Source organism: Helicoverpa zea, chromosome 22 (assembly GCF_022581195.2).
Source record: "Helicoverpa zea isolate HzStark_Cry1AcR chromosome 22, ilHelZeax1.1, whole genome shotgun sequence".
NCBI lineage: Eukaryota > Metazoa > Arthropoda > Insecta > Lepidoptera > Noctuidae > Helicoverpa > Helicoverpa zea.
Window position 1 is genome coordinate 6,973,531 of NC_061473.1, and position 105,568 is coordinate 7,079,098.

A 105,568-nucleotide genomic window follows, 5' to 3' on the forward strand; every position below is an offset into this window, starting at 1 on the left:
TTTATTTGCATTTAAATTTGCAATGTAACGAGGGATGACGGACGGGGATGATTATATTAGTAAATCTTAACCCATATATGCCCAGAACTTTTTTCAACACCGATTTTTTTGATTTTTACATATGTTAAGTATAAATGATTGCATATAAGGCCTGTAATAGTAGAATTTCCTTTTCAGTACGAGAAGAACACTTTTTTCAGCGGGTCGTAAACGACCCCTTGGGCACAAAAAGTCGTTCAATAGAATGGAATGAGAATCAGCAAAATAATAATACGTTACAGTTATATTAGTCAGTCTTTATTAGGAACCATTAAGTAATAACATCAGATAATTTTAGAAATAATAAAAAAAGTCAGAATAATGAAAATAGTACACTACGAATGAAATTCAGCAAAACATTTGTCATGTAAATTGACGTTACATTTACGACACATTTTGACTGTTTTATTTTTACATAATGCACATCGTTTTCTGACCTGACCGGTGAGGATTATATGTTGAGCTGAATATTTTCTAACAGAAACGGGTACATTTGTTCTCACTTGCTGACGTGGCCCAGGTTGAGATCTCATATTCCCATATTTCAGGAGTAAAGTTCTTGCAATAGATCGACGAAATTCCAAAGTGTCTACGTTTGCCCCGTGTGATCTAGCGAGTAAAGTAGCATTGTTCACAACGACGTCAATCAACCACATCAATATGGGCATATACCATTTTTTTCCTCTGATGGCAATCCGGTAAACGCCGACATTAGCATCAAGTCTATCTACTCCACCCATAAATCGGTTGTACTGGTGAACAACATTTGGCTGATCAATATCGATTTTCTGTTTAGCAGCAACTGAATATCGACGTGCCTTTTGAACAGGGTGGACTCCAAATTCATTTGACAACATCGTTACGACGTTGTTGTCATTCCATCGTACAGCACATATTTTATCATTTGTGTCCAATCTGTAATCATAAAATCCTCTGGGCTGCTTTTTGCAAGACTTAGCATCCATTAGTGGACACTTGTCTATTCTATTTTGACGAGCAGTTCCAGTTATTTTTACGTTTTTTTCTTGTAAAGAACTTAGTAAACTGGGACATGTAAAAAAGTTGTCACAATAAACAGAAAAAGGTGTATCAGGGTATTCAGTCTTGACTGTATTCGTCAATTTAGTAACAACATGTTCCCCTAGGCCTGTATCTCGCGCTTCAGATCTTCCTTCATATAACTCAGCTTGTAAGCAGTATCCTAAGCGAGTCGCTGCCACCCATGCTTTGAAGCCGAAACGGATTGGTTTTCCATGTATGTGCTGCTTACAGCCATGACGTCCATAATATGGTATCATTGACTCATCGATACTTATGTTTTTTTCGATGGGAGCATACATTAGAAATTTTTTGTTCATGAGGTTGAACAAAGGCCGAATTTTTGCCATTTTATCTCCTTTACGTAGGTTGCTGTTGTCAGCAACATGGAAATATCTAAAAATCTCTTCAAAACGATTTCGCCTCATCGACTTCGCAATCAAAATATTGTGCGTATCCTCGTTGGATTCCCAATACATACGCCGCCTTGGTAAAGGCGAGTAACCACTGAGAAGTATTATACCTATAAAACAGTTCAGTTCATCCCCCGATAGGCAGAAATTATAGTTGTGCTTTTCAACAGCGTACATTACGGTATGCCTGACCATATACCTTATAACATCTTCACTAAAAAATAATTCAAAGAACTCTATTGGTTCACTTTCCTTGGTGAGTGTTAGAACTGCTCGTGGCAGTGGAGGTGACCACTCACTTTGTTGAGTACAAAGATCTCGCTTTATCCATTTACGTGGCCTCATGTTGGCCTGTCTACTGCGTTCTGAAGAAGGGCCATCACCCCTAGGGGTCCTGTTGGTACGCACATTCGAAAAAGAACGTTCTGAATCCGTGATCATCGTCGGTATCTCAACTGGACGAGAACGTCGTGACCTGTGTAGACTGGGTCCCGATGGCGTGGAAATGGATTCTAGGTGCTCAGAACTAGGACTAGGACTGGCTATTACCTCATCGATACTTGTATTATCTTCAAAAGGTTCATCACGTTGTCGTAATACCATCTCAGCCGGCGCAAGTAATTGATGACGATTCAATCGATTCAGACTATCACAATCTTCTTCACCTGAATCACCATCCGATATGGTACCATCGCAAGGCGGATCCATGTAAATATCGATGCCCTGAACATCTTCATCGTCGTCAAAGGCCTCCAGGGCATCGGCTATTTCATGTGTTGAGAGTACGTGTCGAGGCCTAAAATACAAAAAATACAATACCTATAAAACATGATATGTGCCCACAGGGTCATTACCGACCCAAGAAAATATATCACCCGATTGTGAATATAAAAATATACTATTTTAGAAAAAACAATATCTCTTACTCTGAAACACTCATTCGATATCCTATAAAAACTATTATTACGGTAAAATAACATAATACACACAAAATACTTACATTTGCATCCGATCGGTCACACACTTTTTCAAGAAATAAACAAGCATAAACTTGCACTTTTATTTGTCACTCTAAATTGTCGTGAACTGTCAACAAAACTATCTCGTGCTTCAAAATAGTTTTTGTACCAATCAATAGATGGCGTTTTATTCAAAATTTAATCAACAGTTTCGCGGTCACCATGCATTTACGGTATCGGCATAATTTTGGTCGTTATCGACCCTATGGGCATATATGGGTTAAGATTGATTTAAATAAAATAAAAAGAACCAAACAGAAATAAGGCAAATACATCAAGAAATAAACAGCTTGGAATTGTTTTAATATGCATGAAAAGAAACGGATTCTACACCAATTTCTTACAGTGTTGCTACAAAGTAAAATTGATACTGTTTTTCTTTATTTTATTTTATATTCTTTTTCATTTAATCTAAAAGGTAAGCTTCAGTACTTAAACATAATCATTATTATTATTTTTTATAAAATTCAATAAAATCAAGTAAGCGACACATACGCCATCTGTTGAGAAGAGAGGAAAGTATTGCCAGAGTCTTTTTGTCCATAGAAGTTAAGAATGTACTAAGTGAAAAGACCCTGGGCCGGACGCCATGACATATATGCGTTCCATTACACACAAAAATTTACAAAACCACTTGGAAAAAACCAAAGCGATTTTCTACCTTAATAAATATCAAGTAACAACAAGTAAGTGTAGATCACATGTGTAGACATATTTTGTTTATGATTTAGATGCTTTGAAGTTTGCATTCCTCTTTTTTTTCTGAAGAAAAAGCTTATTTCAAAGTTAGAGACGTAAGTATTTTGCGTATAAAGAACTGACAAACAGTCGATAGCAACACCACATTATAATGTTGCTAACGAAAAAAAATATACAAAATTGAACAAAGCGCCACCTCTCGTTAATTTTCAAAACTAAATATCTTAACCAGCCTCCGTACATAGTTTTTCTATACGAACTGTTACGACCGTGGTAGTGGCAGAACCGCGCGCGCACCGCGCGCCCCGCGCTCTCTCCGTCCCGCGGACAGCGCCGGTTCCGTCACTACCGACACTGTTGCGCGGACGAAGTTATTGCAACCGACAATATTAACTTAACAATTGACTAAATAAAATGATTTTTAATAAAATAAAATATTACATATGATAGATTTTTTTTATTGTGATTCTATTTATGTAAAAAAGTGAAAATCATTAAAAATGTATTTCCGACATTGTTAATAGGGACCATCGATATTAATATTAAACATAAGAATCCCTTCCAGTTGTACGTAGTACTTATTAATTCCATGGCAGATACATGTACCCTTTATTGAACTTTGGGACTTGAGAATCTACAATAATAAATTTTAAAATTTTCTATGGAAAACGGCAATTTAATAGGTTAGCTAGACTTAAATAAAACACGATTATTATAGTAAATGGTATATTTATTATTTATGTAGACATTTTAAAATTACACATTACTGAACAAAATTGTTTTGTGCAATTTATGGCGTAAAGTAGCGTGAGATGCGCCTATGGCCTTCAATGTTTGATCTTTGCCAAAAGTTGTCAGTCTCAATGTGAGATATTTGTTAGCAATGAATTTTAAAAGAATAATTTCATGTCTGTTTTCACAATTGAAAGAATTCACTGGATCTATGGCTGCGTAGCGGAATGGCGGAACAATCAGGGACTCTAATTTATCGAAAAACTGCTGTTGAATTAAAATCATTATTTTATTCCTGTCAGTTTTCAATAGAGAATCTTTCACACTAGGAGTGACGCTGTTACGGAACAGTAGTTTTCTTAAGCTATACTTGACTTGCAAAGCACTCGGGGTATCATTATGCCCGCCAGCAGCCCTCAAACAAGAAAAGAACATTTCTAGATGGTCTTGAGAACATTTGTATGTAAGGAAATATTTCAATATCCCTTTTTGAAGCAAATCTAATGCAAGTTGAGAAAACTAAATGTGTCGATTAAACCGAGACACGGTGTCCTACGACGATGCTGCAACATTGGACAACCGTCAACTTTATGTTTGCAAAGATATTCCCTTGTCTCGTTCAAAATATTCATCCACACATCCATATTCTGTATACGCATCGGAGATTTAAATCCTTTACCAAAAGGTAGTTAGCAATTAAACAAATCAAATATCCGATCTATTATTTTGATATATTCAACTGTCACCTCACTACCTGCAAAGTTTAAATTACCGCTGCATCTCAAAAAATCAATTGAATCTGCCACTGAAGAACTCAATACTTGGGTGGCAAGCCTAACATTCATTTTTTTACCATGAAAATAAACATGGGTACTAGACAACTTATTGGCTAACTTTAAACCTTCTTGATCCTGGAGATTATGTAATTTCTTAACAAATTCAAAATTAATTTCTCCCTTTTCAGAACTCATTTTTGTTTCGGCAAACACATTTCGCGAAAGTTTAATCATATGCCCACCGCATAGAGTCCAATAGACAGTGCACATTACAATCTTTTTCAGGATGTTTAAAATGCGTTTTCATATTGTTTAATGAAAAATCACAACCCAGTAATTCATATGATATTAGTTACAGTTCCATCGCAGGTTAAAGATCTGACGGTAATATTTATATCTCCTAAATATCTGATGGCAGCTAGTAGTAATTGAGATTGAATATGTGCAGATATTTTACTTATCAAAAAATAAGCTATTGGGCATTTAAATTTTGTAGTAAATGACACAATTTGAAAAATCAACACTTCCGTTGCCAAAGTCTCCGAATCGCTGACTAATATGCCACCATAATCCACATAACCCCAATATTTATCACTTTTTTGATCATACTTTATTTCAGATCTGATTGGCAATGCATCAAAAATTAGTGCAACATTCTGCAGGTTGATGTTTTCTTTTGCAGCACCTTTTAGGTAATTCAAAACCTAAATGAACCCCACATTACAATTATGCGAGGCTAAAAGTCTTCTAAGAGTAGAAGGATGGGGAATGCTAACAAAATTTCTCAAATAGCGATATGCCCTTGCCGAATAAAAATATAACGTCAAAGCAAAAGATTTTAGGTCATCACTAAATCTTGTGCCTTTGTTTGATTTGTTTTTGTTCAGTTGCTGATGAATATTTGGGAAACAGTTTGTTACAACAGGTTGTACCTCTTCATAATTTTTACATTTTTCTTTTAAAATTGCTAAAAGTGACATTAAATTATTAATCTTCACCTCTCTTCTTTTGATTTTCTGCTTTAGATTTTTCACCTCACGCTTCAATTTTATTTTCCTTGGTGTAGCAGGTAATGTTGATGTCTGTGTAGTAATATCAAATTTTATCTTCTTACATGGAGGACTTTTAGAACATCCAGGTTCTTCGTTTTCAGGAGTAGCCAGGCGTATAACACTTAACATATTATTTTTTTTATTTTCGGAAATAATCTGCAATGAAATTCCATAAAAATAAGTAATAATAGCAATTGATGTTTGATTAATTGTAACTTATTTATGAGGATACAGTGTAATTTATTTAAGTAGGTAATTTAATATTACCTTTGGAAAGATAGAAGGAATCACTCCAGGTTTTAACCTTTTCCGAGCCTCTGTTCGATAATCTTCAGGTTTGAAATGAAGTGTGCAAACCACAGAACTTTTACGTAAGATCCCATGATCACCTCAAACAATTTTTTCCTCAACTCTAAATCCGATGGCAATCTGAAAATGTATTTTTATTATAATTAATTAATATAATTATTTAGTTTGTTTAGGTGTGAGAATAGATTTTCGAAAAAGATATTAGTTTTGGAGAAGAAATCAGGGGACCACGAAACGTTTATTTTGGGTATCTTTCATACAGATCATTTAAAGTACTAATAGTAATCTACTCATAATGCAGGGAGACTTGTAAATAGTGAATTTCCAATATATTAAGTGATACAAAAAACATAATAAATCCAGTGCATAATTTGGTGATGATACGGATAAATATATATTGTTTTTATTATTTATTTTTTTCTACCACAAAGATACTAACCATTTTACCAAGTGTTGCCTAACGTAAAAGTAATAAAACTCTCATAAAGTATTGAAATGTCGTGAATTAATAAAAAGATTTAACTAAACCTACAAAATATTGGATCCATTATTAATAGAATTACAAAGATGCTGCACGTATTACTTATATACGGAATGATTTTTTCTTTTGCGGAATATCTTTTCTTAAATTTACTACCATTTCAACAATATTATTGTACACGGCAATTGTGAGAAAGAGACACACCAAGAAAAAGTATGTCTGACATGAGCTCACTTCTCTAAGTAGATATTGGTTATTCAAAAAATACTTTGTTTGTATGAGCTTATGGTTTGTTTTGATATGCTGAAAGGTAGCAGGTGAGCCTTCCAGTTGTACGTAGTACTTATTAATTCCATGGCAGATACATGTACCCTTTATTGAACTTTGGGACTTGAGAATCTTTTGAATAATAAACACAAGTATGTAAAGAAACCTGACCTTAGACGCGCCGAAATCAGCAGATTGAATTTCTGTTCCATACTTAATAGAAACGGACATAAACAGAAATTAAATAAATAAATAATGTCGGGACACCTTTTCACACACGGTCGGTTAGCCCCATGGTAAGTTATTAATTAACTTGTGTTATGGGTGCTAACACAACTGATAAACTACATATAGCTACATATATATACATATTTATAAATACATATAGTAATACCCATACTATGGCCAACAAGCATGCTCATCACACAAATGTCGACCGAACCGGGAATCGACCCGGGACCTCAAGTTCGGCGATCGGGCATGGTGACCACTGCGCCATCGAGGTCATCAAACTCGGTGGGTCTAAAGGACAGTTGTCTTTACCAACATTTTTGTAAAAATGTCTTAACGGATCAAAAACCTGGGCTGCGTGCGATAAAATATTAACATTCTGCACAGTGGCAGTGGCCAGAACGCATACAGTTAATACTAAAATGTTTATCTTTGGTTACTTTAAATCTATCATCCGCACTTAAATCAAGAAATCCAACATCTCTTAATGGACTGCAGGAGCTCATCAATACGCGGTAGTGATGTAAAATGAAAAAAAAACGATTTGTTTTTTTTCACTTTATTGAAAAAAAACATGAAAAAAAACTTTGCATCGTTGTTTTTTTTCTAAATTTGGTTTTTTTTCTAGCCTACTTTTTAGTTTAATTATAAATTAAATTTTTATAATAAATCAAAATATTATTTATTCATAATTCACGACTTTCAACATTGAATTACAATTCAATAATCTTTTTTCAATTTATTCTTCATCTTCACTTTCTGTTTCAGTTTCAGTGCTTTCATTGGTCTTGTCAGAGTCAGAATTTTCGTCTGTCTCTTCATCTTCATCCATCTCCTCTACAGATTGAATTACGGTCATATTTTCTATGCCTGGTGCTTCTTCATGTTCTTCTTTTGTTTTTTCAGATTTCAATCTCAAATTGTGAGCAATATACACTATTTTGCTAGCCCTGTCATTTGTCAGTCTATTACGTTTTTTGGAATGAACGTCAGAGTAAGTACTAAATGTTCTCTCGCATGCTGCCGATGTAGTTGGAAGTGAAAGAAATTTGAGGGCTAGTTTAGACAAAGCAGTCGACTTGCAAAGTCCTGCCCACCAGGCTATGGGAGTTATCTTAGTTACTGAAGACCACAGAAAAGTTTTAGAAAAAAAACCTTGTTTTGCAATGTAATTTGCAAGCTCCGTCAATACTGTATCCTCATCGATATCTGCTATTTTCACAGCAGTATTATAAATTTGTTCTGTTGCAATAGTTTCTTCTTCTGGTGTAAGATCACAGCCTTTAAAACGAGGATCCAATAAGTTTGCAATTTTGTGCACATCGTATACAGCAAATTCCTTTCTATGTTTGAGTATTTCTCTAACTTTTTTTTCTTCAGATTTCGTCAGGGGGTTCTGGACCTCGTCTTTCAATATTTTTTCCATCGAATCTTCAATTTTTTTGTACAAACTTAAAACTTTAGATAACTGAGGTGTGTCACTTTCCACAATTTTAATGGTGTCTGATATAGGTTTCAGTAAACTGCTGAATCTGGATACTTTATCCCAAAAATCGTCGCTTAACATCAATTTTTTCAATGAGGGAACTTTGTTTAAAGCATCTGATAGACCCTCATCAATGGCGATAGCTTTAATGGTTTGTTTGTTTTCTTTTAAACTTTCAAAACAAGAAACCAGGGAACCCCAGCGGGTTTTTACCGGAAGTTTAAGACTTATTTGTAAACCGGTGGTTGATTGTTTTTCTATGAAAGCTGAGTTAAGCTTGTGAGAATTCTTAATGGCTTTAATACAAGCTTTTGCGTTGGCAGTAAACGTTTTCAAGGTTGGCAAAGTTTTAATATCAGTAAACATTAATTGGAGTGAGTGTGCTAGGCATCCATAGGTAAATAAGTTTGTCCTTGGGTACTTCGCTTCAAGTATTTTCCAAGCTGCCTTCATGTTCGCCGCATTGTCGGTCACGAGGCCAAATACCTTTTGCTGTCCAATTTCATTAATTACACGACTAGTTTCTTGAGCCATGAATTCGGCAGTATGAGATGATTTTCCTGTCGGTAAAACTTTGTATAGAAAAGGTGTCGGTGTAGTGACAACAAAATTTACAATAGGTTCGTTTCTTATATTGCTCCAACCATCTGCTGCCAATCCAATAGAATCAGCCTTCGCAATAGCTTCTGCTACCATCGTTGTCACATTCTTGTACTCGTTTTCTAAAAACGGACCTGATAACATGTGTCTAGAAGGTATTTTATATGCGGGCCGAAGAAACGAAAAAAAATCCTTCCAGTAAGGATTATCCATCATGCTAAGGGGTGCTCTGCTCGCAAAAATTGCTCTGCTGAGAAGTTCATTTGCCTTGTCTTGATCTCCCGGATGTATATTGTCTACGAATTTTGATATACCTGGTGTCTTAAGCTTGGTGAACGTAGAGCCACTTGCAGTGTTGGATAACTCTAGAAAGAAAACAGTAGGTAGACGTCATCATTTCTGTATACTAGAACCGCTATTTATTTACTTTCTTTTTGCTTTCAAATAGTTCGAAGGCATGACAAACAAACAAACTCACTTTCGAATTTATAATATTAGTTAAGTTAGGTAGTAGTTAGTTAGGATTTTTCGACAAAAAACGTATCAAGATTGTTTATCTTCATGTAACTACCTAAACAAAAGAACTATAAGTAAATAATAATACTTATTCACTCATAGACATCTAATAAGAGTAGGTATAAACTATTGAAGTACTTACGCTTTTGAGCAACTTTCTCTGTTTTTTTTCCATGTTTTTCTTTTATCGAATCTGGGCACTTTTTACACTTTTGTAGGTGGTTTAAAAGTCTTGTACCGTTTTTCGTCACATGTTTTGAGCAGAATGTGCATTCTGCTTTGGGGATTTTCGAAGTTGTAACCACGTCATTGAAAAGATTTGCCACAGCCGATGTTTTTCGGCCTGAACCAACTCGTTTCGGCATACTTAGGTATTTATTTTTGTAATCAGACTCGAATTAACAACACTTGAATATCACAAATTCTAAATAATTTTATATTGAACTTTCTCCGTCCGTCACACGTCAGCGTCACGCACCACAATTGCACTAAACTAACTACGTAAAAACAAACAAGGGGATTTCCCCGTGCATAAATAGGTATATGATTTGGGGATTTCCCTTTCGTTGAGTTAATATCAATGAATGTTGCCAATATTTTTATGAAATTTTGGTACTATTTTATCAGAAAAGTACCGTAGATTCAAGAATAAACCTAAGGCTCTATTATGTAATCTTAAGTATTAATCTTTGACAGTAAATGCCCTAACAATTTTAGAGTTATTATACTCTTGAAAAAAAACAAGGCTTAGAAAAAAAACAGTTTTTTATCAGGTTTTTTTTCAAGGTTTTTTTTCACATTAGAAAAAAAACGGTTTTTTTGCAACACTAATACGCGGCATAGGATACGCGTCTGTCTTAGTGACAGCGTTGAGTCTCCTTTAATCTACACAAAACCTATACCCACCATTTGACTTCGGTAACAAAACAGTAGGTGCAGACCAGGCAGACTCACACTCCTCGATGACACCTTCCGGCAGCATCTTGTCCAGTTCTACTCACATGATCTCCTTCTTCGCCGGCGTGACCCTGTATGGAGGCATGGCGATAGGAGGATGGTCACCGATGTCGATGTGATGCTCGGCAAATGGCGTTGGTTCCCCCACGTGATCAAAAATATCGGAATACTCACGCAATAAATTTTTAAGGTCAGAACGCTGATCCAAGGTCAATAATGGGCCCTCGTCCTCCCGCAGCAGGTTGACCGAAGCCCATTCCACCGCCTCGCGTGAACTCTGTGAGCAGTGGGTGAATGACCTGAAGCCGATCAGCTGTGAACCACTTCATATCACTAATAAACAATCTTAGACTGCCTAATAAAATCTATTCCCAAAAGGGTTTCGTTATTACAGTGTATCGCGTTCATTCGTTGACATCGGACGCGTTTGCACTGTTCGCAGAAATTATATCAATTTCGTGCCGAGCGCGGCGTCAGCCGCCGCTTATTCTGATACCATGCGTTCGGAAGAACTCGTGGCGAACGAGGTCCTGGCGTTGCAGCTGGACGTCATGGATGAGGTCAGTGTGACCCAAATTTGCACCTCGAACTTCACCGAGGAGGAGATACGCAGCGCAAAGAAGCTGTTGTACGAGTCGCTGCAAATGGCAGACCGAATGCCGACACGCAGGCGAGATGAAAAGGGAGAGAGGAGTCTTCAAGACACCATAAGGCTGTTGAAGGAGACCGACCCGGACGACGTGCCAACGTTCGTGGCCAAGGACTTGCGGAAGCTGCCCCCGGTCACTTTCGATCACGTCGATGTCACCAGGCTGTTAAAGGACATCACGAGTATGAGGTCCAGCCTGGTCGAGCTGCAATTGAAGCTGGAGGCATCACAGTCCACCATCTGTGATCTACGTAGCGAGCTAGTAGAATTGCGAAACTCTGTATGTAGGTCACACGCGCATGCCAACAGCGACAACACACGCCACGGACAGGTCAACGCATCGCCGCAACGCGCCGAGTCAGCAAAATTGCATTCGTCGCCTACCGTCGCCACTACTAGCGATGCGTCACCGTGCCCTGCCCTCCCCGCGTCCCCTGCCCTCGGGACGCCGATGAATGTAAGCACGTCTAGGCTTGGACGTGTTTACTCGGATGCCGTAAAGCGAGATCCCGTCCAACGGCCACCGAAAGCTACTGTGGCGGTACAAAATTAGCCCGAAGCAACCCGAGGCACGGTACAATCTGTACCATGTAAAGGGACAGCTGATGCAGATGGTTTCGTCAAGGTGGAGAGAAGGAAGAAGAAGCCATCTAGCCGAAATCAATGCGGAACTGCGTTGACTGGTCCGAACATGCTGCTGCGCCCCACAATACCTACGACGCAGCTGTATGTGTCGCGCCTTCACCACTCCACGAAGGTTGAGGAGATCGTGGAGTATATAAGAGTCAAGACGAACTGGACCTTAAGAGTCGAGAGGTTGGAGCCGAGACACAATACAAATTTCAAATCGTTTGTGGTACGTGTGCCGACTCAGCATCTCGACATGTTCCAAGAAGCGTTTTGGCCGAAAGGTGTCGTTTTTCGGCGATTCCGCGGGAGGTTACGCGACACCACGCAGTGCAACACGACACCGCCTATTCGTGTCAACAACAAATAGAATTGGTTCTTTATGTATTATTTTGTTTATAGTTATTATTTTGTTTGATTATTTATGTATTGTTTTCTTATTTTTCTTATTTTTCATATGTATTAGTTTATAAGTATTGTAATGTTAACGATTTATGTAAGTATCGTATTTTCTATGGGCCTTAGTTGCCTGATGTAAAGGTATAAATAAAATAAATAAATAAATAAATTACAGGCATTCCCTAATGGAACACAATAAATTCAATGGGTATACACAGTGACATACATTTTACATTCACACTTGTAAACAAAACGGTACTGTTTCTAATACTACCATCAGCCAGTTTCACCGACATGGTTTTTGAATTAAATGTATTACCCAATCGTAAAAGTAAGGCATACGAAGCGCTGAACCACTGTGCCCTAAAATCTCGATATTTAAAATCGGTCGGCCTTCATCTGAATGGCGAAGTTTATATTGCACTTCACCATTGATGTAAAGAAGACCTTTAATATCATTGACAGGCGCATCTCCAGCCCAGAAAAATTTCCAGGTTCTTCTTCATAATTTTTGAAGAAATTGTAGTCAAGGTAGTTGCTAATGTAGGGATGAGAAGGCCTACAGTCTCTCATCCTTGACACGAAATCGGTAGGAGAGAAAATTGGCGCTTTGCATTTTTTCTCTAATGTGGAATGGACACTGTCTACCTCCATCATCGTATGCCCTTTTTCTAGAATAATCTGCTCAATGGTGAACTCTCTTATAGCGCTTAAATTTGCTTAGGCACTGCATAAAACCTTATTTTTATTTTGATATGCACATCCATCAGAAATCAGGATAACTTTCTTTTTATTGTTGCTATATTGTTCGATAAAGTTTACAATGCAACTTGTTATATTATTTGCCGTTAGTCCTCCTTCACCTTCATGCCAGACATATAAATACACGTCTTTAGTATTTTTTACATAAAATGTATAATTGTGAAGTGCTAGCTTCATTTTATAATACTGCTCTGCTGGCTTATTCGCTAACTTTCGAATTCTCAGATGTCAACTGACCTCAGTTGTCATCGGAACTTTGATGTCAACCTATAAGTTCAAAACATTGGTATTCTGTATCGCATGAAGTGGATATCGGTGGATATCGTTACACGGTTGCTGACGCCAAAACTACGATGACAACTTGACAACTCTATTTTTTTATCGACTATTATACTGCTAAGTAGGAAATACCCTATTAGCATTACATTACTACGTTTGAGAGAACGCTTTATTTTCAGCGTGTTATATGTTTAAAAACAATCTGTGGCGGTAAAATTCAGTATTTGCTTTCTATTGTGTGTGAACTTGGTGTCTAAAATTCCGTGTGGTTGAACAATATTTTAACTGAGAATATTGTGAGTATTGTTATTTAGTTTTAGTTATTATAAATTTTACAACGTAAACAATATTTTGATACGTAGATTCCTATGTTTTGCATGCAAAACAAAAATTGGTACACTACAGGAAGGTAACTTTACGTACTTGAGTAGGTCGTCCCATACACTGAGAGCATCGGTTACCTCACTTACTAAATGAAGGTTAAGACATGCTGCAAATTATGTAATATTGGTATTTATTTAACTTTTTACGTTATAAATTCTTACTTTTAGCTCAATTGCAACAGCAGTGTTTTGTTGAGCACGTTGCAGAAACGGACGTAACTCTGCCGAAACTCGCTGAAACCTTGATTTGTTGATACGGAAATTTGCCATTAATTCCTTTTTCCGTAAATCCAGAGAATTATTGCAATCTCGCATACGACGTTTCTGGATTCTGGATAAACTTCGTTTTGTCTCTTATTCCACAAATGCCAGCAAAAATACACGCGAAATTTTTATTCCACACAAAGAAAGATAAAACAAATTAAAATAATACAAATAAAAATAACACTATCAAAAAATAAAGGAAACGACTCAGGGTTTGTATTTCTATTGGAATCGCAAAATTAGAGAAATCTAATATGTCTGATGCAACAATATAGTATAGACATCCCAGTGATGAGGCATAAAACACTGCTATTTGTAGTGTATTTCAAAAAATGACATTGGCTATCAATTTGATGTCCACTGGGCTTACGGAATCGCAATATAACGTTTATCGATACAGAAACCGCTGTCAAAATGAGTCATGGTGGATATCAGCCTGTGTCGATGCTGATGACGTCATCTCATTTGGTAACTGGCGTTAGCGAATAAGAAAATAGCTGTTTGACAATTTACTGATGTACACTTTACCAATTGATGATATCTGCGAGCTGTCAGTGGAGTTAGCGAATAAGGCTACTGATACCAGAAGCTTTGGACATTTGGACGCTTTGCATATCCATGGATACAACTATGACATCTTCGGACATTTCCTGGATTGCGTTTGCCTTTGCTACGTGTTGATGATGAGACGGCCCGCCCGTCGAAATAATATAATAATCTAAAATAAGATGATTATTAGTATTAAGTTCCTATTATAATAAAGAGACAGTGTTTTGATTTATTTTGTTTCCGCTGCATTGATTCATTTAACTATTAAATAATCTGTGGGGCCTCAACGCGGCATTTCCAAACGGGCCAACCGCGTCCGCGTATTTGAAAATTATTTCGGCGCTTGCCCGCACGGCGGCGCGCGGCGCGGTCGCGTTCTACGACCGGCGTCCGCCATATTTGTTTGTCAGTTAGCAACCATAGATAATACACTATATAGAGATAGATACGCAACTCATCGTTCAAAACAACTTACTAGCGTGAAAGTTAACGGGCCCCCGTCACAAGATGGCGTGGTTACTTCATGTATGGTTAGGGTAGATGGCGCTTTTCAAGAGTTCTCTTAAATATGTTTTTAAATTTGAAAATTGAAATCACTGTTTTAAATTCAATTTACTGTAAATTGAATTTAAAACAGTGATTTCAATTTCCAGTTCCAGTTTCCAGTTTTCAGTTTCCAACTTCTAGTCTAGTCAATAATATTATGGGAGATAATAAAAAAACAAAAGATAAAGAGTACATTTATCGGCTAAGTATATTTTATTTCCTTTTTTTATGTGTATTACAATATTTAAATGCTTGTAACTTAATTTCATCATTTACATCGAAATTTGTTATTTTTCCGTTAATTATTCTATTAACCCCGGTGCACCAACTGTGAATGATTAAATTAATTGACATATTAATTATAAAATCAATTAATTTATTTTTATGAACTATACAAGTAATTATACTAAAATCACAATGGCAATTGATGTAAAATTTCATTTTTTCTTTCAGATATTTTATTTCAGGTGAATCTCGTAAACATGCAACAATCATATAATATATTTCATTTAATAATTTTATAAAATCATCACATGCATTAAATAAGGATTTTTTCGTATAATCTATTTCATAATTAAATGATTCAAAATCAATTTCCTTTCTTAATATATCATTAGTACATGTTCCACATTTTTTGAACACTTTACATTTCGATTTTTTTACAATGTATCCTGCTACATATTTTTTTGATTCGGCATGCAAAATCGAGTCATTCCATTTAATTTGGTTCATTGTATTAATTAAAGAATCAATAGGAAAATCACCACTAACCAATTCAATTTCATTGTTTTGTTTTTCAGCAAGAAGATCTTTGAAAGATTGCAGTGATTTATTTTCATCTTTTTCACAGTTGGCACTTACAGAATGGGGCGAATTTAAATTATTAAGTAACAAAGTTTTGAACGCATTAATAAATTGTAGGCACGAGGGATTAACATTTCGTATCCCATTACTTCTAATGTTACAAAAAAAATTTTCAAGAGGGTCCTGATTGAAATTTCTGGTTAAAAGGCTAGTAACTTTATATTTGATTTTTAAAAACTCCCACATTTCTTTAAACGTTTTAATATTGTGGATCCAATTTTGAAGGGATGGCACTTTTTCATATCTTACTTCTTCTGTACCATCCCGTTTTTTTTTTATAGTTTTAAAAGTCATTGAATCCAATATAGGAACTACCTCTGTCCATAATCTAAAATGAGGAGAATTATTCATTACACACCCCTTGAAAATTTTTGGATCACCTGTATATGAATGTCCATTGAAAGAATCAAATAGTTTGTCCATAATGAGTAGAAAATCAGCAGTTTCTTCGCACTCCGCCGGAAGAAGGTTGTGTTCTGAAACAATATATTAAATAAGTACTAGAATACAGTTCATATCAATCTTTTTTGCTATTGTGGACCGAAATTAAAGAAAAAAGAAAGAAAATACATTTATTCGACCCAGATTAGGGGCACACAATAAAAAAACAAAAATACAAAAATTTAATTAAAAAATTAAACGGTGTGCCTCACGGCTGTGTCGAAAAGGCACAAACTTACAAACTTTAAAGTGGCAGTAACGATTTACTGTGCGTCTTTATCAGTTGGTTCAGTAAATAGTTGTGGGTGTAAATATAATTAGTAAGAAACCAACATTAAACTATATTTTGTAGTTTCATAATGTCTCAAATTTTTATTTCAATATGATAATTTTAATTTATTATTTCATTTCAATTTATAATGTTATTCCAACAATATATCTTATGCATCTTAAATATTGACATAGCCAATTTTAGATAAATTATTAGATATGAATTGTATTTTTATTTTGAATTTTATCGAGAGAAATAGCATCTCAATTGTTTGTTTTTAAATATTTTTGAACTTATAAATGTAGCCAGGACATCTAATATTATTTTAAAGAAAAATAATGAACTTTCTAATTTGTCTGTGGAGAATGAAGATGGTTAAAAACATGTAAATTAAAAATAAAAATCTAATTTAGTAAATTAATAGCAATTTTTTTTAAATATAGAGAAAATAATGAGAACAATAAAAAGCATACTTACTTGCTAAGAATCTCAATGCTGATGATACCCTTTGGCTGAAAACTTGTGCAGCATATTTCACTTTCATTTTTGGAATTTTCTCTTTATTAACATGGTTTTCTGTTAATTTATTAACAAGCCTAATTTCATCATCCCCAACATCTAACTTCAACAGCATCTCCAAATGTTCCCACTTTGCATACTTTGTTTTCCCATCTTGTACAAATTTCAAATGTTTGGCGAGTAAATTATTTCTCATTCCCTTTATAGTTCGGCCATTCAGAGAATGCGTTCCTGACACGTCGCGATTGAACTGACGACGTAACTTTGCAATGGCGTTGCAGTTACGATAAAAATATTTTTGCTGGTTGTTTACCGTTTTAACAATTGAGGAGCATTAAAACAACATTATTATATCAATAATCAATGAATGTTATAATTTTGTGCCAAACTGAGTGTCAAATAACTTGGTAAACAATATTTTTCTAAATCTATACTGCGCTATTACAAGGTTATGTCAGCGGTTTATATTTTGTAGTGCTGTGCTAAAAATAACAGGCAAGTATCGTAATCTGTTCTTATACAGTTATAATATAAAATAATACGTTTTGATTTTCTTTTTAAGAATTGGAAAATAATGGACTATAAGACTTAATTATAACGTTTATGAAATATAAAAATAAAACTATGACCAAACCGCATTTTTATACTTAGATTAAAAATGGTAACCCCAAATGGCGTTATGGGCCGCCATTTTGTGACGCTAAAACAGTCGTCCGTTGTCGTTTCGTGCGCATAGACCACGTTTTTCAAGTGTTTTCGATCTGTTTTTATTTGATTACCCGGCTTTTGTTAGACCGAGATATCAGGATTGATTCTGTTATTGATAATAATATAATTATACATGTAGGCGAAGATGATGATGAAGACACCACCTCCTCAAGCAAATCGGAGTCTGATTAATATTCTGTTCGCACATTCAATTCAATGTACTTGTAACAAAGAATAAATAAAACAATTTTATTATATGAATATTACCTTTTTTTGGTTTCCACTTAAATAACTAAAATATAAAACAAATGATTCCGCCAATTTAAAACGAAAATAATCTTAAAATAATGCGGCGGTTCATTTTGAAGGAACGGTAACGAACTCAGTGTTATGTTGTGCCCATCACTAGTCGTGACTAACTGATAGGTGTCAGGAACGCATTCTCTGAACGGCCGAAGTATAAAAGATGTGGAGGATCAAATAATGGGAAGACCTTTTGGTCTTCAAACTCGAAGGCTTGGGTCCTATATTCATTACCCTCTTGTAAATATTTGCGTTTTGTGTCTTCTTGAAGACTTTTTATCACAGAAATATTTGTGGCTGATTGGTCACATATAGTGGCAATAACTATCAATCCAGTATTGGAGATTTCTTTTATTATTGTTTTGATCAGCTTCTTTAAATCGTCCTTTTTCGTGGCACCTTGGCAAAATGAAAAGCATAAAGGTTGTTTCACTTTGCTTTTTATACCCTTGATCATAAAGACCAAGGCATGATCTGCGAGTTTTTTTGTTTGTCTGTGCCCAAAATCTTCAAAACCAGTTATCTGTTTTAGGGCAGGGTTGTAAAAAACACCCGGAGCCAATGATACCTCATCAAACAGTAAATTGACCAACTTTTTTTCTGCCGGCAATTTTGCTACTGTAGCTTTTAAATTTTTAAATATATCAGGATTGAAGCCTGGTTTCAGTTCAAATTTACTCAACATTTTTTGTAGGCTGCGCTTTGATGGCAAGACAAACATTTTTCGCATGAGGTTGTAAGCTTTCTGACTCTGTTTGTAAATGGTCAATGCCATGATTTTTTCGTTAAATGTAAATCGCCTGCCTCGTGGTTTCTTTTTCCATTTCATTTGGAGGGAAGTAAATATTTTTATTGTTGCAGGCATTTTATTTAACTCTTTCAAAAATGATTTTGATGTGGAAATTTTCCTTGCAGAGAGTTTCTTGTTATTTTGTTCCTTATATTTCTTTTTCAGCTTCAATACTTTCTGTTTTAACTTTATTATCTCCTTCTCTTTGGAGGTGACAACTCGTTTTAAATATTGACAAGTCCCTCTTTTCCTAGAACCTGTAATTTAAATTATGTTACACCTCAGATCAAAGAAATAGTGTTACACAAAGTTTTAATAGAATTGTGATAAAAATATGTTACATAATATTGTTCTGTTATTATATTATGACCAGAGATTGGAATAGGTAGGCTTCGAGGAACAGATACAAAAAGTGGAGACTTCCCTACAACAGCAGATACAAGCTTGATAAATATTTTTTATGGGGATTTTATGGGTAAACAAAAATGGATATAAAGAAGATCATTCAGACTCCATACATTTTTGGGCCTTTTCTACCAACGAAAAAAAATGGTATGGATGGTTAGAACTAGCTATTTGGATGAATAATTATTATGACACATAAGTTGTAGGATTATATCAAGTTATTATTATTAATCCATTTAATTCAGGTTTACAAGTTCGGAGATTTGTTATTGTCTTACATTTATTGATTCCTGCAAGTGCGGAAATAATCCTACCTAAAATTATAAACGCGAAAGTTTGTAAGTTTGGATGATGTTTGTTACTCTTTCACGAAAAAACTACTGAACGGCTTTGGATGAAATTTGGTATGTAGATAGCTTATACCCTGGAATTAGACATAGGCTATTTTTTATTCCGGTATACGCGGGTGAAACCGCGGGACGCAGTTAGTATGAAATAATCCTATACTAGTACTAATATTATAAATGTTGTGAGGATGTTTGTTCCTCTTTCCCGCGAAAACTACTAAACGGATTTAGATGAAACTTTACAGTAATATAGCTTATAAAAAATGTAATAACACATAGGCTTCACTACATAGTATAAAACAAAGTCGCTTTCTCTGTCCTTATTTCCCTATGTACGCTTAAATGCCCACTCTCTCTCTCTGCAAGAAGTTTTATGACCCTACAGTGGAAACAAATTGGAATCCTGATGATGGAAAGAAAAACCTAATGTTACAAGTCAAAGGTCAATTGTCAATAAAAATATTTACCTTTAGGGCGTTCAGCTGTCTGTAATGCATTCTGTACATCACTATGATAGTGGGTAGAGCTGGATGGCTCAATGACAGCAAGTTTATCTTGCGAAATGTTTAATAAATTCGACATGTCTGCCTCGACATGTCCCGATGGACCTTCAAGAGTTTGACCAACTGGTAATGTAGATAAATCTGCAAAAGGATGAAATTATTTATAGTTACTGTATAATTATGTAGAATATAGAACAATATTCATTTAATTCTTAGAAGATAGCATGTTGCATCAATTATTTTTGGTATATAATATTCATTTTATTTTCTTCTAATTAGGATTAGATTATTCAGTAGAAAATTTTATTTAATATTTGAGGAACAATTTTGTTATTACAGCGAAGGCAAAGAAATGTGGTTTTGTTTCTATTAAGATTTAAATAACATAAGACATCTAAATAGTAGGTACCTAGAGTTGGTATTGCATTTGGAGTAAGTCGGTGACTGGCTGAACGGTAACACTCTTCAAAATGTCTGTCGCAAAATCGAATTTGGTTATAAATGTAGATGTCGCCTTTCTCTTGTAAAGCTTTATCTAGTACTTTTTTCCACGAGTTAAACTTTTCCAAATGTGGGTATTCAGGTTTAGGAAATCGGTGCAATGGGCCTGAAATCAAGAAGTTTTTATACATGAACAACTCACTCTCATTAAAATACCGTAATAGATATCATCATCATATGTATAAAATTTTAGTAATGTACTGTGATACCATCCTTGAATATTAATCTAACACTAGAAATAATAGCTGAGGTCTAGCAGTACTAGAACAGGAACACCACAGTTGAAGTAAATAAAATCACAGTAGCATAGCATGGGGGTGCCGAGGGGGCCATGGCCCTGGGTGGCGCTACTCTAGGGGCCGGCACCGCCGCCTAGCTGCAGCATCAAGCCAAGTAGAAGCTGATAGCGTTGACAGTAGAGGCAAAGGCATTTTTTGCCGCCTTTACATTGTCAGTTCCTATTTATGCCACCCCATAATACAATTTTCTTGAGAAGAGTCACTATACATTAAAGGTTGTCTGTAAAAGATCGCTTTTAGCGATAAGACCACCCATTGTTACACCCCTTTTAGTTATTAAGTTTTAAATTGTAATTTGTTATGGTGTACATAGTGTGTATAGATACCACCACCACCACCATAACAAATACAACAAGATAGATAGATATCTATCTATACTTCTAGCCTACCTCCCAATAACTTCTTGTCTACTAAAAGAAGATCTAACCTATCAGGCAGGCAGGGTACTAAATTTTTCGACTCGCTCTTGAATTTTTACATCTGCTTGTTTTTCGTTTAATTTGACAATAAATGCTTAGTCCACACAAGGCTTTATGTTTTTTGAGCTTTAAAGGAAAATCTAACATATCCTAGTTTGCAAAAAATATTGTTGCATGCTGTATGAATCGACAAAGTTATACATAGATCATTAGTGTATGAATCAACAAAATCCTAGGTAGGATGCTAAAATTTTCACACTGCTGCACTACATATCAAAGAGAGCCAGTAACAATTTCTGAAAGTATTCCTTCCAGCACCCTAGTGAATCCCAAAATCATGGGCTGAGACCGCACCTGGTCATGAGTCGATATCAATAATAATTCTTTCTTGCCAAAACCATCTTTAGAATTTTATTAAATTGTAGTCATTTGAATTTAAATAAGTACCTAAATAAGGGGGCTCGCCCCTAAGACTACCCACTGACCGGCAGCTAAATATACCTGCGCCCCGGGCGGCGGAATCCCATGCTACGCCACTGTAAAATCATAGTTTTAAAACCTGATGAAGTTATTTGGTCAGAGGGTCGTCTAGAGCGGGCTTTGTCTTATACGTAGATTCCGAGTCTTTTGATTGGATATAAAAGTTAATGTGCAGTTTCAATTGTTTGTGTAGGGTCAGGACAGGAGTGTGTGTGGTAGTGCATCTTAGATTTTTGATGACTCAAGGACTATGATGACCACAGATTGCACGGATGACAATAATGGATATTGTGCAGCCTATCAGCAAAAGATAAATTACGTGCATTATAAAGTTAAAAGTTTTGAACTTACCGTCATTGTCACAATCAAAGTAGCACTTATATCTTGACGTTGATGGCATTCCGCCCCTAAGACGATCCACTGGACGCATTTTCTAGTCCTAAATACGGTGCCGGGTCAATGTAAAAGCAGTCGATCGAGGTTCCAAAATACAAAGCCGGGTCAATGAAAATGCAGTAGATCACAGGTCCAAAATACGAAGCCAGGTCAATCACAGAAGCAGTCAGTATCAGAGTCCAGGAACACGCAACAATCGTAATAAAAAAACCAGAAAATAACACTCAGAATAAACCAACACGTTAGAAAACGGAAAACGGTTTAATTTAAAAGTATGGTCGACTGTCAATGTCAATCGTCAGTGTTTCAAGTGGTTTCAAGTAGTGTGATTATTGTGATTAACTAAGACGTCCTCATAGATAAAAAAGAATTAAAAATAAATCATAAAATTATTTAATTACAATATTTGTTAATATTTCTAATCACAAAACTTTTTTTAGATTTGTTATTAAATCGATGAAATATCGGTCTAAGGTGCAGTGACATCTAGTGACTAAAACGAAGTACAAATACCCAAGTTACGGGGCATCCGTCACTAGATGGCGCATTTCTAAAAAAAAACCTCAGAAAATTATTGTACTTCAGTTGCATCCCCATGTTAGCAACCGACCACCAAGACGCCCGCGAGTGACCGCGCGCGTAAGTTGGGCATGCCCGCCGATCGCTCCCAGTGCTAAAATCAATAGCTGTTGTTCTTATTTCTTCACCTCGCGCACCCTCATCCGCCACAAAGTGATCCTTCGGCCGCATCCGAGGCCAAGGAACCAAGCGCGAACTAGAAGATGTCGTTATTTCGTTCACCGGCGCGTGGCGTCAAGACACGTGCTCACACTAAACAGGAACTTACAACGGCAGACGAAGAAAAGAAACTAGCGAAATCAGAAGTGCAGTGCACAACCAAAGACGTCCTGGAACGTTTGCCGCCACGTGCGAACTCGTGCACCGAAAATGGCGGCGGCGCCCGCGATGGCGCATGTTCGCACACGTCGTCGTCCGCAGCGCGACAGCTGCGCCTCCAATATGAGACAGTCAAAGTGGAGATCGAATTAGAGGAAGCGCAAGCCCAAGTCCTTTTGGCCAAAGAAAAGGCGCGCATCCAGAAGGAGCTGCTCGAAAAGAAGATGGCCGTGGATGTAGCCGAGCTGCATTCACGCCGGTCACAGTCGTCAGCAAGCTCCTACAAAAGCAAGGTAGAAAACTGGTTGGAGAAGTCCATTGCCGAACACGGCCCGCCGCTCGATGGAGATAATAAAGTGACGGTCGGGGACACAGGCGCGAGCACCGCCATACAGGAGCTGATCTGCGCCATCAAGAGTGCAGTCGAGGCGTCCACGGCCTCCCAAAATGGCCGTACCCTGCTCACGCGGCTCGCCACCTCTAAGGGCTATATTTCACCGGGACACCATGGCGGCGCAACCAGTTGCGCCACCGTGGTGTCCGTAAGCTACCAAACTGGACACCATACAGACACCAGAGTCGCCACACCACACTGAGACAGTATCAAAATGGACGTTGAAGAGACAGCACTACTGCTGTATGTACGTAGGAGAAGAGAGTTCAAGAGAAAAAAGAAACAGTGGTGGGTTCATCCTTATTTAGCCGATTGCTGTAAGAAAGGACAATTCGTCAACATATACGCCGATCTAAGAAGATATCCGGATAAGTTTTTTAATTATGTGAGGATGTCCGTGAGGTCCTTTGATGAGTTACTGACTTTGTGTGAAAATGATTTGTTAAAGCAAGACACAATATTAAGAAAATCAATCAGTCCTGAAGAAAAGTTGTTTGTAACATTAAGGTAAGTTAAATCAAACTATGAACATTTTTAAAGTAAGTTTTATTAAAAAATGTAGACAAACAAACAAGCATGAACGTTTAAGTGCTATATAGATCCATAAGTGGTTCTGAGTCCTGTGAATCATTTGTGTCGCTTGGAGAACTTGCATATGTCATTGTATTCATAGAATTATATGGGGAATTAGGACTACTTGTGATAGGTTCATTCTGATAATTCGTGTTTGTCCTATAACTTGGTCCAGGATATTCAGTAGCAATCACTTGCCGTTGCGTCGAATAACCAGGATGGTAGGTGTCATGACTCATCATCCTGCCACCTGGATTAATTTCTGGAGAATTCCGAAAAGACGGACCAGTATAATCAAACGTCCTGTTACCAGAAAAACCTGACGCATAGTTCAACAAAGTTAGCATCTTTATTTTGGTAGCCATTTTAATTTGAGGAGGTAGATTTTTTAATGTGCTCAACAATGAAAGCAAAAATAGCCGATCTTCGTCAACCTCAGCTGTCTCGCGTAGTCTCTGCTCTGTTGTCTCACGGCGTCTTTGCTCAATTGAATTATTTAATGCTTGAATAAAAGGATCATCGTCTACTGCTAGTTTACGTTTGTTTGTAACTTTTTTTGGTCGCTCGCCTACTTCAGTGCTTTCCGAATTTTTTTCTTCTTCACCTTCTTCTCTGATAGCTACTACTTTTTGTAGAAACTGTAACTGCTTAAAATATATATATTCGCTTTTGCGGTTAGTGGCTCCAGACCCGGACTTAACATTTCTTTGGCGTTTGACTTCCCGCGCATAGCATGATCTGATGCTTTTCCACCTTTTTTGCAACACTAACCCTGGAAATAAAATTATAACACTTATTACTTTTTGTTAATTACAGGTACCTCGCAAGTGGATGTACGATGAGAGAATTGCATTATAGCTTTCGTCTAGGACAAACAACATTAAGCACAATAATAAAAGAAGTGTGTGCTGTGATTTGGGATAAGTTGCAAACATGTTTATCACTTCCGGCTACTGCAAATGACTGGATGAAAATAGCAGATGGTTTCGAAAAACATGCCAACTTTCCACACTGCATCGGTAGTATCGATGGAAAGCACATAAGACTGATTCAACCTGCTGATTCTGGTTCGATGTATTATAACTATAAACACTTTTTTTCATTGGTGCTGATGGCTGCATGTGACGCTAATTATAATTTCATTTATATAGACGTCGGTGCCTATGGGAAAAGTAGCGATTCAGCAATTTTCCAAGAAACTGAATTGTATAAGAAACTCATAAGTAATACTTTAAATATTCCAGAGCCCCTACAAATTTCAGAAAATAACCCAACGCTTTTCCCTTACGTATTTATAGGCGATGAAGCATTCGGGTTGAGCACAAATATTATGCGTCCATACGGAGGAAACAACCTCAGTGCCGAAAAGAAAATTTTTAACTACAGACTATCGAGAGCTCGCCGTTACATCGAGTGCACATTTGGCATCTTAACAAATAAATGGAGAATTTTCCACAGACCATTAAATGTCCACACAGAATTAGCAAAATCCATTGTGAGAACATGTTGTGTGTTACACAATTTTGTACGTTCTAGAGATGGATATTCATATGATGATACTCTGACAATAATGGGCTTTCAAACAACAACACAGCAAAATTTCAATAGAGGAGGGCGTGCTGCTACTACCACTCGAGATAATTTTACACATTATTTTGTAAACGAAAACCCACTTCCATGGCAAAATAATTATATTCATTAATAAATACATACACAACTTACAACGAGCTTTTGGCTTTCCATGTTACACCAGAAGCATCATGACAACATTTATTGATTGACAAATTCATTCAGAAAAATAAATGTTGTTTACTTACCAAAGCTCTTTTTTTGTTCAACGGTTTGCTCCTGTTCTCCAAATAAATCTACAACTTCCTCCCAACATTTCTTTTTCAAATCTCTATCGGAATAATCTGACGAGGAATTATCCCAAATTGATGGTCTACTTTGAATTTCGATAATAAACCTTTCTGTATCGAAATTATCCATCGTATGCAGTTAACAAACTACTCAGATATTAAAATAAGCAGTTAAAAAATAAAACATAACTGCGACACGTGCTGCATGCAATGAGGTGGGAGCGCAGGGGTGACAATCTTAATAGTGGCAAACGAGAAAACGTATCATTATAGGTCTGCAAAATGAAGTGAGACAGTAAATACATTGAGGTCCTTACATGGAAGTGTCATTTTAATTTGGTAGTATTATAATGTAAGATATTAAAGAAACTGAAATATAGATGGCGTTATTTGTAATGACGATGATGCGCGATTGCGTAGTAGTTATGCTTAGGTGTGTAAGAGGGCGCTATCACATCTTTTATTGGTTCTACTCTTACCCTATCTTTTTTTTCAGCTAAAATAAAAAAATAAATAATAAAAATTTTGAGTTGCATATTGAAGCAATTACTAAAATTTAATGTTTATTATCAATTAGCCAGAAATAAAATAAAATTCAAGAATTTATTTTCTACTGGCAACATTAAATCCATTTTCTACATGCAACATTATGCAAAAATTGTCAATCAAACAAATTTGGCTGCCGGTTTGCGCTGAAGTGCTTTTCGGTGTCTTGTTTGTTTTTCCAGATTTTTATCCCTATTAGTGCTTTATCCACCTAAGTCCGTTAAGTTGAGCCTCTGCTCCTTCGGCCGTGTCGATTTTGTGCTTGAGGTGATCGAAATCTTGTGAATTTTGTGCTTGAGATAGGACTCGTTGACCCGTTTTGTGATAATTAATATTTATCATGTCTAATAGAAAGTGTTGTGTTCCCGGATGTACAAATGGCTTAGGTAAGCATTTATCAACATCCTTAAAACAAATAGTCGTCATTTTGTCACGACTCCACTGAATTCTAACTTGTTACCCTTTTTTTCAGACACTACGGGGTATTTACATAAATTCCCTAATCCAGATAAGGATAGGCAGCTATTTAATACATGGGTCTTTCATATTGGTGGTGACATTTTGCAACTTGAAAATAACCATATTTTCAAATACCGCCGCGTCTGTAATGATCATTTCGAACCAAAATATTGGTGCCGGAATAACCGACTTGCCAAAGGAGCTGTACCTACAAAAAACATGCCAGGTTAGTTTTAGTAAAATACCCAAATTAAGGTACCTGTTTACCTTAAAGAGTACCTAAGTCTCAAATTTCTAGAGTTGATGTTAGAAAGAAATAAACAGTCATGTTATTTGAGTTTAAAGTAAACTTTCCAAATCACAAAATGAAAAGCTGCAGTAAGTCTAAAACATCTGAATAGAGATTTCTTTGGAGCCACAATTTCTGTATGTACGCAGTATGTCATACAAGAGTTTCTATATTACATTTCAAAATTTACTATATTTATAATTCATATTATTTTATCGTTGTTTACAGGATTATCTTGCTCGAAATTCAGCATTGAAAAAAGAGCACTAAGACCTCTTCAGATTTCAGGACCGTCTACATCAAAAGGTATATTTTATCATATACATATAAACAAGCAATTCATTTTTATACATACATACATACATTTACATTACGTATGTACTAGCTTCCACTTGCGGCTTCGTCCGCATGGTGTATTGATAAAAAGTGGCCTATGTCTTAATCCAGGGTATCACCTATCTACATACCAAATTTCAACCAAATCGGTCCAGCCATTTTTGAGTGAAGTTATTTCAAAGATCATTTATTCCTACAAATTAGGCTGAAATTGAGTAACTTGAATGTCACATTTACCAAAAATCCTTTGCTATTTTTAATTTGTTGTAATACTTAAATAGCACTGCATTACACAATTTTGGTACCCTCTTGACTGAATGAATAGGTAATGAATCATAGATCAAATGTTCCAAACATAATATGTGGTATCCATAACGTCTAGTTTTCAAGGTACATGTCAATTATGATTTCTACTACTCTCACTTAGGCATACAAAAAACCATTACCATGTCTGAAATAATTTACTTTTGTATTACTTTGTTTTGTTTAATACTTGTTTCTTTTCAATAATGTCAACATATTTGTGCATAATATGCGGCACCCATGCGGACAGCATATAGTGTAATTGATAGATAGACACTAGCAATAAATGATGTAATAATAACATATACTAATCACTGAATATTATTATTTACAGAACCTGCGCATCTACATATACACTCACAAGGTTCAATTGAAGATGTACAAATGAAAGAGAATCTTGGTGAGTGATCCTACATACAAGCATTTAATCAGCAATTATTTTACACATATTCTGTCCTGGAACTCCTTCATGCGCCCGGATAAAATGTAGCCTCTCTCGATAAATGTGCTAATTTACCTTAAAATCATCTTAAATTGAATTATTTTTGTTGTTCCTGAGTTATAATTTTGCAAACAATTAAAGTAAACTAGCCTCTCTATAAACCTATCCCTTAAGACAAGAGTGATTGATGAAATACAGTTTGTTAAATTACATTTATATGTCATATGCATAAGTCCTAAAATGTTAACATCCTTATCACTACATAGTATAAAACAAAGTCGCTTTTTCTGTCATGTGTCATGTTGTATGTCCCTATGAACGCTCAAATCTTTAAAACTACGCAACGGATTTTGATGCGGTTTTTTGTAATAGGTAGAGTGATTCAAGAGGAAGGTTTTTATGTATAATAACATACATTAAATACTGGGGAAATACTGTTATCCCGTGCGAAGCCGGGGCGGGTCGCTAGTTGATATTATAAACTATATAAAAGAAAAAGTAACTTTGTCTAGTAGTGGGCTGGCTTTAATTAATTCAATATGATTCAAATAATGGTTACTCAATATGAACTGCTACATTCATGATGATGGTAATGATCATCAGCTTAATTGGTTTGTATATAATAGGCACACATTTCTTACCAAATATGTTAATGACCTTTCAGATCCTGTCACTTCAGAATCTCAGTCTGTACACAGTGATAGACAGCCTCATAGTGAAGAAGAAAATGTTGAGGTGGTGAAAGATCTTGGTAAGCAACACAATTGTAATCAAACTTAATAACTTCAAAGCTGAGTTTGCTTGTTACACTCACTATCATGGTTTATTAACTAGGTACTGATTTATAGATTTAATACATATTTCAATCATGGGATACTTTCACACACAACTAGCTTTGATGCTATCTCACTCATATGTACTCTTAAATTCTGCAATTTTTATTCATATGATTCTTATTATTTTTTCAGTGCATCGCAAAGTTAAATGTGTTAGTAAGAAGGCGGTAAAACAGGTTGCTGTTACGAAAACTGAGCGTGCTCTGTATCAGAAAATGCTGCAAGTTGGTGTGAAACTCAGCAAATGCCGTAGCAAGGTTAAAAAGCAGGCAATCAAGATCAAGGCCCTGCAAAATATTACTACAAACCCTCAATTTTTAGAAACTCTAGACAAAATGTCTAGCACATCAAAAATTTTAACTTTGCTGCAGTTCAGGGAGCACAAAAAGGAAAAAAAAGGCCGGCGTTTCACATTAGAGGAAAAAATTGTAGCTTTGACTATCCTCAAGCAAAGCCCAAAAGGATACAGATTCCTGAGGAAAATCTTTATCCTGCCATCACGCCAAATTTTAATAAAATTAATTAATATGGCAGATATAAATGCTGGTATCAATAAAAATTTGATGGCACAAATAAAAAAAGCCACACTTAAAATGAAACCAGAGCACAAATTATGTGTGGTTCTTTTTGACGAAATGTCACTAAAACCGAATGTGGCATACAATGAAAGGAAGGACAGAGTGAGTGGGTTTGTAACCAATGGGCAAGAGACACTGCCTGAGTATGCAGATCATGCGCAGGTATTTATGATAAGAGGACTTATAAAAAATTATAAGCAACCCGTTGCATACACATTTTCTCAGTCTGCCACAAAGGGACCAGAACTGGCAAAACAATTAAAGGCTGTCATCACAGAACTACAAAATGCTGGTCTTAATGTGGTAGCAACAGTGTGCGACCAAGGAACAAATAATGTTAACTGCATTAAATTCTTGTTACAAGAAACAAGAGGTATTCTGTTAAGAAAATCAGAAGAACCTGAGGGAAATATTATTTTAATAAATAAACAGGAAATCATTCCCTTGTATGACCCACCTCACTTAATGAAATGTATAAGAAATAATTTAATAACGAAAAATCTACTATATAAAAAAGACAACAAAATGCTAATGGCAAAGTGGGAACACATAACTGCACTGCACCAAGAAAACCCAGGCTACAAAGGCATAAGACTGGTGCCAAAATTAACAGACTCCCACTGCATTCCCAGTAAAATTCCACGGATGAAAGTTAAATTTGCTACGCAACTATTCAGCCAAACTGTAGCATCAAATATGGGCTACCTAGCAGGTAAATAAACTTTATTACATAATGTTTTCACATTGCATTATTTTATCGATACTTATATATTATAAAGCTGAAGATTTTTTTGTTTGTATGTTTTCTTAACCATGCTAATCTGAAGAACCAATCCAATCACCAAGGTCGATCAGGTCTAATTTGAAATAATCTTTCACCGTTAGATAGCTCATTTATTGAGGAAGACTAAAAGTGACTTTTAATCTGGGTGCGCGAAGTAGCTTTCACGGGATGCGGTAGAACCGCGGGCGGAAGATTGTATAGTAAAAGTTTTCACAAATTAAAAACTGCTCCCAGTTCAGATTTAATAATAACAAGTTTCTTATTGATGACTAGATGCCATAGTAGCCAGTGTATCTGCCTGCCACAGGAGGTCGCGGGTTCGATTCCCGCATAAGTCAAACATTTATGTGTGTGGGTGTTTCTACATATGTACACTATGTTATGTTATTTATAAAATATTTATATTTATATAAGTTCATTTATTGGTTGTCTGCTGTACCCAAATTACAAGCAAGCAATGCTTTGTTTGGGACTAGATTGCGTTGTAAGAACGTGTGAGGAATATTTATTAATATTTTTTTTCTTATTTTTTTGCAGAAAAAGGAATAATCTCTCAAGATGCGCAAAATACAGCGGACGTCATCTTGTTTTTTGACAAACTTTTTGACTCCATTAACGGAAGCTTCGGGAAAAGGAAGCACAGTAAACCACTGCTGGGACCTGCGACGCCGAACTCAATACATCACAAAACATGGATGGAGGCAAAAATATTTTTAAAAAATATGAAATTTGTGAATGTAAAAACCTCGAATGTGGAGTATGTTCCCACCTTAAGTAACTGGGTATGGACACTAGAAGGAATAGAACTGCTTTTAAAAAAAATTGCTGCGAAGTACGGAGTGACATCGGTTTGGTTGCGGCATCTGAATCAGGATCCAATAGAAAATTTTTTTGGATCGATAAGGAGTCAAGGATGCCGCAACGTAAACCCTACTCCAGATGGATTTGAAGCAGCATTTAGCAGCCTTTTAATAAACAGCCTATCTAGTGTCCATGCCCCAGGGACAAATTGTGAGGCAGATAATTGCCACGCTTTGCATGAAGTTCTCATCACAAGCGGGGCCTGCAAAGAACAAATAAATTGTGAGCTCTCTGAGATTCCGGACATTGAATTTACAGCCCTTGAAGACAAAAGCGACCCCCGTATAATTGGGGGGCTACAATATGTTAGCGGTTATTTTATTAAAACCGCTAAGAAGAAAGTCTTCAAGGGTTGTAGTGAATGTAAAAAAAATTTAATGTCCGATCAGGAACACGATTATTTAAAATATAGAGAGTATGCTAATAAAAAATGGCTTTGCAGTCCCAGCGACTCTCTCTTCAATTGTGTTTCGAATCTGCAGGATATAAATTACACAATAATTAAAAAATGTTTGGAAAAAAAATATTTAAAAGATTTCATCAAAACATTAATATTTATACATTTGAAATTCGATTTCATAAAATGTGAAATTCATAAAGAAAAATTAATAGACTTTTTAATCAATATATCCTGCAGATTCTTTATTTACAATTACTGTAAAGATATTAATAAAATATTAATAAATAGGAGAGAGTGTGATGATGATACGGATTCCTATAAGCTAAAAGCGAAAAAATTATACATGAAATGTTTTAAAAGAAAAAAATAAATTATATTAAAGGTTATCAGTGTTTTATTTATTGAAAAACATCTTATAAATATTAAACAAAAAGAAACAAAAATCTACCTAGACCCAGTAACCACTGCTTTATGTAGCTATATGTATATATATTGACAAATAGTTTCTTAAACCTGCGTTCAGAAGGCGCCACTTGTCTTACTTAGTTTGGTAGTCGAGTTGGACCTCTATTTCATAATATAAAAAGTACTCTGTGGTGGGAGCGTCACTGGCGGCCGGACTGGCGGCCGAGTGAGTGAGACACCATATCGCGCTGTAGTAGTTAGTGGTGGCGCGACCAGCGTGGCGGCGCAACCAGTAACATTCTATGCACGCGTCCGAGTTGGTCGCGCCGCCAAATTGGTTGCGCAACTAAACGGACACCAGGTGAGTAACTCTCTATAGAGCTGTATACATTTTGTTGGCAGCGGCGACTGGTTGCGCCGCCATGGTGTCCCGGTGAAATATAGCCCTAAGGATTTACCCCAGTACTACGGAGAACCCTAGAGTGGCTCCAATTCCGAGAAGCCTTTCACGAGTCGACGCGCATCTGTAAGTTTAGCGACACCGAAAACGTGTGGCGCTTACGTAAGTGTTTACGTGGAGAAGCGAAGGAAGCTGCATCCGCATTGTTGATGGGTAACACCTCACCTAAGGACGTCATGGACACGCTCGAACTTAGATTCGGTAGACCTGAGATCGTAATGCGCCAAGAGTCAATTCAGCTCCGATGGTTATCCCCGCTACCAGAAGCTTACCACTCTGAAATAGTCAAGTTCGCAATCATGGTAAAAAACTATGTTACAGCAGTTACAACACTGAAACAATCAGACTATTTAAGTAGCCCACAACTATCATCAATCGTCGTCTCAAAGATGCCTACCAATTTAATTAACAAGTGGGTAGAATACCTGCACGAAAGATTAAACCAAGAAACTCCAAAGTTACAGTTGCTATCAGAATTTCTATACGTCGAAGCTAAAAAAGTAGCAGAGTCCAGGGTGAGCTACATACACCACCAGAACGAATATTCACGTAAATACGAGAAAACTGACAAGAAATCTGTATTGACAGCCATGGTGGTCGACACAGCGCAGGCTAAATGCCGATTCTGTAAAAGAACTGCCGAGCACTCATTATCCGACTGCGGCAAGTTCAAGCGAGCTATGAGAAAGGACCGCTGGCGATTTGTTCGAGCGAACAAACTGTGCTTTAAATGCCTCGGCGCTCGACACTAAGATTCAGCGACGTGTTCTGCGGAGAGCTGCGACATCGAGGCCTGTGGTGGGCCACATCATCGCCTGCTACACTGGACGAAGCCGGAGACGGCGCGCCACGGATCATCCACGCCGCCGCCGCCTCCCAGCGACGCGCCGAAGCCCGAGAGCGAACTCGTCGCTTACGCAAACACACGCGCCGCGCAGTGTTCCGAAGTGTCAGTGCTAAACGTGCCAAATGCATCGCAGAGATTATCCGGGTCAAAAGTAGTGCTTAAAATAGTGCCGGTAACCGTTCACGGACCCAAAGACAGTGTCAACACGCATGCGTTGCTAGATGATGGTGCCACGGTGACCCTTATCGCCGCCGACCTTGCTGATAAGGTTGGGCTCCACGGTAAGACGGTGACAATGCGCGCATCTGGCGCATGGGACTCTGAACTGGTATGTCAAACTGCACTCACTTATTAAATGTGCCATCAGCAACAGTAACGGTGATAAATATGAGCTAAGTGCTCGCAAACTTAAAGAACTTCACTTACCCGTACAATTTGTATCAAGTGTAGAATGTTACGATTATGTACCTAATATTAATTACTCTTTGTGCTCTGATAGTAAAGTTAAGCCTGAATTGTTAATAGGGCAAGATAATTAGGATTGAATTGCGCCAATTGTTTGTAAAAAGTATAAGTCGAGCGGGCCGTTTATCACGCAAACATTATTAGGGTGGTGTGTGCATGGAGCTTTACGCCAAACTGATTTTACTGATAAGCGCGCCGAGCACGCCAACAACATCAGCAGCGTCAGCGGGCCCCGAGCGGCGGCAGCTCGCCCGCGCGCACTCAGCCCGCAAGGTAAGTCGACCGCGCGCGCCCGCCGCGAGTCACCGCCACCGGCTAGCAGCGGCGGCGACACGGGCGCGAGCGAACCTTAAGCCGTCTACACACTCGCGCGCGAACCGCGCGCGAAGGCGCGAAACACCCGCGTAACATGAGTGTAGATCCGATTCGCATATTCTTCGCGGCTTCGCGGCTCGTTCGCGCTGTGTTCCCCGAAAATTGTCGGTTTTTTGTCCCGCGACAAAGCGCTCGCAGGCGCGAAGCGCGACGTGAACGCGACAAGACTATACATTCGCGCCTCGGGCAGCTCAGTCGCTCAGTAGCAATTGACACGGATGGTTGTGTTTTAGTTTTTTTTTAGGTATATGCTACGATTTTGCTTGCAAAATGAGTAACGTGTGGAGCAATGAATTAGAACTAACATTTATAGAATGTTTTCGTGCTGAGCCGGTATTATGGGACATTAATTTGAAAGATTATAAAAATAAACTGAAAACCCATGATGCTTGGATGCGGATAAGTACGGTGATGGAAATACCAATTGATGAATTGAAAAAGAAAAAAGGTTCTCTCATGTCAAGCTATAGGAGCTACAAGGGAAAAGTTAAGAAGTCCGTTCAATCGGGAGCTGGTGCCGATGAGATATATCAGCCCATTTGGTTCGCTTATGAAGCAATGGATGCTTTTTTGGGAGATACTCTAAAGTGTAAAAAAAGTATGAATACGGTTAGTAGATAACTTTATTTTTTAATAGTTAGGTACTTAAATATTACTTAAATATTTTGTGAATTCGTTTCTTATTTCTGTGGCGTTATTTGCTGATCGCCGAGGTACTCTTCTCAAGTTACGAAAAGCGGATGTATTTTCTTGATCTGTCCTCCATGATCCAGGTTGTATAAGTACTCCATCATCATCAAACATATCAATAGATCCGGGTGGTGTATAGATATGTAAAGAAGTAGAACTTCGTCTCAAGAAGTTATGTAGTAGTATACAAGTATATGTTATAAGGCGAGCCTTTTGTGGTTGTAATGGGATTGGTTTTCTAAACACTCTAAATCTGGCCGCCAATATACCAAAAGTATTTTCTACCACTACCCGAGCTGAAGATAATCTTTTGTTGAATTCACGTTTTGCAGATCCTATGTTGTGCTGATCAGGATAGGGCTTCATTAAATGTTCTGACAGTGCAAAGGCTCCATCCCCCAAAAAAACGTAGGGCACATCAATGTTCGAACCTGGTAATGGATGCGGTGGTGGTAAATTTAAGCTGTTTGTACACATCTTGTTCCATAAAATACTATTTGTAAAAACTCCACCGTCACTTATTCTGCCTTGGCAACCAATGTCAGCAAACATGAAATTGTATTGACTATCAACTAATGCTAGTAATACTATACTGTAGGTTCTTTTATAATTATAGTATACAGAACCAGAATTGAATGGACAGTCGAGAACAATATGTTTGCCGTCAATAGATCCAACCGCTCGAGGAAACTTCCTTGCAAATCCTCTTTCAATACGCAGCCACTCTTCTGGACAAGATGGTATCTGCAAAAAACATAACATATATAAAACCTTCATGTAAAAAACAGTATTTAAGTGCCTAAATGTATGTGTGTTTTTTTAGGAACGTGGAATAAAGGAGCCTAAAGAAGTAAATCTCGAAGCTATTAAAGAGAATGTTGAAGAAATGAATGAAAATCGAAGTCAGTCTATTAACACCCAAAAAGACAGTGACCAGACAATCCACCGACGCAAAATCTCTTCAGAAGTGGTTGACGCAGGAAATGTCGTTAAAGACGCTCTTATCACCTTCAAATCCACGCTAAAAAGGAACCCATTACAGCCTATTCAGCAAGACGATGATTGCGATTTATACGGAAAACTATTAGCAAATAAGTTGCGAAAATTATCTGAAAAGAATAGATTGAAGTTGATGCACGACATTGATGGGATGTATTTACAATACCAATTTGATGACCCTTTAGTGATGACTCCATCGCCACCTCATTTTTATGAACCAAGAACAGGCACATCATCATCTACGCATTCAGAGCCTCCATTTCATTACGGGCAGGCGAATCAAAATACTTATTACCAAAATAGACAAGTAATATCAGCCCCACCTTCTAATATCATTATTCAATCGAACCGGCTAATTCGTACACCAGATTATCCTGTCCTTCATTTACCAGAGAACCAAGATGCAAACACATCTGATCATAATAATGATATAGTTCAGACAGCTTTTGACTTAAGTTAAATACCTACTGAAATTACCGAATTTTGTTTTTATTGTCTATTGAATTTTGTTATTATATTTGGTTGATTTTGCAAAGTTATATTCTAGATTCTAAGTAGTTCTGTATATGCATAATAAAAGTATTAAATTGATGTCCTTACTTTTATTTCATCCTCTAACACTTCACATAGGGCATGGCAAACTTCGGGTATAATTTTTGATATTATTTGTGGTGAAACTTTGAACAAAAAATGAAGGCTTTCAAAGTCATCTCCTGTTGCTAAGTATCTCAGTGTTATAGCGAGACGTATCTGGGCAGGAATAGCTTTTCGTAATTGGGTGTCTTGTTTTGAAATTCGTGTTGAAATTTGACTAAGCAAATATTCAAAATCATTTAATGACATCCGGGAAAACTTTTTGAATTCATCTGTAGGTTCTGCAACTAGTTCATTCAACTGCTCCTCCATGGTTGCACTGTAACAAAATACAAAGTTATCAAGTATCAGATCCCACATCACAAGATATGTTACAGCGGCGTATTACATTTTAACTGTTATTAAAACTGTAATTTTATATAGCTAAAAGTGAATATATATTTATTTCACCCATCTTGTACTACGTACTTACTATATCCTAAACTCTATGAGAAAGCATAATAAATTGGTACTTACCTGGTTCTGTTTCGGTGAATGGTGGTAATCCACCATCTCCGTTTTCTTTGCTTCTTTTGAATTGTTTGTTTTTTCTTTATGGCGTAACTATAAATTGCTAAAGCGCAAAGTAGCCCCGCAGCTGCTGTAGTGGTTTCACTGTCCATACCGACTACAAATAAACTATATTGATTAAATGCTTGGCGTGCATACGCGTCAAGTGCGCGAACTATACTGAGAGCCCGGCGCGAACCTCTGCCAGTGTGGACAGTTGGCAGTTCTTGCTCCAATTCGCGCCGCGATTCGCGTCGCGATTGGCGCCGTGATTCGCGCGCGAGTGTGTAGATGGCTTTATAATATTATTGCATGCACAAATACATCATTGCAGCAAACTAACATGTCTTTATCTATGCAGTCTGATAACGATAACGTAAACATTGATTTACACGAGTTAATCCGTCGTTCTTTTTCTTTAGATTCAATCGGTATTAATAACAATCCGCGTCAGAACTTAGAGACATTGAGAGCTATCAAAATAGTTGACGAGTCCGCCGAATTAGTCAATGGTCAATGGACGGTCAGGCTTCCGTGGAAACATGATGATTTTATTATGCCGGATTCGTATCCTGTCGCGTTAAAACGATTAAAATCGGTAGAACGAAAAATGTTAGATTCGGAATATGAAGGTAGGTGCCGCGAGCGTATGCAATATCTTTTTAACAATAATTACGTAAGAAAATTGGATGTAAAGACGAACAAACAGCCCACCATATTTGGTACTTACCCCATTTTGGAGTCGATAACCCTAATAAAAAGAAATTACGGTTAGTTTTTGATGCCGCCGCGAAATGTTGTGATTGTGATATGTCACTTAATGATTTTCTTCTTCAAGGTCCCGATTTATTGCAATCTTTGTACGGCATTATGTTTAGGTTTAGAGAGAATCCTATAGGAATAATAGGCGACATAAAGGATATATTTTTAAGAATTAAAATTCATAGTGATGACCAAAATGCCTTACGATTTTTATGAATGGAAAAGGGCAGCAGTGTTGTAGGTAAATATGCTATGACGTCACTCATTTTCGGAACAAACTGTTCCCCATTTATCGCTCAGTTTATAAATCAAAATAAAAACGCGTCGCGATATAATTCCAGCCCACACATTCACACTAAATCGGATTTGGTGGGAATGTTCTCGGATTAGATGTGGGTTGTTTATTGACCACCAGTGCTCGTTGTGGATATTGAACATCCCAACTCGGGTGAATGTGGACTCATCGGTCCAGAGAATGTTGGTGGTTGGATGTTCCATAAGCCAGCGACACAATACCATTCTGGATTCAGGGTCAGCCCTGTATAAGGCCTGTGCTCGTCGGTAGAGTAGTACGGGTGCAATCGTTCCGCTTGTAAAACTTTCCAAACATAGTACTTGCTGACTCCGAAATGTCTGGCAGCTACTCTAGTACTCCTTCGCGGGTGTCGTTCGAAGTAACGCAACACGTTTTCTTCGAGAACAGGTGAATATCGTGGGCGGCCCCGCGCTTGTGCATGCAGTGGGCTGCGAAACTGGCCGTGATCAAGCAACCGTTGTGTTGCTGCTAAAATAACTTGCAGTCCTAGCACTTGCGGGTTGATCACTCCTCGGTTCCGTAACATTATTAGATTGTTAGGCGCAGCGTACAATCTTCTTGCTTCCCTTAAATTGTCACCAGCTATTGCGTACACGCGTACCATTTGTAGGTACTCGATATTCGAGTAGCGACGGTTCCTATCACTCATCATGCAAGACGTATACCCTACTCACTCGTAGCGATCGCGAACAATACTTGATTACCGGTAGTGCGCGCACACTTCCACTTCCGGTGTTCGGACGGCAACTGAGCCACAGAGTGACCTTTAAAACCTATTTTTAAGTACAAGGCGGCATTTATCAAAGTCCACGTGGACTCTTTGAAAAGTGCCGTCGTCGTCTTTGCGGTGCCGTCGTGCCGCTCGTGGAATGAATCTCATTGGATGACAGTCCACGTGGACTGTGCTGTGTGCTGTGCTTACGATATTTTGTCTCGTAAAAAATGGAGATGGAACGATCACTCGACTCGGGAAGGTACCTACTTTCTACCGTTTGATACGTAAACATTATTAACACGTTCGTGGACAGTAACGACCACAGCCTGTCGCCTGTCGACGTATCATTTTTTACTTGGATAAAATCAGTACGCCACACGACGACCGATTTTTTAACGGCATGTTGTACTGTCACCACAGGTATAATTACGACTTTTGTACTGTCACAGCATTATTTTAAAAAAATGTCAAAAAAAAGTACTTCCACGCACACATTCTTATTTTTATACTCCCCTCCCCACTCACACTACGCCCGTGAGCGTCGTGTTTACATACGATCAGTTGAGTACTGCGCCGCTGCGGTGATCCTGCGTGTCGCTGCATGTTTTCGCGCGCAACTGTTTTTTAGAAAGTGAGTAGTTTGTTTTCAACGTAATTTTATTGTTTTTAACCCCCGACGCAAAAACGACGGGGTGTTATAAGTTTGACGTGTCTGTGTGTGTGTGTGTGTGTGTGTGTATGTGGCATCGTAGCTCCCAAACGGATGATCCGATTGTAATGCGGTTTTTTTTGTTTGAAAGGAATGTCATTCGGGAGTGTTCTTAGCTATGTTTGGTGGAAATCGGTTCAGGTCTTCAAGGTCATCAGCTCGTTTGTTAGGTGTGATAGGAATGTTACACGCTCAGTTTACTTGCAAGCATATGTGGGATCTGAAATTTGAAATACTAATGTCTTCTGGAACCACTGAGCTGGTCTGCTGTTAGGACACGAAGATAGGAGACGTAACCCTGAACTGCCGTTTAGTAAACCCATCGAGTTTGGGCTCGTTGAATTTGTCTTGACGAGTTCTCTTCATGTTTCTGATTGACGAGAACCTGATGCTGGAAATGGGATGTGGCGGATGAAACCCTGGAATACCGGAATGAAACGGATAAACTGATTTATATTTTTGCTGAAAATCTAGAATGACCAAAGGTTAATCTTTGTTGTTTCTCAATCTGTGCAATTCTCCCAGAGCTGGTTTGTCATGAGGATTGTTAAACAGCTTCTTTTGGCCGAGATCGCATATAGCGACCCCATCTTAAAATAAAAGAAATTAAATGAAAGAAGGAAAAATTAAGGAGCTCCTTCAAAAAGCATGAAATAAAATTAAATTATAAATTTAAAAAAAACCCCCGACCCAAAAAAAGCACGCAGTTATTATGACAAAAGGTTAAAAACGCTAAACCCTTTAAAAAGCAAAAAATAACTTTTAACACTACGTAAGTACCAACTAAAGCCTGTCAGACTAAACTAAATTTTGACGTGTCGGGGGACCGCTTTTTACCTTTAAAAATACTTACATAAATCAAATGATACCTACCTAATTACAACATTCGTATAAAAAAACACGTATCTAAACAAAATTGTATAAAAACTTATAAGAAGTATATGTAATGTAGTAGTATATCATTACTTCTAACGTTAGGCTAATAAATTAGAGCGGTCCCCCGACACGACAAAATTTAGTTAAAGCGGGGAATTCACTAGACGGGCATGTCCGCGGGCAAGCCTGCAGGCAAGTCCGACGGGCTTCGCTACTATCATGTCTGTGCTTTATCAGTCAGTGTAGTACTGCCGCGGGCGGTCTGGCAGACTGCCCGTTGGAAGTCCGCGCGATCTCATTTTGTCTGCACAGGCACCGACAGGTCCGAGCGTGAATGCTTAGTCCAGGCGGCCTGTGGACAGATATGACAGTGACAGCTAGCCAAACTGACGTCCGCTTATTATCGTTTCGACGAGTTATGGAGTATTTTTAATTTAAAATGAGTTTTAATGAGAATAAAATGTTCTGGGAAGAATTTATAGCTGAATACAAAACTTATCCATGTTTATGGAAGGTAAAAAGCAAGGAATTTATGAATAGTGAAATGCGTAATACCGCCTTTCAACATTTGATTGAAAAATGTAAAGAAATTTATCCCGGAGCTGATTTAGCGTATGTTAAAAAGAAAATAGAATCCCTAAGGAATTCCTACAGGCGTGAATTGCGCAAAATACGTAAATCAACTAGAACGGGTTCATCAACAGACGAGGTTTATGTACCTTCTCTTTGGTACTTCAATCTGCTTCAGTTCACTTCTGATCAAGAGGAAGCCCGAGCTGGAATATCTTCCTTAAACTCTCCGCCTGATTCTTTGACAGATGAGTCATTGGTAAGTATCGTACCGACATACCTACTTAATATTTTTAGATACATATTTAATATCTAGCTTCTGCCAGCGGTTTCACCCGCATCCCGCGGGAACCTCTGCGCGAATCCAGTTAAAAAGTAGCCTATAGCCTTCCTCGATAAATGGGCCGTCTAATACTGAAAGGATTTTTCAAATCAGACCAGTAGTTCCTGAGATTAGCGCGTTCAAGCAAACAAACAAACAAACTCTTCAGCTTTATAATATTAGTATAGATTAGTACAGATAGTTAGGTATTTCAATAAAACATAATTATTATCACAGTTGAATTTATATTATATTTATTTGAACATAATGTATAATTGTATGTATTATATAAATTGACTTTGAAACGCCACTTGACCTTCGTTATTATAATACTCTGTAAACAGTTTTCTTATAACTTTAGCTCTCTCTTCACAATTGCGTCCTCTGTTCAACAAGCCATGTAGCTGATGTGATTGCTCTTGTCGCCATTCTCCAGGAGTAACTGTGTGATTATGATTTTCGTGATCCATGCATTGAATTGTCATATAGTTAGAAGAATTGCGCCTCAAAAAATTGTGCAAAGCACAACAAGCCATTACAACATAATCAATATTATTCACGTTTTCTAGACTTATAGTGGATAGTAAAACTCGAAACCTACAAGCGGTTATGCCAAAGGCGTTTTCAACAGTTCGCCGTGCCCTGCACAAACGATAGTTAAAAATTCTTTCATTTCTCGGAGTATTAATATCTTTGCGGTATGGTTTCATTACGTGATCAGACAATTGAAACGCATCATCTCCTATAAAAACATATGGGGCAACAATTTGAGAGTTTCTAAGGATACTCGGGGGTGGTAAATTTAACAGTCCGTTTTCTAATTTGTCATAAAAATCTGTTTCCTGTATTACGCCTCCATCAGATACTCTACCGTTTGTGCCAGTGTGAATATATAAATATTCATAATTAGCATTAACAACTGCAAATAATACAATGCTGTAATAAGATTTGTAATTGAAGTAGTAAGAACCACTATGTGGAGGTTGTTTAATAGCGATGTGTTTGCCATCCATCGCTCCTAAGCAATGTTCGAAATTCCATGTATTTGCGAAACCACGCGCAACTTCCAACCAATCCTCAGTAGTTGACGGAAACTGCAACAAAGAAAGTTAAATAGTTATTGAGATAAGTACATATATCTTTATTTTCAGATGACTGAGCCTCCTAGTCCCAGTAATTCATCGGATGCGCCATCTCAAAAGTCAACATCCACCGTAAGAAATAAAAAAGAAACTACAACCCTTGCTCAAAAAAAAGCTAAATTTTTAGATATCGCCAGCAACGAACTCCAAAACCGTTATACGAGTAAAGAGCAAGCGTTTGGGGACAGCGTAGCCCATGATCTCGAGAAAATGGAAGAGCTACAAGGCATCATCGCGAAAAAATTGATTTCCGAAATTTTATTTAATGGAAGAATGGGCCTTTTAAATGTCGGTTCATCGATAACTGTTCAACCCGTAGTTCAACCTCAAAATATATCGTCGTATTCAGGCCCACAACCCGTTCCAAGATTCCAACCAACTGCTATGCAGCCACCAAATATAATTACGTTGTATCCACGAAATCGTCAACCATATGTAAACCAAGGAGAATTATCTGAGCAAGTGTCTGTTCCTAACTTAAATATAATTGATGATGTTACAATAAATGATATTGATAATTTAAATAAATATCTCAAATTCAATAATAATAATAATTGTTAAGTTTTACTCTACGTATTTTATAATAATAAATAACTTACCTTAATGAAGTCATCTTTTAATGCCATAAATAATTCCTTACAGGTTTCCGGTATAATTTTACCTAGTAGTTGTGGCGATATAGCACACGTGAATTTCATATCTGCATAAGTTCTGCCTGTAGCTAAATATCTCAGCGTAGCAATTAATCTTTCTCTTGCAGTCACTGACTGTCTCATCCTCGTATTTTGTTTTGTAATTTTGGGTTCGATAAGTTGTAGTAAAAATTCAAATGACGCTATATCCATCCGTAAGTAGTTGTATAGATCTGCTGGTTCTTCAATTTCAATTTCATTGAGCAAATTGATATGGCTGTACTTATTTGCAACACAACTAATAGCGAAGCCGTTCTAAAACAAACTGAAGAGTCTGTGAAGTGTATTGCGTCGAAAGGCATGCCCGGACAGACTGCCCGCGGACATGCCCGTCTAGTGAATTCCCCGCTTTAGTCTGACATGCTTTAGTTGGTACTTACGTAGTGTTAAAAGTTATTTTTTGCTTTTTATAGGGTTTAGCGTTTTTAACCTTTTGTCATAATAATTGCGTGCTTTTTTTGGGTCGGGGGTTTTTTTAAATTTATAATTTAATTTTATATACATACTAAATATACTAATTCAAGTCTAGTTGCTTATGTCAATAACGTATTTATGTTGCTATTGTTTGTTGTGAACACGATTTTGTTGTACTAAATTTGTAACGGATATTTTTGCAGATGGCGTCTCGAGACTCGTTCGAAAAAGAACAAAAACGACTCCAAGACCTATTTGATGCAGCTTCTACCCCTGAATCGAGTCAAGACCCATTTGCTGATGATGGTGACTATGGATCTGATGATGAGTACTTACCATCCCGTGTTGAATCCACGAGTTCAGAGGACGAAACTCAAGCCTCAAAATCAAGACGCATACGACAGGTTACAGCTACTACATCATCTGGTGAGTCAATATCCTCTTTGTCTAGTGATGCAGATGATGATGCTGACAAATCATCATATAATATTGACTCGACCCTCGACGGAAATGGTGAAAATATTGAAGTCACACGAAATACTGATTGCCCTGTAGACCTAATACAAGAACCTGTCCCAGTGATAACTGATCTGCCTTTGAATGACGAAGAATACCCTAACCTGTCACCACTAGACCCCTCTGATCAGCTAAACTCTGTCAGTGTTGGTCCTAGAAGATCAAACAATCAGAGAGGAATTATGGTCTCAGACGATAACTGATATACCCGATTTTCATTTTGATAACCTTCAATGTGGTATACCCGTGAATGTTGATAGCATGAACCAAGTAATTGACTTTTTCCATCTTGCATTCCCACAAAGTGCCATCGAATATCTGGTAAACTGTACTAATAATTATGGAAACGCTCTATGCAACACGAATAGGCCTCATACCAGATATAGCCGCAAAATAGTATATCGTGAGACCACCTGTGAAGAAATGATGAAATTTCTTGGGATTACGCTTCTCAAAGGTCACATTAAATGTCCTAAACAAAGAAGTATCTTCATTATCGGATGTACTGTATTATCATCCCATATTTAGCTTTATAATGTCAGGACGACGATATGAGCAAATTTTACGCTGCATCTGTGCATCGGAATTAGATGCAAAAGGAGAAAATAAGATTGCAAAGTTCATTGATATGTTGACACTAAACTTTCGTAAAATTTACAATGCTGGTGAAGAGCTGTCGCTGGATGAGTCGCTTCTTCTGTTTCGAGGTCGATTGAGTTTTCCAGTACATCAAGTCGAAAAAAGCTCGCTACGGCATCAAATTCTATGAGCTCACTACTGACGATGGTTATGTGCTAAATGTAAAGATGTATTCGGGAAAGGAAGCGACAACATCAAATACAGGCGAATCTGAATCTAAGACAGAAAAACTTGTCATGAGGTTAATGCTTCCATACTTGCTACGTGGACATCATCTTTTCATGGACAATTTCTATAATTCTGTGAAATTATCACAGAAATTGCTTGACTTGAAAACTCATTCTACCGGTACCTTGCGTTCAAATCGTGAAGAAAATCCTAAGAATATTGCAAATAAAAAGGTGAAGAAAGGTGAGCACGTGTGGGCACGCAAGGGCAAGGTGTATGTTTCAAAGTGGAAGGACAAACGTCCAGTCTTGATGATTACCACTAAGGTACATCCCTCTCTTGTGGAAGTGAGAAACAGATATCGCAAGACCAAATTGAAACCTGCAGAAGTTGATCTTTATAACCGACATATGTCCGGTGTAGATAGGTCCGATCAAATGGTATCCTACTACTCATGCCCTCGGACAACGATAAGGTGGTATAAAAAGGTGCTGTTTCACTTCTTGGATATTGCAGTTTGGAATGCATACTTCTTATTCAAAAAATATAAGAAAAACAATGCCAACTCATATAATTACGTAAACTACCGAGAAGAATTGATTAAGGTAATGATTGGGATCAGTAATCTGAAAATAAAAGGAAGAGACATAATCAATAAAAACACTATTCATGATAACAGGCGTTTCCGACCCAGTACTTCATCTGCTCCTCAACCGGAAAATAGTTCTGTAACTGAAAATTTAATGAGTGGCCACTGGCCAGAGCAAGTACCATCTCGACCTGGAACAACGAAAAAGTTTGCCTTCCTAAAGTGCAAAGTTTGTAATAAAAACAAAATTCGTAAAGAAACGAGCTATCGCTGTAAAGGGTGTCCAGATAAACCTCCATTATGCCCATCTTGCTTCGAAAGGACATTGCCACCCGTTGGGCCCCTTATTTGTGATAGAGTGTCAAGAATATTTTATTATTAAAAATCAAGTCCTAATTTTATAAAACTAACTATTTTTTTTCAGAATTTCTTGTACCCTAGCATTGAAAAACATAATTAATATTTATTTTATTGAATCTAAGCTAGTTCCGCCATTAAAACTTAACGTGAATGTTGCCAGGTAGACGACAGACTATCTCATTTAAATGAACGAGGTGATCGATTGAAAATATCGATATAATATATAGCATTTTTCTCTTATATCAAAATGTACAAGTATATATATTAAGTATGCACTCGTAAATAGTAAACAAGAAAAGAAGAAAGAAAAACTGTTTATAACTGTTGCACAAACAATAAAATATCAACACTAACAAAAGTCACCACTGAACTATATCTATAAAACGGTTACACCTAACACCATACATGGAATACAACAATAACACAATAATTAGTAAATGATATTATTTATAACAAATCGATTTAGAAAATCGATTAACAAAATATTTAACATGGTAACATCTACTCGGAACGCGAGTCTATCTGTCAAATCAATACGTCATTCAAATTGTTTTCGTGCCGGTTGTTATGCGTAGAGTTGAATTTATTCCTCCGTATTTGCTTCTGATAGTTACAATTTGCGTAAAAACTGTCGAGCTAATCGTTTTCGTGCCTCCAGTGGTTTTTTTTAGATATTGGACTCTTTTCTTAATGATAAGTGAGCACATTGACTCGTGAGCATTGGACTCTTGTTTTTAGTGATATTGTTGTTTTACTCCGGAAAAATATCTGCACCTGGTAGAAGTCGAGTAAACTACTCTTTGTCTCGCCAGTGTGTTAATTTCTCTTTACGTATAGGGCCTAATCTTCGTAGACGTTAAATTGAAGAAATAGATGAACCAATGCTTATCCTTCTAAACACCTACATTGGTAAGTTTGTTTTATTATGTTTGTGGATTTCACACGTCTCTAAACTACCTTACATTTTATTTTGTCATTTTTTCCAGATATCTTCTGATGATATCCTGTGTGTGAAATGTTTTGTATTATTACAAAACCAGACAGCATCTAACTCAAATCTGTCACTTGTATCCCCTGCTCGTGGACACCTAAACATATGCTACGCATGTGGCTTGTCAACAGCAAGTCGCAAAACTCATAGAGTCAGTCAAGATAGTTCCTCAAAGGAATGTTATACTAAGATGGACACCAGTACATCACGTAAGTGTTTATTCTTATTTATTTAAACTTAATGTATGAATGCATATGTATGTGTGTGTTGAACTAATTAAATATTAATGAATATCAAGTATCTAAATATAATATTTTTGTTATTAGGTGTTGCATTTGGAACGAGTTTGTGTTCCTTGTTGGGCGGCTGCATCAAGACAAGTCCGGAGGCAACCCGTTGCTGGCAGTAGCCAACACACTGTGGAGTCTGCACCGGAGACTGGTATCATGGATGGAAACATAATTACAGATATGATGATTCCTGTACCACCACCACTGCCACCGCTTTAATGATATAAGCGCTCCAGCACAATTTCTAGACAACATATTCCTTGAAGAATAAATGTCTATTATTTTAATTGGTTGTGTTTTTTCTTATTAAACATCTGTATAGCATTTACTATATTTTAAACTCCTTTATAATTAAGCCCTTTCTAAAATAAACTACAACTAATCATAGATGGCACAGCGATCTTACTAAGTAGCAGGGCAGTGATTTTACTATGTCGCTTGCAGGAGATGCTGTCATATATGTCATACATACTCGTATATACTAGGTACCTACCAGTTTGCCAACAATCTTGGGGTCGGCTTTTAGTCTAACCGATGCAGCTGAATACAGTATTGCTCAAAGAGTGATTGCCCATCTGACCTCCATACCCGATACACTGGGTTATAACATGTTACCTCCTGGTAAGTGGTTGTCACACTTGCTGGATTCTAGCTACTCATAACAAGTATAAATAATGCACCCAGAATCAGCAGTTTAAATGTAAGTACTATAGTTCGGCCATTCAGAGAATGCGTTCCTGACACGTCGCGATTGAACTGACGACGTAACTTTGCAATGGCGTTGCAGTTACGATAAAAATATTTTTGCTGGTTGTTTACCGTTTTAACAATTGAGGAGCATTAAAACAACATTATTATATCAATAATCAATGAATGTTATTACGTCGTCAGTTCAATCGCGACGTGTCAGGAACGCATTCTCTGAATGGCCGAACTATAGCAGCCACCCAGCTGAAGTTGGTAATGGATGGTCACCCAAGTGCAATCTGACCAAGTAGCTTAACTTAAGATATCTCCTTGTGGTTGTTGTAACGTAGCCACATGCTCCTCCAACCAATTTAGCCCTAAGTATATTTATTTCTACTGGTGCCAGCAAAACCTACTTCCGCTGACTGCAAGATAAACAGTTTAACATATTATTTAGCAAGAAAAGATGATATCTGATGTTTTTATTTCATTTGGGAATCAATATTAATACTAAAAATATTTTATTGTTTAAACGCAAATTGTTTTTGAAAAAATATTGTCTATATAATAACCTCAATTCTTCATCAGAAAAAAATCAATAATTCTCGGAAACTAGGGTAAAAAATTATAAATTGTTTTCAGGGTCTGAAAAGGTAATTGTCGTTCTTCAAAATAAAGTTAAAACCACCATGCACGCAATTTTTTTCTGGGGGCCCAAATCTCCTAACAAAACGGGCATTCTCCTTTACCATGAAAGTATAAGTACTGATGAATAATGATTTCAGAATATTTTTTATTCATTATAATCTTATTGTTAGATGGATATGTAAGTTGTTTAGATTATAACAATAAAACTGATTTCAATGTAACTGGTTTTGATATCCAGGTCCTTCCGTACGAATTGTAAGACTGATATTATAATTATAATAATGTTAATTTTAAAAAGATTTGTTTTGCGTTTAGTTTATTTTCAGTTTGCCATTATAATAATTACATAGAAGTAATAGGAAGTGATTATGTTGTTTCCTAAATAAAACTACGTTTTGATTAATTAAATCTTCTTTTTTTTACCTTCCTATCATACACAACACTGACGCCTGAAGGCGTAAGTGCACCACGCATGCTATTTTACACGCTTTTTATTAGCTTCACCTGTATGTTTGTAGGTTTGTAACCGACTTCTTTGGGCGCGATTTTGACCCACTTTAAACGGCCAGATTTCGTTCAAACTTTGTAGATTTATTGAGGACCGATGACAATACACTAATTTGATAAAATTATTCCATTTTTAACCGACTTCCCAAAAAGGAGGAGGTTACACATACACATCGATTACTCCGAGGTTTATAAACCGATTTACGTGATTCTTTTTTTGTTCGACTCGGAATAGCTGCCAGTTGGTCCTATAGTCATCAGATCAGGATCTGATGATGGAAACCCTGAGAAATCGAGGGCAACCTTCGAAAGTTGTAGGCATACATAGGATAAAAACTTGACACTCAGGTGTACGCCTAAAAGCACTATTCAACTGTGAAGATTTGGAGCTGACCTGATGATGGAGACCAGAGAGGGTCGAGGGAACTCGACAACTGAATATGTAAACTACCTCGTGTTTGGGCTTAAATTATTTGTATTGACAAGACCTTTGCAACAGTGAAGGTTTGGAGCTGACCTGATGATGGAGACCAGAGAAAGTCGAGGGAACTCGACAACTGAATATGTAAACTACCTCGTGTTTGGGCTTAAATTATTTTTATTGACAAGACCTTTGCAACAGTGAAGGTTTGGAGCTGACCTGATGATGGAGACCAGAGAAAGTCGAGGGAACTCGACAACTGAATATGGAAACTACCTCGTGTTTGGGCTTAAATTATTTGTATTGACAAGACCTATGCAACAGTGAAGGTTGGGAGCTGACCTGATGATGGAGACCAGAGAAAGTCGAGGGAACTCGACAACTGAATATGTAAAATACCTCGTTTGGACTTATATTCTTTGTATTGATGAGAACTTCCCACTTGTATGGATAGTGACAACTATTCGTATCACTGAAAAGCTTTAAATAAAAAACTTTTTTACAAAAAAATTAAACCGGCTTCCCAAAACACTAAAAAGCAAAAAAAATACTAATTTTAGGTACATCGGCCTAAAAGTCGGTGGCAAAATTAACTTAGTAACATCCATTAGACACCGACTTGTAGGCTTTTCAATTTGCAAAATATGATTTTTGCTAATTTATATAATTTTTATCTATAAGGTAAGAAAATTAATTAAAATTTTCTATAATTTTTCTCTACAGTCGATAAGGCAGGACTCGATGTTAATTTTTATTTCCAATAATTATCTTTAGCCGTTTTCTCTAATATTGACAAATTTTATACTAAAGAGAATTTTAATTCTACAAAACAAATAATAGTTTTAAAACAAACTAAAAACTAGAAAATAAATAATAGTTTAAAAAAACTAAAAAACACGCTTTTTATAGAAAACCGAACTAAAAAATAGAAAATAAATTTTAGTGAATTTAAATTAAGAAAATAGTGTTAAAAATTTCAATGAATATAAATTAATAATAGAGTGAATACAAAAAAAAATATTTAAAAAAAGCGTGGGGTGCTTTTTAAGGTACCTATTATCGAAATGAAAATCACTCTACTCATATCTGTCAATAAAATATTTATAACTATTGACACCATGCACCCCACGCTTTTTTTAAATATTTTTTTTTGTATTCACTCTATTATTAATTTATATTCATTGAAATTTTTAACACTATTTTCTTAATTTAAATTCACTAAAATTTATTTTCTATTTTTTAGTTCGGTTTTCTATAAAAAGCGTGTTTTTTTGTTTTTTTAAACTATTATTTATTTTTTGCAACGTAAATATGACACTACGGGTATAAGCGTATGCGCCTAAGACCGTACTGTCATATCTCTACGAAATAATAATATTCTATGTGACAGAACGCCTTACGACGTTTACGCCTACATCCGTTCTGTCATATCATAGCATAGTATCAGTTAGTCCAGTCGATCGTGGCAAGGGAAAAAAATGTAAATACCTACGAAGACCAAACTGCAACGTTATCACCAACTGCTGCATGCATCAACTTGTACCTGCCTATAATTTTTCAATCGCGGTTCCGTCACTGTATTTACGTATCCTCTATTCTACGTCTGTAATACGTACGTCTTTTGTTTTCGTTACGCGATGACCAATAATCGGGAAGCGTGTGGGATACGGGGGAGGGGCGGGTGTCAATCCGTTCCGTGTCACGTCTCAGTCTGTCAGTTGACACTGACGACCGAAACTACCGGGGTTACGAAGTTTCGAGGATTACCGATGTAAATTACGACTAGACTCTGTCTCACGCGCACCTTATTGTTGTTTACATACATTATGGATAAGTGGTTGAAAAGAAACGCTGAAGGAACATCAAATGAGGAAAGAAATGCTTCGGAAGGTTCATCAAACAAAGTAAGTTAATATTTTTGATATTGTTACTAGGTATAGCAAACGTTCTCTCAATATGCCTTCTATACTACAAGTAGTACGAAATTTACTTTCAAAATAAGCAAATACAAATAATAAAGCCGATCGTTGGCGAACATTGAGTGATACCTACGTGCCGCGATATGTCATTGACCTCCCAAGCGCTTCACGAAGATTTCGCACCCATATTACATCAAACGATGTGTTAATGGTGCATGCTGCCAAATTTCTTGAAGTGTATTCTAACATTAGGAAATTAATTCTTATTAAATTGGATATTTTTACTTTTGTTATTATACAAATAATGTTCCTAATATTGTAATTTAATTTATTGCAGATCTTGATAAATGTGCTCCAAAGAAATCAAAAACTTATCACTTTCACCAAGAATGGGAATTGGACTACTTCTTTACTATGGTGAATGGAAACTGTTGCTGCCTAATATGTAATACATCCCTGGCAATACCCAAAAAAGGAAATTTAGAGCGACATTTTAACACAATGCATAGTAAATATCAGACTGATTTTCCACCTAACAGCGAAATAAGAAAGAGCAAATTGCAATCATTAAAATCGCAATCAAAAGTCCAAGAAAACATGTTTTCTGGGCCTATTGAGCAAAGTAAAGCTGCAACTGAAGCTTCTTTCCAAGTAAGCTACAGAATTGCACAAAAGTGCAAACCTTTTTCCGATGGAGAATACATCAAGGAAATCTTCGAAGAAGTGTCAGATTCGCTGTTCGTGAATTTCAAAAATAAAAACGAAATTAAAAAAGCTGTTCATGGTTTACAGCTGTCTCGAAATACTGTGATGCGCCGTATAGAAACAATAAGTAAAAACTTAAACGAACAACTACAAAAAGATATCGACCTCTGTGTTGCTTTTTCGCTTCAATTTGACGAGTCAACAGATGTCACTGATACAGCACAATTACTTGTTTTTATCCGAATGGTCTTCGAAGATTTCTCGACCAAAGAAGAACTGCTAAGCATGATTTCCTTAAAAGAAAAATTCACGGCATTCAAAGCATATATTAGCCAGATTGATATTTGATAGATTACAGATTAGACCCTTGTATAAACTCGTATCAATGACAACTGATGGAGCTCCTGCAATGACAGGTATTCATAATGGTTTTATTGCTCTTTGTCACAAAGACGAAGATTTTCCAGACTTCATTAGGCAGTTGTCCCACCAACAACGAGAAACCGACTAACTATCGGCTATTTTCTCGCTCAAGACACGTACAATAGATATACTTTCCGTGTGAACAAAAGAGATGCATATACAAACAGTTGATCGCTGACTGTTCACACTGCCGGCGAGCACTCGCTTCACTAGTTTGTCGCTGAGCGACAAGAGCTATGAAAGATAACACTCGCTCGACGATACTCGCCAAGCGATTAGAACTCACGCCGAGAGAGCAACCAGTGGTCATTTCTCTACAGTGCGTATCTGAGAGTACACGTCTTTTTTAATTTAATATGAATATCGAAAAATCATTTGAATTATCATTGTTATCTAGTTCAGACGACGATGATGATGAATTCTATGATAGGATTTGTGTAGTGGCTGCGGTAATTCTGAATAAACGTAAGAAAAAAATGAAGAAAAAAAGAAGAATATGGATGGAAAATATTAATTATTTCAGAAAAGAATGCAGTGAATTCAAACTATTCTATGAATTAACAAATGATGGCTTTCGCACATATTTTAGAATGACAAGAGACGAGTTTGAAAATTTGCATAGTTTAATAGAAGATGACTTTAAAAAAGAAAATACAAATTATAGAGAAGCTATTGGTACAAGAGAGCGTCTCGTCATTACATTAAGGTAAGGCTCCATCGCTTGGAGTGATTTTTCAGCGGCAGACATTGAATCTTGGATCTCTTCGTTTTGGCTACGAGTAGTATGTTCTCCAATTCCAATTTGCTACACACCAGAACCGCTGGGTTCAGGTGAGGCAGAACCGTGTCCAGAAGAAAAAATTGTCTGACTCGTAGAAGGGCGAGAGTTGTAAGAATAATCGTTTGAGTAGTAACCGGTATATGAATAGTTTGTATTAGCAATATTGTCTTCAGCATCCATTACCAATTGAAACAACTTTCTTTTTATTGTTCTTTGATAATACTCCGGCATCTGCTTTGTACTATGATACATTGAATCAAAAAAAGCTTTTAAAGGATCACTTGATGTTAGTACTTCTTTACGTAACTCATCCCTCTTTTAAAAAATTTAACAAATCCTCGTCATTATGAATTATTTCATCCGTCTTCCTTTTTTTTTGGAGCTATTATCGTATCTGCTGAATCTCTACTAACATCTGTACTAGCTGTTTCCTCGAAATATGTCGAAATATCAGGATGTGGTGTAACATTTGTATCTCGTTCCGCATTTGTCATATATGGAAGCATAAATTCCATGTGACTCATGTACTTCCAGGGTTTTATTTGTTTTTGTGACTGTCCACTTGTTGTCTTCTTGATTTTTTTAATTTTTCACGCTGCGTGTTTCGCAAATTTTTCCATTTTAATTTTGCCTGTGTAACTGTAAATAAAACAAATAATTATAACACACCACATCAAAATTAATTTTATGTTATTAACTTATATTATTTGATATTTTTATTTATTTTCAGATATCTTATAACCGGAACTACATATACAGCATTGTCAAAAAGCTATAGAATAGGCCGTTCTACGCTCTCCGAAATAATACCAGTAGTATGTGAATCTTTATGGATCAAGTTGCAGCCAAAAGTAATGAAGCTCCCTACTGAACCCGAATGGAAAGTTATAGCAAAAGACTTTTAAATTTGTGGAATTTCAATAATTGCCTTGGTGCAATTGATGGCAAGCACGTAGTAATTTTTTCGCCCCGTAAATCGGGATCACAGTACTTTAACTACAAAAAAACATTTTCGATTGTACTGTTAGCAATTGCTGATGCTCATGGAAGTGAAGGGAACAGTGAAACAGAATATAAATATAATATGGAATTTTATTATGTGACTTTTCCAGACTTTTCAGAATACCATGTTTCTTAAAGTGTTTCTTACATGCTTGACAAAAGACACATTTCTTCTATAATAGATAATAGGTCATAGACCTTAAAGAAGGTATTACATTGTAGGTATCTAACTTCTTTTCAACAGGAAGATTTATAATGATCGATGTTGGATCAATGGGCAGATACAGTGACAGCGGAATATTCACAGATAGTAATTTCTACAATGTGTTGCAAAACAATGGATTGAGATTACCCGCAGATGAACCCCTATATGAAAGAGGTTTGCCTCAGCCTTATGTTTTTATTGGTGACTGTGCATTTCCGTTGATGACACATTTATTAAAACCATATCCTGATCATGAAAGGTTGGATAAAGACCAGTTTTAATATTTAATTATAGACTGAGCAGAGCACGCCGAATGGTAGAAAGTGCATTTGGTATGTTGGTGCACAAATGGCGTATCTTTTTTAGGCCATTAGATGTTAAAATAAGTACCGCCAAAAAATTGTAAAGGCTGCGTGCGTTCTACATAACTATGTATTATGCAATGAAATCGAAAAGGCGCCTTCACAGACAGTTTTTTCTGATAATATGTCAAGAAATTACTCCGAGGTATCTGAACAAAACTCAGCAGATTTTGAAGACGGCTTTTTTGTGAGAGAATATTTCATGGAATATTTTAATTCCATTGGAACAGTTTCGTGGCAAAATAACCGTGTGCAAAATGTATTAGATTCTGATAGGATAACACATAACTTACATTTGACTCTGCAAAATGAATATTGATTTAACTATAGGTATATGTTGTGTTATACTCGATCGGTTTAGGTAGTTAACTAAAGGTAAACAATCTTGGTATGACTTTTTATTTAAAAACACAGTTTAAAAATAAAATGCAGCTAAAAATTAATGTAAATACAAAAATAACAACTAAATAATCAATTGAACCATTATTTTAAGCAGTAGTTTGTTTCATGTGTATTTGTATAAAAAGTTCTACCAAGATTGTTTACCTTTAGTTAACTACCTAAACCGATGGAGTATATAAGGTGCTTTAATATTACCTGCCAGGACTTGAATGGAGGGTAGTATTGCGTTTATAGATCACAATAGTGAAGAAATTTCGTTCCCCGGAACAGTCAATTCAATTCGAGACATTAAACAAGTTAAATTAACATTGGCTCTACTCTGCATAACGTGGTTCACAAATTACGTTCGTAGTATCGCTTCGTCAATGAAAACAACTGCTATCTCTTTCTATCTGTTCTGTGAATGAAAACTGAAATCAGCTGACTAGTTTCGACTCTACCTAAGAAGTGTTTAAAATGTGTAATTACTTACCAGATAACGCATTCTTCCAAAAAACTGACGTAAATAAGATGATAAACTTCCCATCACACTTAAAACAGGCTTTGGACTGACAAGTTAGTGTAAAGAATCACATTTGTTTAAACTATCGATAACGATTATTATCAAATGACGATAAATTACAATTAAAGTCGCCACACGTAATTGTCGCTCACATTGAAGACACGAGCTGCATCCCTGGTACTCGCAAGAGGATGACGCCGGAAGAAATCCAGCACTTGCTCTTCAAGATGGGCAGAATATGGAGGCCTGCCTACGTCAACGGGTGGCGGGTCAAAGCGGCCGTATTCACTGAACCTGTACACGGCATTCAAAATGGTGTGATGGCTCACTCGCACACCAAACCTCAGCTGAAACAAGTTCACTGCATGCGCAGATACGGAGTTAGACTCGCGGTAGCACAATACCATTTCAAGGTATTCTTGGTTGGAATACCGAGTTGGTTGGAATAAGTTACTTCCGAGCGGACGGGCGGCCGGGTCGCGACTAGCGAGCGGTCGCGGGCGGTCGGCTGGCGCGTGCGACGAACGGGATAGTGCGGGTGAGGGTGGGGGCGCGCAGGGCTGCGGCTAGACAGACTGTCGTCAACGCGCAGCCCCGCGCGCCCCCACCCTCACCCGCACTACCCCGTTCGTCGCATGCGCCGGCGCCAGCGCCAGCGCCAGGCTGACGGGGCTGCGCGTTGACGACAGTCTGTCTAGCCGCCGCGCGCCGGCGCCGTCTGATAAATATGGCAACAGCGTATGAAAGGCGCCGCCGCGCTTTTTGCGAAATAAATTGAAAATAATTCGGTGCGGAACGGCAACGCGGTAACTCCACTGGATGGTTTTATACTAATAAATTAAGTCAAATTTATACGTATTTTGTTTTTGTATGAAAAAAAATATGACAAATAATCAATTATTTATCTTTACTATTGTGATCTATAAACGCAATACTACCCCCCATTCAAGTCCTGGCAGGTAATATTAAAGCACCTTATAGATAGATGTTAAATAAAAAACTTACCACTTTCTATGTTTGTTTTCTTTAAAATGTCTTTCCAAGCTGCGTCCTTCACGTCTAATTGTTTATATGAAATCAGTTTTGTGTTCCAAAGACACGGATATTGTCGAACACATTCAATAAAAAACTCATCCATTTTTATTGGAAAATTGGAAACACGTGTATCGCGTATGAGGCTGCAAGACTGACTGTACGCTTGACTGCCGCGAGCGAGTGATGCGAGTAATCGCCCGCCTCACTCGCGACTCGTTTATAGCCGAGCTACACAAATATCGGAACTACGCACTCGCTCCCGGCGTCTCGCTAACTCGTTTCTAGTTCTAGCTCTACTCGTTACTCGTTGCCGGTGAGACAAGTGCCTTAGCTACCACTGCATAATTCACCAACAAGTACTGGCTAGTAAGAGATTAAATACGAAACATGTGATGGATATTTCTTTTAAAATTGTAAATTCAATTAAGGGAAAATCCCTCCAAAGGCGGCTCTTTAAACAGCAATTACATGAGAAGGAACCAGAATTGGTATTGCACACTGACGCAAGGTGGTTGAGTCGAAGCAAGTTTTTGCAAAGATTTCGAGATCTATTGGACGAAATAATCAAATTTCTTGATGAAAGGGGTGTGCCGATAATCAATCGGCAACTGCGTGATTTAGACTGGCAATGTGACTTAGCTTTTTTGGCAGATTTTACTGGAAAATTGAGTACATTAAATCTAAATTTACAAGGCAAGAACAAAACATTAACAGAAATGATGAGTTCTATTGCAGCATTTCAAAGTCAAACAGTGTCTATGATAGTTGACATAGAGAAGAAAAGATTTGAACAATTTGTAAACATTAAGGATCATATGGAAAAACATCCTACCTACAATTTCATTCCTGAAAAGTACACGACAGAAATTAGGGCAGTGGTAGCAGACTTCGAAATTCGCTTTAGTGATTTCAGAAAAATAGAGAAGTTGGTTCTATTTGTCAGTTATCCATTTAATGACTCCATTGATCATAATGATATCTATGAATTGGCTACAAAATTTGCAGATACATTTCAAATGGAGCACATGATGTTACAAAACGAAATTATTACTCTGCGCTGCGACATAGTTTTAAAAGCAAGGTCATCCTCAGGTCTAGATTTCTGGGCGTTGGTTTCCAACGAAAAATATCCAAATTTGAAGAAATGTGTTGAACAACTTCATTCGTGTTTTGGTTCAACATATTTATGTGAGTCAGCATTTTCCTACTTAAAACAAACTAAAAATAAACATCGTTCACGCTTGTCAGACGCTCATACACTAGATTCCTTAAGGTTGGCTATTTCCAACTACAAACCCGATTATGCTAAACTAGTGGAAGATACTCAGTCGCAATGCTCACACTAATATATAGATTTATTTTATCTCATTTAAGTTTTCTCTCTTAATAAAATAAAAAATACTACATGTTTGTGTATTGAACTCTGCTGTTTCATTTAAGGTTTCAAGAAGTATGTAATTGGTAGATCGCACAGGGTTTCGTTGGTAAACAAGTGATCTTGGGTCTGATAAAGTTGGCCACCCCTGGTGTAGACCAATTTGGTATGTATAGAGACAATACTGAAATAGACGTACCGTCTAGAAGCGGTCTGTCATTAAAGAGTGATTTTGAAAATTGATATATGACAGTTACGGCCCCGGACGCTATTGCCTTTCAATCTACTTAGGTTCAGGAATAGGGTAAGAAAATAATATACAGTTTAAAATCAAACTTATTCATTAATTGTCTTTTATAGTAATCAGTCCTTAATGTTCCTTTAATTGAGATCCTTAATTAAAAATACAAAACAAAATGCAGTACCCGTAAGTTTAAAACTTACAGTACATTAATCACAGTTACTTCTATTCTAAAATAATTGATATAAAAAGAAATAATAAATTCAATCATTATTGTACATCAGTGTTAGACGTACTGTGCCAGGTTTCAAAGCATTCTGGACATAGCGGAGGAGATTTGGGGCACCCGCTGCATCGGTAACTTGTCTCCTTACGTATTTTTGGCTCCCGACTTAGGCAAACTCTGCAGTTTAGATAAGAATACTTCTTTATCGAATTCTCATGCGATGCAATGCGAATCGGCCAATGACCAACGCTTACTTGCGGCACCGAAATGCTTGGTTCAGGAGCTTTTGGTGGATATCTCTTCCATGCGTCAACTGAGACAAGGTCTTTCCCAACCACATCGTCACCAATTTTAGTTAAACATTTTATTATCTTATCTCGGTATTCAACATATCCGTATTTTTTGACATTGTTTTTAATAAAATACTTTTTGAATAAGAAAAATGCGTTCCAGTCGGCGACATCCAACATGTGAAATATAATTTTTTTGTACCATCTTATCGTTTTCCGGGGACAAGAATAGTAACTGATCATTAGATCAGCACGATCAATACCTGACATGAATCTGTTGTACTGTGCTATCTCTTTAGGTCTTTTGACCTCTTGCCCACGTTTGTTTGTAACTTTAATCATCTCAGGTTGGTCTAAAGTTGTCAACATCAAAACTTGCCGTTTATCTCTCCAATTACTAACGTAAACTTTGCCTTTTCGTAGCCAAATATATTCATCTTTTTTCAGCTTTTTTTTTGGTAAAAATGTTGGATTGCCCTTTCGATTACTTCTCAAGGTGCCACACGTATGAGTTTTCAGGTCAAGGAGTTTCTCAGAGAGAGGTACGGAATTATAATAATTATCCATATATAATTCATGGCCTTTAAGCAGATACGGTCTCATTAAACGTAAAACAAGTTTTTCAATGGTCTTTCCACACGTACGAGATTCATCATCAACGTCTGTTTTACTAGAATACATATATTGGCTCAAAACATATCCATCATGAGAAGTTAATACATAAAACTTAATTCCGTACTTAGTCTTCTTGTTCTTCATATATGTGCGAAAAATTAATCGACCTCTATATAGCATTAAAGATTCATCTAGCGATAATTCCTTATTAGGATAATAAACGTCACGAAAATTGCGAGTCAATATATCTATGAATCCATTTATTTTATCTGGCCCTTTCGTATTAAGTTCAGATCCGCATAAGCATCGTAAGATTTGTTCGTATCTTCGACCCGACATCACGTAACTGAACATAGGATGATAATATAATGGGTCGGCATGAGTAAATAGCTTCCGATTTTCAGGTATATGAATTTGTCCGGAAAGGAGAGAAAGACCTAGAAATCTATACATCTCCTCTACATTTGTCTCATGAAAAACTTTATGTCTTGAGTGTCTAGTGTGCGGCCGGTTTTGGTTCACTAATGAGTTGCCGTATGCATTTGTGCAAGTCACTAAATACTCCATAAGATTCGGCGTAAATACTAAATCGAAAATATCTTTTTCATTTGCGTCTTGATTTATGTGCACTCGTAGGCCGGGTAACGTTTGATCGAAATTGAAGTCAGGAATATCGGCAACAGCATCTACCCATTCTGGGTCATCCGAGGCTGCGGTAGTTGGTAAAGGATCATTCACAGTTTCTAGTGTTTGGTTTGATGGTGTAGTGGTATTTTGATTAGTTTGTTGGCAAAATGACTCAGATTCCTGAAAGCCTATTACTCCATCTTCACTGTTGTCTACGACAGACGGACTATTGGAAGACCTATCACGCAGCTGTTGATCAGGTATAGAATCGTCCTCACTTAAACTCGACTCCCTGGACTGAACTGGGCTTTCACTAATTCTAGTGGAAGGCATACGCCTTAAGTTTCGCGTACTAAAAATCTCATAATCAGACTCACTGCTTTCGCTTTCTTGAACGCCATCTGGATCATAATTTGTATCTGAGCCAAACTCACAATCTACGTCACTGTAAGGGTCGTGATGGCTCTCATCCGCATCATCTTCAGCAGCAAACAAACTTGGACGGTTACTTGGAGCTAGTTTCTTCCGTTTAGAAGCCATCTGTGAAACAGTATTGATAAATACAATAAATACCTACAGTAAAATAAGTTAGCAAGGAGCTAAAGCAGTAGGCAAATAACATTTCAATAATTCGTTGAATTTTTTGATTTTTCTATGCTTTTTTATCCCTACAAGTAAAAAAACGGCACTGTTGTATAGTATAACACTCATATTAATCAAACTAAATTAGTTTATAAATACGTATAAATAAGCTTTATTTACCTTGTTTTTGCTGACTAAAATCACAAACCACAACCAGCGACGCGACGTCACACCGAGACGGCGCGCACGCCGTGACACTAAATGTCAACATCACAGTACTAGTATGGCGTAGTTTACGCCTGTCGGCGGCGCGTACGTGTTAGTTTGGTGCATAAACACTGCGTGTGTGTGCGTTAAAAATGGCTCGAAAAGAGTCTACTGTGACAGCTACGAACGAATAATGTCGCGTGATATGACACTAAATCATGTGCTTCCTAATAATGTTATGGGCAAGCATCGGCTATCGGCGGTTTGCCAAATTACATGAAACAAAGTTCACCGCCCTTAGCCGTACTGTCACGTAAAGGTATATCGAAATAACGGCCAGAGGCGGTTTGTCCCGGAAAGTGTTAACCATGCGTTGTGACACTACGCCCGTGGGCAATGTATGAAAAAAAGTAGTGTCTCAGTAGCTGCAACCTATGAGATAGTACTGTCCACGAACGTGTTAACAGGATGTTTCTTATTTCTAATGTATTATTTATTTTTCTTTGCACCTATTCTCTTAATTAACGCTATAAAATAATAATCGTGCCTAGTGGTACTTTATGTCGGATACATCGAGTGGACCACCTTTCTAAGACGACTAAAAAGTCGCGGTGTATGTTAACAGTTTTTGGTTTACATGCTCTCCAAAAGCTTTACTGCTTCCATAACTTAACAAGCGTCACGATAACGATCATCTTCGGTGGTAGTTCGGATTTAAATGTGATCGTGTCATCAGCATTCGTATCAACCTGAAAAATAAAAGAAATCGTTCTTAAATAATATTAAAACGCATTTACCTGCTCCGTTCCGTCGTGGGTAATAAAAGAAGATATATTGCACATCTGTTATACATGACTTTTCTTGGAACTTATCTCAAACCTATTACCATGGCTAATAAATTATTTCAAGCCACTGATGCAGACCCTTTGAAGTTGCTTGAAGAAATTAATAATTTAGGTATTGCTGACCTATTTAACCATTTTAATACCTCCAGCTCAACTGGAAAAGGCAGAAAAACATAGTTTGTCTAACTATCATTTTGAAAAGTACGTCATGGACGCATCGTACATGAATTTTGGGTATGCATTCAATGAAACGTCAGAACGCATAACCGTTCACGAATTTAAAGATGTGAAGCAAAGGTGCAAAGAATTTATTATGGAAATCTGCAAGCAAATACAGATGAGACTACCAACTAACATGAAAAGTTTAGAAAGTTGCAAGCTAATGCCCAAAAAACGCGACGTCTCAAATGAAACCCGACATTACAAATTTAGCCAAATCTTGTAAGACCGTCTGCAATGATGTTGATTCAGTGGTACAAGAGTGGGATGCTTTACATCAAACAACCTGGAAATCCACGCAGAACACCGAAGAGTTCTGGGTTGAAGTGCATGGCTTCAAAAATGCAGTTGGTGATAAAACTTACGGACATGTAAGCAAATTGGCATTAGGAATTTTGTCGTTGCCTTTGTCTAACGCGGTTGTGGAAAGAGCTTTCTCGCAGATTGCGATTATTAAAGACAAACTGAGAAACAGATTAGCCATTGTAGTGTATTGGCTGTGAAGTTGGTTGTCTCATGCGCTTACGTCACGCATGTTACTGTCAGTGGCGTTCCGACAGTTGCGCCGGAGCGGTCGGGTTGCGTGTTGTGGTGTTGGTGAGCCGCAAATAAATCCAAATAGCAGTACAATACATGTGGCGATGAGGACGAAAGTGAGTATACTACACAGATACACACTACAGATAATATTTATCTGAATCATTAAATTGATTATTCCAGGTCACCCAAAGATGTCACTTCTTACATTGGAAAAGTTCGACTGTAATGGTGAATCAACCTCGGTAGGTGTACGATGGGAACGATGGAAGCGCGCATTGTTCATATACTTAGAAGCGTCTAATATTGAAAAAGATGTAAAGAAAAAGGCCTCTCTTCTGCATTTCGGTGGCTTAGATCTGCAAGAAGTGTTTTATAACATTCCTGGAGCTAATGTCGAACCGAGTGAGGGAGGGGACGTATTTAAAATAGCAATATCTAAACTAGACTCATACTTTGCACCAAAACAGAGCAAAGTCTATGAGCGACATACATTCAGGCTGCTCAAGCAAGAACCCGACGAAAAGTTCGAGAAGTTCCTAGTCAGACTAAGGAAACAGGCTGAAAAGTGTCAGTTTGCGAGTCGAGATGAAAACATTATCGACCAAGTAACGGAAAAATGTCACTTACCAGAACTAAGGAAAAAGATACTAAAGATTGGAGATGAAATTACACTGGACCGAGTAATCACAGAAGTAAACACACTAGAAATTGTAAATAAACAATTAGAAGAATTTAAAAACCCTACAAAATCGAACGGGAACGAGGAAGTAAATAAAGTGGGAAGAAAAGATAAAAGAAGTTTTTATAACCCGAAAAATATACAGCTATCCCTAAAGACTCTCTGGACTTTTACAAGTCGTTAAAAGGAAAAGAATCTGAGGAAGATGTGTTAGGGTACGGAGCGGAACCAGATTTTGAGGTGGAGCTGGAGCTGGGTGATGATGAGGAAAAATAGAAATTAGATTTTTAGAATATTGTATTTTTTAATTAATACGTAATTTGTTAAATAACAAGCCTTTTTTATTTAAATATCAGTTTTTTCACAAGTTTTTGTTACTTGAATCTTTTTTGAGAAATAAATAAAAGACTTCCTAATCTTAAAACCAATTTAGCAGAAACGACTCAAATCAACATTTTTCCCAATAACTCGAAAATAAGTTGGTCTATGTTACTACAAATTAACTCATAATTTTTTTTGTATATTTTGCCCTTACGTGATTATATTTCAAAATATTCCAAGTACAACATTATGACAGCAACACACATCCAAACTTAAAACCTCGATAAGTCAAAAATTACATATTGTGGGCTGAGTCCTTTCAGCTAAACTACGTCCAATTATAACAACGACGGAATGCGAATGTTTCTCTCTTTTTTCCAGGTTGGGCTGCAGTTTCGCCACGCACGTCTTTCTTCTTGACTTCTTTGATTTTCTCGTAGACTGTTAACTTTTCTTTCAATGCACTATACGTTGTCGTGCCGTACAAATCGATTTGTTTACTTGTAGATCTTCAATTTCATCAATAATATACTGAGTGCTGATTCCGAGTTTTGTAAGTTTACGCGCTCGATACGTAATTATAACTTGGCTGAAGTAAAGAGTCGTATGCTACATCATATGATTAGAATACAGCACGTTCATTCATTTTTCCGGGTAATGAATGAAGTTTACTATTTCGCAAGTGAGCGCGTGTATAATACAACCAAGTGCCGATGACAGCCTGTATTAAATAGACAGTTCTAAAATTATTGCAACGTAATTCACTTGTATGATAATTTACGCATCGAGCAAGTTAACTTGCAAAACTCGCACTAGGCACTCTGGATGGCGACGTAATCGGGGAATTTCGCTCTATTTCCTAACTCTTTCATAACCAGCATATACTGATAGTAACTTTCATCCTTCTTTTTTCCGTGTCGAAATCAACTCGTGCATTTCTTTCCAGTTGAGATGCTCCGGGAATTCTTTCAACAGCGCGGTTTTAAGTTTGTCGTAGCTTCGAAACACCTTCTCGGACCTAAGCCGAGATCTAGCGCCGCCGTGCCACATAATGATTTACGCGCAATGACTAGCTTCTGCTGTGGAGTCCCAATTGAATACTTCTGAATTATCGTCAATATCTTGAGCCTATTTTGTAGAAGGATACGTCTTGTCTTCTCCACTAAAACGGGTGATACATTCGAAGTTGTAGAACCATGGCGCCTGCCTCGCTTTCGCCTTTCTTGCTACCGTCTTCAGACATCATCTTAGGCACGCGCACACCGTCTTACGTCTTTGTTCGTCTTCAGACCCACGCCTCACGTATTAGCATGGATCGAGCACCGCGAGCGCGCCACACCGGACACGTGCACGCTAACGCCGGTCACTCCGTCCTAACGTTGTAATTACGTCTTACTGCTGGCGTCTTAACTCTGAACATATCCCTGAAGGGCACCCAAAATTTATGGGATATAGTTCAGAGTAAAAAACAAGTTGCGAATAATAACTTTTAATAATTCTTGCGCACTACAAACATTAGTCAAGAGAAAAAACCGCCATATTCCTAGTGTTACCACAGACAATATATTTTACAATTTATTTTAACTAATATCGTGCGCTTCGGCGAGTGCACGAGGACTGCTAATACATCTTGTATGAGATACGAATTAATACGCCTGACGCGTGAAACAAAAGATGTTCATAGAAATGTACCGAGTAAAGGTAAGACCGACCGGAGCGACGCGACACTGCGCTGCAAAATATTGTTTCTAGGTAAATGTATTAGGCCTCGGCCTCGAATTTTGCGGGCAGCGGGGCGGCAGCGGCGGCGGCGCGGGCGGTCACCGAGTGCACCGCTCGTTGCCCGCTCCCGCGCCGCTGTATTCGTGGGCCGGTCCATTTGATTATACGCGTAAGATCCTGCCGCTCCCGCGCCGCCGCCGCTGCCGCCCCGCTGCCCGCAAAATTCGAGGCCGAGGCCTTAGAGATACCGCACTACGCGTCAACGGAACTACGGAACTACGCTGCGGGACACCGCGCGCCAAAGTTGGGCAACTAAGCAAAATTGACGCGCTGTGTCGCTACGCGCAGTTCCGCCGACGCTAGGTGCGATATAGTAAGCAGCGCGATCGCGACTCACGAGGCATCACAAATCTATTTCATACAAGTCGAAACGTGCCGGACATGCAATTTATGTTGTAAAATGGATGAAGAAAAGTTAATTTTATTAATTAGTAACTATCCAGAGCTATATGATTTACAAAATGAAAACTACATGAATGTTATGAGAAAAATAACATTTGGCAAGAGATTGCAAAGGAGGTTGGCGTGAAGGGTAGGCACGGGTATCTAATTCATCGATAACCAAAACAATTACCGCACGTAAAAAGAACATACAAAAGCAAAGTCCATCAGTTGCCCAGGTGCTGAATAATTATTTGGATCGATCAAGTGCAAGATTAGAGAGTCAGACAGAAAATCCTATCAAATCTTTTTTTAAAGCCATGGCTGATACAGTGATAACTTTGCCATCTGATTTGCAAATAAAAGCTAAAAACAAAGTATTTGCCATAGTCTCAGAGTTAGAATATGAAAATTTTCAAAGAAAGACGACATCATCCAAAGACCAAGCTTCGGTGTTAACAAATTCATCACATGTTTCCTGCGACTTTGAAAAACAACTTTTTAATCCAAGTACATCTACCAGCACTCAAGGATTAACCCTCAATCAAGCCCAAAAACTTCAAACAGATTCTGAGAATATTGGTTTAGATTCAGATACTTGTATAAGTCTTCTAAATGAAGATAACAACACATCTCAAAGTGTCCTGCAGCCTAATGCCAACGAATGTATTTTAACTTCCGATGGCGTACTACAAAATGTATTGTTTATAACTATTTCCGTAATTGTTTTACTTTTTGTTTCGATTCTACAACATGTAATTTAATTTACACACATCCTGAAATTAGTTTGTTCAGAATCGTTTACTGAATCGATTTATATCATTTTTAATATAGGTAATTTTTTATCCCAAAAATAATTAAAACTCCGGAAATTATTTTCACAACTCTGTATAGTCAAAACAAATTCAAATAGACCGTAACTCTTCCATCATTCAATACAAAATAAAGAAAAATAAACCTTATTCCAAGACTGTTAACTTGTTAACCAAGATTGTAAACTTAGCAATTTGAGCACGCACACACTAACAGGTACTGGACAAAGGACACCGATAAGTTCGTACTTATCTTCGTACCTTTTCTCCTGCAAACTAAAAGCCCTGCTTAGAGCAAGATAACAACAATGCACCACCGCTTGCGCGGCTACGATGAAAGCTAACATAGTAGTGATAATGGTACTGAATACAAAAACAATAATTTTGATTCCTACTTAAAGACACATGGGATACTGCACCAAACGTCTAATGCTTATACTCCTGAGCAGAACGGTCTCAGTGAGAGAATGAATAGAACTTTAATCGAGCGGGCTAAATGTATGATTTTAAATGCTGAATTGCAGGAAACATTCTGGGCAGAAGCGGTAGCTAAAGCTACATACATCTAATAGTCACGCGCGGGCAATATTAGTGGAAAGAAGTTACGCAGTGTTATCAAATATTTTTGCGCGTGCAATGTCTTTCCAATACAGTAATGTTCAGTATACCGAAATGGTGAGGACTTTGGCATTGTGTGGTGATAATGTGGCTCTAGCTTGCAGAACATTTAACCAAAGGTATGGTACAAGAGTGGCCCGCAGGACAATGTTAGCTGCTACTCAGCGACTTCGCGACCACGGCACGTTCCGTCCAAGCACAGCCATCGACAGGAGCCAACGTGCGTACACGTTCTCGTCTTCAAAATAAAATCCTGGACTATTTCGATGAGAATCCCCATGCAAGTACCCGAGAAGCAGCGCCATACTTTGACTGTAGTCATATGCATGTGTGGAGAACACTTCGTGGTGATAAAAAACACCCATTCCACCTCAGAAGATGCCAGGAATTGACTCCAAACGATTACGAACCACGTTTGCAGTTCAGCCGCTGGTTATTAGAAAATTGGCAACGGAACATAATTTGGACAGACGAAAGTACATTCACACGCGTGGGGATGTACAATCAACATAACACACATTTGTGGATGCACGAAAATCCTCACGCATGCAGAGTGGATTCCTTCCAACACCGTTTCTCGGTTAACGTCTGGGCCGGTATTATTGGTACACACATATTGGGGCCAGTCTTCTTACCAAGAATAACAGCAGACGCATATCTACTGTTTTTACGAGAAACTCTACCTACGCTGCTAGAAGACGTTCCTTTTATTCATTTACAAGAGGTTTTCTAGCAACACGATGCGCGAAGGTGCCACTGCCCAATCACTAGAAGTGTTCGGCAGCACCTTGATGAAGAGTATGGAGAGCGCTGGATCGGTCGCGGCGGCCCTGTCCAGTGGCCCCCCAGATCAGCTGATTTGACGCCTCTTGACTTTTTTTGTGGGGACGAATTAAATCATTAGTTTATTTTAATGACACTACAAGTGCCGAGGACCTAAAAATAGGATAGTGAACGCTTTTCAAATAGTGAGAAATGACACTGAAGGGCTTTCTAAATTTAAACATCAATTAAGAAAAAGGACATTAAAATGTATTGAACAAGGTGGTGGACATTTTGAAAGTGTTTTAAAAAGACATCGTATGAGTGTTTAGGCAATCAGATGGCGGACGTCATTTTCTTATAATTTGATATGGGTGTCAATTTTGAGTTAAATTGGGGTGCTAGTTACGAAAAAGCCATCCTTTTTGAAATCCAAGATGGCGGATGTCATATTCTTTCAATTTGATATGGGTGTCAATTTTGAGTTAAATTGGGGTGCTGGTTACGAAAAAGCCATCCTTTTTGAAATCCAAGATGGCGGATGTCATATTCTTTCAATTTGATATGGGTGTCAATTTTGAGTTAAATTGGGGTGCTGGTTACGAAAAAGCCATCCTTTTTGAAATCCAAGATGGTGGACTTTTTGATATGGGATGGGATGGGATGCTTGTAACGAAAATTATTTTTGTATACAGTCTAACCCAATTAAGTCATAGTCAAAGTTGTATTCATCTATTACAAATATATAATTCTGATTTTCTATTTCGAAAATTTTATTTTTTAGAGTTACCATTCCTATCGACTTTTTAACGCCATTAGCTGTTTTTAAGCCTGCCTTTTTATCATAAGTAGGTATTTTTGTTAAAGATAATAACCTTGAATTTATTAAAAACACATTAGATCCTGAATCATAGATTCCTGTTGTTTCCAAAGTGTAATTTATTAGTAATTTAATTTTTATTACTGGAGGCATTATTAGTTTTTTGGATCAATTTCATTTAATTCTATCTGCAATTCCGAATTATTAACACTTCTTATCTGGTCTTCTTTTGGCTTATCATTAGTTTTAATTTTGAACCAGCACTGGGATTCAGGATGGTAGCGTACACCTTTATTCTCTTTTTAACAAATTTCACATGGACTAACCGACAGCTTAACATTTTTGTCTTTAATTTTACTTTCCAAAGTTCCTATCTTTTTATCAAAATCTTTTTTGTTTACCATATGCTATAAACACCTTAAATTTTTGAACAAGTCTTTAGTTTCTTTTAAACTATTTCTATCAATCTTATCAGCAATAAAGTTTGGTAATCCTGTTGCAATTAAATCAATAAGGGTGACTTTATCAATGGTCTTGTTTATTTCTAAGAGTAGTCTCTCTTTTTTATTGCGTATTCTAATAACGAACCCTGTTTATATTTAAATAACATTGCATACCTGATCGGTGACCAACCTTTATCTGCGAATGTTTCACAAAAGTTTTTTTTTCCACATTGTCTATTTCGAATTTATTGAGTGCTTTATGAGCATAGAGCTATGCCAGTCTCACGTTGAGACTGGCATGAACTGGCACGAATTTATAGAATATTCGTGTTGAGACTCTCAACACGAATATTCTATAAATATTTAGGTTATTTACAACTTCAATTTTCTTTACATCTTCTTCGATTTCCAAACGTGCACATTCTGCTTCAAATATAGTCATCCACTGCGACACATTAGTAATCTTGCTATTGAATTTATCTATAACAATTTTTTCTGCAACTTTCGCCATTTTAAAAGATATTGGTGAATCTTTCTTTACTTCAGAGAGGTTTTCCATGATTCTAACAAGAGATTTTTCTGACAATTCTGTAGTAGAACTTTGAAGTTTTGTTTGTTCCTCCAATATGTATCCCATAAATTGTTTATTTCCATCTTCATCACAATAAATAGCCTTCATCTCTGGGTTCACAGATATCCAGACCTGTCGCTTTTCATGTCGTTTTTGTAATGTAGTTTTTACTTACTTTGGGTTTGTGTTATCTTATCATGTAATTTAACAGGTTGTAACCTTTCTGGGATCGCATAGGTGTGGCCTTCTATATCCGTGATTGACGTTACGCAAATGATCTCGTTTTTACATCGTCACTGGCTTTCACCATGAACTCGAATCTTAATTTTTCCATTATTCTTTGTAACCAGCTATAAAAATGTTGTTTTATAATGTGTTAATTATCCTTGGATATGGAGGTAAACCTAGAACCACATGTGTTGCTCTGAAAGAGTGGAGGTTTATTTATTAAATCACTTCTTAACAAAACTTTTACATAACATACTTATCACAAAACTTTTATTTAACTTACCTGAAAGAGAAACAACATTTAAAGCTATTGCTTTACCTCACGTTTCTTAAAATAATGAACTTAATTCAACTTAACCTTAAATCTTAACTTATTTTTTTTTTTTTTATAATTTTTAATGGCATGGCCCTCTAGCCTTTGTGCCAAATCTTCATTTTGATATATATATATTTTCCTTTGTTTATTTGTTATCATATCTTCTGTTTTTCTCATATTTTTCCAATGGTATTTTTAATATATTTATATAGCGGCATAAAGCAGTCTTTTCTTTGCAGCAATACGTTGAGGCGGCGGGATTCAATATTTGTTGACATTTCATCATTTATGTCACAAAGCTCGCTTGCAAGTATTAGTCTTTGGAGGTTATATTCTTCACAAGTAAATATAATATGTTCTGGTGTTCCTGGAAACTTTCGACAAGCAGTGCATGTCGCATCTTCAATTATGTTGAGTCTACTCAAATGAGCGGGAGCGGTGTTATGCCCAAACCTGAGTCTGTTCAGTGTTGTAATGAAGTCTCTACTCGCAATCTTTAGCTGATAATACCAGGATTTTCTAGGTAAGTCCGTTTGTATGCTTCCATACCATTTTCCTTTCTGTTCTTGGTCTTTTTTCCAAAATCTTCTCCATACTTCATTTATATCCTTATTGATGTCAGTATAATAATCAGTAAAAGGAGTCTTAACCACAATACTTACATCTATTGAATTAGTTCCATTATATGCAGCTTTATCAGCAATTTCATTTCCACTAATGCCTCTATGCGAAAAAATCCACATAAAAAATACTTCTTTTCCTATACTACTTAGACTATTTATAAGAGTTTTAATTTTTAAAAGCAAGTAATTTGATTTAAAGTTGATATTTAAACCTTTTAAACTATTGATTAAGCTTAGAGAATCAGTAAGGATTAAGAAATATTTACACTTTTCTAAAGACTCAATGTGCTTTAATGCTTCTAAAACTGCATATGCCTCAGCAGTAAATATACTAGAACTATTATCTAACACAAAACTTTGTACAAAATTAATCTGAGGGTCATAAACAGCACTACGAACATGAGACTCTCCTTTGCTCCCATAAGTATATATTTTATAATATTCCCTATTGTGATCTAAAAAATTAAGAAGGTCTTGATTGGTGCAAACTGAAGCATCAATAGATCTTGGTAGTTGGAATAAAATATGAAATTGTGTTGAATAGCATGGCCATAAAGAATCAGAAAATACTTTACTAAAGTTGTTTTTTATTCTCAGGAGTATTTGGGAAAGTTCTGGATATTGATGGCAAAGAAGATCCTCACCGGTTATCTCAGGAGCACTAGATTGAACAGCGTAAGGCAAAATTTTCTTCATTACTAGTTGATTGTCAGAGGATAATAATTTTAAACAAAAGCGTTGAGCTAAAAGTAATCTGCGGAGTGATAATGGCATTATTGCTGTTTCTACTTCCATAGCTCTAATAGGTGTAGAACACATAGCACCTGATATGATCCTAAGACCCTTATTTTGTATTACATCTAATCTATCTACAAACTAACTGTTAATATTAATATAAGCAAGGCAACTATAGTCAAAGTGACTTCGCACAATAGATTTGTACAAAATTGTAAGGGTTTTAGGGTCTGCACCCCATGAAACACCGGCTAAACATCGCAGTATGTTGAGACCCTTTAGGGAATTTTGGGCAATGTATCTTAAATGATACTCGAAAGAAAGTTTCTTATCTACAATTATGCCTAAAAACTTATATCTATCTGTTTGAGGAATAATTTCATTGTTAAATGTTATATTAGTTCTAGGTGAATCCTGGCCAAAAACTATAACTCTACTTTTAGAAGTATTAATTTTGAGGTCCAAATTATTATAATATATATGTAATTTCGTTAGAGCATCATTTAAGATACATGCAGCTTGTTCCAAATGTCTATTTTTACAGTAAAAAATAAGATCATCTGCAAATTGCAGTACATTTACATCAGGATTATTTACATATTTACAAATTTCGCTACAGTAAAGATTAAAAAGTAAAGGGGATAATACTGCCCCTTGCATTGTGCCTTTTGACGCAGTTCTAGGTCCATGAATAATATTATTATGTCTAACATATAAAGTTCTATTATTTAAAAAATTAAAGATCCATTTACATATAAGACCGGGTATACCAAGTTTTGATAGAGTTTTAACTAAAATTCCTGGTTGTACACTATCAAAGGCTCCTTGAACATCTAAAAACACACATATTACACTTGACTTACTATTTTTCGCATGTTTCAGATCGGAGACAAGTGAAACAAAGCTGTCTGCACAACTTCGCCCTCGTCTGAAGCCATATTGAACATTTGGCAGTATGTCATTGTGTTCAACAAACCAATCAAGCCGAGTTTTTATCATGTTCTCAAATATTTTACCTAGACAAGATGATAATGAAATAGGTCGGTAGGAATTAGCATTATCAGGAGGCTTATCTGTCTTTAAAATAGGTATTACACATTGAGTTTTCCAAGACTCAGGAATAATCTGTTCAATCCATAAGTTATTAAGAATGTCTAAGAAAAGTTTTTGGACTGACTGATGAAGTTTTTTAATTAAAATATAAGGAAAACCATCTAATCCAGGTGTTGTATCTTTACGTGAATTTAAAGATGCAGAAAATTCCTGAAATGAAAACTTTTCTAAGAGAAATTTCGTATTTTCATTATCATTATGAATATTAAAATATTTTTCTAAGTTAGGGACCTCTAGGCCCTTATCTGACAATTTATCTAAAAAGGAATTAATGAATGTATCAGAATATGACTTATTATTAATCTTTCTACTGTGTTTAAACATTTTAATTTGATTCCAAATTTTGCTAATGGGAGTTGTCCTATTGAAACTATTACATAAATTATTCCATCCATTTTTCCTTTCCTCAGCAATTGTCTTTTTCTTTACTGCATCTAACCTCTTGTAATGAATGAAATTTTCAATAGCAGGATTCTTCCTATAATATTTTAGTGCCTCATAGGAATTAATAACACTTTGTTTACACTTATCATTCCACCATGGTACAGGAAGTTTACTTTTATAATTAGATGTTCGAACAAACTTAGGAATGCATGTATCTTTTAACAAGTTAAGTTTATCACAGAAAAGATTATATACTTGTAAAGGGTCTTTATCAACCATATTTACATTACTAAAAAAGTCTTTTGAAAGCTCACAATACTGCTTCCAATCTGTCTTATTATATAGATATTTTTCTGTGGGAGGATTTACTTTGTATTTATCTACACTCAGTAATATAGAAGTAATTGTTGGAAAATGGTAACTACCCATATTATTATCATAAACTGACCATTCACAAAGTGGAGCAATACAAGGACTGACAAAAGTAACATCTATAGCAGATGGATTACGATTTGGATATTGAATAGTTGTATAATTACCATCATTAAGTATACATAAATTAGAGTCATCAATAATGTCATAAAGCTGCTGTCCACGACCTTTTGTAGATACACAGCCAAAGGCAATATGATGTGCATTAAAATCACCACTAATAAAAACAGGAGAAGGTAATGAATTAATTATATTTCGTAATCTGTTAATTCTAATGTGCCCACTTGTAGGAGGGGAATAAACACACAAAATGGAAAGTGTACCATGTTCTGTAGTTAACAATATAGCTATGCTTTGTAAATCTTCATAAAATTGAGTATCTAACTGTGTATACTTTAAAAAAGGACGGATTAGTATTGCTACACCCCCATGGTTATTAATTGCATTACGGAAATGTAAATTGTATCCAGGAATATTAAATAATCTGTTGTTTTTAAACCATGTTTCATTTAGAAGACAGATATCAATATTTTCATTTGCTAAAAAATCTATTAATAAGGGCTTTTTATTATATGCGCTTTGTATATTGAACTGTGCTATTCTTAACTGTGACTGTGATAAGGTGCTATTTATATCCATAAACTTAGGAAAGGAATTTATGTAACGAGTCCCATCACCCTTATTGCTAATTTCAAGTATAGTGCGAATAATTGCTGAGTTTAAATCTGTTTTATTTATTAATTGCTCTTTTAAATTAATTTGAGGAACTTGTGTAGTGGGAACTACAGGTAATTTATTAATCTTAGAAGTAGAGCTACTATCTACCTTATGTGCAGATGAAGCTGCAGGTTTATTTACATTTTGTACAATTTTATTTTCAGGTGTGGTTTTAATTATATTATTATCTACAACATATTTTGTTTTTTTATTTACATTTTCAGTTATAGATGGAAAATTCTGCTCATATTTCTTTATGTCAACAACACTTGAATAAGTAATTTTGTTGCGTTTTTCTAACATTTTTTGAATTTTAATGGGACAAGATCTAGATACACCCAAATGGGCTCCCCTGCAGTTGGCACAGCAGAGCTCATTAGGCTTGTCACATTCTGTGTATAAGTGCTCTCCAGCACAACAACTACAGCGTTGCTTACCATTACAAACTCTAGCCGAGTGATTAAACTTAAAACAGCGGTAACATTGCTGCAGAGGCGGAACATAATCAAATACCCTATACGAGAATAGATCGTACTGTACACTATCAGGGAGATTATTAGACAGAAAGGTCAAACTAACAGTTTGTAGAGGAACTCGCTGCTGCCCAACCTTCTTTGTAAAACGTCGTATTACAATAATTTCAAAGTGAGAGGAAAGCTTGGAGTATAATTCCTTGGTGGAGATATTAGTAGGTACAAAACGGATTACTCCTGTTTTCTCTATTTGGGCTGCCGGTATAAATGCTTTTAAATTGTACTTTTTCAAAAAAACAGTGTTGGCTATAAAGTTGTTAGCCGTGTTCGCCAGTTTAAATACGACAACAACCTTATTCGAGTTGACTCTCTGCAGAGTCACCACACCCTTTATTTCCGTTGTGAAAATATGGTTCAGGTAAATTGGGCTCTTGTTTCCAATTCGCTCCTTTTTATCCTGAGACTCAACATAAACTTTAAATTCGGTATTGGTTGAATGTTCTGGGTATTGCCTTATATAATTAGGCTTCAAAAAAGGAGCAAAATTACTACTTTCCTGTTGCCGCTGTTGCTGCTGCTCTGGCTCTGGATCTATTTGCCGCTTAGCCGCCTTCTTGGAATGGGGTCCATCTGGACCCCCATCCACGTCACCATCCATCTAAAGACTGCTATTCTACTATTTTACAATAGTTTTCCACAATGTTTAAGCACAAATAACAAATAAATTTAATTAAAATTTTGGAGGATACTTTTAAAAGAACCGCGCTCTTCGAGTTTCCCGCCTTTTTCCCTGAATCTTAACTTATCTCACAAGTCTCCACAGATTAAAAATAGGTCACAGATAAATCATACAAACGGTACAGACCAGGGTCGTTTCACTCAGTACATTTTAACTCCAGTACAAAATCGTGAATAGGGAATAGTTCGAACATTGGCTATAAGATGGCACCACATGTAATGCATTTTGAACAAAATGATAAATACATATAGTAAGTAAGAAATTCATTTTTAATTATGATCTCAAATAATGTAAATAATGTTTTAAAAGCAAACTATTGCATAAAAAAGATGGAAATATCTAATTAGTATTTAACCGAAAATTGCAATTTATACCGCTTCGTTCTACTGTAGTATAGTATTAAGAGTAGTAGTAGTAGTAGTTTGACAATTTGTACGAATTTCCCTCTTGTTTGATCTTTGTATGATACTTAACATTATAAACGTAAAGATATCACTTATTTTATATAAATTTTAGTCTTAAAAGTCTTCGGGATGTGTAAATAATATAAAATAATTTTAGTGCGTACTTGTTGGAACGGAACGTCAACATCTCTGATCAAACTAATTACATGTGTCAATGTCATGTTCAAAAACTTTAAGGCCCCAGTACACGTTGGCCTGTGTTGGGCCAAGCTGTGCAATGCACAAATGTAGGCCACGATCAAATGGTGTTTACACATTGGCGCATGGCTCATTGCTGCCTGGCAAACCACTTGCGATGGACGTCGAGGTAGTTACGGCTGCGGCTGTTTATTTGTACAATACCATATATATTTATATTATACTACACTACTACATATATTTATATTATACTACACTGCTATACTTACTACTATATTTATTTTTACACGCAACACAAAAGTGTACTATCCTCAGCGGTCAGTGACGAACTAAACATTGGCCGAATGTGTAAACACCACACGCCAAGCTGGGCCAAGATTCCTTTGATGTGTGCCCAAAAAACCGACAACTCGCCGAATGCGCGCCAACCTTGACAAATATCCGCCAACCTGCACCAATACCCCGTGTACACATTGGTGATGGCGTGTATTGGCCGCACTTGGGCCAACGTGTACTGGGGCCTTTACGTTTTTCTTTTTCATGGTGGTTTTCGCGTTATTTTGGATTTTCTCACGACGATTTGGCTTTTTTTATGGACTTTGGTGACTCTGTTACATTTCTTTGACCTCTGCTCTGTTTTGGACTCCGACAACTCTGTTTTTTATCCGAACCTGGCTACATTTCATGGACTCCGATTTGCTGCAATGGCGGCAGAAAAAAAATGTTGTGTGCCAAATTGTGGTGAGTGAATAATAATAACTAATAGAATAAGAATAGGTTTTTTTATGTTGTTAATTTCTGAAGTAGGAAAGTAAATTTCTACGATAATGTTAGATATCATTTGGGTATTTGGGTTAACCAATACTGGATCTTTCGGTTAATGTATCTTGTTATTTAATTTCTTTTAGGGAGAAAGGGCAAGCAAAGCCGCTGACAAAAGCGAGTTTAATAGTTAAATTTCAATTAATTAGGGTTCCGTACCCAAAGGGTAAAACGGGACCCTATTGTTTTCGCTCCTCTGTCCGTCCGTCAGTCCGTCCCTCTGTCACCAGCCTGTATCTCATGAACCGTGATAGTTAGAGAGTTGAAATTTTCACAGATGTATTTCTGTTGCCGATATAACAAAAAATACTTACTGAAAACTAGAATAAAATAAATATTTTGGGGGGCTCCCATACAACAAACGTGATTTTTTTGCTCATTTTTGCTCTGGAACCCTTCGTGCACGATTCCGACTCGCACTTGGTTTGTTTTTTACCTGAATCCCTTGTCATGGAATGATGATGAATGGTGTGAAAGATCTTGTATTGTGGTTTCATAATTATACGTTGTTTTCAGGTTTGGCTAATGAAATTCTTCACCCTAACCCTAATAAAGATATTGATCGCTTTAGAACCTGGATGGTTGGAGGTGACATTTTGGGAAAGGATAATGAATACATTTTATATGTATGTATGTATATATTTTATTTATTATTGTCCATATATTCATATATATATATATTTCTTTTCTTTGCATGTAGATAATATCTAATAACTGCACCTACCACTGCTATTTCCCCACCACCCAAAGGTAGACTGGGAGAAAACGCCTAAGGCGTTAAGTCCGCCATTGTACTATTTGTGCAAAAAGTATTATAAATAAAATAAATAAATAAATAAATACATCTTCAAGTACCGAAGAGTATGCCACTTACATTTTGAGAGTAAATATCACACCAGGAACAAAACACTTTCAATTAATGCTGTCCCCACACTTAGGTTATCAAGTAAGATTTTTTTTTTGGGTTCTGCACAAAAATGGTAAAAAGTCTAAAACTTAACTTCATCTAAAGCAGACAAACATATCTACAGACAAAAGCAAATTATTCAATTATTTCCATCTCTGTTGGTATCTTATATCAAATTGAAAACTTGACCACATGGGGAGTTGTAAATATAATGATTAGAATTACATCATTTACAGGTCTTTTTGTCAAAAAACGTTGCCACAGAAATACTACTGAACAAACATTAGACGTTTCTCTTGCTGCTCCTTCAACATCAGGTAAATTTTAATTTTTGTTTATGTATTTAAGTGTTCTAGGCATCTCAAACAATATAAATGAATACACTCCTTTTGATAAAAACTACTGTGCTGTGATTGACAATTTGTTGGTTGAGATGAGATGTATATAAGAGGCTTTGAAATATAATAATTCCTTTTTACAGGGCTTTCTTCTGTTGGAAACCGTTGCTTAACTGATGTTACTAACCAAGTTTTGAATATGCCTCCTGCTACGCCTTCAACATCAGGTAAAATTTGTTTTTCATAGTTTACGGATAAAGATCCTCTTGTATTACGTTAACAAGTAGACTGTTATGTACCCTTCTTTATTTAACAGGTGATCAATCCCAAAGACAAGATGAACGTATGGATATTGATAATGATGATTTACAGAAGAAAACTGTCCATTCTGTGAAATCACGTAAGTGCAAACATTTTCTAGAGCTCTGTAGTATACTAAAATAATATAATTATTAACTCACCTATTTTATTTTTCAAAAATGGATATGTCTAAAAAGACTTATTATAGAAAAAACTCTGTAGCATATAAATTATTTGCTGCTAATTACTTTATGTAAATCTGTTTTAGGGATCATCAAAAAATGTCCAGGGGCCAGTGAGCAACAACTACATAGAGAAATCAAGAAATTACAAAAAGATAAAGACTCTTCAACAACGGTTAAAAAAAGCCAGAAAGCTCAGTACAAATTCTGCATTTCAAAATGCTTTGAAGAAATTTAAAACATTAGCTGCTATTTTTACAGTAATGCAGTTTAGAGAGATTAATAAACCTAAAATGGGAAGGAGATTTACTAAAGAAGAAAAGATAATGGCACTTTCTATGTACAAGCGAGGACCTCGAGCTTATAGATGGCTCAGCAAAATTTTCATCTTGCCATCTTCAGTAACTTTAAGTAGGCTTCTTTCAAAAGCTGGTTTGAAGCCTGGCTTTTTAAGGAAGCTGGTTTTTTAATGAAAACATTTTTAACCAATTGCATGAAAAATTAAAAGGAATGAAAGAACATGAAAAATTGTGTACATTAATATTCGATGAGATGGCTATCACTCCGCACTTTGACTACAACAGAAGAAAAGATCGAATAACGGGATTTGTAAATTATGAAGGAGAATCAGTAAGAAAAATTGCAGATCATGTGTTGGTATTCATGATCAGAGGCATTGTAACAAACTACAAACAGCCGATTTTCTACTCATTTTCTGCTGGGAGCACACGAAAAGAAGTTTTGGCACAACTGATAAAACAAATAATCCGAGAATTGAACAGAATAGGATTTACTGTTATGGCTACGGTATGTGACCAGGGAACGTCAAATGTAAGCGCAATCAATTATTTAATTGAAGACACTCGACAGAAGTACTTAAGAAACAATAAAATTTTAAAACACTCAATATTTGAGGTTGAAGGGAAGACTGTGATTCCATTATACGACCTCCCTCATTAATTGAAAGGGTTACGAAATAATCTTATAACAAAAAAAATGAAATATTCCATGGATGGCCAAGAAAAAGTAGCAAAGTGGGAACACATACAATTATTATATAGAAACAACCCAACCTACAAAGGACTGAAACTTATAAAAAAATTGTCTGAGAATCACTGCAATAAAGATAAGATACCTAAAATGAAAGTAAAATTTGCATCCCAATTGTTTAGCCAAACAGTTGGCAAAACCATGGGTTATTTAGCTGGTAAGCTATATTTATTATTAAATATTTAGTATGATTCCTTCAGTTTTAAAAAGGGAAATAATAATGTGTCCGACAAACAAATTAATCTCCAGCAATCTGTGTCTGTGTATGGGTAATTCTCAATTTTTTGTCGATACTTTTATTACTACCCTTTTAAAAATTAATACATACTGTTGCCATCTTTACTAATATTATAAATGTGAAAGTAACCTGTCAGTTACGCTTCCACTTAAAATTCTGTGTAGAAATAGATTGAAACCTGGAGTACATAGGATAGTTTTCGTTCATTCGGGTGCATGAAGTAGTTGGATGCGATTAAAACTGCGTGTACTTTTTTGTTTTTTTTTTTTCTTCAGCATACAAGATACACTTTACTGCAGTTAATAAATTAGTTGGTCTACTTATGCTAATAAACTTTTTTGACTCATTGGGCAACTAAAATATATTTCCCTTTTTTTTTCAGAGAATGGAATTCTTCCTGAGGATGCAAAGGACACCGCAGACTTATTAATCTTTATAGATAATTTATTTGATTCGATGAATGGAAGTTTTCAAAATTCAAAAACCCGCAGTGGCAAAGAATTATTAAGAAATGTCACACCAAATTCTCTGCACAAAAATGTATGGACTCAATCAAAAAATATAATAAAATCAATGAAGTTTGTATCTGCCACAGGATCTGCTGGTACTGTGCCATCTATAAATAACTGGTTACATCATCATCATCATCATCATCAGCCTATAGCAGTCCACTGCTGGACATAGGCCTCTCCAAGTGCACGCCACTGAGATCGATTTTCGGCTCGCATCCAGCTCCTGCCAGCCGCCTTGCGCAAGTCATCACTCCACCGTGCCTGAGGACGTCCCACACTACGTTTGCCGAGTCGTGGTCTCCACTCTAGAACTCTGGTTACATACTGTAAAAAATATGGAGCTATTAAGAGACAAATTGTTTAATGAACATAACATGAAATCTTTGTGGTGTAGGCATTTGAACCAAGACCCTTTGGATTTTTTTTTTGGCAGCATACGTAGTCACGGTTTAAGAAATGTTTCCCCTACGTGTGCTGCCTTTGAAGCTGCATTTGCTTCACTATTAATAAATAATTTAAGTAGCAATTATGCAGTTGGGTCGAATTGCGAAGATGATTTTTGCTCAGTCTTCCACACTTTTGATGAAATATTTTCTAAAAAACAAAGTGACGCGGTAGATGTCAATGAAATTGATTTTCAAGATATCATGTTAGATGATCACATAATTGATTATAATGATTAAAAACAAAACAATCCCACTTTGAAGGCTCAACTAGAGTATGTAACAGGTTATTTGTTAAGGAAAAGCAGAAAAATCTTAAAAAAATTGTAAAACCTGTGAGAAAACATTATTTAAAAATAATGAAAAAGAAAACATGTATATAAGTTGTCGAGAATTTGTAAAAAATAGAAAATTTTTGTCATAACCTAGTGTGAATATGAAAATAGAAAATATTTCATGTTTACAGGATGTAATTTATAATGTTTTAAAAAATAAAAGTCATATTGTAAACACAAACAATTACATTAAAACTTTGTTACATGTAATAGCAGATACAAATTGATTGTCCAAGTCATAAAAGAGATTTAGTAGACTTCTTTTTTGATTTTACGTGCAGATTTTTTTCATTCAGTTGGTGTAAGGCCACAAATAAATTTTAAGCGGTGTCAGTAAACACTTTGATTCTGAAGACTCCATTCAAGTAGAAGCATTTAATTATTACAATAAAAGAAGAGGAAATAAATGATATTTATCTCATTTGAGTGTTTTAATTGGATTAAACCCCCAGAAAACGAATAAAATTATAAAACTAGAAATTGAAAAGAAAGGCCTGAGAGAACGCTGTAGGTAATGAGTTGTAGTTCGAACATTGCGCAATAGATGTCGCTAGTAGGAGACCTCGACTGAAGACTCTATAGCAGTTTTAATAATGTACTCTGTGGTATAGAGTTAGTGTAGTCATACAAGTGTAGAATTAATGTTTACACATTTGTAAGCAAATAAATTGCCTTGAAGTTTCACCCCAAGTTTTATTGAAGACCTTAACAATCTTACAAAGTTAAATAAATCTCTTTATGGCCTCAAAAATTCCCCTAAATGTTGGAATATAAAGTTTAATAGTGTTATGCTTAAATAAGGTTTTGTTAAATCCAATTGTGACTCTTGTCTGTATACAACGTGTGTTGATAAGGACCAGGTCTATTTAGGGTCGGTTCATATCTAACGGAATATGCGTCGCGTATTATCGGTCGCGTAACGCCAGAACTGACAAATGTATAGAAAAACACTCGACCGTTCACACTCAACCGGTGATACGTTAGTGCGTCGAGCGTACAGCGTCTATTCCGTTTCCGTCAACGCATTATCGGTCGACGTAAGAGCGGCAACGTCGCGCGCGCCACGCTCTACGTGTATTTTGATTGATGCATACAGACTAGGCGTAACATTAGCAGAGATCGTTTGTGTACAGGCCGTTCCAAGTTTTTTGAAAATGTTTGATACAGAACGATTTATCACGGAAGTGCAAAATAGAATATGTCTATGGAACATAAAAGAAAAATCTTATAGCGACCGACAAGCCAAGAGACGGGCTTGGGAGGAAATTGGAGAAATATTAATACTTGAGTGGGAGACATATGATACAAAAAAGAGAAATGAATCACGTAAGTTAATGTTTATTTTATTATTAGTATTCTTATATAAATTGGTCTTGGTACTGCAATATTCCTTCGTTACAAAAATATTGTTTTAAAAAATCCCTATTATCGGTGGCAGTCGTTATTCTAGTTGATGTTACTGTGGGTAAAGTCTGTAAGTGGCATATTTGAATTTCATTAAGATAGCTGTCTCTTCGTCGAAGAACAAAATTATGAAGTATACAAGCAGCCTTCACTATCTCCATAGCGAAATCGGGTTCGGTAAGAATAGCAGTGTGAAGTACTCTCCACTTATTGCACAATAATCCAAATGAACACTCAACACATCTACGCGCTCGACTGAGTCTATAATTAAAAATTCGTTTTTCTCTATCAATATTGCCACTAGGATACGGCCGCATTATATTTTTCTGTAAAGGAAACGCTTCATCTCCAACTAATACAAATGGTTTTGGGGGTCCATTAGAATTTGGTAAAGTTCTGAATACATTTTGTAGGATAGTTTCTTAACGTTGTATATAGACAATTAAATTGGCCACTTGATATTCTTTTAGTATTTAAAGGATGCACCCAATATCGACGTTTCCTTTTTCGGTCTTGTTCTAAAGCCTCCCAAATAGCAATTATTTCGATAGGCTTCATTTTAAAATTCAATATCACACAACACAACCGCTCTGTAGATGCTAAACGTAGAAACTGACTAGTGGCAGGACGGATGATACGCTCGACGCATTTTCCGTTTGATATGAACCGACCCATTCGACCGAATAGACGCGACCGATGATACGCTCGACGCATCATCCGTCAGATATGAACCAACCCTTACTATTATATGTCGATGATGATTCTGATCTTTGGGACAAATAATGTTCTGGTCAAACGGTTAAAAACTGTACTAAGTCAGGAATTTAAAATGAAAGATCTAGGATTTGTAACTGATTACTTAGGTATAACTATAAAGCAAAATTTAGACACAGGAATAACTGAACTAAAGGGCTTATTACACTTTACTAAATTCAGTCGTCTAAATGATTTAGTCACTAAATTCAGACAAATGTAATCGCATTCAGGAAGGTAGGTTTCTAAATTTAGGAAAAAGTACGGCTACTGACTCACTAAATCATTTAGAAATCTAATTAGAGTCGAATTTAGAAAAGAATGATCGCATTTAGTCGATTTAGTTGGTGTGCAGCACTTTCGGCGAGTGGATGTGTCAATATGTCGCATGCCGTTTGTTATTTGAAAAATTGAGAATGGCGACGAAAGAAAAAGACGTTTAAGGTCATATAATCGAACTTTATAAGGACATGCCATATCTATGGAACAAAAACGATAAAAATACATGAATAAAAGTATTAGATGTGAAGGTTTCGAAGTGCTTCTCAGCATATACAAAAATGTTACTACCAATCTTTGTTTTGCACTAACACTGTCTCTTAACAAAGTATTTTGTTTTTGTATATGTTACAGCCAAAGTGATTAAATATATATTATACATAATGACTAGTCATTGTATATAATACCCAAATTGACTAGACAAGATTAATCACTTTACCTGGATCTAATTCATAATAGCTGGTCAAAGTTAGCCAAAGTAATAAATATGGTATAATCGTCTGACTACTTACTAATTCTTAGAAACGGCTCAAGTTATTGTCGACTCTTTTTATGATAAATCATCAAATGATTCCTCCCACTGTGGGAGAGCAGCGTGAGGGACTCAGAGAGCGTGACCGTGAGCGTGCAGCATGAGGTCAGACTGTTAGTGGCTTAAACCCACGCGTTGAACAACGCGCACCGCCGAGACGGGTCCGTGTCCCCTAGGAGACGGAAGGCTGATAAGGCACCCGAACTCATCGCACAGGCTCACGTCTACGGTGGCTGGGAGTCGTCTGTCGACCACACAGAAGGAGACGATGGCATCCCAGTACCTCTCGCCCCGGACCTTGGCTTGAACCAGGGCCGGGCGCGAGAGGTCGCCGCTGCCGACTGCCTCGACGAGGACACAGCGGTGCCCTTCCCGGGCAGGGCCGTACAGTGGCCCGAGCCACACTTCAAAGAGGGGACTTTTCGCTACTATTATGGGGTGCCCTGCACTGTGCCAACTAGCCTTTTTCGAATATTAAGTATATTAAGGTCAGCTACCAGGCACTTTAGTTAGTTAACATGAAATAATAATCTTTTCATCCCACCATCTCGAAAAGAGTAGTTTTACCCATTGATATCTGAGCGCAAAAGCCGTTTTTATCCTCTAGAGCGGTAAAGTGATTTGAATTTAGAACATCGTGTGCAATACTCCATTTGTGACAATCTTGATAGGACTTTTCAAACAAATACATATTAAACAAATAAAATACTGCTTAAAATAATTATTCAATTAATTAAGTAATTTTTATTATTGCTTTTACATAGATTTTTAACCTCGTTTCATTTTTAAACTGAGTTTTCAAATAAGTGAACTTTAATAGGTACTTCTTTTTTAATTTGATACTCATATGTGCGCGCCATTTTGTTTTTTTGCATTTAGTAATTTCCTCGATGAGGTGGGATGAAAAGTTACGTGTTGCACTCGAGTGCAAAGATTTTTAACCTTGTGCTCTTTTGATTCCCTCGCTATCGCTCAGGATTCTAATTATTGATTCTAATTTTAGAATCCTTCGCTTGCTCGGTCATCAAAATTGAGCCCGCGGTTAAAAAGCAACTTTGCACTCTTGTATAACAAATAACTATTACCTACTTGTTTTATTACATTATCTAAGTCTATGGAGATATTATATAAAATTGCTAGTTAATGTGATTAATTCTGTGTCAATTATCACTTTATCCAAATTGAGTAGATATTATAAATAATAGCTAGATAATGGGTGTACTACGCCCAATCGAATAACAAATAATCGAATGCCAATTGGTCGACCACTATAAATCGAAATTCTAAATACTCGAACATTCATAATATCGAATGGTTATTAAATCGAACATTCAATACATCGCGCAGTCAATACATCGAGTGTTCAAAATATCGAATGTTTGTTTGATCGAGCGTTAAATGCATCGCATATTCATCCTATCGAAAATCTATATTTTTTATGAATACAAGAAAAACTCAAAATTTTGTAATAAATTACATTTTAATCTTTCACCAATTCTTGTCGCCAATTCTATAATAATATATATAATTATAGAATTTAAACTAGAAAATTATACAAAACAAAAAACACTTCTTATTAAAATTAAAACTAAACTTGTTGCAATAAATAACACATAAACTTATTAGAACAATAACAACTCGGAGGATGATGATGACATTTTAAAGTTTAGTGTGAATTGCAATTGCACGCAGAAACTCAAATATATCCATGTTGTTTTTATTATTTATTACTTTTTCAATTGCATTATCGTCCCTTTTGCCTCTTTTTTGGGAAGTAGGTCTTCCCAATCCCGCGTTTACCTTTTCAATCGTCCTGTTTGTAATGGCTTGCTCCTTAACTAAAAATTCTATTGTTGCATAGAGACCCCGTTTGTTCTTATCAAGTAACGTGTTCCACCTTCTGTGCCATCCTTCGATGTTGTTCTGGGTTCTAGGAAAACCCAGGGTATTATTTTGAAACACAGACCACAGTGAAGGTGGAAACATAGGAGATAAGCGTGCTATAAGTAATTTATTATTTCCCGGGTCGTGAGAATTAATATTTCCCCACACATAATATTTTGAAAACCAGTTGGTAATATCGTTCGCCTCATTAGGTAGTACTTCTCTCAATTTATCAAAAGCTTCTGGTATCTCTTCGTGGGGTAAATACGCGAGTGCGATAATCTGTCTCAACTTGACTGCAAACTCAGCATCCTGACCATATTTACTTTGCAAACCATTTTGTTGAATTTGACGCCATACATTTTGACCTAGGTGGAATAGACAACACTTGTGTTGCGCACCGGGAAATTCTTGTTTTACACCATTAATGACTGCCATCTCGAAATCCGTCATTATTACTCGTGGATTTAATTCGATTCCATATTCTAAAGCGTACGACTTCAGTGCTTGAAAAAAATGCAGGTAACAATTTAGCGTTTTCTTCGTAGGAAACGCATATACTAATGGCACGAAATAACGGTCTGTACCCGTGTCCACCAAACCATGTACACTATATATTTGTCTGAAAAGTATAGGACATGTTTCAAATGTACCATCCATCAGCCAAAGTTGAGATTTATTTAAAAGTATTAAATTTGATTTAGTCGCAAATAACATTATAAAGTTTTCATCAAACTTAATCTGACGCCCTAAAACTTTTACCTTAACCTTAACCTTTCACCGTCAACTTTCTGCAATCTATCGGGGACGTTTATATCATCCAAAGTAGTTGGTTCCTTCGGCATTTCTTTTCTTCTTGCTCGACGTATAATTTGCGATGCTGCTTTTTTGTTTGGAAGAGCACACGCACTTGATTTAGAAATTTTAGCCTCATTTCTCTGAATAATTTGACTCGGTCTGTCAAGCGAGCTGGTAGCATCACTTTTTAGGCAATTTCTAAAACGTAGTTCGTCCACCTTACCAGGATCTGGTGCGTGATTATGCTTTGAAGCATAGCTTTCCAACAGATGCTCCTCTTTGCCGTGCAATTTTGTTATTGCAGTGCTATTACAACTGTATTTATTTTTGTAGGAACAATGCCAGTAAAACTTGTTGTTAATATTTTTGTTTATTGCCATTACATAGCCATCCAAAAGTATGAGCGGCTTGTTTTTTTGAGATAACTCAGGCTTATAATATGATCCTACCGACATTTTTCACAAAATTCTCTACAAGTACTACGTAGGAACAATGCTTTTTGTGAATTTGCAATAAATGACGTTAGCCTGAAATAAATATGACTTACCTAATGGTTGCGTTCAGAAAGTCAATAAAATTATACATTTAATTATTTAATTTATCAGTGTTTAACTTGCAATATAATCATCATTGTCTTAAAAAAGGGGTACTGACAAATTATGAATTATAAGAAAAAGTAATAAATAATAAAAACAACATGGATTGTTGCAATTCTCACTAAACATTAAAATGTACCTTATAAGAATTAAAGATTAAAATGTAATTTATTACAAAATTTTGAGTTTTTCTTGTATTCATAAAAAATATAGATTTTCGATAGGATGAATATGCGATGCATTTAACGCTCGATCAAACAAACATTCGATATTTTGAACACTCGATGTATTGACTGCGCGATGTATTGAATGTTCGATTTAATAACCATTCGATATTATGAATGTTCGAGTATTTAGAATTTCGATTTATAGTGGTCGACCAATTGGCATTCGATTATTTGTTATTCGATTGGGCGTAGTACACCCCTAGATAATATGTATAATATGCGGACTTATTACTTTGGCTGTAACATATATATGGTGTCACAAGACTTAGTAAAATATCGAACGATCTTGAATCCATTCGAAGATAATTTCTGAAGTCTGCCGGTTCTAAAACACTCATTATATTCATGTTTGATAACTTGTCTCGCAGTGATAAATATTCCTTGACCCACGTCTTTCTTTTCTTTTCCTTTATTTTGACGAACCACAGCCACGGCGAGGCCAATTTTTTGATTTTTGGACAGCACTGGAGCCATTTTATTTATAAACGTTCGCCTTTGTTGCCTTTCAGCAGGCAATTGATTTAGTAACTATATTTAGAACACTGTGATTAGAAGCTTGTAATTTCGTTCTTTTTCTGAATCCTAATTAGGCTACTAAATTTAGTAAAGTGTAATAAGCCCTTAAGCCAAAGAGAGTATTTAGAAAAAGTTCTTACAAAATTTGGTATGGAAAATTGTAAACCAATGTCCACACCTTTAGATCAGAATATTAATTTAAAGCTTTTTCAAAACCACAACAGTGTAATGGACAGAAACATTGTAAAATTATGTCAGCAAATAATAGGAAGCCTAATGTATGCTGTATCTGGCACTAGGCCTGACTTATGTTTTAGTGTGTCTTTACTGAGTAGATATCAAAAATGTGCAAATGATGTTTTGTTAAGTGCTTTAAAAAGAGTATTGCGTTATGTCAAACATACTCTAGACTATAAGTTAATTTATAAATATACAACCGATAATGTTTTGGAAGGGTACTGTGATGCAGACTGGGGAGGTGATCTCGATGATAGAAGGTCAACTACAGGCTATTTGTTCAAATTTTCAAATTGTTTAATTTCTTTCTGTTCAAAGAAACAGGTGTCTATAAGTCTCTCTTCTACAGAGGCTTCAATATGTTGCCATTAGTACAGCTGCCAGTGAAGCCTGCTGGCTGGTTAATTTGCTCAATGATTTTAATATAAATAATATACATATGTCCAGTAAATATATAATGCGATAATCGGTCTGCTATATCAGTTGCCTGTACCGACACTATCAAACGTTTAAAACATGTAGATATTCGCTATCACTTTATTAATGAATTAATTAAAAATAAAAGGTTGTGTCTAACATATATCAAAACAAGTGATCAACCGGCGGATATGTTAACAAAATCTTTAAGTAGAGAATTGTTAACTCGTTTCTTAGGTAAATGTGGTGTAGACAATATACAGATGGTATAATTAAATACATGTTTCTTTGTTTACTGATTATTTAGGTGTTGTAATGTTGAAATGCAGTAAGATGTGCATATATTTTTTTGTTCATTAGTTATTTGGTGACATTACATTGAGGGGGGGCGGAGTGTTAAAAATATTAAGTATAATTACAATGTAATTCCACCATAGAGTCTTAAGTTTTGTCTATTGGCAACTTTGAGCTGTCAACTCTCTTACCCAAAAAACTGTATTATGGTTCCTACGTTGTGCTAACAAATAAAATACTTTTCGCTGATTTATCACTGTATTGTTTATTTTATTACGACAGTCCATTTCGAATTTATTGAGTGCTTTATGAGCATAGAGCTATGCCAGTCTAAACACGAATCTTCTATAAATAACCTAAAAACTTCAATTTTCTTGAAATCTTCTTCGATTTCCAAACGTGCACATTCTGCTTCAAAAATAGTCATCCACTGCGACACATTAGTAATCTTGCTATTGAATTCGTCTATAACAAATTTTTCTGCAACTTTCGCCATATTAAAAGATTTTGGTGAATCTTTCTTTACTTTAGAGAGGTTTTCCATGATTCTTACAAGAGATTCTTCTGACAATTCTGTAGTAGAACTTTGAAGTTTTGTTTGTTCCTCCAATAGGTATCCCATAAATTGTTTATTTCCATCTTCATCACAATAAATAGCCTTCATCTCTGGGTTCATAGATATCCACACCTGTCGCTTTTAATGTCGTTTTTGTAATGTAGTTTTTACTTTCTGAAAGATTTGGGTTTGTGTTATCTTATCATGTAATTTAACAGGTTGTAACCTTTCTGGGATCGCATAGGTGTGGCCTTCTATATCCGTGATTGACGTTACGCAAATGATATTCGTTATTACATCGTCACTGGCTTTCACCATGAACTCGAATCTTAATTTTTCCATTATTCTTTATAACCAGCTATAAAAATGTTGTTTTATAATGTGTTAATTATCCTTGGATATGGAGGTAAACCTAGAACCACATGTGTTGCTCTGAAAGAGTGGAGGTTTATTTATTAAATCACTTCTTAACAAAACTTTTACATAACATACTTATCACAAAACTTTTATTTAACTTACCTGAAAGAGAAACAACATTTAAAGCTATTGCTTTACCTCACGTTTCTTAAAATAATGAACTTAATTCAACTTAACCTTAAATCTTAACTTATCTCACAAGTCTCCACAGATTAAAAATAGGTCACAGATAAATCATACAAACGATACAGGCTAAACGAAGTGTAAACGCACTTTGTTTACATATATATTTACTAGCGGTATATCGAAAACCGTTAAGTAAAAGTGTGTCATTACCTTTTTGATTTTTGTCAATGATAAACTCACTTTCCATATTTTAAGTAATAATAAGCAAATTCACCACAATATTTTAGTAATTTACAAGTAACAACATCACAATAGACGATAATTAATAACTGACGTTTAAAATAACTGAACTACCTTCATTTTAATAAAATCATTTATGACCACTGTTAGCAATTTTTTTAAACAATTTGTTTTTGCAGTGAATACAAGGTTAGTATATAGTATTTCAGATTGTAGATACTGAGTGCAAAGTACTGAACATAAATGCCAATTATCCTGACAGAGTTCATGAACAATCAATTTTCAATAGTTCTTTCATTAAGACCGAACTGCGCAGGCTATATGAATTGGACAGTATTATCAGATAGAAAAAAAATGACATTTTAATTAAACAACCATTATGATTTTAATATTCAAATTCTTTATTAAATAATATAATTTCAATTATTTATAATTTGTAAACTGAAGGCAACGGACGAGCAAGCACAGCGTAGGACGTCCACCAACGAGGTGGACAGACGACCTTATAAAGGTCGCCGGAAGACGCTGGATGCAGGTCGCTTCCAACAGGTATCTGTGGAGATCAAAGGGGGAGGCCTATGTTCAGCAGTGGACGTCCTATGGCTGAGATGATGATGATGATGATGATGATGAAACTGAAGGCCCAGCTGTCATTTAGCATCCTTTTTTGTAATCTGAAACAAGAACTCAAAATGAAATTATCATTCGGGGATTCTGGTTATGCGTTAGGGTCTTGGCTCATGACGCCAATAATAATGCTGATAATGTGTCACTATCAGTACGTAATTCTTTAATTATACTGTAAAATTTTTTTTGTAAAAACTCTTTGCCAAACAGTTATTTCTTTTTGCAGGGTGCCTATGTAACAACTCTCCTCGAAGAAAGACGGAGAGAGAGAGACACTAATGACCTTAGTGGTAGCTTACTACAAGCTGCAACTCACAGAAGAGCAACTATTATGAATATCTTTGTATATCAACAGTTCTTCAAACCATACGGGCAGAATTGAGTTGCTAGGGAGTTTGTTCCACCGCTTCTGCTGCTGATTTTCAGCCTATTTTGAATAAATGACTTTATCTGTATCCTTAATTTTATGAAATAAACCTTTACCTCTGTGCAAATGATTGTCTTATTTTATTTTTTATCTTAAGAGTAGTTGCTTATATGACACAACAAATACTATAATTATTATTGCCATAATTATATTTTGAAAACAAAGTATGAGAGTTTTGCTAGAATGAAGCCAACAAGTCTGGGGAACTATTACTAGTAAATGAATACTATTTTAAAACACTTATTAATAGAACATTTCTCGCTTCAGCATCGTATGCCAACAACTCGTTCTTTTTCCATATTTTTTCAGCAGCTTTTAAATACGGACCCTTCTTCATCGTGGCCTTCTTTTCCCAATGGATCGCGATACTAACTTCTCTATTTATTGGATGGGACTTCGTACGCTGTAAATAAACAGTTTTTGTAACGACGAAAGTGAAAACAATTCGGACAATAATATAGGGAAGCAAGATAACAGTGAGGAACGCATTGAACTGGGCTTGGAGCACATTTCAAGGGAAGGAGTTGCAGAAAGGAACTTATACGTTCCAAATTCATTGTTCGGAAACCCTGGAAGTAATATTGAGGAAAGAAAAGCCATAGTAATATTGGATGGAACATACATTTATGTGCAAAAAAGCAGTAACTACTCGTATAAAAAAAAGACATTCGCTTCATAAATATAGAAATCGTATCAAACCATTCCTCATGGTATGTTGTGATGGCCATAATCGACGTACTGGGCCCGTATCCTGCCAAAAATCAGATGCAGATATTTTAACTGACCAATTCAGTAATGCATCTAATCCTTTAAGAAAATATTTTAGAGATGTTGATGTATTTATTTTGGATAGAGGCTTTCGGGACAGTATTTTCCTATTAGAAATTCTAAATTACTCCGTGCATTACCCTCTGTCAGTTCAGCAAGGTGAATATCAATTATCAACTGAAAATGCAAATGAATCTCGCAAAGTGACTTTATGCCGTTGGGTCGTGGAGGTTGTGAATGGGCGATTCAAGCGGGATTTTAAGTTGCTGCACAGGAATATTTTAATAGGGCCTCAAAACATTTAATTATTGATTTCAAAGTTGCAGCAGTTCTATTATCTGTTTTGGTTGAGACAGACAGACAGAGATTGACAGAGATGATGCAAGAGAAAAACTCTTTGGCAGATTTTGTAGATGCTAATAATTTAAACAGGAGACGGGCACAGTTTCAAAGTATAACTGTAGAAAGAGATAATTATGTTGAAGACTTTCCACAAATGGAATATAATGATTTAGTTTTGATTCCACTAGGAGTATATCAAATAAAACAGGCTCGCTCATATTATGGTGAACATGTGAGACAAGATGATTCGTATATTATTGAAGTATGTAAGGGAGATCGACATGGAGTTACTACTCGAATTGCAAGTAACAGATTCAGAAAGGATATGGCTTCTTCGAGGCAAAATACGTAGCCGCCATATAAGCCAAAAAATATATTTTGTATATACGAGGGCGGGTCAATAAGTCCGTGACTTTTGGAATAAAACACAGATTTTTTGATAAATAAATCATTTTATTTTTCAACGTAGTCCCCCTTGAGCTCTATACACTTTGTCCAACGCTTCTCCAATTTTTTTATCCCTTCCAAAAATTAGAATTTGTCGAGGTCCTCAAAATAGGCCCTTGTTTGCGAGATGACTTCATCATTGGAGTCAAATCTTTTTCCACCAAGCCATTTCTTCAGGTTTGGGAACAAGAAGTAGTCACTCGGAGCCAAATCTGGAGAATAGGGCGGATGAGGGAGCAATTCATAGCCGAATTCATGGATTTTTGCCATGGCAACTGCACATGTGTACTTGCATTGTCTTGGTGGAAAAAAACTTTTTTCTTGGCCAAATGATTTCGGTTTTTTTTCAAATCGTATTTGAAGCGGTAGGTAATAAGGTGGCATAATATTCCCCATTGATTGTTCTTCCCTTTTGAAGGTAGTCAATGTGGATTATCCCGCGTGCATCCCAAAAAACAGTCGCCATAACTTTATTGGCTGACAAACTCACCTTGGCCTTCTTTGGTGCCGATTCACCCTTAGAAACCCACTGTTTTGACTGTTTTTTGGTCTCTGGTGTGTTGTGATGGATCCATGTTTCGTCCACTGTTACAAAACGGCGCAAAAACTCCTCCATATTGCGATCAAACAACGCCAAACCTTCCTGTGAAGTTGTTACACGATTGCGTTTGTGGTCGACTGTGAGCAAACGCGGCACCCATCTTGCGGAAAGCTTTCTCATGCCCAAGTGATCATTCAAAATTGAAACCATTGAGCCATGCGAGATCCCTACGGCTTCCACAATCTCTTGCACTTTCAATCTTCGGTCGGCCAACACCATACCGTGGATTTTTTCGATTGTTTCGGGTGAAGAGACTTCAACTGGGCGTCCAGGGCGTTCGGCATCTTCAGTGCTTATACGGCCACAACGAAATTCAGTAAACCACTTTTTTACGATTGAAATCAATGGTGCAGAGTCCCCATAGTATTTATCAAGCTTAGCCTTGGTTTCGGTAATGGTTTTTTTTCGCAAAAAATAATGCTTAATGAGCACACGAAATTCACTTTGTTCCATTGTTTCCTCAGATTACTGGGTAGTCTGATAAAGATAGCTGTCAAACACAATCTAACTGACGCAGCAAGTTCAAATTTTGTCAGGAGTCACCTCATAGATGCCTGTTAACAGGAGTAGTGTTGCTTTTTCAGTAAAGAGGTCAGAAATTCAAAAAGTCACGGACTTATTGACCCGCCCTCGTATTGTAGTAGACACAACCGAAACTGGCAGAGCCGCCATTAAACAATATTGTTGTAACTGCATTGTTGGGCGCAGAACGAGGGTAGTGTGTTGTAAGAGTACGCGGGCGATAAGAGTACGCAGTGAAGCTAGCGACTAAACGGTTTGCTATTTGATGCTAACTTCAGTTGTGTTTAGACCGTCTAAGAGTGTAGGAGCGCGGTGCAAAAAAAACCAAAGGGCAATAAACCTTAATTCCGCTACTAACCACTGGATGGCAGTAGTAGGATTATTTGCATAAAAAGGGTGTGTGGTGTAAGATGACGCAGAACGAGGGTGTGTGGTGTATATCGTTATTTGTATACTCTCAATATATAATATTATTATTTTTTACTTTTTCAGTATGTCTCGAAGAAAAAGGACTTCGGATCGAAGTCTCTGGTCCGTCAACGATCTTGAAAATGCAAGAAAACGTGTAAATGATGGCGAATCAATAAGGAGTGTAGCCCGTTCACTTGAAGTATCTGAAGCCACTCTTCGTAAGAGATTAAAAAGAGATACTCCAGCTACCTCTCTTGGGAGGTATGACACTACATTTTCTTTAGAGATGGAGCAAGAATTATGTGACTACATAATTTCTTTCAAAAAGGAATGCTCACTTTGAGCGCATGCAAAATATATTCGAGTTATCAAGACAAGATATGAGTGATGAGACATGTCGCGAGTCATTCTTAAGTAACATCGTAAATCTTCAAAGTTTACGTACCGAATTTCAAACCGTATTAGACGTGTACAATAATTGTGCTATTAAAGTCAATCCTAAAGCTACTGTTAGCTACCAATCTTGGATTTCGTTTGAAGAATTGTATCGTCGTATTTAACGTGTTATAAATTCACTTAAAACAGAAAAATCGCAACTTAAGAAGACTCCTAAAAGTAACTTCCCTAAATTACCTCGTATCTTAGTTTCATTTGATGGTGACATTCGTAATTGGTCCGTATTTTATAATTGGTTTAAACGCGTCGTTCATGATAACACGCAACTATCTGATTCGGAACGCATTCATTTTCTTGTTAGTAAGCTTACTGGAAGCGCCGCTTCTCTGTGTGCAGGGATACCACCCACACCTGCGAACTATAACATTTTATGGAACTCGCTTATTGAGAAAGTATGATTGAACGTGCCCACAAACGCTCTGCGACGGAACGCATCCAGTACAGCGGGGCGCGGGGGGACCACGGCGGCCATCGCGAGCAACGGACGCGGACGGCGGCGCGGAGAACATTCGGCCACAGAGAGCGCAGCGGCATACGCGTTACCGCTCGACACACTTGCAGTGCCAGTTTATTAATATACGTACTCTTGTTACAGTATAGTTGAGCCTTTTATTTTCTCAACATCTGGCGACCGTGACCCTGAGAAAATGAAGATTCAAGACGCAGAATGCTGAGTGCGTCACCTATAACACGGCGAGCGAGGAATCGGCGGCGGCTTAATGGCGGCGGCGGCTCAATGGCGGCGGCGGCTCAATGGCGGCGGCGGGCATGTGGCCATAATGAAAATGGGAAGTAAGCCTTGCATTATTTCCGTGCCAATTGCTCATATTTCCCTTGTCTCTATTTGGTGTTATTTGGTTTCTTAGCTTTTTAATCCTTGAGTCAAGTTTTTTCTTATTTTCTGTTTGCGTCAATTTGCGGTAATGCTTGACCAAACGAAATTTTCATTTCAATAAACATTTGTGCCAATTTGCGCTATAGGCTTGGCCAAGTGCATCCTTTTTCATTTTCCATTTGTGTCAATTTGCGGTAATGCTTGACCAAACGTAATTTTCATTTTAATTATTCATTTGGGTCAATTTGCGGTAATGCTTGGCCAGATGCAATATCTTAATGAGCTACATACGTTTCTAACAGTCTGAGGAGTATTTTAAAACTATCTCGCACGAGTTATCAAATAATCAATAAATATAATATCAAATAATAATAAATGATTTTAACCTATGATGAGGAGGAACTGAACACAGTCCTTATTCAAATAGAGGCGATTCTCAATAGTCGTCCTCTCTATCAACTTAGTACAGATCCGTGCGAACCTAGTGCTCTAACGCCCGCACACTTTCTTTCACTCGCACCACTTACTATGTTACCTGCGGCAGACCTCAGCAATGAACGAGCCAATTTGCTTACTCGATATTCGCTACTACATTCTCTCGTCCAGTCGTTCTGGAATCGTTTCAAATCTGAGTATCTCCTACTCTCCAATGTCGGGAGAAATGGAAAACCTCAGCTAATCCAGTTTTAGTTGGTACAGTAGTGCTGCTAAATATGGAAAACGCTCCTCCTCTCCAGTGGCCTCTTGGAATTGTAACTAAATTGCTTCCTGGAAAGGACGGAGTAACTCGCGTTGTAGATGTAAGGACCAAAACCGGTGGATTTAGAAGACTGATTGTCAAGTTATGTCCCTTACCAACTCAATGATCAGTCAGCCAGCATATATAGTTTACCTAGTTCGTAGTAATACTATTCTTATCTTACCTCATTAACTTAGCTTCTATTTCCCTACTTCTTTTGAAGGGGTTCTTTCAAGGCGGGGGGGGGGTGTTTGGTGTTTTAAACAAAATAAATCTTAGTCTATGATCGATGTCACAACACTTCGCACCCTATTAGTCGAGTAATGTGTCCCATCCCTATTTACCCTCGCTACCACAGCTTTGCTTCCGGCCGACGGCACGTCTAAATAATATCCAACAATCGGTACCATCACTTATGCATATTCCTGTACCGAAAATAAATAATCAACTATCAGTAGAATATGAATTGTATAGCAAACCATTCAAATTACACCTTATCTTAGACAGTTCCTCAACTTGTTCTCAGCTGTGCGAGAACGCGTGGAGATCCAACAAGACTAGGCGAAACAATATGCTGACGCTTCGCGCCGACCGTCGGATTCTTTCCAGGTACTTAGCAGCGCATCCAAAGACCTTACGTCAAAGTTTTACCCACGTCGCGATGGACCCTATAAAATCGTGGAAGTAATTAGTCCCACAACGTTTAATATAGCTAGCACGCAACAACCTGGTGTTGTCATAGGCAGATACCATTCGCAAGACATTACCCGTTACCACGGTGACGATCACTCCTTCCCTCTTCCCGTCATCCCTAAGAGGAAACGCGGACGTCCAACTGTTAGGATACCAGTTCAGGAGCGAGGGCGTTCTCCAGAACTGGAGGGGGAGTGTATAGCAAACCATTCAGGTTGAGAACATACTCGTCCAGTACGAGCGTCCCGTGGTCGCATCCCCCCGCGCTACCTTGACGGCGCGGACATAGATGCGCTCGGATAACTTCGGTTTCTTTCGGCTCGCGCCGCTTAGGCGTCGAAGCGCCTACGACAGTTGGTCGGCCTGCACCCCGCGCGCGCAGTCCGCCTTCAACCGGCGTGTGATACACTCACTTATGTACAGTCACGAGCAATAACATGGAAACGCCCTTAAAATTTAAATTCATGTAGTGACATAAAATCGCAAAAATAAGTATGCTAACTGTGTCCAAAAAATATGTAAACGTTAAATTGTATAAAAATTAACTACACATTTTTATCAAAGGAGATTGCCACGGGGCAGGTCCCTTTTGTGGTATCGTGTGCCTGAATGGAATAATAACCTAAAAATATTGTTTATTTTTTTGTTTCCAAATTATTTTTTATACAATTTATTTCACCCTGGGAATAAAGTTAAAATTAATTAATAGTTAAACATTACGTCGACATCCGTTTGATTGGTAAACAAAAAAAAGTTGCCAGATATCAAATAACTATTGAAAATTACGTATTTTAATCAATAGAGTAATCGATATCAAAACAAAACAGTTATTAAAAATAAAAAAATACAATTATTTTTAATTATTATTCTAACTATATTCATGATAAGTCTATATTGTTGAACAGATAAGATAAGATAGATAAGATAAGAGCGATTTTAAATTAAAATAAAAGCCTTACGTAATTTAAAAACTTAAATCGATTTATTAATGATTAAATATAATTGCTCTGGCAACATTTACTTGCGCATGTCACATCACTTTGACGTTCGTTCGTTGTGTGTTCGTGATTGCTTTGTATAATACGTTGAGTTTTGAATTCCGTATTTACTTAGTTATTATTTACGATACGTGCCTTTCTGCTACCACCGAGTTGAGCTAATAAGTTCCTCGCGTACTTACTTTATGTTTTGTGAGATAATTGACTCCTCTTTGTGAGATATTGACTCTAAGTGCTTGACTCTTGTTTGTGCTGTTCTTTGTGAGATAAAGTGCTATTCTTGGAGAACAATTTGACTCTTAGTGAAATCCTTGTGTGATATTGAACTCCCGAACTGTTTTTGTCAGAACTATGTCTACCCCAGCCAGAAGTCGGGCACACCGCCTGTCTTACCGACGCTGTATTAACTGTTCCCTTTTACTAGCGTCTAATTTACGCCGGTATACAGTTGAGGAGTTGAACGAGCAAATGACAGTTCTTCTACGAACTTGGACAACGCCTACACCTGTAAGTTATCGTGTGCATAAACAATAATAATTATTGTGGACAATATAAATATAGTGGTTAAATGCATTATGCAAACTCAAAATAACATTTGATTAGAGTAAACTTAGCACTGTAAACTTAGTTCTTTATGAGAGTTTATGTATTTACAAGTTTAAGCAGTTATAAATATAGAATAGTATAGAATATAATCTTTTCCAGGTAACGTCAGATGATATCCTATGTATTGAATGTTATTTGCTGTTGCAAGAAAGGATATTGTCAAATATAACTGGATCCCACGAGGATATATCACCTGCATATGGTCACTTAAATGTTTGTTATGGATGTGGTATCTCTGTTGCAAGTCGGAGAACCCACAGAGTTGAGTTAGACTGTCCACAACGTAGCATGATTTTAAGATGGACTTTAGCACATCTGGTGAGTATTATTTAATAACATTCTGTATCATCACGCCTATAATCCCCAATCACAAGCGTGACGACGATTAGGCAGAGGTGTACCTAACAGTACACAATACATTTTGTCAGTTATGTTCTAAGTAATAACGGTGAGACCATGCAATCAACCAGGCACAAACCCAGTATTCCAGGCTCTTCTGGTTACTACTCATGAAATCTTAATGGAAATACCCAGAAACCCAATCCTGGAACTGAACCTGAGATCTCATACCCTGCAATTGTGTTTAACATTTTCTAAATAATGTTTCAGAAAAAATGCTGCATAGTTTATTTCTAATTGATGCTATTTTTATTCATATGCTTGCACAATAACAATATAGGGTTTGGTACCTATTCTGATATTCACTAATACCAACTATTTCATTTTAGGTTCCACATTTACAAAAAGTGTGCATTCCTTGCTGGTTAGCAGCAACTCGGGAGACGAGACGTTTGGAGGTTCAAGATTCAAACAGACCTGCAAGGGTCATGGATGCAGCTCTATCTTCATTAGAAGACCCCGAGATACCTGAACCACCTCCAATGCCAGCTCCAACATCTCAACCACAACAAGCATTACGAGTTCAATCTAAGATTAACTCACAAAAGTATAAACGAGTTGCTGCAGCTTCTCGTCACTGTATGTTTGTAGGCTGTGATAATGATGAACGTCTTTTAGTACCTATGACTATAAAGGAACTGTTGTTATTGCAGTACAATATATATATACCTTTAAATGCTAGAATCTGTCATCACCATTTATATAGCAATCAGTGGGATGAACTGACTACCAACCTAAATGACTTTACTAGCTTTCAAGTTGATGATATATTTTCCATACTGGAAAGAGCTTCTCAAAGAAGTTTAGATTTTAATAATATTGCAGCAATGGATGCACATTTACGCCATTATTGGCTGGGACTTACAGAGATGCAGTTTAATGAAATATTAAATAGCCTTCCTACTTTACATAATAAGGTTAGAAATCCTAGCCTTGCATTAAGCACATTTCTTGTTAAACTTAGGACAGGGGACAGCAACCAAAGACTGGCAACTCTTTTTCAATTGCCACGATCTACATTAGAAAAAAAAATGAACATTGTTAGGGAATGTTTAAAAGAACATTTTGTACCAATGCATTTGGGAGTTAATCACACTAATATACAAAATGTGGCCTCACGTAACAGGACTATTCCTGAAGGTCTATTCGGAGACAGTAGCATGGCTCCAGATTCTAAACCTGCTATTGTCATATGTGATGGTACATATGTTTATGTACAGAGTAGTAGTAACTACAAATATCAGAAACAGACATATAGTCTACACAAATATAATAATTTGGTTAAACCCTTTTTAATCACATGTTGTGATGGATATATTTTAGAGTGCATTGGACCATATGAAGCAACAAAAAATGACTCGACAATCATGAGTGATCTATTTCGTAATGAAAGTGGTCCAATGCGCTCATTTTTTAGACAGGGGGATGTCTTTATATTGGATAGGGGATTTAGAGACGTGATCCCTGAACTCCAAAGCTATAATTATAAAACATACATGCCTGAGTCATTATTGGAAGGTGAATTTCAATTGACCACTGACCAAGCAAACAAGTCTAGGTGTGTGACTATGTCGCTTGCTTAGTATTAAAGTGACCGAATTCAAAATCAATCAATCATGAGTTAGATACACTGTCATCTTTAAAACAACGCCATCTGTGACAAACTCCAAGAAACTCTTAAAAAGTTAGAGTTATACTGCTCTTACAATGTTTCGGTCTCTTTCACACTTATGAATTTGAAGACGCCATTTTGACATTACACTGACACATTCAGTAATCGTTTAACCGGCTCAAAACGAACATCTGGTCGTTTGTCATAAAAGTGACCTATTAATATTTAGGATTGTGTAACAGTGAAATCGAAGGTAAGTTTTACTGATTATTTTTGTTGTATTTTGACCCAATACGTAATGAGTCTATTTTATATTAAATTTGTTAATTTATTGTACGATATATTACGTTTTAGGACTGTTTAAAACTAAAACTTCTAGATGATTCTACAGCACATTAATGATTAGGTCTCTTTTTGAATAAAAAACTTAGTAAATTTATTCGTACACTCTGTAGAATTCATTGTTAAGTCTGTTTATTACAAATAATGATAATGTATTTTTAGTAACATTCAGTATTTGGTCTGTACTATACTAAAAAAAAAACGGAATTTTGCTATGAATGTGCTAGGTGATTTAAGTTCAGGATTGAGTCACTTTAAAACGAAATATGGAACAAAAAAAGAAGTTTCACTTGTTGACCTATAATTATAATTAAGTATTTTTTTATTAGGATGACGTCGTCTACTTCGCGATCAAGAAAAATTCTAGATTTAATTCAAATTGAAGATAACATTATTCCAACTCAAAATGTTGATGTTCAGGTGTGTAAAAATCGTTGAATTGTCTTTATGGTGTCTTTCTTTATTTACGTCTACCTGCAATTTACTGACTAATACTTCTTTTATTGTTAACAGACGATTTGTTGTGATGCAACTAAAGAGCCCGAAAATGTTACGAATATTATTCCAACTCAAAGTGCTGATGTCCAGGTTTGTAAAAATAATTGTATTGTCAAGGTATTTTATTTATGGCTAGCTGCAATTTACTGACTTACTCACCTTTAATTGTTAACAGACGATGATATGTGACGCATCTAAAGAGCCCGAAAATGATACTGATATTGTTTCAACTCAAAGTGGTGATGTCCAGGTATGTAAAATTACTACTTAGCACTTACTTATTTATTGATACTTTATGTAGGTATGTTTAGTTAAATTTGTTTATTCACCTTTTATGTTTACTTGCAGATGTTATGTGATGTTTATAATAAACCCGAAAATCAACGACATTTGAATGCCTCTGAGTATTTCAAACATACTGAAGGCCGTAACAAGGCAGTTATAGATTATCGTGTGTCACCTGTTAATTCTGGAGAAAGCGACGCAGATTTAAGTGATGGCGATCCTACTTTCGAAACCGTACAAAAGGGCCAACAGGGTAGTCATTTGCTATTTCCCCGTACCCGTAGTTCAAGTTCGAGTAGTAGTTCTTCTTCAACTTCAGACTCAAGTTCATCATCTGATAGCTCTAACGAAGAGACTTTGGAAGAACAGTTAAATGCCAATAACACAGAAAATAGAACACCTGAGCCAACAAGAGAGTTAGACGGAGGAACAATGGAGAATCAAGATAATTTAACAGAAGACACAACTTCCGGAACACCTACAGTTTCTACTAAGCCAAAAGGTAAAAAACGCACTAGACAACCGGAAAACTGGAAGCAAACTAGAGCAAAAAAATTGAGAAATTGTGGTAAGTCATATATTAATAGTAAAAATATTATAACTAAAGCTCGTGAACTTAAACCACCATGTAATGACCAGTGCAGGCTGCAATGTTCTAGCAAGATTGATTCTGTTCAAAGGCAAAGTATTTTCGACGCATACTGGGAACTTGGAGATATTCATAATCAGCGATCTTTCATTTTGTCGTGTTTATCTGATATCACACCCAGATATAAATATACCAATGCATTGACCCCACGGCATTGTAACAAAGCTTTCCATTTTGTTGTTGCTGGTAATTCGATCAGAGTTTGTAAAACCTTTTTTACTAATACTTTGAACATATCCGATCGTATGATTCGTACTGTTAAACATAAGACTGATAAACATGGAATTTTGAAGACGGATTGTAGAGGAATAACCGGTAATCATAAATCAGATGAAGTATTAATTTCTGACATCAAAGAATTTATCAATTCTATTCCAAGAACTGATTCTCATTACACACGACAATCATCGACCCGTGAATACATAGACGGTGGAAAAACGATAGTAGATCTCTTTAAAGACTTTGAAGAAGTCCAAAAACAAAAAAATAAGCCAGCAGGAAAGTATTGCACATTTTATAAGGTTTTTAATACACAATTCAATATATCATTTTTTCGCCCAAGAAAGGATCAATGCGACACATGTTTGCAATACCAGAATTCATCGCCTGAACAAAAACTTATTATTCAAGAAAAATATGATTCCCATTTAGAAGAAAAAACCCTCAGCCGACAGGAAAAATATAATGACCGACTTAAAATTGATGACAGTAATAAAGTAATTTTGTTCGACCTCCAAGCTGTTCTTCAATCACCTAAAGGGGACACTTCAGCTTTCTATTACAAAAGTAAGCTCAATAGCTATAATTTCACTGTTGCCTCCTTAAACAAAAAAGTAGAAGGCAAAGTACAGGAATCGTACAGTAACGTGCATTGTTATTTTTGGAATGAAACTGATGCAAAAAGAGGTGCCAATGAAATAGGCTCTTGTCTACTCCATTATTTCGAACAACTTTGTATCGAATCCAGGGCTACTAATGAGGAAGGCATCAATCTTATACTGTATTCGGACAATTGCGGAGGACAAAATAAAAATAAATATATCGTTACACTTTATCTTTACGCAGTTACACATCTTAATATTAATTCCATCACACATAAATACTTAATCAAAGGGCATACGCAGAATGAAGCCGATAACATACATAGCCTTATAGAAAAAGAGGTAAAAAAGAATTTAAGATCTGGACCTATATATTCACCACACCAATATGTATCAATAATTAAAAATGCACGAAAATCAGGAAACAAATTTATAGTAAATGAGCGTACATTTCATGACTTTTATGACTTGAAAAAGTTACAAGAAGCTTGGGGATACAATTTTAATAAAACAAAGAATGGAGATAATATTGTATGGAATGACGTAAAAATGATTAAGGTGACAAAGAAAAACCCCTTTTCATTTTTTATAAAAAAATCTTATAAACAGGATTTTTTGGAAGTATGTGTAAGAAACAGGCGAACCAAAATGTTGCCTTTAAACGAGTTAACGCTAGTCAAAGCGTACACTGGAAAACAAGAGCTAAGTGAAAATAAAAAAAAAGATTTACGCGAATTATTGTCTAAGAATTTGATCCCTAACTTTTATTCTGACTTTTATAATTCCATTCTTTAATCAGTAAAGGTAAAGATGACTCCTCCGTTTTCATCTTATATTTTTAAATAATTTATGTTTTGTTAACTGATTTATACCTAGACTGCGGACCTACTAAGAATACCATAACGCTGATTAGATTCGCTAAGATCTCTTTTAATTTTGCTACGATGTTATAATTATAGTTTATAATAGTTATCATAGTTTTTTACAATACTATATACTACTTTGTATAAAAAAACTATATTTGCTTTTTGTTAATTTTGAAGGTATATGAAAATGTATACTATTTTTTTTATTATATTTCTCGTAATCATTTAAATAAAGACTTGTAATTTAAAAAGCGATAGTTAGGATAGAAGAGTGATTTTTGTGAACTGATGTAAACCTACTTAGAATACCATGAGACTGATTGATTTATTGCTTAGAAGTTAAGATCTCTTTTAATTATATTAATAAGTTCGGTATAAAAACATCTAACATCTTCTATTAATAAGTGTTAAAATGAAAATAACAGTTTTTTTATAATTTTAGTTCCTTAATGTTGATCTCTTTTTTTTAATTAAAAACCGTAACTACAAAAATGTATTTTCATTTTTATGTATTTTCGTTTAGTATTATTATGACTTAAACCTTACATATACAACCAAGTAGTATTTGAATTTAATAATAAATCAACTCAAAATTAATTAGGTCTTTATCTTTTTGGCAGACTAACTGTTACTTAGTATTATATAGACCTAAAACTACAAAAGTAATTTTGACAGCCTACAATAAACAAAATAAATAGTATTCAATTGAAATTTAAGTTTCAACCAACTATGTGGTTCATATTCTATCATTAAAAAATAAAAATAACTATGCGAGTAACATCTTGTAACATTTATGTCTAAATAAACAGCCAAAGTCCTAATTGCAAAACGTTTTTTGCGATTTGCCAAAAAACTAGTTTTTTCAATTCGGTCACTTTAATAATAAGCGTGCGATGTGTAGATGGGTAGTTGAAATTGTAAATGGTCGCATCAAAAGAGACTACAAACTGTTTCGACAAGAATATTTTAACAG

General features: G+C 36.4%; 11 protein-coding genes, 1 long non-coding RNA gene and 2 pseudogenes across 13 annotated transcripts; 8 read left to right on the forward strand and 6 right to left on the reverse strand.

Moving 5' to 3' along the window:
- Nucleotides 1-281: 281 nt before the first annotated feature.
- Nucleotides 282-2,729, reverse strand: LOC124641241 (piggyBac transposable element-derived protein 3-like). The gene is made up of 2 exons (XM_047179280.1): nt 2,491-2,729; nt 282-2,286 (listed from the first exon to the last, which is right to left on the reverse strand). The coding sequence occupies exons 1-2, from the start codon at nt 2,535-2,537 to the stop codon at nt 375-377; spliced, it is 1,959 nt and encodes a 652-aa protein (XP_047035236.1). The 5' UTR covers nt 2,538-2,729; the 3' UTR covers nt 282-374.
- A 5,066-nt stretch (nt 2,730-7,795) lies between these two features.
- Nucleotides 7,796-9,238, reverse strand: LOC124641447. Its single transcript, XM_047179515.1, has one exon. The coding sequence runs from the start codon at nt 9,236-9,238 to the stop codon at nt 7,796-7,798; it is 1,443 nt and encodes a 480-aa protein (XP_047035471.1).
- Nucleotides 9,239-10,613: 1,375 nt separating this feature from the next.
- LOC124641254 lies at nt 10,614-12,281 on the forward strand (annotated as a pseudogene).
- A 3,967-nt stretch (nt 12,282-16,248) lies between these two features.
- LOC124641448 lies at nt 16,249-22,919 on the reverse strand. The gene is made up of 6 exons (XM_047179516.1): nt 22,275-22,919; nt 20,634-20,831; nt 20,189-20,365; nt 18,327-19,226; nt 16,318-16,413; nt 16,249-16,265 (listed from the first exon to the last, which is right to left on the reverse strand). Exons 1-6 carry the CDS (start codon nt 22,351-22,353, stop codon nt 16,249-16,251), a joined length of 1,467 nt encoding a protein of 488 aa, XP_047035472.1. The 5' UTR covers nt 22,354-22,919.
- A 1,017-nt stretch (nt 22,920-23,936) lies between these two features.
- On the reverse strand, nt 23,937-26,235 carry LOC124641267. The gene is made up of 2 exons (XM_047179311.1): nt 26,001-26,235; nt 23,937-24,955 (listed from the first exon to the last, which is right to left on the reverse strand). Exons 1-2 carry the CDS (start codon nt 26,170-26,172, stop codon nt 24,195-24,197), a joined length of 933 nt encoding a protein of 310 aa, XP_047035267.1. The 5' UTR covers nt 26,173-26,235; the 3' UTR covers nt 23,937-24,194.
- Nucleotides 26,236-34,401: 8,166 nt separating this feature from the next.
- Nucleotides 34,402-37,121, forward strand: LOC124641263. Its single transcript, XM_047179305.1, has 2 exons — nt 34,402-35,037; nt 35,942-37,121. Exons 1-2 carry the CDS (start codon nt 34,699-34,701, stop codon nt 36,575-36,577), a joined length of 975 nt encoding a protein of 324 aa, XP_047035261.1. The 5' UTR covers nt 34,402-34,698; the 3' UTR covers nt 36,578-37,121.
- LOC124641243 lies at nt 35,034-41,698 on the reverse strand. The gene is made up of 4 exons (XM_047179284.1): nt 41,451-41,698; nt 37,228-37,559; nt 36,718-37,030; nt 35,034-35,862 (listed from the first exon to the last, which is right to left on the reverse strand). Exons 1-4 carry the CDS (start codon nt 41,484-41,486, stop codon nt 35,074-35,076), a joined length of 1,470 nt encoding a protein of 489 aa, XP_047035240.1. The 5' UTR covers nt 41,487-41,698; the 3' UTR covers nt 35,034-35,073.
- Nucleotides 40,783-43,272, forward strand: LOC124641266. Its single transcript, XM_047179309.1, has 2 exons — nt 40,783-41,467; nt 42,682-43,272. The coding sequence occupies exons 1-2, from the start codon at nt 41,078-41,080 to the stop codon at nt 43,231-43,233; spliced, it is 942 nt and encodes a 313-aa protein (XP_047035265.1). The 5' UTR covers nt 40,783-41,077; the 3' UTR covers nt 43,234-43,272.
- LOC124641259 (putative nuclease HARBI1) lies at nt 41,759-43,517 on the reverse strand. Its single transcript, XM_047179301.1, has 2 exons — nt 43,272-43,517; nt 41,759-42,624 (listed from the first exon to the last, which is right to left on the reverse strand). The coding sequence occupies exons 1-2, from the start codon at nt 43,515-43,517 to the stop codon at nt 41,815-41,817; spliced, it is 1,056 nt and encodes a 351-aa protein (XP_047035257.1). The 3' UTR covers nt 41,759-41,814.
- Nucleotides 43,518-43,872: 355 nt separating this feature from the next.
- LOC124641264 (piggyBac transposable element-derived protein 4-like) lies at nt 43,873-47,618 on the forward strand. Of its 2 annotated transcripts, XM_047179307.1 has the most exons (3): nt 43,873-46,959; nt 47,037-47,250; nt 47,368-47,618. In XM_047179307.1, the coding sequence occupies exon 1, from the start codon at nt 45,101-45,103 to the stop codon at nt 46,070-46,072; it is 972 nt and encodes a 323-aa protein (XP_047035263.1). In that variant the 5' UTR covers nt 43,873-45,100; the 3' UTR covers nt 46,073-46,959; nt 47,037-47,250; nt 47,368-47,618. The 2 variants fall into 2 exon arrangements, with proteins under 2 accessions (XP_047035263.1, XP_047035262.1); XM_047179306.1 differs by having other exon boundaries at nt 43,873-47,250.
- Nucleotides 47,619-61,850: 14,232 nt separating this feature from the next.
- LOC124641275 lies at nt 61,851-63,707 on the forward strand. Its single transcript, XM_047179323.1, has 2 exons — nt 61,851-62,810; nt 62,878-63,707. The coding sequence occupies exon 2, from the start codon at nt 62,889-62,891 to the stop codon at nt 63,558-63,560; it is 672 nt and encodes a 223-aa protein (XP_047035279.1). The 5' UTR covers nt 61,851-62,810; nt 62,878-62,888; the 3' UTR covers nt 63,561-63,707.
- A 7,139-nt stretch (nt 63,708-70,846) lies between these two features.
- Nucleotides 70,847-73,310, forward strand: LOC124641284. Its single transcript, XR_006985656.1, has 3 exons — nt 70,847-70,953; nt 71,651-71,728; nt 72,671-73,310. It is a non-coding gene; the product is annotated as an uncharacterized LOC124641284 (long non-coding RNA).
- Nucleotides 73,311-77,615: 4,305 nt separating this feature from the next.
- LOC124641278 lies at nt 77,616-80,711 on the forward strand. Its single transcript, XM_047179326.1, has 7 exons — nt 77,616-77,687; nt 77,914-78,016; nt 78,214-78,294; nt 78,459-78,542; nt 78,632-78,715; nt 78,884-80,004; nt 80,468-80,711. Exons 1-6 carry the CDS (start codon nt 77,649-77,651, stop codon nt 79,033-79,035), a joined length of 543 nt encoding a protein of 180 aa, XP_047035282.1. The 5' UTR covers nt 77,616-77,648; the 3' UTR covers nt 79,036-80,004; nt 80,468-80,711.
- Nucleotides 80,712-101,096: 20,385 nt separating this feature from the next.
- LOC124641449 lies at nt 101,097-103,518 on the forward strand (annotated as a pseudogene).
- Nucleotides 103,519-105,568: the final 2,050 nt, after the last annotated feature.

What these genes read in the sequence shown, in the direction of transcription:
- LOC124641243 (XM_047179284.1), bottom strand. Translation starts at nt 41,486, where the DNA reads ATGTCGGTACGATACTTACCAATGACTCATCTGTCA. An exon ending in TACCAATGACTCATCTGTCA is followed by an intron (nt 37,560 to 41,450) that starts AAGAATCAGGCG and finishes CAATAATATTAT; the next exon opens with AAAGCCATCTACACACTCGC. An exon ending in TGTTAGAGGATGAAATAAAA is followed by an intron (nt 35,863 to 36,717) that starts GTAAGGACATCA and finishes TGTTTTTTGCAG; the next exon opens with ATACCATCTTGTCCAGAAGA.
- LOC124641275 (XM_047179323.1), top strand. Translation starts at nt 62,889, where the DNA reads ATGTCACTTCTTACATTGGAAAAGTTCGACTGTAATGGTGAATCAACC.
- LOC124641448 (XM_047179516.1), bottom strand. Translation starts at nt 22,353, where the DNA reads ATGCGTCCAGTGGATCGTCTTAGGGGCGGAATGCCATCAACGTCAAGA. An exon ending in CTTTGATTGTGACAATGACG is followed by an intron (nt 20,832 to 22,274) that starts GTAAGTTCAAAA and finishes TCTTGATTTCAG; the next exon opens with GCCCATTGCACCGATTTCCT. An exon ending in ACATCTTTTATACTTCGGCC is followed by an intron (nt 16,414 to 18,326) that starts GTTCAGAGAATG and finishes ATATTGTTTCAG; the next exon opens with AACACAACCTTCTTCCGGCG.
- LOC124641447 (XM_047179515.1), bottom strand. Translation starts at nt 9,238, where the DNA reads ATGGTAGCAGAAGCTATTGCGAAGGCTGATTCTATTGGATTGGCAGCA.
- LOC124641278 (XM_047179326.1), top strand. Translation starts at nt 77,649, where the DNA reads ATGGTTGGAGGTGACATTTTGGGAAAGGATAATGAATAC. An exon ending in CCCCACACTTAGGTTATCAA is followed by an intron (nt 78,017 to 78,213) that starts GTAAGATTTTTT and finishes CATCATTTACAG; the next exon opens with GTCTTTTTGTCAAAAAACGT. An exon ending in TGCTGCTCCTTCAACATCAG is followed by an intron (nt 78,295 to 78,458) that starts GTAAATTTTAAT and finishes TCCTTTTTACAG; the next exon opens with GGCTTTCTTCTGTTGGAAAC.
- LOC124641266 (XM_047179309.1), top strand. Translation starts at nt 41,078, where the DNA reads ATGAGTTTTAATGAGAATAAAATGTTCTGGGAAGAATTTATAGCTGAA. An exon ending in CTTTGACAGATGAGTCATTG is followed by an intron (nt 41,468 to 42,681) that starts GTAAGTATCGTA and finishes CTTTATTTTCAG; the next exon opens with ATGACTGAGCCTCCTAGTCC.
- LOC124641263 (XM_047179305.1), top strand. Translation starts at nt 34,699, where the DNA reads ATGAGTAACGTGTGGAGCAATGAATTAGAACTAACATTTATAGAATGT. An exon ending in GTAAAAAAAGTATGAATACG is followed by an intron (nt 35,038 to 35,941) that starts GTTAGTAGATAA and finishes GTGTTTTTTTAG; the next exon opens with GAACGTGGAATAAAGGAGCC.
- LOC124641241 (XM_047179280.1), bottom strand. Translation starts at nt 2,537, where the DNA reads ATGCTTGTTTATTTCTTGAAAAAGTGTGTGACCGATCGGATGCAAAT. An exon ending in GTGACCGATCGGATGCAAAT is followed by an intron (nt 2,287 to 2,490) that starts GTAAGTATTTTG and finishes TTTGTATTTTAG; the next exon opens with GCCTCGACACGTACTCTCAA.
- LOC124641264 (XM_047179306.1), top strand. Translation starts at nt 45,101, where the DNA reads ATGTATTCGGGAAAGGAAGCGACAACATCAAATACAGGCGAATCTGAA.
- LOC124641267 (XM_047179311.1), bottom strand. Translation starts at nt 26,172, where the DNA reads ATGGATAATTTCGATACAGAAAGGTTTATTATCGAAATTCAAAGTAGA. An exon ending in TGAACAAAAAAAGAGCTTTG is followed by an intron (nt 24,956 to 26,000) that starts GTAAGTAAACAA and finishes TTTTATTTCCAG; the next exon opens with GGTTAGTGTTGCAAAAAAGG.
- LOC124641259 (XM_047179301.1), bottom strand. Translation starts at nt 43,517, where the DNA reads ATGGATATAGCGTCATTTGAATTTTTACTACAACTTATCGAACCCAAA. An exon ending in TAAAAGATGACTTCATTAAG is followed by an intron (nt 42,625 to 43,271) that starts GTAAGTTATTTA and finishes TCTTTGTTGCAG; the next exon opens with TTTCCGTCAACTACTGAGGA.